Source organism: Ornithorhynchus anatinus, chromosome 4 (genome assembly GCF_004115215.2).
Source record: "Ornithorhynchus anatinus isolate Pmale09 chromosome 4, mOrnAna1.pri.v4, whole genome shotgun sequence".
Taxonomy (NCBI): Eukaryota; Metazoa; Chordata; class Mammalia; order Monotremata; family Ornithorhynchidae; genus Ornithorhynchus; species Ornithorhynchus anatinus.
Window position 1 is genome coordinate 103,887,622 of NC_041731.1, and position 142,833 is coordinate 104,030,454.

At 50.6% G+C, this 142,833-nt stretch overlaps 3 protein-coding genes and 1 long non-coding RNA gene across 4 annotated transcripts in view; 2 read left to right on the top strand and 2 right to left on the bottom strand.

Moving 5' to 3' along the window:
* Positions 1 to 4,977: 4,977 nt before the first annotated feature.
* Positions 4,978 to 23,863, top strand: CTBS (chitobiase). The gene is made up of 7 exons (XM_029063834.2): positions 4,978 to 5,129; positions 9,906 to 10,044; positions 10,503 to 10,711; positions 16,072 to 16,243; positions 18,603 to 18,700; positions 19,885 to 20,046; positions 23,118 to 23,863. Exons 1-7 carry the CDS (start codon positions 5,019 to 5,021, stop codon positions 23,301 to 23,303), a joined length of 1,077 nt encoding a protein of 358 aa, XP_028919667.1. The 5' UTR covers positions 4,978 to 5,018; the 3' UTR covers positions 23,304 to 23,863.
* A 14,822-nt stretch (positions 23,864 to 38,685) lies between these two features.
* On the top strand, positions 38,686 to 57,207 carry GNG5 (G protein subunit gamma 5). Its single transcript, XM_029063100.2, has 3 exons — positions 38,686 to 38,888; positions 51,191 to 51,344; positions 56,976 to 57,207. Exons 1-2 carry the CDS (start codon positions 38,808 to 38,810, stop codon positions 51,314 to 51,316), a joined length of 207 nt encoding a protein of 68 aa, XP_028918933.1. The 5' UTR covers positions 38,686 to 38,807; the 3' UTR covers positions 51,317 to 51,344; positions 56,976 to 57,207.
* Positions 57,208 to 57,494: 287 nt separating this feature from the next.
* Positions 57,495 to 74,238, bottom strand: RPF1 (ribosome production factor 1 homolog). Its single transcript, XM_029063099.2, has 9 exons — positions 73,981 to 74,238; positions 70,222 to 70,278; positions 69,212 to 69,292; positions 64,850 to 64,945; positions 64,149 to 64,302; positions 62,433 to 62,515; positions 61,382 to 61,563; positions 60,197 to 60,323; positions 57,495 to 57,794 (listed from the first exon to the last, which is right to left on the bottom strand). Exons 1-9 carry the CDS (start codon positions 74,197 to 74,199, stop codon positions 57,753 to 57,755), a joined length of 1,041 nt encoding a protein of 346 aa, XP_028918932.1. The 5' UTR covers positions 74,200 to 74,238; the 3' UTR covers positions 57,495 to 57,752.
* Positions 74,239 to 118,126: 43,888 nt separating this feature from the next.
* LOC114811305 overlaps positions 118,127 to 142,833 on the bottom strand; it is a 31,153-nt gene continuing 6,446 nt past the window's right edge. The window contains exons 2-3 of the long non-coding RNA XR_003758982.1: positions 129,423 to 129,497; positions 118,127 to 118,891 (exon numbers count right to left, since the gene is read on the bottom strand). This is a non-coding gene — a long non-coding RNA (uncharacterized LOC114811305). The remainder of the gene's footprint in view (positions 118,892 to 129,422; positions 129,498 to 142,833) is intronic.

A 142,833-nucleotide genomic window follows, 5' to 3' on the forward strand; every position in this document is an offset into this window, starting at 1 on the left:
TTCTAAGCGCTGGGGGAGATACGGGGTAATCAGGTTACGTGAGGCTCACAGTCTTCATCCCCATTTTACAGACGAGGGAACTGAGGCCCAGAGAAGTGAAGTGACTTGCCCACAGTCCCGCAGCTGACAAGTGGCGGAGCTGGGCTTCGAACCCATGACCTCTGACTCCCAAGCCCGGGCTCCTTCCACTGAGCCACGCTAGGATCCAGGTTCTAATCCTAGCTCCGCCACTTGTCTGCTGTGTGATCTTGGGCAAGTCATCTAACTTCTCTGTGCCTAATAATAATAATAATTGTGGCATTTGTCAAGTGCTTACTATGTGCCAGGCGCTGGGGTGGATACAAGCAAATCGGGTCAGACACAGTCCCTGTCCCAGCGGGGCTCGCCGTCTTGATCCACATTTTTAGATGAAGAAACTGAGGCACAGAGAACTCAAGTGACTTGCCTAAGGTCACACAGCAGGCAAGTGGCGGAACCGGGATCAGAACCCAGGTCCTTCTGACTCCCAGGCCCGTGCCTCAGTTACCTCATCTGTAAAATGGGGATTAAGATTGGGAGCCCCATGTGGGACAAGGACTGTGCCCGACCTACTTAACTTGCATCTACCCCAGCGCTTTGAACAGTGCCTGGCATGTAGTAAGCGCTTCACGAATCCCATTTAAAAAAAAAAAAAGTTCATTCTGAGAGCGACTTTGACGAGGGAGAAACTTCCTCTGGCAGGAATGAGAGTCCTCCCACTCCTGATCGTATCAATCCCCGCCACTCTGTCAAATGAGAAGCAGTGACGTCTAGTGGAAAGAGCCCCGGCCCGGGAATGAGAGGATCTGCGTTCTGATCCTGATCCGCCACTTGCTCCTGCTGTGTGATCTCGGGCAAGTCACTTCACTTCTCTGTGCCTCTCGGTTTCCTCACCTTTAAAAGAGGGATTAAATTCTCGTTTTCCCTCTTTCTTGGATCGCGGGGCCTGATCTGGTTATCTCGTATATAGCTCAGAATTTAATAGGGTATTTAGGGCCCAATTATTACTTAACTTCTCTGTGCCTCAGTGACCTCATCTGTAAAATGGGGATGAAGACTGTGAGCCTCACGTGGGACAACCTGATGACCCTGTATCTCCCCCAGCGCTTAGAACAGTGCTCTGCACGTAGTAAGCGCTTGACAACTACCAACATTATTATTATCATTATTATTTTTAGCTCCAGCCATAGTGGAATCAGGCCATACGCATCCTCATCGACTCTCATCGACTCTCGTCGACTCTCTCATCCTTCCCAGCAGCATCTCAAGAGGAGATCGCCTGTCTCCTTTCAAAATCGACTCTCTCCAACTGCGCCTAGACCCCGTTCCTTTTCCCTTAAAATATTTACTCCCTCCCTTCCCGCCATTTTCAACTGCTCACTTTCCAAATACTCTCTGCCCTCTGCTTTCAAACTCACTGGCTCCCCATTCCCTACGTCAATCTTGTATTCCTAACCCACAGCCCTGGATAACCTCCACACTACAATCCCTTCCCTCCTATGCACGAGCTGCACGGGGAAATCTAAATATCAGGATGACTTTGTCCATCCTCTCTTCGTTCATTCAACTGTACTTATTAAGCAACTATTGTGTGCAGAGCCTTGTACTAAGCACTTGGGAAAATACAACGATGAACGGTATCGTTCCCTGCCCACGACACGCTTATAGTCTAGAGGTGGGGAGACAGACGTCAATACAAATAAAACTACAGATACGTACGTAACGCTATGGAGGCGGGAGAGCAAAGGGAACGAGTCGGGGCGATGCGGAAGGGAGTGAGAGATGAGGAAAAGTGGGGTTTAGTCTGGGAAGGCTTCTGGGAGGAGATGCGCTTTCAGTGAGGCTTTGAAGGGGGGAAAGAGTAATTATCTGGCAGATTCCCCACCTGCTTTACCTCTGCGCTCTCCTCCACCTGGCAACTTTGTTTCTTCATAATAATAATAATGTTGGTATTTGTCAAGCGCTTACTATGTGCAGAGCACTGTTCTAAGCGCTGGGGGAGATACAGGGTCATCAGGTTGTCTCACATGAGGCTCACAGTCTTCACCCCCATTTTACAGATGAGGTAACAGAGGCACAGAGGAGTCCACTACACTTCATCAACAGACCATTACCCTCTCCCTGCCTTCAAACTCTTATCTTTTGAAGGCACATCTCCTCTAAGAGGTTTTTCATTCATTCCACAGTATTTATTGAGCGCTTACTATGTGCAGAGCACTGGACTAAGCGCTTGGAATGGACAATTGGCCAACAGAATTCCTGTTTGTTTCCTTATTTCTTTTACTTCCTCTCCTTTCTACCTCACCGCTGCACTTGAATTTATACTCTTTATTCATCCCACCCTCAGCCCCGCTGCACTACGTACTGCTTAATTGCATATTTGTAATTAATTTTATCGTCTGTCTCCCCCTCTAGTCTAAGCTCCTCGTTCACGGGGAACCTGTCTACCAACTCCATAATACAGTCCTCTCCCAAGGGCTTAGTTCATTCAATCGTATTTATTGAGCGCTTACTGTGTGCAGAGCGCTGTACTAAGAGCTTGGAATCTACAACTGGGCAACAGAGAGAGACGATCCCTGCCCAACGACGGGCTCACAGTCTAAAAGCTCAGTGCTGGGCTCATAGTATGTGCCCAGTAAATACTAATGATTGACTGATTTCACACAGACCCAGGTATCCTCCATCCTAAAATATCTCCCTCGGCCCATTAATTCCTCTCTTAAGGGGTGGCTGGGATACTAAGAAGGAGCATGGTGCAGTCGATACAGCACAGGCCTGAGAGGTCATGGGTTCTAATCCCGGCTCCGACACGTGCCCGCTATGCGCCCTTGGGCAAATCACTTCACTTCTCTGGGCCTCGGTTACCTCATCTATAAAATGGGGATTGAGACGGTGAGCCCCATGATTTCAAAGCTGTCCATCCCCTGGCCCCTTCCTACCTCTCCTCCCTTCTCTCTTTCTACGGCCCACCCCGCACGCTCCGCTCCTCCGCCGCCCACCTCCTCACCGTCCCCCGTTTTCGCCCGTCCCGCCGTCGACCCCCGGGCCACGTCCTCCCGCTGTCCTAGAACGCCCTCCCTCCTCACCTCCGCCAAACCCATTCTCTTCCCCTCTTCAAAACCCTACTGAGAGCTCGCCTCCTCCAAGAGGCCTTCCCAGACTGAGTTTCCCCTTTTCCCTCTGCTGCCTCTCTGCCCCCCTTCACTTCCCCTCAGCTAAGCCCCTTTCCCCCCTTTCCCTCTGCTCCTCCTCCTCTCCCTTTCCCTCCCCTCAGCACTGTGCTCATTTGTATATATTATTTATTCCCCTATTAATTTTGTTAACGAGGTGTCCATCCCCTCGATTCTATTTATCGTGATTAGGTTGTCTTGTTTTTGTCCGTCTGTCTCCCCCGCTTAGTCTGTGAGCCTGTCGTTGGGCAGGGATTGTCTCTATCTGTTGCCGAACTGTATATTCCAAGCGCTTAGTACAGTGCTCGGCACATAGTAAGTGCTCAATAAATCCTATTGAATGAATGAATAACGAGGTGTACATCCCCTTGCCTCTCTTTCTCTTGATAATGTTGTCTTGATTTTGTTTTGTTCTGTTTTGCTCTGCTGCCCGTCTTCCCCTTTTAGACAGCGTGGCTCAGTGGGAAGAGCCCGGGCTTGGGAGTCAGAGGTCATGGGTTCGAATGCCAGCTCTGCCACTTGTCAGCTGTGTGACCTTGGGCAAGTCACTTCACTTCTCTGTGCCTCAGTGACCTCATCTGTAAAACGGGGATTAACTGGGAGCCTCACGTGGGACAACCTCATCACCTTGTATCTCCCCCAGCGCTTAGAACAGTGCTCTGCACGTAGTAAGTGCTTAACAAATACCAACATTATTATTATTATTAGACTGTGAGCCCGTCATTAGGCAGGGACCGTCTCCATCTGTTGCCCAATTGTCCATTCCAAGTGCTCAGTCCAGTGCTCTGTACATAGGAGGTTCTCAATCAATCCGATTGAATGAATAAATGTAAAAGGGCGCGGGGGGGGGGCGGGGGGGGATATGAATGAATGAATGAATGAATGAATGAATGAATTCAATAGTATTTATTGAGAGCTTACTATGTGCAGAGCACCGTACTAAGCGCTTGGAATGGACAAATGGGTAGCAGATAGAGACAGTCCCTGCCCTTTGATGGGATTACAGTCTACTCGGGGGAGACGGACAGACAAGAACAATGGCAATAAATAAAATCGAGGGGATGAACATCTCGTTAAAACTATAGCAGATAGATAGAATCAAGGGGATGTACATCTCATTAACAAAATAAATAGGGTAACGAAACTATATACAGTCGAGCGGATGAGCACGGTGCTGAGGGGAAGGGAGAGGGGGAGGAGCAGAGGGAAAGGGGGGAAAAGAGGGCTTAGCTGAGATGAATGAATGCAAAAGGGGGGGGAAGAATGAATGAATGCATGCAAAAGGATGGGGGGGGAATGAATGCATGAATGCATGCAAAAGGGTGGAGGGGGGAGAATGAATGAATGAATGAATGAATGAATGCATGCAAAAGGGTGGGGGGAGAACGAATGAATGAATGCATGCATGAATGCATGCAAAAGGGGGGAGGGGGGAGGGAGAATGAATGAATGAATGAATGAATGAGTGAATGAATGAATGCATGCAAAAAGGTGAAGGGGGAGAATGAATGAATGAGTGAATGAATGAATGCATGCAAAAGGGTGGAGGGGGAGAATGCGTGCATGCATGCACGCATGCAAAAAGGGTGGAGGGGGAGAATGAATGCATGCATGCAAAAGGGTGGAGGGGGAGAATGAATGAATGCATGCAAACGGGTGGAGGGGGAGAATGAATGAATGAATGAAAGGGGCGTGTCCTAGAGGCGCGCGATTGGGCGGGGTGCGGAGAGGGGGCGGGGCCTGGAGGCGCGCGCGGAAGGGGGAGGGGGCGGGGCCTCCCGCAGGCAGGCAGGTCACGCAGGCAGGCGAGCAGGCGAGCAGGCAAGCGGGATGCGGGCAGGCGAGATGCAGGCGGTGCAGCGGCGGCCGCCGGACCTGCAGCAGGAGCCGGAGCTGCAGCAGGAGCCGGAGCTGCAGCAGGAGCCGGAGCTGCAGCAGGAGGTGCAGGAGGAGCCGGGGCTGCAGGAGGTGGCGTCGAGAGGCCCCCCGCCGGTCCCGCCGGTCCTGCCGCCGCCGCCGCTGCTGCTGCTGCTGGGGCTGCTGAGCCTGGCGTCCGGCGGCCGGGCCCCCCGCCCCGAGCCCTGCCCCTGCGCCCGTCCCGACCTGTGCCGCCCCGTCCCGCCGCCCCCACGCCCCGAGGTCCGCTCCTGCCCCTGCCCCTGCCCCTGCCCCTGCCCCTGCCCCTGCCCCTGGCAGACGGGCCGCCCCGGGCTGGGCCGGGGACTGGGCCCGACCCCATCCGCTTGGGTCCACCCCAACGCTTACAACAGTGCTCGGCACGCAGTAAGCGCTGGACAGATACCACGCTTACCATCAGCGCCGGTCTTAACTCGCCCAGACTGTCCTTCGCCCCTCTGGGCCTCAGTGCCCTCCTCGGGAAAATGGCCATTGAGCCTGGGGGGCCCCACCCCCATCCCGGCGCTTAGAACAGTGCTTGCCACTTAGTAAGCGCTTCCCAGATGCCACGGGTAGTATTATCTGCACCGGTCTTACTAGCTAGGGCTCTCCACTTCTCTGGGCCTCAGTGACCTCACCTGTTAAATGGGGATTGAGGCGATTGGGGAGCCCCATGTGGGGTAGGGACTGGGTCCAACCCCATCTGCTTGGGTCCACCCCGGCGCTCGGAACGGTGCCCGCCACACGGCAGGCGCCTCACGGATACCACCGTTATGAATTATCCGCATCAGTCTTCGCTAGCTGAGCCTGCCCTTCGCCTCTCTGGGCCTCAGTGCCCCCATCTGGAAAATGGGGATTGAGCCCGGGAGCCCCACGGGGGACGGGGACCGGTTCCATCCTCCTCCGCTTTGCGTCCACCCCGGCGCTTCGAACAGCACTCGACACGGAGCGCGTAACAGATGCCGTAATTATTATTAGCCGGAGAAAGGGCACTGACCCGAATTCTGCCTTCTTGGCACGACTCTTGACCCTGTGCCCGTTAAGGACGTATTTCCCGTCCCCCTCCCTACTCAGAAAGATGGCTGGGAACGGGAGCTCGTGCAGCTTTTCTCTTCTCTCTACCCCCCTTCCCCCCCATTTAATATTTTTATTAATGACAGTAGGCTGTGGCCTTTGTTAAGCGCGTACAATGTGCCAAGCGGAGTGCCAAGCGTGGGATTCGATCCAAGATCAGGGTTTTCTCCTCGCATACGGGGCCGGTTTCCTCTCGACCTTCCTTTCCCTGAACAAGAAACAGACTGGGTTTATGTCGAGAGGAGATGATGGGATTTGGCCAAACTGGATGGTTTGGGACAGTGAGGTTAAAAGGGGGGGGGTCCAAAGAGCGGCTGCGTCGAGTCACTGATTGGCACTGTGGAGTCCCAGACTTGGTTCAGAGCAAAGATAAGAGTCAGTTAATATTAACTCTTTGGTCGGGAAAGCATTGAAATTCCCAGAATCTTAAATCTGTGCCCCTGACCTTCATAATTATAATGGTGGTATTTGTTCAGCGCTTACTATTTGCCAAGCACCTTTCTAAGCGTCTTCGGGTTGTCCCAGGTAGGGCTCAAAGTCTCAATCCCCGTTATACAGCTGAGGGAACCGAGGCCCAGAGAAGTGAGGTGACTTGCCCGAGGCCCCGCAGCAGACGAGTGGCGGAGTGGGGATTAGAACCCGCGACCTCTGACTCCCAAGCCCGCGCTCTTTCCACCGAGCCACGCTGCTTCTCTTCATGACAACAGGGTAGCAAGGCACCGTTTTCTACTGGAAAGAGCGCAGGCCTTCTCGGCCCCTTGCCTGCCGTGTGACCTTGGGCAAGTCATTTAACTTCCCTGGGCCTCCTTTCACTCATCTGAAGAATGGGGATTCAATACCTGTTCTCCCTCCTGGTGACAGTGTGAACCCCACGTGGGATCTGATGATCTTGTATTTACTACAGTGCTTGGCACACAGTGAGCACCTGACAGTTACAGTTATTATTATTATTATTATTAAGTGCTTACTATGCGTCAAGCACTAGGAGAGGTACAAGTTAATCAGGAGGGTCACGGTCTAAATAGGAGGGAGAACGGGTATCTAATCTCCATTTTAGAGATTAGGGAGGGAAGTGAAGAGACTTATCCAAGGTCACAGTGCAGGCAAGTGGTAGATCTGGGATTAGCCCGTGACTCCCCGATCTGGACTCTTTCCACCAGGCCGGGCCGCTTCTCGCGTTTCCCTCTGCCCTGTGGCAAGATGTGCCGTGTTTCCCCCTGGTGATTTGAAGGTTGAGGACTGGGGTTTGGATCATCTCCCGGCGGGCAGGTTTCCCGGCCCTGGGCTCCTGACTCCCGGCTCCCGCTCGCTCCCACCACCGTAATGTCTTCGTCCCAGCTCGGGGCCGTCAAAGGAGCCAGGAGTGAGGATGGGGTCTAGAGGCCGGGAGCCTGGAAACTTCCAACTCTCTCTGCCCCCTTGATCCCAGAAATCCTGTGTTCCAAACAGTATCGCTAGAGAAGCAACGTGGCTCGGAGGAAAGAGCCCGGGCTTGGGTGTCTAATTCTCTTCCCCTCTTCAAATCCCTACTTAAAGCTCACCTCCTCCAAGAGGCCTTCCCAGACTGAGCTCCCCCCTTTTTCCCTCCTTTCCCTCTACCCCCCCTTCACTTCTCCGCAGCTAAACCCTCTTCTCCCCCTTTTCCCTCTCCCGTCCCACCCCCTCAGCGCCGTACTCGTCCGCTCAACTGTATTTATCTTCATCGCCCTATTTATTTTGTTTAATGAGATGGACATCACCCTGATTCTACTTAGTTGCCATTGTTTTTATGAGATGTTCTTCCCCTTGACCCTGTTTATTGCCATCGTTCTCGTCTGTCCGTCTCCCCCGATCAGACCGTAAGCCCGTCAAAGGGCAGGGACTGTCTCTGTTGCGGATCTGTGCATTCCAAGTGCTTAGTACAGTGCTCTGCATATAGCGCTCAATAAATACTATTGAATGAATGAATGAGTCAGAGGTCCAGGGTTCGAATTCCGGCTCCGCCACGTGTCAGCTGTGTGACTGTGGGCAAGTCACCTCACTAGGCCTCAGTTCCCTCATCTGGAAAATGGGGGTGAAGACTGTGAGCCTCACGTGGGACAACCTGATGACCCCTGTATCTGCCTCAGCGCTCAGAACAGTGCTGTGCACATAGTAAGCGCTTAATAAATGCCAACATCATTATAACCAGTGAACCGCGGCTTTCCTCACAGCCCTTCTGAAATCACATCTCCTCCAAGAGGCCTTCCCGGCTTGATTTCCAGTCTCCCCCACCTTATCTTTCCCAACTGTTCAAGAGCCACCTAATCACCTATTATCCTCTCTTCCTCCTGCTTTCAATGCCTACCTCGTCTCGCTAGATTGTAAGCTCCTCGACCTCGGGCCGGGTCATGTCTTCTTGCTCTGTTCTACTCTGCCAAGGGCTTAGTACTGGGTCCCGCCCGAACCAGAAGGCGGATGATGAACCAAGCCAACAATCAATCAATACTATTGCTTGAGTGAACGAAGAGGCACTTATTCATTCATTCAATAGTATTTATTGAGCGTTCACTATGTGCGGAGCACTGTACCAAGCGCTTGGAATGTACGGATCGGCAACAGATAGAGACAGTCCCTGCCCTTTGACGGGCTGACGGTCTAATCGGGGGCGACAGACAGACAAGAACAGTGGCAATAAATAGAATCGAGGGGATGAACATCGCGTTAAAATAATAGCAAATAAATAGAATCAGGGTGATGTACATCTCATTAACAAAATCTGAAGTAGGCGCTCAATATCATCACTCGTGATATTCCCAGCCGGGAACAATAATTAATAATAATAATAATGTTGGTATCTGTTAAGCACTTTCTATGTGCAACTCAGTGGAAAGAGCCCGGGCTTGAGAGTCAGAGGTCATGGGTTCAAATCCCAGCTCTGCCACTTATCAACTGTGTGACTGTGGGCAAGTCACTTCACTTCTCTGGGCCTCAGTTACCTCATCTGTAAAATGGGAATTAAGACTGAGCCTCACATGGGACAACCTGATTCCCTTGTACCTACCCCAGCCCTTAGAACAGTGCTCTGCACATAGTAAGCACTTAACAAATACCAACATTATTATTAAAGTACTGTTCTAAGCTCTGGGGGGGGATATAAGGTGATGAGTTTGTCCCACGTGGGCTCACAGTCTTCATCCCCATTTTCCAGATGAGAGAACTGAGGCCCAGAGAAGGTAAACGACTTGCCCAAAGTCACACAGCTGACAAGCGGCGGAGCAGGGATTAGAACCCACGACCTCTGACTCCCAAGCCCGGGCTCTTTCCTCCGAGCCACGCTGCTTCTCTTACTTCATATTGTATTCCAAATATTAACAGTTATTCAGTGAAAATTAGGGACAGTCAGCACAGCCCTCTCTATTGTAAGCTCCTCGGGGGCAGGGAAAGTGGCTACCAACTCGGTCCTATGGACTCTCCCAAGCATTTAGTGCAGTGCTCTGCATACAATAAGTGCTCAGTACATACAGCTGATCCATCGATTGATAGCCAAGCCCGCTTTTGGTCTATTGCCCTTCAAAAATCAAGTAGGTTTGATAATATTGAATTTTTTGGAAGAAGTATCCCTAGTTAGAAGGTGTCTGAGTAAAAAATGTTTAAAGAAATAAGGCACCTGAACTGGTTTCATTTAAATTAGGATGAGAAAAAGGGCTTATTTGGGTGTTTTGTTTTTTTCAGTTTAGACGAAGGCCTTTAAATGGAAGTTTTGACTTTCCATTGGATTCCCCACAGGTCTTCGTGTTCGATGTTGGACGGAAAACCTGGAAGTTTTATGACTGGTCTCAAATTACAACCGTGGCAGCATTTGGAAAGTATGATCCGGAACTCATGTGTCACGCTCATTCGCAAGGCTCCAGGATAGTGCTAAAAGGTTAGTTGAAGTCGGAATTGGGCATTAGATTTAGTTGGAAGAATCGCGAGCGCTTTCCAGCTTTCTCAGTTTTTCAGGAGGAAGTGTTTTCAGGACTTTATTCCATTCTTACCTCTCTGTCAGATACCAGAACAGAAATAAAGGACATTTCAGAAATCTCAAAAATCCTTCTGTGAAGGTCTGCTTTCTTTACCTCACGAATCCAAGCCTTTTGAAAAACAGAAGGCCTCAATTGGTTTCTCCAAATTGGAAAAATTGTTTGTCATAATTGCTTAAAGGATGCTCTTGGGAATTAACGAGGGAGTGGCACTTTTGGGTTGACCTGTGGCGTCTTTAAAGAGAAGTGGTTTAAATGGAGGCGAAACAGGCCAGAGCACTGCGGCATGTGATGTTTGCTAGGCATTTCAATAACACTAGATGTTCGTGTTCAGATGAAATCTATGTTTTCTTATCTTCAGGAGATGTCCCCTTAGAAGATATCGTTAATCTGACGTTCAGAGCGTCTTGGATAGCTGAACAACTGGATTTGGCCAAGAAACAGTATATGGATGGAATTAATATAGATATAGAGCAAGAAGTTAATGACTCCTCACCAGAATATGACGCATTAACCGCTTTGGTTAGAGAAACTACGGAAGCATTCCATTCAGAAATTCCAGGATCACAGGTAAAAAGATGAGAGTGGACTCTCACAACTTGAAATACATGCATTTTGTCCTCCCGTTAGGGAGGTTCTCCAATAGAGAAGCTGTGTGGCCTGCCGGAAAGAGCACACGGGCCTGGGTGTAGGAGGACCTGGGTTCTAATCTTGGCTCTGCCACGTACCTGCTGCGACAAGCACTGAACTTCTACATGTCTCAGTTCCCTCATCTGCAAAATGGGGATTTTCCACCCTCAGACGGTGAGTCCCTTGTGAGACCTGATTGTCTTGTCTCTACCCCAGCACTCTGTACAGTGTTTGACATATAGTAGGTAATAATTAATAATTGTGGTATACGGTAAGCACTTATTATATACCAGGCACTGTACTAAACGTTGGGGTGGATCCAAGCAAATCGGGGTGGACACAGTCCCCGTCCCATGTGGGGCTCACAATCTCAACCCCCATTTTACAGATGAAGGAATTGAGGCACAGACAAGTGAAGTGGCTTGCCCAGGGTCACACAGCAGACAAGTGGTGGAGCCGGGATGAGAACCCATGACCTTTTGACTCCCAGGCCCGGGCTCTGTCCACGGCATCATGCTGTGTGAGTGTAGTAACAAATACCACAATTATTATTTTTGCAATGATATAATAATGTTATTTATTATTGATATTAATAATAGATTTTTAAATAAAACCTAGTTGGGATTATTAGGAGAAGCTTTGAAACGTGTTGTGGAAGATACGGTTAGTAACGGAAGTAAAAGAGTTTTACTAAAAAGTAGTTGGTAGTTCAGACTCTACTTTGCTAGCGAAGAAGGAGAGAAGCAGCGTGGCTCAGTGGAAAGAGCCCGGGCTTGGGCGTCAGAGGGCATGAGTTCGAATCCCGGCTCCGCCGCTTGCTAGCTGTGTGATTTTGGGTAAGTCACTTCACTTCTCTGTGCATCAGTTACCTCATCTGTAAATTGGAGAAGCAGCATGGCTCAGTGGAAAGAGCACGGGCTTTGGAGTCAGGGCTCACGAGTTCGAATCCCAGCTCTGCCACTTGTCGGCTGTGTGACTGTGGGCAAGTCACTTAACTTCTCTGTGCCTCAGTTCCCTCATCTGTAAAATGGGGATTAAGACCGTGAGCCCCACGTGGGACAACCTGATTCCCCTGTGTCTACCCCAGCGCTTAGAACAGTGCTCGGCACATAGTAAGCGCTTAACAAATACCAACATTATTATTATTATTATTAAAATGGGGGTGAAAACTGTGAGCCCCACGTGGGACAACCTGATCACCCCAGATCCTAAGCTCCTCCCAGAGCTTAGAACAGTGCTTTGCTCATAGTAAGCGCTTAACAAATAGCACCATTATTATGATTACTAATACACCCTTCTTCATCGCTGACCGAACAGCTTCTCTTTCTTGATCTCTCTTCCCTTCCCGGGCTTCACGCACCGCCGAGCGCTGTTCACCTCTACTTTTGCTGTCTGTGTTCACCTCTGCTGGTCTTTATGTCTGCTCTTCCCTTTTCTGTTTATTTTCTCTGTACTTATTTTGTCCCTTTCGTCATCCCCACACCCCCGTCCTTCTTCCTCTCTTTCCCCCGTCACATTCTCTGCCTTCCGTTTGCTGTCTCATCATCCTCTTTGGCTCAGTGTCCCCCCGGTGCTTGGTTCCTCTGATCTTCTGGACTCCACTGCCTCGAAATCTTGAGAAGTAGTGTGGGCTAGTGGAAGGAGCACGGGCCTGGATGTCGGAGGACCTGGGTTCTAATCCTGCCTCTGCCGCTCGCCTGCGTGGCTCAGGGGAAAGAGCACGGGCTTTGGAGTCAGGGCTCATGAGTTCGAATCCCAGCTCTGCCACTTGTCGGCTGGGTGACTGTGGGCGAGTCACTTAACCTCTCTGTGCCTCGGTTCCCTCATCTGTAAAATGGGGATTAAGACCGGGAGCCCCACGTGGGACAACCTGATTCCCCTATGTCTACCCCAGCGCTTAGAACAGTGCTCGGCACATAGTAAGCGCTTAACAAATACCAACATTATTATTATTCTCCGGGCCTCAGATTCCTCCCCTGTAAAATAGTGATTAAATCCTACTCCCGTCTATTTTTTTAATGGCATTTTTTAAGCCCTTACTTTCTGCCAGCCACTGTACTAAGATACAGACTGATGGAGCGCTTAGAGCAGTGCTTGGCACATAGTAAGCGCTTAACAAATACCAGTATTATCATCATCATCATCAGGTTGGACGCAGTCCATGTCCCACATGGGGTTCACAGTCTTAATCCCCATTTTACAGATGAGGTAACTGAGACCCAGAGAAGTGAAGCCTCTTGCCCGCGCTCACACAGCAAGGCAAATGGCAGAGCCGGGATTAGAACCCAAGTCCCTCCGACTTCCGGGACCGTGCTCTATCCGCTAGACCACGCTGCTTCTCCCCTTCAGAACGTGAACCTCAGGTGGTGCGAAGACGGCGTCTGACCTGATTATCTGCTATCTACAGCGCTTAGTACAATGCTTGGCACGTACTAAGTGCTTAACAAATACCACTTCATTATCATTATGAGTAATCATCATCATAATAAGAGTCTTTCCCTTTTCCTCACCGCTTCCTTCCCCCGCCCGCCTCCCCCTCACCCCCGTTCTCCACCGGACCTCAGGCAGGCACAAGACTGGAATCCAGCCATCCTGGAACCTCGATAGAATTTTATGTCTGTATTAGCCGCCCTGTCGCCAAGGATGATAATCATCATGATGATGGTATTCATTAAGCGCTTACCGATCACGGCTCTAAGCGCTGGGGGAGATGGAAGGTGATCAGGTTGGCCCACGTGGGGCTCCCAGTCTTCATCCCCATTTGACAGATGAGGATCTGTAATCCATGATCACCTAATAACTATATTCCTTAATCTTCTATTGGCATTTATAATAGCCCTAGTTGGAGTTTTTATTTACCGAGAACACTTAATATCAACTCTGTTATGTCTTGAAGGCGTAAGACTCTCCATCTTTATGACAGTAGCCCTCATTCTTCTTCATCACCACCTAAACTCAACTATAATGTTTCCTCTTATTTTACTAGTCACTTCACTTCTCTGTGCCTCAGTTCCCTGATCTGTAAAATGGGGATTGACTGTGAGCCTCATGTGGGACAACCTGATGACCCTATATTCATTCATTCAATAGTATTTATTGAGCGCTTACTATGTGCAGACCACTGCACTAAGCGCTTGGAACGGACAGGTCGGCAACAGATAGAGACGGACCCTACCCTCTGACGGGCTCACGGTCTAATCGGGGGAGACGGGCAGACGAGAACGATGGCGATAGATAGAGTCGAGGGGAAGAACATCTCATAAAAACAATGGCAAATATAGAATCAGGGTGATGGACATCTCCTTAAACAAAATAAACCAAATATCTACCCCAGCGCTTAGAACAGCGCTCTGCACATAGTAAGCGCTTAACAAATACCAACATTATTATCATCATTAGTCTTCTCCGCATGCGAAGCAGGTGTAGGCTTAGCTCTTCTAGTTAAAACCTCCAACTCATACGGAACAGACCACGTTAATAATCTCACAGATTATTTACGAGGGAACTGAGGCCCAGAGAAGTGAAGTAACTTCCCCCAAATCACCCAGCTGACAAGCGGAAGAGCCGGGATTAGAACCCAGGTCCTCTGACTCCCGAGCCCGGGCTCTTTCCACTAAGACAGGCTGCTTCTATCATGATATCCGTTAAGCGTTACTCTGTGCCAAGCACTGTTCTAAGTGCCGAGGCAGATGCGAGGTAATCAGGTTGGACGCAGTCCCCGTCCCCCATGAGGCTCACACTCTTAATCCCCATTTTACAGGCCGGGTAACTGAGGCCCAGAGAAGTGAAGTGACCGGCTCAAGGTCACGGGGCCGACAAGTGGCAGAGCCGGGATTAGAACCCATGACCTCTGACTCCCAAGCCCGGGCTCTTGCCTCTAGGCCACGCTGCTTCCCGTAACAGTGCTCGGCACGTAGTAAATGCTTAACAAACACCGTAATTATCATTTAACACTTAGGGTGTGCAGAACACTGCACTGAACACTTGGGAGAGTAATAATAATAATAATGGTGGTATTTATTAAGCGCTCACTCTGTACAAAGCCCTGTTTTAAGCGCTGAGGGGGATACAAGGTGATCAGGTTGTCCCACGTGGGGCTCTCAGTCTTCATCCCTATTTTACAGATGAGGTCACTGAGGCACAGAGAGGTTTAGTCAAACAGTTGGCAGGCGGTGGAGCCGGGATTCGAACCCCTTGCCTCTGACTCCCACTCAGTGGAAAGAGCGCGGGCTTGGGAGTCAGAGGTCACGGGTTCTAATCCCCGCTCCGCCGCTAGTCAGCTGTGTGACCTTGGGCAAGTCACTTAACCTCTCTGCGCCTCAGTTACTTCATCTGTCAAATGGGGAGTAAAACTGTGAGCCCCACGTGGGACAACCTGATCACCTTGTATCCCCCCCCAGCGCTTAGAACAGTGCTTTGCACGTAGCAAGCGCTTAACAAATACCACAATTTTTCCACTGAGCCACGCTGAATACAATACACCAGAGTTGGTAGGCCCATTCCCTGCCCGCAACAAGCTCACGGTCTAGAGGGCGAGATGGACGTTAATACAGTAACAGTGTTGGTATTTGTTAAGCGCTTACTATGTGCAGAGCACTGTTCTAAGCGCTGGGGCAGGCACAGGGGAATCAGGTTGTCCCACGGGGGGCTCACGGTCTTGATCCCCATTTTACAGATGAGGTCACTGAGGCACGGAGAAGTTAAGTGACTTGCCCACGGTCACACAACTGACAAGTGGCGGAGCCGGGATTCGAACCCACGGCCCGCGACTCCCAAGCCCGGGCTCTTTCCGCTGAGCCACGCTGCTTCTCAAATAAGTGACGGATAGGCACATAAGTGCAGTGGGGCTGAAGGAGGGATGGCAAAGGGGAATAAATCAGGGGGAGAAGCAGAAAGGAAAGCGTAGTCAGAGAAGGCTTTTTGGAGGAGGTGTGAAGGTGGGGAGAGAGTCAATATCTGTCAGATTGGAAGAGGGAGGGCGTTCCGGGCCAGAGTCAGGATGTATTACGATAGACGAGCTAGACGAGACGTAGTCAGCGCTCAAATACCGTAATCGTTATTATCATTATCGTCACGCGATGCTAACGTGCAACGGGTCTCCGTCCTGCCAGCGAGTCCGTTCGTCGCGCCGCCTGACCCTCCGAGGTCGGACAGATGAAAGGGGCCATATTTTCAGGGGGCCGAGCCGCCGCAGGAGCCGTTCTCTGCGTGGCGAGGGATTCCGCGTGGTTTGGCTAACCACGCGGCGAGAGGAAATCCCCCTTCTTCTAAAGATGTCGGGCCGCGCGTTTCTTCCGCAGGTAACCTTTGACGTGGCCTGGTCTCCGAAGTGCGTAGACCGAAGGTGCTACAATTACAGTGGCATTGCAGACGCTTGCGACTTCCTGTTTGTGATGTCTTACGACGAACAGAGTCAGATCTGGACGCAGTGTATCGCGGCCGCCAATGCGCCGTACGACCGGACCCTCCTCGGTGAGACCATCTGGCCACGCTTTCTCAGTCGTTTGAAGTATTTAGGGATCCTTTGAGTTTTCCAATCGCTACGATCCGTATTCCGGGCTTGGGAGTCGGAGGGCGCGGGTTCTAATCCCGGCTTCGCTTCTCTCTGCCTCAGTGACCTCGTCTGTAAAATGAGGCTGAAGACCGTGAGCCCCACATGGGACAATGCGATTGCCTTGTATCTACCCCAGTGCTTAGAACAGTGCTTGGCACGTAGTAAGCGCTTAAAGCGGCATGGCTCAGTGGAGAGAGCCCGGGCTTGGGAGTCAGAGGTCGTGGGTTCGAATGCCGGCTCTGCCCCTTGTCAGCCGGGTGACTGTGGGCGAGTCACTTCGCTTCTCTGGGCCTCAGTGACCTCATCTGTAAAATGGGGATCAACTGTGAGCCTCACGTGGGACAACCCGATGACCCTGGATCTACCCCAGCGCTTAGAGCAGTGCTCTGCACATAGTAAGCGCTTAATAAATACCAACATTATTATTATTATTATCAACAAATACCAACATTATTATTATTATTATTATACATTGATACTTTCTCAGAACAGATAGTCCGACTGCCTTTATAGATCATCTTAAGGTACCGGTGGCCGGCGGGTATCAAAGCTCCCATTCTTGAATGCGTGGAAAGTTTGATGTCGAGTAAATGTTCCGCAGTTTTTGAAGGTAATTCATTGCCCACGTTCCGTGGCCTTGGGGCCGGGTCAAACAAAAGTAAGGCCAGGATGTCCACCCAAGAATTTATCATTTTATACCAGTAGACTGTTAACATCAGCGTGGCTCAGTGGAGCGAGCCCGGGCTTGGGAGTCAGAGGTCATGAGTTGGAATCCCGGCTCTGCCCCTTGTCGGCTGTGTGACTGTGGGCGAGACACTTCACTTCTCTGGGCCTCAGCGACCTCATCTGCAAAATGGGGATCAACCGTGAGCCTCACGCGGGACAACCCGATGACCCTGTATCTACCCCACCGCTTAGAACAGTGTGCTCTGCACATGGTAAGCGCTTAACAAATACCAATATTATTATTATTCATTATTAACATCGACACAGAGCGCTACCAAGTACTTGGGACAGTGCGGCACAAGGACACCGGTAGACGTGTTCCCTGCCCACAGTGAGCTCACACTCTGGAGAAACAGCATGGCCGGGGCACGGGTTGGGACTCCGTCCATCAGCCGGTGATATTTGTTGAGTGTGAGGGACCTGTGTTCTGATTAATCCTGGCTCCGCCACCCGTCTACTACGTGACTTCTCTGTGCCCGCCTTACTTCCTCTGTGAAATGGGGATTAAGACTCTGAGCTCCACGTGGGACACGGACCGTGTCCAACCTGATTAATTTGCACCTCCCCCAGCACTTAGTTCGGAGCCCAGCACGTAATAAGCACTTAATAGATGCCGGTAAAACGAAAATGTCTTTTTTGCGCTTACAGCGGACCAGCGGATAGTTGACCCGGCCTCATTCTAGTTTCAGAACAGCGAAAATCCCTCTTAATAGGAGCGTTTGAAAGATTCGAAAGGCCCAGCTAGGAGCGCGTAGAGAATACCTTGAGAAGAGTCCAGTTTGATTCGTAATTAGACTGTGAGCCCGTCGATGGGCAGGGATCGTCTCTGTTGCCGAATTGTCCGTTCCAAGCGCTTAGTCCGGTGCTCTGCACATAGTAAGCGCTCAATAAATACTATTGAATGAATGAAAGTAATGGTTACAGTGAAAAGTCAAATTTTTTCCCTGCTCTTTTAAGCATAGCTATCACAGACTTCGAGTGAGATTTTTTTTTACCACATAACCTCCGTCTCAATCAGTCGACGGTGTTTATTGAGCACTTACTGTGGGCAGAGCACTGTGCTAAACCCTTGGGAGAGTAAAGTACGACAGAGTTGGTAGGCACCGTCCCTGCCTTCGAGGGAGGTGGCAGTAAGGATCATCATCATGTTGGTATTTGTTAAGCGCTTACTATGTGCCGAGCACTGCTCTAAGCGCTGGGGGAGGCACAAGGGAATCAGGTTGTCCCACGTGGGGCTCACAGGCTTAATCCCCAATTTACAGATGAGGTAACCGAGGCACCGAGAAGTTAAGTGACTTGCCCAGAGTCACACAGCCGACAAATGGCCGAGCCGGGATTTGAACCCATGACCTCTGACTCCAAAGCCCGGGCTCTTTCCACTGAGCCACGCTGCTTCTCTATAAGGAGCTGTGTATTCTCAAAGCACTAATCGACATGACTCCGTTCCTAGTTTGCTAACTTTTACCTCCTTGCCGCTGCAGACCCGAGGTAAGCAAATCAGATAATCAGAGAAGGAAAACATAAATGTAATTTTTTTTTTATTTGAATTAGGTTATGAAGACTATATTCGCATGGGCATCAGCCCAAAGAAACTCGTTATGGGCGTTCCCTGGTATGGTTATGATTACACTTGCATAGATTTATTAGAGGTAATAATTCATTTTAATATGTCTTATTTTTCTTTCTGGTTTAAACACATTTCTTTTACAAATTTGATTTTGTATGAAGGAATGAAGGCATTTAAGGCACGATTGCTCACGGAGGCAGCGTGGCTTAGTGGAAAGAGCCCGGGCTTGGGAGTCAGAGGTCGTGGGTTCTAATCCCGGCTCTGCCCCCTGTCTGCTGTGTGACCCTGGGCAAGTCACTTAATTTCTCTGTGCTTCAGTTATCTGTAAAAATGGAGATTAAAAAATGAGCCCCATGTGGGACAATCTGATTACCCCGTATCTACCCCAGCGCTTAGAACGGTGCTCAGCGCATAGTAAGCGCTTACCAAATGCCGTAATAATTATTAGTCTTTGGGACCGAATACCAAATGATGCCAAAATGATGTTTACAATCATTCCACGCACAAAATGATTTTGAATGCTTTTCTTTTTTTAAATTGCATCTTAACATCTATCTTTCTGCATGAGTATTTATTTGGAAGTTATTGCGCTGCGATCTATTGACCGGTCAATCTCATTCTGGGCAGAGCCCTGTGCCAAATGCTTGACACTGCACTAGGGACTTGAATCCATTGTTGGAGTGGTAGTGTGTATCGAGCCCCCACTTGGTGCGGTGCACTGTGCTAAGCACTTGAGAAGCAGAGAATAACTAAGTGACATGTTCCCTGCCCACAAGCAACGTGCACTCTTGGAGGGGGAGACAAATGCAAGAATATTTACAGCGAAATAAATGAGTACACGTGTAAAATGGGGATTAAAAGGGTGAGCCCCACACGTTGTATCTTCCCCAGCGCTTGGAACAGTGCTTGGCACATAGTAAGCGCTTAACAGATACCAGGATTATTATTATTATTACATCCATGAGTGCCAAGTAGGGTTCTTAAGTGGCTCAATCAGTCGTATTTACTGAGTGCCTACTGTGTGAAGAGCATTGTACCAAGCACTTGGGGCAGTCGGTCATATTTATTGAGCGCTTACTGTGTGCTGAGCACTGTACTGAGCACTTAAAAAGTTCAATAAATGGACACAACGGCAGTGCAGTAAAAGGGAGTCGGTGGACCTGTTTCCCGTCCACGATGAGCGGGTTTGGCTTAGACTGGTTAGGTCACCGTGCCGTGAAACTCTTCTTGATCCGTAGCGAGCGCTCCCCGTTGTCGTCCTCCTAGGATCGCGTGTGTTCCCTTCCCAAAGTCCCTTTCCGAGGAGCTCCGTGCAGCGATGCCGCGGGACGACAGGTTCCCTATGGGATCATAATGAAGCAAGTGAACGGCTCCATTTCCGGAAGGCGGTGGGATGAGGAGCAGCAGGCGCCGTATTACAACTACAGAGTAAGAGGACTGGGATGAATCCACGCGGAAGAAGTGTTTATGAGCATGTTGGAGCACCCGAGGCTAAATGTATATCCACTTAGAGGCACACCAGAGGAGACCCAACCATCCAGGGATCCTGTGGAATCGTAATAATCATAAAAACGGATGGTCTCCGTTAAGCGCTCGCTACGGGTTACGCACCGTTCTAAGCCCTGGGGTAGATACAAGCTAATCAAGGTCGCACAGAAAAATCCCCGTCCCACACGTCTTAATCCCCGTTTTACAGATGGGGGTCACTGAGGCGCAGAGAAATCGAGTGACTCGCCCACGGTCACGCAGCGGACGAGTGGCGGGTCTGGGATTAGAACCCGGGTCCTTCTGACTCCCAAGGCCGCTGATCCACGCTGGTGAACCGCTCCGTCTCTGAAAGCCGGTGGGATGAGGAGTCGCAGGCGCCGTGTTATAACCACAGAGGAGGGGAACTCGGCTGCATCCACACGGAAGAAGTGTTTATAAGCCTGAATTCGCACCCAAGGCTAAATTTTCATCCACTTAGAGTCACACGTAGAGGAGACCCAATCATCCAGGGTACTTGAGGAAACGGATCTCCCATTTCCGGCTGTCCTTCCGTGGTTCGGCCTGGGTCCCGGCCCCCCTCCGTGGCCCGCCCGAACCACGGGTAGTGGGCTCACCATCCGCACTCCGGGCGTGCCCCAGTTGAAGCCGCGTGGCTCAGTGGAAAGAGCGCGGGCTTGGGAGTCGGGGGTCATGGGTTCGAATCCCGGCTCCGCCACTTGTCGGCTGGGTGACTGTGGGCAAGTCACAACTTCTCTGTGCCTCAGTGACCTCATCTGGAAAATGGGGATTAACCGTGAGCCTCACGTGGGACAACCTGGTAACCCTGTATCTACCCCAGCGCTTAGAGCAGTGCTCTGCACGTCGTGAGCGCTTAACAAATACCATCATTATTACGTTGGTTTCCCTGACCAGCAGGCCACAGGCGACGCCATAGACCCTCATGACAAGCTAAGCTTGGACAGCTAGTAAAGCTAAGCACATTTTGGCTGTTTTTATTTTCTTCAGCGAGGGAGAAAACCTCCCATATGTTTTGATTTCCCTTCTTCCCTCTTCGGAGCTTTTCTAGGCTTAGGCAGGCGTGGTCAGGGTGGAGAAAAATCATTCCCTCAGGTGATCTGCGAGCGGCCTGGAGCTCCCCTTCCCTGGCGGTCTCTTGCCCTGGCCTGGAGCCCCGAAAGTGGGCATCGGAGGCTGGGCTGGACCCCCCTCCCGCTCACAGACACGTATGAATTGGGATGGTCTTGCTGAGACACGACAGCTGCCATGGCCACCTTCCTCCCATATTTCAGAGCCAGGAAGCTCCATTATCTGTCGCAACTCATTCCAGATGAGTCACGGAAGGCGCCGAGAGAGAGCGTTTTCTCCACCTCTCCCTAGTGAGAAGAGCACAGGCCTTGGAGTCAAAGGGCCTGGGTTCTAATCTTTCCTGCCGTGTGACTGGGGGCGAGTCATGGATCGGGGCTTCAGTTACCTCATCTTGAAAATGGGGATTCAATTCAGTTTCCTCCTCTCTGGAGCGTGAGCTCCACGTGGGATGGGGGATCGTGTCGACGTGGTTACCTCGTATCTACCTCGACGCTTAATGCGGGGCTGGGCGCAGAGTAAGTGCTTAACTATGATCGTCATCATCGTTGTTATTGTTGCTATCATTATTAACAACGATAATGAGAACTACCGGGCTGCTGAAGGCAAAAAGTGGGTTGTCTTTCAGGAAACCGATATCACTTCCCAAGGTGAGGGGAAAAGCCGTTTAAAATACGGCCTTCTTTCACCCGCCACCTCCTCTGCTCCCCCGGGTAGTGTGACTGGTTCCAGGGAAACACACCGTGAGAGATCGGTCAATCAGTCGTATCTATTGAGCGCTTACTGTGTGCAGAACCCTGTACTGAGTGCTTGGGAGAGTCCAATATAATACAACAGAGTAGAAGCAGCTTGGCTCAGTGGAAAGAGCACGGAGTGGGAGTCAGAGATCTATGACTCTGGGCAAGTCACTTCACCTCTCTGGGCCTCGGTGACCTCATCTGTAAAATGGGGATGAAGACTGGGAGCCCCACGTGGGACAACCTGATCACCCCGTATCTCCCCCAGGGCTTGGCACAGAGTAGACGCTTAACAAAATGCCATCGTTATTAATGGGAGGAAGGAGAAGGGGACAGTTGGAGCAACTTTCTCCCTCTTTCATCCCCTTGTCCTTGGGAACCCAGGGTCCCTTCAGTTCCTTGTTCTTCTTCCTTCCTTCCCCACCCACGCAGGGAATCCCGATCCGCACCTCCGGCCAGGGAGGTGGGAGGAGAGGGAACGTCACATCAGTCCCACCCCCTGGACTCACAAACTCGTGCGCCCAATCGGTCAATCTACGTTCCTCGTGGGCAGGGAACGTGTCTACCAACTCCATTCTACTCTCCCAAGTGCCTAGTACAGTCCTCTGCACACAGGAAGTGCTCAATGAATATAATTGATTGAATCAGTGCTATTGATTGAGCACTTAGAGTGGGGAGAGTACAATATAACAGAGTGGGGAGAGACGCTCCCTGCCCACAGTGAGCTTACAGGCTCTAGGGGGAAGACGGCCGTTAATATAAATTGCGGTTATACTACTAATATTGGTATCTGTTAAGCTTTTACTATGTGCCAGGCACTGCACTAAGCGCTGGGCTGGATCCAAGCAAATCGAGTTGGACACAGTCCCCGTCCCACGTGGGGCTCCCCGTCTCACTCCCCATCTTCCAGATGAGGTCACTGAGGCACGGAGAGAGAGGTAAAGGTGACTCTGAGGGGACGTGGGACAGGGACTGTGTCCCACCCGATTTGCTTGTATCCACCCCAACGCTTAGTAGTGCCCGGCACGCGGCAAGCACTTAACGAATACCAACGTTATCATCACTGTTATTATTGTTTTGGAAAATGCGGGAGATGCCCATTTTACCTCGTGGTTGTGAATCACTGGATTGCTGAAACTACTTCCTCTTCCACTGTGGGCTTCAGTTCTCTTTTCTTCTGAATTTGCCCAGGACCCCGCTGGCCATTTTCACCAAGTTTGGTACGATGACCCACGGAGCATTTCCTCAAAGGCAGCCTATGCGAGGGACCGGGGCTTAAGGGGCATCGGCATGTGGAATGGAAATAGCCTTGACTACTCTGGGGGGTCTGAAGCCCAAAAACAGACGGAGGAAATGTGGCGAGCCTTAAGACCTTAGCTCCGAGACGGCGGGACGCCGGGGCTGGAGCCATCTGCGAGGCCGGAACCGGGGACTTCTTCTCTGAAGACGATTTCTCTATTAAAATATAACCAAGCTTTGATTGTGTTCACTGCCTAGTGTTGCCCGTGATAGCCAACGTTTCTAGAAGGTTGGAAAGAAGGAAACCCTGCCACTATCAGAAACGCACATAATATTTTCAAATGATTAATTTTATTAATTATTTTCAAATAATCCTCATTTATGCATCTAATATCTTGAAAATTTAAAATTGACTATGTAGTGTCTTTTTTTAGGGCCGTGTCGCTGTTGCAGATGGAGGATGAGATCTTGGCTCTTGAGATAGATAATGTCAGGAAGAAATTTTCTATTTGGGATTACAGGTGATTCTCCTGCTGTTCTTGATGATCTTCCAAATCACCCCTCACCTTTTACGGTTACTGAATGTTCTGTTCATTAGCAACTTTTGTGCTTTAACCTTTTTATTTTCTAGTGTTAATTTTTTTTTTTTTAGATTTGCATCACTTCCAGTTTAAAATATCATGACATTGTGTTCTCAACCGATGTTCCTCTTTCTAAAAAAACCTCCATTAGATGATTTTCTGCTTTTTCATATGATTATTACATGATCTTAGTTAAGTGGCTTGGGAGCAGCGTGGCCTAGGAAAGAGTGCACCAATCTGGGAGCCAGAGGACCTGGGTTCTAATCCTGGCTCTCCCGCTTGCCTGCCGTGTAACCTTGGGCAAGTCACTTAACTTCACCGTTCCTGTTTCCTCAACTGCAAAATGGGGATTCAATATCTGTTCTCTCCCCTACGTAGACTGTGAGCCCCATTTAATAATGTTGGTATTTGTTAAGCGCTTACTATGTGCCGAGCACTGTTCTAAGCGCTGGGGAAGATACAGGGTCATCAGGTGGTCCCACGTGAGGCTCCCAGTCTTCATCCCTATTTGACAAATGAGGTAACTGAGGCCCAGAGAAGTGAAGTGACTTGCCCACAGTCACCCAGCTGACAAGGGGCAGAGCCGGGATTCGAACCCATGACCTCTGACTCCCAAGCCCGGGCTCTTTCCACTGATCCACGCCCCATATGAGACCAGGACTATTAACTGATTAACTTGTGTCTGTCCCAGCCCTTAGAGTAGTGCTTGTCACATAGTAAAGCCTTAACAAATATCATAAAAGAGTTTCTAGATGAGGTTGCATTTTCATAAAGTTAGATGACCTCAGCTCCCTAAACAGATTGAGGCAGGACTGTATCCAGGCATCGCGGGCTGGAATAGATTCAGTATTTACCAAACATTCTGTCTAGAAATCCCAGTGAAATGAAACTGGGGGTGACCCTCTGCCATCAGAAAAGATAAAAAGGCGAATAGGCTCCGAGGGCCAATAGCCAATAGAATAAACCATTGTTCTTAAGACCGTGAACCCGTCAATGGGCAGGGATTGTCTCTATCTGTTGTCGAATTGTACATTCCAAGCGCTCAGTACAGTCCTCTGCACATAGTAAGCGCTCAATAAATACTGTTGAATGAATGAATGAATTCTGCAAGTGTTTTTTATTGTCATTTAGTGGAATACGGGGTCTACCCCAGCGCTTAGAACAGTGCTCTGCACATAGTAAGCACTTAACAAATACCAACATTATTATTATCTTATGTAGAAGGGGGATAATAGGAGTTCTAGTAATCTCATCCACCAGAATAGCCCACACCAGAGCGGGGTAAGACTTCCGGGTCAATAGCTTTCTCTGGGAATTCTCTTCCTAAGGAAATGGTTCGCCTTATCCTTCGGCATTTCCTCCTAACCTCTTAGCTGCCTTCAACACTGTGGACCTCATAGAAATATTGTCCAACCTCGGCTTCACTGACACATTCCTCTCGCGGTTCTCTTAGCTCTCCGACCACTCATTCTCATCTCTCTCTTTTTTTTTCCAGCGATATTTGTTAAGCTCTCGCTATGTGCCAGGTGCCGTTCTAAGCACTGGGGACGATGAGGTAACTGAGGCACGCAGAAGTCAAGTGACTTGCCCAAAGTCCACACTGGAGACGTTTGGTGGCGCTGGGATTAGAACCCGGGTCCTCTGGCTCCCAGGCCCGTGATTTGTTTCTACTAGGCCTTGCTGCCTCTCACGTTGACATCACCCAGCAAGTCAGTTGCACAATCTCTTCACTCTGAATCCAGTGTTCTGCTTTCCTGAGTTTTAAATTGTTTTATAATATTTTATATTATTTTATAGTATTTTATGATGGAGCTTAAATCGGATTCCTTGGCAATGTTGGTGCATAATTAGTATTCTACACAACTATAAAGAAAAAGGGGTTGGTATCTGGGTACCGTCCTGTTTCGCTCTTGCCGTCGCTGAAAACTGGCCTTTCGGATTGAATCGAGAGCGTCCGGTTTACTGGGTGGCTGGGGGAATTCAACAGGAGGTTGTAATTTTTGACAATGTGATACCTTGCGGTGTTTTAGGTAAGACCCAGAAGTTAGACACCGGACACCCCTTGTCTGCTGCGTGATTTGGGCAAGTCACTTAACTTCTCTGTACCTCAGTTACCTCATCTGTAAAATGGGGATTGAGGCTGTGAGCCCCTTGTGGGACAGGAACTGCATCCAACCCGATTTGCTTGTATCCACCCTAATGCTTAGTACGGTGCCTGGCACATAGTAAGCCCTTAAATGCCATAATAAGAATAACTTCCTGTCGGGGGGGTGAGGGGGTCACCATTTCAAACCTGAAATGTTTCAACACTTTAAGAACCATTAACTTTCATATTTCAGCAGTCTACTATTTTCTTTGACGTGTTTAAAAATGAGATCGAGCGATGGTATTTATTGAGTACTTACTGTGTGCGGAGCACCATACTAAGAACTTGGGAGAGTACAATACAAGGAGGTGGTATTCATTCATTCAGATTGAGCGCTTACTATGTGCAGAGCACTGTACTAAGCGCTTGGAACGGACAGTTCGGCAACAGAGACCATCCCAGCCCATCGACGGGCTCACAGTCTAATCCGGGGAGACAGATGGACAAAAACAAGATAATTGCGATAATAGAATCAAGGAGATATACACCGCATTAACAAAAATAAATATGGTAATAAAAATCTAGACAAATGAGCAGAGTTCTGAGGGGAGGGGAAGGGAGAGGGGGAGGAGCAGAGGGAAAGGAGGGAAAGGGGGCTTAACTGAGGGGAGCTGAAGAGGGAGCAGAGGGAAAGGGGGAAGCTCAGTCTGGGAAGGCCTCTCGGAGGAGGTGAGCCCTCAGTAGGGCTTTTAATGGACATGAGTCCTGTGGGGTTGAGGGTGGGATGAATAAAGGGTGAGGCAGAAGGAAGAGGGAGTAGGGGAAATGAGGGCTTAGTCGGGGAAGGCCTCTTGGAGGAAATGTGATTTTAATAAGGCTTTGAAGGTGTCAGATAAGAGGGAGGAAGCAGTTCCAGGCCGGAAGGAGGATACGGGCAAGTGAGGAGAGGGTAAGGACTGTGGGAAGAAAAGGAAAGAATAGTAGAAACACCGAAAGAGAAGATCCGAATGAAAACCAGAAGGGAAAGGTGAGTTTAGAACCCCGCCAAGTTGCCGTACTTGATGATATTCCAAATTATGTATCACCTTTTACCGTTACTGAATGTTCTGTTCGTTAGCAACTTTTCTGTTTTAAACTTTTCAAATGTTATATTTTTTTTTTTACATTTTTATCCATCCTGACAATCTGGTGAGCAAATACTATTGATAATAGGTTGGGAATCCTGACCTGGCTTCTTCCTATCTGAAGACCTTGACAAACCAAACTTCCTGGTAAACAGACAGATTCCTAGATAGGACAGAACAAAGGAGAGAGGAAGCTAGTGAGCGCTTAACAATACCATCATTATTATTATTAGGTGATGTGGCCACTTTGAGTAAATGGCAGCTGGACCGGACAAAATGGAGTCCAGGCCAGAGGGCCCGTCACGTTCCATTTTTTGGTATTCTGTGACTCCTAGAGACCCTAGTCACCGGAGTTAGCCTCTTTCATTTAAATAAGGTGGTTAGGAAATAATCCAACAGGCCTAGAAACAAAACAGCTCAGAGGGAACGGTTGGACGAGAAGGTGCTAATGCAAGGCCCAGACCACTGGGCTTCCAGAGCTGCCAAGTCAAACCTTCTCAGTTCTCCCGTGCCAGTGGAGAGAGAGCGAACTAGGAGATCATCGAGGCTTCTGTCAGCTGGCTAGCGAGGCCAATTTTTATTCAGGTTTTTAATCAGAACAGAATCCGAACAACTTTTTCAAAATGAGATTGTTTGCCCCGCCCAGATTCAGCCACTGCAGTTTAACATCGTAATCCATGATAAAAAAAAAAAAAAAAAGCCCTCCCTCAGTGGGCCCTTGCTTATTTCTAGTCAGTTATGCTGTAAATTATTACATTTGGATGTTACAAGGAGGACAAGTATGATGCTAATAGATATTCTGAAGCATATACTCTACTGGTCCTAGAAAAGTTTTTGGTGAAATAGAGGACGATATTCAGGTAGGACCTAATTATAATGCCGTTTTTCAGAAAGATAACCTTGTTATAGTTTCATATGTCACCCGGTTCCATCAAATTACGCATATGAGGTGAGGGGAAACTTTGTTACAGTATCCTCTCCTAATGTGGAATTCCCTTCTTGTTATGGTATTTGTTAGGCGCTTACTATGGGCCAGGCTCTATATTAAGCGCTGGGGTAGATGCAAGCTAATTAGGTCAGACAGAATCCATGCCCACATGTGGCACGCAGTCTTAATCCCCATTTTTCAGGTGAAGGAACGGGGGCACAGAGAAGTAATAATAGTAATAATGGCATTTGTTAAGTGCTTACTATGTGCCAAGCACTGTTCCAAGCCCTGGGGTAGATACAGAGTCATCAGGTTGTCCCTCATGAGGCTCACAGTCTTCATCCCCATTTTACAGATGAGGCCCAGAGAAGTGAAGCGACTTGCCCTAAATCACACAGCTGACAAGTGGCAGAGCTGGGATTAGAACCCATGGCCTCTGACTCCCAAACTCATGCTTCTTCCACTGGGCCACGCTGCTTTGACTTGCCCAAGGTCACACAGCAGACAAGTGGTAGAGCCAGGTTTAGAATCCAGGTCCTTCTGACTTCCACTAATAATAATAATGTTGGTATTTGTTAAGCGCTTACTATGTGCAGAGCACTGCTCTAAGCGCTGGGGGAGATACAGGGTCATCAGGCTGTCCCACGTGAGGTTCCCAGTCTTCATCCCCATTTTCCAGATGAGGTCACTGAGGCCCAGAGAAGTGAAGTGACTTGCCCACAGTCACCCAGCTGACAAGTGGCAGAGCCGGGATTCGAACCCATGACCTCGGACTCCCAAGCCCGGGCTCTTTCCACGGAGCCACGCTGCTTCTCTAACCCAATCCTGTGCTCTCTCCAGTAGACCACGCTCCTTCTCTAACATCATGGAGAATTTCCAGGAACGTTTCAACCGGACCTAAGTGCTCCCATGACGTTTGTCAGATTCCATATAACTAAGTGACATCAATCTGTGTTAAACTGAAATGTCTCCACTGATCAATAATATTTCAGTATTTCCTGGGTGTGGACTACTCTATCAGTGCTTAGGAGAATACAAACTTGTATGTGTGTCCTCCTCAGGAGCGTATATTCCATGTGGGCAGGAAATGTATCACTCCTTTACTCTGAACTTCCCAAATGCCTAGTACATTCAATCGTTTTTATTGAGCGCTTACTGTGTGCAAAGCACTGTACTAAGCGCCTACCATGTCCCGCAACGAGTGGACGCTCACCAGAACCTGCTTCGAAAGAGTTTGACTGTAGTATCCCTTCCCTCAAGGAGCTCACGGTCACAATGTGTCGGGGGAGCGCTCGCGATGCTTTACACGTAGAAGAAGAGAAAGGGACAATGTGTGGCTTAGTGGAAATGATAATAATGTTGGTATCTGTTAAGCGCTTACTATGTGCAGAGCACTGTTGTAAGTGCTGGGGGAGATACAGGTCATCGGGTGGTCCCACGCGAGGCTCGCAGTCTTCATCCCCATTTTCCAGATGAGGGAACTGAGGCCCGGAGAAGTCAAGTGACGTGCCCCCAGTCACCCAGCTGACAGGTGGCAGAGCCGGGATTCGAACCCATGACCTCCGCCTCTCAAGCCCGGGCTCTTTGCACTGAGCCACGCTGCTTCTCAAAGAGCACGGGCTGGGGAGTCGGAGATGGTGGGTTCCAATCCCGGCTCAGCCCTTTGTCAGCTGGTTGACTGTGGGCAAGTCACTTCACTTCTCCGGGCCTCAGTTCCCTCATCTGGAAAATGGGGATGAAGACTGGGAGCCCCACGTGGGACCACCTGATCACTTTGTATCCTCCCCAGTGCTTGGAACAGTGCTTGGAACAGAAATATACATATCATTAAGATTATTATTATTGTTATCGGTGGATGAGTCCTCAACTCCCTTCTGGACCTCCATTTCCTACAGGTAGTTTCAGGGATTGGAGGGAGTCACACGGGTAGCGGGGAGAACAGAGGGATGGAGGCTAGACTGCAGAGGAGAAACTGAGGCGAGAGCCTGAATAATTCCACTGTTGGTATCAGTTCTCCACTCTGCTCTGTCTGGGTCGTCTCAGTTCCTTTCTAACCCGGCATGGAGACGCCTCCCCATTCTTTCCCCTTCCTAATCAGAAAATACCACAAAAATCAACTGAGCCTCTCTTTCTGGGTACCATGTGTTTTTTGCATGCTCTCTTGGGCCTGTCTTCATAATAATAATGTTGGTATTTGTTTAGCGCTTACTATGTGCAGAGCACTGTTCTAAGCGCTGGGGGAGATGCATGTGTTCTTTGCATGCTCTCTTGGGCCTCTCTTAACAATAATAATAATGTGGGTATTTGTTTAGCGCTTACTGTGTGCAGAGCACTGTTGTAAGCGCTGGGGGAGATACATGTGTTTTGGGCCTCTCTTAATAATAATCTTTCTACGGCCCACCCCGCACGCTCCGCTCCTCCGCCGCCCACCTCCTCGCCGTCCCTCGGTCTCGCCTATCCCGCCGTCGACCCCCGGGTCACGTCCTCCCGCGGTCCCGGAAGGCCCTCCCTCCTCACCTCCGCCAAACCCATTCTCTTCCCCTCTTCGAAGCCCTACTGAGAGCTCACCTCCTCCAAGAGGCCTTCCCAGACTGAGCTCCCCCTTTTCCCTCTGCTCCCTCTGCTCCCCCTTCACCTCCCCTCAGCTAAGCCCTCTTTTCCCCCCTTTCCCTCTGCTCCTGCCCCTCTCCCTTCCCCTCTCCTCAGCACCGCGCTCGTCCGCTCAACTGTATATATTTTCATTACTCTATTTATTTTGTTAATGAGATGTATATCACCTCGATTCTATTTATTGCTATTGTTTTGGTCTGTCTGTCTCTCCCCCGATTAGACCGTGAACCCGTCAGTGGGCAGGGATGGTCTCTATCTGTTGCCGATTTGTCCATTCCAAGCGCTTAGTACAGTGCTCTGCGCATAGTGAGCGTTCAATAAATACTATTGAATGAAGAATAATAATAATGTTGGTATTTGTTAAGCGTTTACTATGCGTAGAGCACTGTTCTAAGCGCTGGGGTAGATACGTGTGTGTTTTGCATGCTCTCTTGGGCCTCTCTTAACAATAATAATAATGATGGTATTTGTTAAGCACTTACTATGTGCAGAGCACCGTTCTAAGCGCTCGGGGAGATACAGGCAATCAGGTTGTCCCACGTGAGGCTCCCAGTCTTCATCCCCATTTTCCAGATGAGGTCACTGAGGCCCAGAAAAGTGAAGTGACTTGCCCACAGTCAAACAGCTGACAAGTGGCGGGGCCAGGGATTCGAACCCATGACCTCCGACTCCCCAGCCCGGGCGCTTTCCACTGAGCCAGACTCCTCCTCTTATTCCTTCATTCATTCAATAGTATTTATTAAGCTCTTACTATGTGCAGAGCACTGGACTAAGCGCTTGGAATGGACAAATGGGTAACAGATAGAGACGGTCCCGGCCCTCTGACGGGCTCACGGTCTAATCGGGGGAGACGGACGGACGAGAACGAGGGCGATAAATAGAATCGAGGGGATGAACGTCTCATTAAAACAATAGCAAATAAGTAGAATCAAGGTGATGTGCATCTCATTAACAAAATAAATAGGGGGATGAAGATATACGCGGTCGAGCGGACGGCTGCTCTTACAGGTCTGGCTGCTGGAATGACCATCCATGTGCCCGCCTCGCTTTAGTGAAAATCCTCTTCTTCCCCATCTGTGTTGACAGACTCTCCCAGGGGAATTTCCAAAGAGCTGGATCTTTCCCAGTTTCCTGCTGTGACTTAGAAATCCCCCCCCCCCGGCCTGACTCCACACAGTCGAACGGGCTCTGCTCGTGTGCCTCCTCTCGGGATTACAGCCGGTGATCGTGAGTAAAAATGCCCTAACTGCTTCACTCCGGGAAGCAAGAAGAAATCAGATCGCGTCACCTAAACTAGGACATGGTCCGACGCGGAAGAAAATGTGCTTCTTAATTAAAAAAAAAACCAAAAAACCAGCAATGACTGTAAAATAATAATAATGTTGGTATCTGTTAAGCGCTTACTCTGCGCAGAGCACCGTTCTAAGCGCTGGGGGAGATACGGGGTCATCAGGTGGTCCCACGTGAGGCTCCCAGTCTTCATCCCCATTTAACAGAAGAGGAAACGGAGGCCCAGAGAAGCGAAGCGACTCGCCCGCAGTCGCCCAGCTGACACGTGGCAGAGCCGGGAGTCGAACCCGTGACCCCTGACTCCGAGGCCCGGGCCCTTTCCACTGAGCCGCTAATAACGTGGGTGTTTGTTAAGCGGTTACTCTGCGCAGAGCACCGTTCTAAGCGCCGGGGGAGATACGGGGTAACCAGGTTGTCCCACGTGAGGCTCCCGGTCTTCATCCCCCTTTTCCAGATGCGGTCACTGAGGCCCAGAGAAGGGAAGTGACTTGCCCACGGTCACGCAGCTGACAAGTGGCAGAGCTGGGATGCGTCATTTGTGTAAAAAACCCGAATTACGTATGACAGGGCCAATGATTCAAGTTTCAGTTGTAGTTCTTGCTTTGCTTTCACCCCGGAACGTAAGTGGAGAAGCGTCAGTAGTAAAATAGTAGGATTTATCCAGCACTTACTGGGCGCAGAGCACTGTACTAAGCTCTGGGAGAGCTCATCGTGGGCAGGGAATGTGTCTGTTGTGTGGTTGCGTCGTACTGTCCCGGGCCCTCAGTACGGTGCTCTGCACCCAATAAGCGCTCGATGAGATTAATAGAGAAACTACGCACGTAGAAATGAGACGAGGTCTAATTGGACGGGGCCCCGTCCCTCGAGGGCCTCGCAAAACGATTCCGTTAACTACGGTCACTTGGTATTTTCCTTTTAGAAATCTTTGCCGACGGCACCGGGGAAACCCTTTCGATATAGAAGCTGGTCACCGAAACGGGTCTGGAGGACATTTAGGTTATTTTCTAATCCGTGGATCTGCCTGTATATTCTCCGTGAGTGTCTACCCACTCTTTGGACGGCGATTTTTAGTTCTCGTGTACCCAACGGATAGAGTTCGCGTGTGAGTATATGATTTTAGAGTCGTGAAAGGGATCTATTCCACTTATTTCAATATGGCAATGAGGCAGATACTTCAGAATATCTGGCAAGTGAAGGCACTCTTCCAAAATTCAGTGTATTTTAATCATTCGTTCGTTCATTCAATAGTATTTATTGAGCGCTTCCTATGGGCAGAGCACTGGACTAAGCGCTTGGAACGGACGAATCGGCAACAGAGAGGGACGGTCCCTGCCCACTGATGGGGCTTACAGTCTAATCGGGGGAGACGGGCAGACAAAAACAGTGGCAATAAATAGAATCGAGGGGATGAACATCTCATTAAAACCATAGCGCTATAGAATAATGTTGGTATTTATTAAGCGCTTACGATGTGCAGAGCACCGTTCTCGGCGCTGGGGTAGATCCAGGGGAATCAGGTGGTCCCACGTGGGGCTCCCAGTCTTCATCCCCATTTTCCAGATGAGGGAACTGAGGCCCAGAGGAGCGAAGCGACTGGCCCACAGTCACCCAGCTGACAAGGGGCAGAGCCGGGATTCGAACCCATGACCTCTGACTCCCAAGCCCGGGGCTCTTTCCGCGGAGCCAAGCTGCTTCTGGGGCTTCCCTGCCGAGGGGTAAGGCATTGCGGATAATCCTCCGGCTGGTTTATGTGGATGAAATCAATCCGAACAGATGTTTGTAAAGCGTATCTCCTCTTCAATCGCTTATTAGGGCAATCGTTTTCGTTCCACCACTAGCTCTAATAATCGATTGCATTTCTGGAGTGCTTACTTTGGGCAGAACGCTGTTACCTGGACGGTAACTGGGAAGGTGCACTACAGTAATCATGGTGGTATTGGTTAAGCGCTGACTCTGTGCCGAGCACCGTTCTAAGCGCTGGGGGAGACCCCGGGGGAATGAGGTGGTCCCACGTGGGGCTCCCAGTCTTCATCCCCATTTTCCAGAGGAGGTCACTGAGGCCCAGGGAAGTGACGTGACTTGCCCCCAGTCGCCCGGCTGAAGAGGGGCAGGGGCGGGATTCGAACCCATGACCTCGATGCGGCGAAGCAGCGTGGCTCAGTGGAAAGAGCCCGGGCTTGGGAGTCCCAGAGGTCATGGGTTCGAATCCCGGCTCGGCCCCTCACTTCTCTGGGCCTCAGCTTCCTCCTCTGCAAAATGGGGATGAAGACTGGGAGCCTCACGTGGGACCCCCCCTTCACTCCCCCGTATCTCCCCCGGCGCTTAGAACAGTGCTCGGCACAGAGTGAGCGCTTAACAAATACCAACATTATTGTCATCATTAGCGAGGGGCTGTTCGAGCAGGGGAGTAAGTATCGCTCTCTCTCTCTCTCTCTCTCTCTCTCTCTCTCTCTCTATGTAGATGTACTTACTTCCGTGTATGTATATATATATATATGTATACGGTACTATATACGGTACATTTTTTCGGTATCTGTCTATATACGGTACTTCCAGGCTTGTAAGGGGTGCGGGGCGGGCGGGATGGTCCGCACACAAGCCACCGCTCACCGACTACGACTCATTGACGAGCGAGACGGGCCCCGCCCCTCGGCCCCCCCCCCCCGCCCCCCGCCCCCCCAATCCGCTTCCGCCCCCGGCCCCGCCCCCTTCTCCGGCCCCCGCCCCCGGCCCCGCTCCACCAATCCGCTTCTGCCCCGGGCCCCTCACCCTTATCAGGCCCCGGCCCCGCTCCACCAATCCGCTTCTGCCCCGGGGCCCGCCCCCTTCTCCGGCCCCGCCCCCGACCCCCGCTCCACCAATCCGCTTCTGACCCCCGGCCCCGCCCCCTTATCCGGCCCCGCCCCTCGGCCGCGCTCCCCCAACCCGCTTCTGCTCCGAGTCCAGGCCCCGCCCCCTTCCTCGGCCCCGCTGTCCAATCCGGCCGCGCCCCTCGATCCCGCTCCCCCAATCCGCTTCTGCCCCGGGTCCCGGCCCCGCCCCCTCCCAGGCCCCGCCCCTCGGGGGAGGCGGGTCTGCCCCCGCTCTCTGCCCCCGGCATTCATTCATTCATTCATTCACTCGCTCATTCATTCATTCGTATTGATTTAGCGCTTACTAGGTGCACAGCACTGGACTAAGCGCTGGAAAGGTACAATTGGGCAGCAGAGAGAGACAGTCCCTACAGTCTAATCGGGGGAGAAAGACACAAACCAATAAAAACAATAATAATGTTGGTATTTCATTCCATTCATTCAATAGTATTTATTGAGCGCTTACTTTGTGCAGAGCGCTGGACTAAGCGCTTGGAATGGACAAGTTGGCAACAGGTAGAGACCATCCCTTTCATTCATTCATTCATTCATTCATTCAATAGTATTTATTGAGCGCTTACTATGTGCAGAGCGCTGGACTAAGCGCTTGGAATGTACAATTCGGCAACAGATAGAGACCATCCCTTTCATTCATTCATTCATTCATTCATTCATTCATTCATTCATTCATTCATTCAATAGTATTTATTGAGCGCTTACTATGTGCAGAGCGCTGCTGGGCTAAGTGCTTCGAATGGACAATTCGGCAATAGAGACCATCCCTTTATTAATTAATTAATTAATTCATTCATTCATTCATTCCATAGTATTTATTGAGCGCTTACTATGTGCAGAGCGCTGGGCTAAGCGCTTGGAATGGACAATTCGGCAACAGATAGAGACCATCCCATTCATTCATTCATTCATTCATTCATTCATTCATTCATTCATTCGTATTTATTGAGTGCTTACTATGTGCAGAGCACTGTACTAAGCGCTTGGAATGGACAAATGGGTAACAGAGACAGTCCCTGCCCATTGACGGGCTTACAGTCTAATCGGGGGAGTCGGACGGACAAAAACAATGGCAATAAATAGAATCAAGGGGATGGACATCTCATTAACAAAATAAATAGGGTAATAGAGATATATACAAAGCAGAGCACTGTACTAAGCGCTTGGGCAACTACACTACAACGGAGTTGGTAGCCACGTTCCCTGTGCACAAGTTGGTCTAATGATAATAATGTTGGCATTTGATAAGCACTTACTATGTGCCGAGCACTGTTCTAAGCGCTGGGGGAGACCCAGGGGAATCAGGTCGTCCCCACGTGGGGCTCACAGTCTTCATCCCCATTTGACAGATGAGGGAACTGAGGCCCAGAGAAGTGAAGTGACTTGCCCACAGTCACCCAGCTGACAAGCGGCAGAAGCGGGATTAGAACCCATGACCTCTGACTCCCGAGCCCGGGCTCTTTCCGCTGAGCCACGCTGCTTCTCCTTATGAATAAAAGAGGGGCAAAAAAGGGAAAAAATATGTATTTTTTTAAGAATGCGTCATAACCGGGAGGAAAAAAGGGCGGGTGTGGTGAGATCCACCACACGACGGTCATGCAAATCCCACCCCTGTAGCGGCGCTCGGTATGAAGGCCTTTAAAGCAAGGACCTAAAAGAATTAAAAAGGCCGTGGCGACGTGACGATCAGGGTTGGTATTTCTCACAGATGTGGGTTTTCGATGGTGGGTAACCAACTTCTGTAAGCAGCGTGGCTCAGTGGAAAGAGGCCGGGCTTGGGAGGCAGAGGTCATGGGTTCGAATCCCCACTCGGCCACCTGTCAGCTGGGTGACTGTGGGCAAGTCACTTCTCTGGGCCTCAGTTCCCTCATCTGTCAAATGGGGATGAAGACTGTGAGCCCCACGGGGGGCGACCTGATGACCCTGGATCTCCCCCAGCGCTTAGAACAGTGCTCGGCACCTAGGAAGCGCTTAACAAACACCACCATTATCATTATTATTATTTCTGGATCCGAAACAGAATTCTGGGTCGTTAGAGAATTGCTTCCTAATTGAAACCTTTCTAAATTCCGGCGATAATGACAAAACTAAAAAATCCCCATGCCTACCTTTGTACTTCCCTTTTTTTTCTGCTCATTTCCTAGGGTGTTTTTTACTGGGCCAAAAGTAGCTCTCATTTCAGGATCTTTTTTCTTTCAATATGAATTAGCATTTGAAGAAAATAAAGGCTCCTACAGAAAAGAGGGCCCACGGGATAGATCATTACGTTACTTAAAGAGTTACTTGCCTTAAAAATCCAGAAAAAAAAAAAAATCAGCGTGCGGACAACTGTGGAAACACTATTCAACTTGTAATAATAATAATAATAATAATAATAATAATGTTGGTATTTGGTAAGCGCTTACTATGTGCCGAGCACCGTTCTAAGCGCTGGGGTAGACACACAAGGGAATCAGGTTGGCCCACGTGGGGCTCCCAGTCTTCATCCCCATTTTCCAGATGAGGGAACTGAGGCCCAGAGAAGTGAAGTGACTGGCCCACAGTCACGCAGCCGACAAGTGGCAGAGCTGGGATTCGAACTCATGACCTCTGACTCCAAAGCCCGTGCTCTTTCCACTGAATTGTAGTTTTCACGTCTTTCTGGGACAGAAGAAAATACAGTCTTACCAATGGCACAGAACTGATTTAGCAAGAAAACCCCTGTATTTATTCATTCAATAGTATTTATTGAGCGCTTGCTATGTGCAGAGCAGTGTACTAAGCGCTTGGAATGGACAATTCGGCAACAGAGAGAGACCATCCCTGCCCGGTTGATGGGCTCACAGACTAAACGGGGGAGGGTTGTCCGCAATTAATATTTTAATTGTTGTGCACTGTTGGCTTGTTAATATTGAACACAATTAGGGGACCTAGGGTTGATTTTTTTGACATCAAGTGTGGATTTCGAAGAGGAACTCAGAATAGCGGGTGTTTTAAAACGGCGTGGCTCAGTGGAACTGTCTAGATTTTCGTCACCCTATTTATTTTGTTGATGAATTGTACATCGCCTCGATTCTATTTAGTCGCCATCGGTTTTTACGAGACGTTCTTCCCCTCGACTCTATTTCTCGCCATCGTTCTCGTCCGTCCGTCTCCCCCCGATCGGACCGTGAGCCCGTCAGAGGGCAGGGATCGTCTCCATCTGTTGCCGCCTCGTTCATCGCAAGCGCTTAGTCCAGTGCTCTGCACAGAGTAAGCGCTCAATAAATACTATCGAATGAATGGAAAGAGGCCCGGGCTTGAGAGTCAGAGGTCCTGGGTTCAAATCCCAGCTCTGCCGCCTGTCAGCTGACTGTGGGCAAGTCGCTTCACTTCTCTGGGCCTCAGTCGCCTCATCTGTAAAATGGGGATTAACCGTGAGCCTCAAGTGGGACAACCTGACGACCCCGTATCTTCTCCAGCGCTTAGAACAGTGCTCTGCACAGAGTAAGCGCTTAACAGATACCACCATGATTAGAGAAGCGGGGTGGCTCAGTGGAAAGCGCGTGGGCTTGGAAGTCAGAGGTCATGGGTTCGAATTCCCCCTCCGCTGCTTGTCTGCTGGGTGACTTTGGGCGAGTCGCTTCACTAAGCAGCGTGGCGCAGTGGCAAGAGCCCGGGCTTTGGAGTCAGAGGTCATGGGTTCGAATCCCCGCTCGGCCACTTGTCAGCTGGGTGACTTTGGGCAAGTCGCTTCACTTCTCGGTGCCTCAGTGACCTCATCTGTAAAATGGGGATGAAGACTGGGAGCCCCACGTGGGACAACCTGATTCCCCTATGTCTACCCCAGCGCTTAGAACAGGGCTCGGCACGTAGTAAGCGCTTAACAAATCCCAACATTATCATAGTGAGCGCTGAAGAACTGTGAGGGTTCTGAGGATGAGGCTGCAGAGTTTGATTTTGACAGTTGGCCTGAGGGTGGCCTGCTTCCCGACATCCCTCGCGCCGTCATCTCGCGAGAAGTGGGGAGCGGGCGGGGCCGAGCGAGAGGAGGAGGGAGGGGAAAGGAGGCGCCGCGGCGCATGCGCGCTGGCCGCCCAGTCGGGGAAGAGCCGGAAACTCGGGAGACGAAAGTTCGGATCGGCGCCGCCTGCCTCCCTCCCTCTCCCTCCCGCCCGCCCGCCTCGGCCGTCGCGCCATGTCGGGCTCGTCCAACGTCGCCGCCATGAAGAAGGTGGTGCAGCAGCTGCGGCTGGAGGCCGGTCTCAACCGGGTGAAGGTGAGCGGGGGACGGCGGCGGCGGCGGCGGCGGCGCGGGGGGGGCGGGGCCCGCGCGGAGGCTCCAGGATGGGCGGGGAGGGGGCGGGGCCGAAAGGTGGGCGGGGTCTCGGGGCGGTGACGGGATTGGACGGGACCCCCGAGTGGGCGGGGTCTCGTCTTGGTGTCGGGTATTTGGCCGCGGCTCCGGGGAGGGGTCGGACGCGCGCCGGAGGGGCGGGGCTCTAAGTGGGCGTGGTCGCGAGGCGATGACGGGATTGGCCGAGACCCGGATGGGCGTGGTGTCGGGCGGTGGCAGGGATGGGGCGGGCCCCCCCGTGGGCGTGGCCTCGGCGGTGTCTGGGATTGGATGGAGCCCCCAAGTGGGCGTGGCCTCGGGGCGGTGACGGGGATTGGACGGGACCCAAGTGGGCGTGACTTCAGGGCGGTGACGGGGATTGGGCGGGACCCACGTGGGCGTGGCCTCAGAGCGGTGTCTGGGATTGGACGGGACCCCCAAGTGGGCGTGGCTTCTGGACGGTGTGGGGGGGTTGGGCGGGGCCACGAGTGGGCGGGGCCTCCGGGCGAGGGCGGTCATTGGCCGAGGCTCCAAGGGGCGGGGCCGAGAGTGGGCGGGGCCTAGGGCGGTGTCGGGGATTGGGCGAGACCCCCAAGTGGGCGTGGCCTCGGGGCGCTGTGGTGGATTGGGCGGCCCCCAAGTGGGCGTGGCCTCAGGGCTGTGACGGGGATTGGACGGGACCCAAGTGGGCGTGACTTCGGGGCGGTGTCGGGGGGTTGGGCGGGGCCACGAGTGGGCGGGCCCTCCGGGCGAGGGCGGTCATTGGCCGAGGCTCCAAGGGGCGGGGCCGAGAGTGGGCGGGGCCTAGGGCGGTGTCGGGGATTGGGCGAGACCCCCAAGTGGGCGTGGTCTCATGTGGTGACGGTTGGACTGCGGGGGCGGGGCTCCCAGTGGGCGGGGTCTCACGGCGACGGCGGGCATTGGCTGGGGCTCCAAGGGGGCGGGGCCAAAAGTGGGCGTGGTCTCGAATCGGGGCGGGGCATCAAAGGGGCGTGGCCTCCGAGTGATACAATAATAACAATATTGGTATTTGTTAAGCGTTGACTATGTGCAGAGCACTGTTTTAAGCGCTGGGGGTGATACAGGGTCATCAGGTTGTCCCACGCGAAGCTCACAGTCTTCACCCCCATTTTACAGATGAGGTCCCTGAGGCACAGAGAATACTAGTAACGAGGTTTGTATTTGTTAAGCGCTTACTACGTGCAGAGCACTGGTCTAAGCGCTGGGGGAGACACAGGGTCATCAGGTTGGCCCCCGTGGGGCTCACGGGCTTCATCCCCATTTGACAGATGAGGGAACTGAGGCCCAGAGAAGTGAAGTGACTTGCCCACAGTCACCCAGCTGACAAGTGGCAGGCGGGGCTCCGAGTGGGCGTGGCCCCGGGGCGGGGCTTCAGGGACCGTGGTAATAGTAATAATAATAATATTAGTAATGTTAGCAATAATAATCGTGGTATTTTTTAAGTGCTTACTATGCGCCAAGCGCTGTTCTAAGCGCTGGGGCGGGTACAGGGTAAATAGGATGCCCCAGGTGGGGCTCACTGTCTTCATCCCCATTTGACAGATGAGGTCACCGAGGCCCAGAGAAGTGACCGGCCTAAGGTCACGCAGCTGACAAGTGGCAGAGGGGGGATTAGAACCCACTACCTGTGACGCCTGGGCTCTTTGCACTGAGCCAGGCTGCTTCTCTAAAGAGGGTTGGGGGGAGAGGGGGCGGGGCTTCCAGGGGGCGGGGCCTCCGGGTCGGGGTCGCCCATCGGTCGGGACCACAAGGGGGCGTGGCCTCTGCCTCGGGGTCGCTCATCGGTCGGGGCTCCAAGGGGGCGTGGCCTCCGGGTCGGGGGTCGCTAATCGGTCGGGGCTCCAACGGGGCGTGGCCTCCGGGTCGGGGGCCGTTCATTGGGCGGGGCTCCAAGGGGGCGTGGCCTCGGTGTGACGTCGGGCATTGGGCGGGGCTCCTGGGGGGCGGGTTCGGGCCGGGTGCAAAGGGGCGGAGCTCCAAGGGGGGTCCCGCTGCAGGGGCAATTTTAATTATTATTATTATTATTATTATTATTAATAATAATAATAAGGTTGGTATTTGTTAAGCGCTTACCATGTGTCGAGCACTGTTCTAAGCACTGGAGGGGAGATACAGGGTCATCAGGTTGTCCCACGTGGGGCAACACCGTAGGCTTCATCCCCATTTTCCAGACGAGGGAACTGAGACCCAGAGAAGTGAAGCGACTCGCCCACAGTCACCCAGCTGACAAGGGGCCGAGCCGGGATTCGAACCCATGGCCTCTGACTCCCGAGCCCGGGCTCTTTGCGCTGAGCCGCGCCGCTCCTCGGCAATACTGATCCCTGCGTTCCCGAAGCGCTCACCCTGTGCCGAGCACTGGGGCGACACAGGGCGATCAGGCGGTCTCCCGTGGGGCTCCCGGTCTTCATCCCCATTTTCCAGACGAGGTCACTGAGGCCCAGAGAGGTGAAGTGACTCGCCCCCGGTCGCCCGGCCTGCCGAGGGGCGGAGCCGGGATTCGAACCCGTGACCTCCGCCTCCCAAGCCCGGGCTGTGGCCGCTGAGCCGCGCTGCTTCTCCTCAGTAAATAAGCACTCGGTAGATACGATGGATGGCTCGGCTCTGAAGAACGGTTTCGAGCGCTCTCTTCCAGAACCCGTCTTCTCGCGTCTCAGGAGGGAAACGGCCCGGCGGAACGAGCCGGCCTCGCCTCCGCCGAAGGGGAACCGCTCTTCAGTGTAATCGAAATTAGCTTTCGGGAAAGGGAAGAAAATGCCGTCCAAATTTTCGTTCCCGGCGCTGCCCGAAATTCGTGGTGCGTTCTCTTAGCGTTCGGAGTTGGCCGCGTCAGGGCTGGCGAGGTGAGGTCGTCGAAATGCCTTCCCCTAACAAAACGGGAAATTTGCCCTCAGCTCATCTGAGCTAGTCCGAGGCTAAAAATAAAAACCCCGGCTCTGACGATGGCGGCGGATCCCCGCCCGCCTCCCCGCCTTCTCGTCTCTTCCCGGACCTCGGGCAAGTCACTTCACTTCTCGGCGCCTCAGTTCCCTCGTCTGTCAAATGGGGGTGAAGACCGGGAGCCCCACGTGGGACGACCTTTACGTTGGTATCTGTTAAGCGCTCACTATGTGCCGAGCACTGTTCTAAGCGCTGGGGGGAGATACAGGGGAATCAGGTTGTCCCACGTGGGGCTCCCGGTCTTCATCCCCATTTTCCAGATGAGGGAACTGAGGCCCAGAGAAGTGAAGCGACTGGCCCACGGTCACCCAGCTGCCAAGGGGCGGAGCCGGGATTCGAACCCATGACCTCCGACTCCCAAGCCCGGGCTCTTTCCGCTGAGCCACGCTGCTCCCCGACCTGATGACCCTGCGTCTACCCCGGCGCTTAGAGCGGTGCTCGGCACATAGTAAGCGCTTCACCAACGCCAACATTATCACCCTCGGACTCCACGGTCCGGTTTTTGCCCCCCCTCCCCTCCCCGTCCGTCGAGCCCGCTCCCTCCCAGACCGGGGTTCCGATCCCGGTTCCGCCGGCCGTCGGACGCGTGACCCCGGGCGGGTCCCTCCCGCGCCTCCCGTGGGGGGTGGGTCGTGAGCCCCCGTCCACCCGGGGGCCGTTTCGGCACCGTGAAAAAGACGGTGCGGCGGGAAACGATCTCCGACCCCGGTTTGTCGGCCGCGGTTCGTCCCCGGTTTTACCCTGGCCCCTTGGGCCGAGCCCTTGCCGGCTCTTTCACCCGTTCGATCGGAGAAGCAGCGTGGCCCAGCGGAAAGGGCCCGGGCTTTGGAGTCGGAGGTTCGTGGGTTCGAATCCCGGCTCGGCCGCTTGTCAGCCGGGTGACTCTACACTTCTCGGCGCCTCAGTTCCCTCGTCTGTAAAATGGGGGTGAAGACCGGGAGCCCCCCGTGGGGCCACCTGCTTCCCCCGTGTCTCCCCCAGCGGACACGAGGCCCGCCTCGCCCGTCTCAAATTCAGATTCTCGGCCTCTACCCGCCGTGGCCGCGCGGGAGGAGCCCCGGAGGCCGAGGTGGCGGGTTCTCGTCCGCGTCGCGACCACCTCATCCGGGAAATACCGATGATAATGATGATAATGTTGGTAGTTGTCGAGCGCTTACTCTGTGCAGAGCGCTGTTCTGAGCGCTGGGGGGGGGGGGGGACGGGGACCGTGTCCGACCCGATTGGCCGGCATCCACCCCGCCTCTCAGTCCGGTTCCGGTCGCTGTGACGGTTTCCGTATTCCCCTTATCGATCCCCCCCGCCCCCCGCCGCCCCCCGTCCCCCCCAGCCCTTGCCCCTAGTGACGCGGCCCCGGCCCTTATTGAACTTCAACATCCGTCTCCCCCCGTCTAGACGGGGGGGCTCGTCGTGGGCGGGGCGCGGGGGGCCGTCCACTGTCGTTTTGTAAGCGCTTAGCGCGGCGCTGTGCTCCGTGAGCACGGCGTGGCTCAGTGGAAAGAGCCCGGGCCTGGGAGTCGGAGGGCATGGGTTCGAATGCCGGCTCCGCCGCCTGTCGGCCGGGGGACTGTGGGCGAGTCGCTTCACTCCTCTGGGCCTCAGTCCCCCCGTCTGGAAAACGGCGATGAAGCCCGTGAGCCTCACGTGGGGCCGCCGGATGCCCCTGGATCTCCCCCGGCGCTTAGGACGGCGCTCTGCACGTAGTGAGCGCCTAACAGATGCCAACATTATTATCATCGTTACTGTCCGGTCCCGCCCTCCTCCCGCCCTCTCTTTAACGCTCCCTTCCCCACCTCGGGGGGCTCTCCCGCAAGGCACCCTCTCCCCCGGCATCTCTGCCTGTTTATCGAAACGCCCCCGTCATCCCTCCCCGACTGCGCCACCCCTCGCTTTCCACCTCCTCGCGACCTTCAGACGTACCGTCGACGCTCAGAGAGGGAGCGGCGCGGCCTCGTCGGACGGGCACGGGCCTCGAGTTCCGATCCGACCTCGGGCAAGGCCCCTGACCTCTCTGCGCCTCCGTCCCCTCACCTGTAAAGACGGGGACTCAAAAATGGGAGCCCCGCGTGGGACGATCCGCTCACCCCCGTAGCTCCCCCAGCGCTTGGGACGGTGCTCGGCACGTAGTAAGCGCTTAACGAATGCCGTCGTTACGGTTATCGATTGTCATTATCATTACTAAGCCCAGCTCCGCCGCCCGTCTGCCGCGTGACCTTGGGCGAGGCGCGTCTTCTCGGTGCTTCAGCGACCTCGCCTGTGAAAGTGGGGCCCCGAGCCCCGTGGGGAACGCGGGCTTCGTCCGATGTGACTGCCCCGGCGTTTAGTACAGTGTCCGGCGCCCGGTGAGCGCTTAACGGACGCCCTTAGATACAGAGAAAAGCGGATGGGCCACGGCGGCAAACGTGGCCGAAGAGTTAGGGAGGAATGATGACGATGTTGGTGTCTGTTAAGCGCGCACTATGTGCGGAGCACCGTTCTAAGCGCCGGGGGAGATGCAGGGTAACCGATTGTCCCACGTGAGGCTCACGGTCTTAATCCTCATTTTATAGATGAGGTCACTGAGAATAATAATAATAATAATAATAATAATAACGTTGGTATTTGTTAAGCGCTCACTATGGGCCGGGCGCCGTTCTGAGCGCCGGGGGAGCCGCCGGGGAATCGGGTGGTCCCCCGTGGGGCTCACGGTCTTCATCCCCATTTGACAGATGAGGCACCGAGAAGTGAAGCGACTGGCCCGCGGTCACACGGCCGACGAGTGGCGGAGCCGGGAGTCGAACCCGTGGCCGGGTTCTTTAGGACGGAGCAGGGCCCCGTAGATTTGGCGAAGGGGAAAGAGAGTTCCGAACTCGTTCGTGGAGTTGGGATAGCGAGGGCCGGAGGCAGGCGGGGAGCGGGGGAGGAAACCGAGGTGGCCGGTGGGGTCGGGGGAGGATTTTTAGGGTGGAACTGGTTTACTTTAGTGTGGCTTCACCCTAGGCCGTGGGCTCCTTCCGTGCAGAGATCTGATCTTCTAACACGAGTGTGTTCTACCGCAAGCGGAAGCGCCGTGGGTCGACCGAACCGTTAGGCGCCCCGCCTTCCACGCGGGAGGACCGAGCCGCATCCGGGAAGGCCGCGGAGTCGGGCCGAGGGCCGGAGGAGGGGGTAGAGGTTCCGTCGAAAGAAGCGGGCGGGGATCCCCTCCCCTCTCCCGAGGGAACCCGAGGAGCCGGCGGGGGGGGGGACGACGGTCCACCCCGGTCTCCCTCCACCCCCATCGCTCTCCCCGCCCGTCCTCCGCCCCGAGTCTGGAAGCGAGGAGCGATCGGCCGGCGGGGAGAGAGATGTGGAAAACCTTACCCGGGGGAAGGGGATCCCTCCTTCGACTCCGGCAACGGGATTTTCTTCGCGTGACCCAGCGGGGAGAGGCCCGGCCCGGGAGCCCCGATTCTCCCCCCCGGCCCTGCCGCTCACCTCCTGCCTCTCCTCATCTAATCACGGCGCTCGCTAAGCGCCCACCCTGCGCCGTTCTGAGGGCCGGGGCGGATGTAAGTCACCCGGGGTGGTCCCCGTCCCGCCTGGGGCCCGCGGTCCGAGTAGGAGGGAGGAGGATTTACAGATCGGGTAAGTGAGGCACAGAAAAGCGAAGCGGCCCGCCCCCCCCGGGTCACAGAGCCGGGAACCCCGACTCCCAGGCCCTCGCTCCTTCCGCCAGGCCCCGTTGCCGCTCGGGCCGTCGGGCGGGGGGGGTACGATATCCGTTCTCCCTCCGAGCGGGCGAGCCCCGGGTGGGAACTAACCGAGGTCTTTCAGAATCCATGCCTTGATCGACACTGCGTGAATCTGCGCGACCGTCGCTTCCCAAATCCGACCTAGACGGGGGAACGTTCCCTAATTCCCTGACGATAGCCTTCTTTGCCGTAGGGGCAACGAAGGTTTTGGGAGAGCTGGCTGTTCCTCTTCCCTCCCTCCCTTCCTCCCTCCCTCCCTCCAGGAAAGAGCCCAGGCTTGGGAGTCAGGTCGTGGGTTCTGATCCCGGCTCCGCCGCTTGCCAGCCGTGTGACTGTGGGCAAGTCACTTCACTTCTCTGGGCCTCAGTGTCCTCCTCTGTAAAACGGGGATGAAGACCGCGAGCCCCACGTGGGCCAACCTGATCACCTCGTATCCCCCCAGCGCTTAGAACAGTGCTTTGCACGTAGCGAGCGCTTAACAAATACCACCGTTATTAGCCACTTCCTCCCGGCCCGGCCGGCATCGGACGTCGCCTCCCGCTCCCCGCCCCCGGACGCCAGCGACGACGTTTCCCTTGGTCCTGTTCTGAACGGCGACACAGGGCGGTTATGCGCGGCGTCCGGCCCCTGTCGGTTGTATTTATCGAGCGCTCACTACGTGCAGAGCGCCGGACGAAGCACTCGGGAGGGCACAGCGTAACAGAATCGGGCGGCGACGAGCTCCCGGGCTCCGGTGTCGCAGCGCACCCTGACGTGAAACCGCGTGTTTCGGGAGCAGCGCCGAGGCCTCCTGTGACACGAGAAGCGGCGCGGTCTGACGGGTGGAGCGCGGGCCTGGGAGTCGGGAGGTCGTGGGTTCTGATCCCGGTTCCACCGCTCATCTGCTGCGTGACTTGGGCCGAGTCACTTCTCCGGGCCTCAGTTCCCTCATCCGTGAAACGGGGATTGAGGCCGTGAGCCCCACGTGGGACGGGGACCGCGTCCAACCCGATTCGCTTCCGTCCACCCTGGTGCTTCTGCGGTGCCGGGCACCTGTACCGGAATTATTATTATTATTATTATTATTATTCCATTCGTCCCCCCAGCCCCGAAGAGTTTCGAGGTGGAGCCGCCACCTCCCTTTCCTTTCCCACCCGGCCCTCCCTCCTTTCCCCTCCCGCCAGAACTGGGGCAGATGCAGGGTCGTCGGGTCGTCCCGCGTGAGGCGCGCGGTCGATCCCCATTTTCCAGGTGAGGTAACCGAGGCACCGAGAAGTGAAGCGACTCGCCCACGGTCGCCCAGCTGCCAGGTGGCAGAGCCGGGATCGGAACCCGTGACCTCTGACTCCCCAGCCCGGGCTCCTTCCACTGAGCCACGCTGTTTCTCATAGTGAGCGTTTAACAAAGACCACGATTATTCAGTTCGCCGGGCCTCAGTGACCTCATCCGGAAAATGGGGATGAAGGCCCTGAGCCCCACGAGGGACAACCCGATGACCCCCGCCTCCACCCCCGTGCTTAGTGCAGCGCCTGGCACGTAGTAAGCGCTTAACGGATACCATGGTTATCATTCCCTTCTCTGGGCCGCAGTTCCCTCATCTATAAAATGGGGATTAAGACTGTGAGCCTCATCTGGGGATCTACCCCAGCGCTTAAAACGGTGCCTGGCACGCAGTGAGCGCTTAGCGGATCGTCGTCACCGCCGCCGTCGTCATGATTATTATCGGGTAGACACGGTCCCCGCCCCTCGGTCAGGGGTGGCGAGGAGGCGGCGCTCACGGCGGAGGAGAATGGATTGTAGGCGGTCGTCGTCTTAGTTCCCCTGAGAAAGGCCGTGCTGGTTGAAAGTCGGTGAATGTGGTAAAGCTTTGGGACTTCGGGGAGCTCGGGCAGCCGTGTGCTGTTGGGGGTGAGTTTCCGTCTTCCCGGTGGAGTTTATCTCTCCCCGGTCCTGTTCGGCCTGGAACCTACCCTGACCCGAACTACAAAACGCGGAGACATCTGCCGCCTCTCACGTGACCGAGCGCAACGTTCTCCGCCTACCGAGGAGCAGGAGATTCGCGCGGATATCAGCCCGAGCGAGGGCTTCGGCGATTCAGAATTCGAAGGAGGGCGACCACGTGATTGGTTTAAAAGATCCCTTCCCCTAATTCAGCGTGGCCCCCCACTTTTTCAGTCCGTCAGTCGGAGCGACGACGGGGCCCAGTTCTTTCATTTTCCTCTTGGGCTTTCCTCGACGCGTAGGCCGTTGGGGATGGTCTTCCCCGGGAGGTGATGGGGAACGGTACCAGAGGCGCGGGTCGATGATGGTGTCGGTATCTGTTAAGCGCTTACTAGGTGCCGAGCGCTGTTCTAAGCGCCGGGGCAGAGACAGGGTCATCAGGTGGTCCCAGGTGGGGCTCCCAGTCTTCGTCCCCATTTTACAGACGAGGGAACCGAGGCACACGGAAGTGACTCGCCCGCAGGCGCGCGGCTGCCGGGCGGCAGAGCCGGCATTCGAACCCATGACCTCTGACCCCCCGAGCCCGGGCTCTTTCATATCAGGTCGATATGAAGGCCCGTCGGAAGTGCCAATTTTGTGCTTAGACTCGTTAGAGCCGTTTAAATGTGACCGGAATGTACTGGAGATGGCTTCCTTTCACCAAACGGCGTACGTACGGTTCCCCCGTCACGCCGTCCCCCCCAGGGCCCCGCACACAGCGTGCGCTCCGTAAATGCCGTCGCCGCGACTATTACGGGCGGCTGCCTGTATGTCGCTCACCTCCCAGGGAGGACCATCCCCGACAGCCTACGTGTCGAGGAAAACCGAAGAGGAAGATAAAAGAATCGGGCCCGACGTCATCTTCACTCCGATTCACTTGATGGACTGAAAAAGTGGGAGTGACGCTCAATTCGGAAAAGGGATTTTTTGAAACGGTTACAGGCGGCATTGGGGGAAGCAGCTCGGTGAAGAACCGTGGGATTTGTTCAGCGCTTACTACGTGCAAAGCACTGTCCTAAGCGCCGGGGGATACAAGGCGAACAGGTTGTCCCACGGGGGGCTCACGGTTTTCATCCCCATTTGACAGATGAGGGAACTGAGGCACAGAGAAGTGAAGGGACTTGCCCGAGGTCACACAGCTGACTAGCGGCAGAGCCGGGATTAATAATAATAATAATAATAATAATAATAAACGTTGGTATTTGTTAAGCGCTTACTGTGTGCCGAGCACTGTTCTGAGCGCTGGGGTAGACACAGGGGAATCAGGGGGTCCCACGTGGGGCTCCCGGTCTTCGTCCCCATTTTTACAGACGAGGTCACTGAGGCACCGAGAAGTGAAGCGACTTGCCCGAAGTCCCACAGCTGACAAGTGGCCGAGCCGGGATTCGAACCCGTGCCCTCTGACTCCCGAGCCCGCGCCCTCTCCTCAGCGTGAAGTGGCCCAGCGTCAGTCCGGGATCCGGGTCCGAGGGGCAGCCGGGCCAGTCCCCTGCCGCGCGCCCGCGGGCGAGCCAGTTATCGTCCGTACCTCAGTTTTTCCATCGGCGGAACGGGGATGAGACCCGCCTCTCCTACGTACCTCACGGGGCTGCCGTGAGAGGAGAAGTGGCGTCATGTGACCGTGGTTTAGAAATACAAAAAGAGGCAACGGAAAACCGAGGATTCCCTCTAGACTGTAAACCCCTTGCGGGCGGGGGACCCGTCTCCCTCCTCCGTCAGGCCGCCGTCATCTCCCAAGTGCGCGGCACAGTGAATGCCACCGATCGAAACGTTCCTCCGATAACACGGGCCCGCCGGGATAGACGACGATGCGGTGTGATGATAACGACGACGACAGTGATCGGGGAGCGCTTGCGAGCGATGTGCCGGACACACTCCGCTAAGCCCCGGGGAAGAAACTCTACGTTGATATCGGGCATAGAACTCCTAAAGCAGCATGGCTCGGTGGAAAGAGCACGGGCTCTGGAGTCCGAGGTCACGGGTTCGAATCCCAGCCCGGCCACTCGTCAGCTGTGTGACTGTGGGCAAGTCACTTCACTTCTCTGGGCCTCAGTTCCCCCACCTGTAAAATGGGGATGAAGACTGTGAGCCCCACGTGGGACAATCTGATTCCCCTGTGTCCTACCCCGGCGCTTAGAACGGTGCTCTGCAAATAGTAAGGGCTTAACAAATACCAACATCATCATCATTATTATTATTACGATGATGAAGAGCCCGGGCTCTGCAGTCCGAGGTCACGGGTTCGAATGCCGGCTCGGCCACTTGTCAGCTGTGGGACTTCGGGCAAGTCGCTTCCCTTCTCGGTGCCTCAGTGACCTCATCTGTCAAATGGGGATCAAGACTGGGAGCCCCACGGGGGACGACGCGATTCCCCCCGTGTCTACCCCAGCGCTTAGAACAGTGCTCGGCACAGAGTAAGCGCTTAACGAATAGCAACGTTATCAACGTCGTGAGAGGAAAACGGCGCACGTTTATCTGACTTGGGGCCCGACCCCAGAAGCCTCAGAGTAATTGAAAATGCAAATCCTTGGCCTTTTCATCCCACCGAAGCCAGGTGGGATCCTCCGATCGGTCTCTTACGGGGCCCGGGAAGGTTTGAGAACCGAAGGTCGAAAATGACCCTCCTCGGTTTCTTTCGGCTCCAACGCAGGGGTCGGTCAAAGCTTTACGCTGCACGTCCGCTCACGGGGTCACGCGAGAGCGGCGTTTGCCCGAGGAGCACGCCCGCTTCCGCGTAGAAGCCGCTTTCCATTTGACTTCTGCCGGGCATCTAGAGCGGATCGCCTCTTCCAAACCGATGCGGTCTTCCCGCATGCAGAGTCGGCACCTCGGCTTCCGCGAGAACGACTGAACGCGCCCTGGGATTTACGGCAGCGCCCAATCGCTCTGGCCAAGCCGAAGATGAAAACACACTACGTCCTAGCCCGTTGCGGTCCATATTTAGTGAGCGCTCCCTATGTGCAGAGCGCCGCGCCAGGTATTCCATCGTATTTATTGAGCGCTTCCTAGGCGCAGAGCACCGGACCGAGCGCTCGGAATGAACAAGTGGGCAACAGATGGAGACCGTCCCGGCCCTTCGGCGGGCTTACGGTCTGCCCGGTAACCGGGTAAGCACTTGTCCATTCCAAGCGCTTAGTACAGTGCTCCGCACGTAGTCAGCGCTCAGTAAATACTACCGAATGAACGAAAGCACTCGGGAGGCTTCGACGCGACAGAATCAGCGGACCCGTTCCCCGTCCGTAATGAGTTTGCGGTCTAGCAGATGTGTTTTTGTGTAATATTTACATGTGAGGTTTAGTGGGATGGTCTTGAGTGAGCTGAAGATCTCTCCGAGGTGTAAGAATGTGTTTGTCGAGGGCACTTGTCAGCTGCGTGCCTGTGGGCGAGTCACTTCACTTCTCTGGGCCTCAGTTCCCTCGTCTGTCAAATGGGGATGAAGACCGGGAGCCTCACGTGGGACGACCCGATGACCCCGTACCTCCCCCGGCGCTTAGAACGGTGCTCGGCGCATAGTGAGCGCTTAACAGATACCAACCATATTATTATTATTCTGGACTGTTTGAGAACCTTCATGAAGGGTCTCCCCACCCATTACCTCTCTTTTCTGTTTACAAATAGGTTTCTCAGGCCGCTGCAGATCTGAAGCAGTTCTGTCTGCAGAATGCACCACACGACCCCCTGTTGACCGGTGTGTCTTCGAGTACAAATCCTTTTAGACCCCAGAAAGTCTGTTCGTTTTTGTAATGCGGGGAAATTCGAGTTTCTTTCAACGGTAAGTTGCTGTTTTATTATTTTTTCTTAAAATAGGGACAGGGTTTCGCTTTCCCTCCCCTAGATAGCACATTTGAAAAAATGATTAAAGACAGTAAACCCGGCAGCAGGATATTTCTTATTCTTTTTCCGGTCGAGGGGGGGGAAATGTCTCGGGGGGGGGGGGGCAAAAAGTAGGTGTTGATGAGGCTTCTGTTTCCCCTCACAACGAGTGGAGAGAGCGAAAGCAAGTTTGACCCAAGTAATATCATAAATTTGCAAGTCACTGTTAGGTTAACTCTCATCTTCTCTTCACAATATCCCTGGGAAAGAAAGGAGATTTTTTATCATCCCCATTTTTACAGACCAGGAAACGGGAGCACGCGGTGAACGGAAGCCTTCCCCGGGGTTTCATCAGGCTAGTGAAGCAGCGCGGCTCAGCGGGAAGAGCCCGGGCTTTGGAGTCCGAGGTCATGGGTTCGAATCCCGGCTCGGCCACCTGTCAGCCGGGTGACTTTGGGCAGGTCGCTTCACTTCTCGGTGCCTCAGTTGACCTCGTCTGGAAAATGGGGACGAAGACTGTGAGCCCCACGTGGGACAACCTGATTCCCCCGCGTCCACCCCAGCGCTTAGAGCAGTGCTCGGCACATAGTGAGCGCTTGACAAATACCAACGTTGTTATTACATTATTGTTATTATTGTTGTTATTGTTATTAGAGAAGCAGCGTGGCTCAGTGGAAAGAGCACGGGCTTTGGAGTCAGAGCTCATGAGTTCGAATCCCAGCTCTGCCACTTGTCGGCTGTGTGACTGTGGGCAAGTCACTTAACTTCTCGGTGCCTCAGTTCCCTCATCTGTAAAATGGGGATTAAGACTGTGAGCCCCACGTGGGACAACCTGATTCCCCTATGTCTACCCCAGCGCTTAGAACAGTGCTCGGCACATAGTGAGCGCTTGACAAATACCAACATTATTATTATTATTACATTATTATTAGTGGCAGAGCCTGGATTCCCAGGGGTTCAGACGTTACAGAAAACAGTTATTCTTTGTCTACTTCACAGGGGAAGCCGGGACTAAGCCCCTCGTTCTTCCCACCGGATCTTCCCCCGCGTAAGGCCGGGGGCTCTTGCCATTAGGCCTCGCCGCCTCTCAAGTAGTTCTTGTGGAGATTCTTGGTGCTAAAATGACATTTCTTCCCCCCCCCCCCCCCGACTTCCACATGAAGCACTAATAGACGTAGTTTGGGACATACACCGGCTTCGGCTTTAGCTTTGACCTCGTACTCCGTACCCTGTCCCGTTCACCCCATGCCCTAGCTCTCCCAAGTCCCTTCTCTAGAAGACAGAAAGGATGGGCCCTTCTTAAGCATTTGGTGGGATTCTGGCTCGTTGACTGTAAGCTGGTTGTGGGCAGGGAACGTGTCTGTTGTACTCTCCGAAGCACCATGAGCGCCCAACACACAGTGAAGCGCTCAGTAAGTACGATCGAAGCGAATGAATGGATCGTGCCGTTCTCAGGGCCGTCGTAGGTCACGTCTTTTTTTCCCCCGCTTGTACGGCCACGCCGGCGACCCGTTTGGGGTCCCCGGAAATCCGCTCGACGGAACGAGCGTGTTTTTGTTATTTTTCACAGTTTGCTGATGTAAGGTTAGCAGAACCGGGGTACGACTTGGGTTTTTAGGGATTTGCCTTTTCCCACGGCCTTTTCGGCCTCATCCCGGTAGTTGCCAGCTAGGCCAGGGGAAAATGAGGTGAGGGGCGGCTTAGGGAACGGGAGCGAGAAGAGCGCGCGAGTTGAACTCTTGGCTTCGGCCCCGCCGCACATTACCCAGCTGGCGGGCGTGGAGGCGGAGTTGGTACGGCGTGTCTGCCAACTCACCTTGTGTCCTTCAGCTAAACAGCACCGTGATCGTAAGCGTACGGAAATGAGAGAGACCCGCCGTTACCGGTCTGGCCTGGTTCACGAACCAGTTGAGCGGCAGCAGGTTTCTGTAAACTGGTCAGTGGGAAACATTTATGCAAACGTGTAAACCGCCAGCTCTCTCTGTAGCCTCTTCTGTGAGGTGGTGATCTTCACGGCGCCGGACCTCGGTTCCCTCAGCTGTAAAACGGGGCTAAGATTAAGATAAGATGGGGCTTGCCCCGGGTGGGACGGAAACCCTGTCGGGTTTCGTACCATCACCCCTGTCCCGCCGGCCCTCAGCCCACAGTGCCGTCGTTAGAGCCGCCGACCGACGTGACAAGCGAGGGTCTCGGAAACACGGGGCGGGGGAAGAAAGGGGCGAGAAGATCAGAGGGAAAACTTGCTGCGTTTGTTACTCATCCCGTCCTCGCTGGTCCGTTCTGGCTGCCCTAGCCCAACAGTCCAATTTGTCCAGTCCTCTAAATGGTCAGAGGTGGGCCAGTCTTGGATGGCCACTCTGAACCACCTATTAGCTTTTGCTGAAATTTAAAAAGAAATTTTAAAAAAAGAAAGGTATTGAAGGGCTTACTCTGTGCCCAGCACGGCGCAGAGCACTGCGGTGGATAGAGATAATCTGGTCGGACGTGGTCCCTGTCCCGGTGAGCTTACAGTTTAAATAGGGAGGGAGTGGGATTTAACCCTCACCTTATGGATTTAAGTAACTTGGCCCGGGTTGGCGAGCAGAAAAGTGGCAGAGACGGGATTAGAATAGAACCCGGGTCCTTTCTCGGCCCCTCGGGCCTGTGCTCTTTCAACTTAGGCACCTTAGAAACTACTCGAGTAGCTACGGTGGCCCGACTGGAGGTAGATGAGATAGAATAGGTGGGTTAGCGGACCGGCGGAAAAATTGAAGCAGCCCTCTGTTAAAAATATTTTTAGAAACCAGAGGGGACACAGGTCCCCCGGGGTCAAATTCCATGAAGAGAGCGCCCCACATTCCTTGGCTAATTTAAATCTGGCCTAGGTGCTTTATGGTGGGAGTGCAGCGTGGCCCAGTGGATAGGGTACAGGCCTGGGAGTCAGGAGGAGCTGGGTTTATTCATTCAATCTTATTTACTGAGCGCTTACTGTGTGCAGAGCACTGTACTAAGTGCTTAGGAAAATACAACACACCAATAAACAGTGACATTCCCTGCCCAGTCTAGGGGTGACGTTCCAAGTTCCTTGTCTGCTGTGAGACCTTGGGTCATTTCACTTCTGTGGGCCTCAGTTTACCTCATCTGTAAGATGGGAATTGACTGTGAGCCCCATGTGGGACAGGGAGCAGCGTGGCTCAGTGGAAAGAGCCCGGGCTTCGGAGTCAGAGGTCATGGGTTCGAATGCCGGCTCTGCCACTCATAAGCTGGGTGACCGTGGGCAAGTCCCTTCACTTCTCTGTGCCTCAGTTCCCTCATCTGTAAAATGGGGATTCACTGCGAGCCTCACGTGGGACGACCTGATGACCCTGTATCTACCCCAGCGCTTAAGAACACTGCTCGGCACATAGTAAGTGCTTAACGAATACCAACAGGGACTTGTGTTTGACCCGATTTGCTTGCGTCCCCCCCCCGGGGCCTAGTACAGTGCCTGACACACAGTGGGCGCCGAACGAATACTCTAATCGTCATTTTTCGGTTTTGCCTACATCTCTAGAAAACTACAAGTTTAGGGAAAACCGAAAAATCCTAGAAACTGGTTCACCTTGCATCGAAAAGAACCCAAACCTCAAGAAATCCAAAGCGGATGCTCGGGAAGCAGTTCCCTAAAATATGACACACAGCCGGCGCCCTCCCTCGTTAGGCTTTGTGGAGTCGGGGAGTAGACGGGAAGTCGGCGCGTGGAGAATGGCAGCCGGGCTTTCAGGAAGCAGTGACTCCGGAGGCTAGCGGGATTGCCGAGGCACCGGGAAAAGGCTGATTACGGCATGTTTTCCCATGACCGGCTATTCCCGGTCCCCATGCGGAAGTTGCCCACAATTGGCTTTGGTCAGAATTTACCCTACCAGATTGAGAGATCCGTAAATATACCTTTCAGGTGAGGCTAAGCTTCACGAAGGCAGGAATCACGTTTTCTTCTTCAGGAATGCCCCTCGGGCCTCCAGGCACCTCGCACTCAATGCCCCGTACTCGACGGTGGTGATGAGCGGCTTTTGAGCGGGTGTCTACTAGGGGCTAGGAAACAGCCGGGCGGAATGGACGGGCGGGTGGCCTACGGGGGGCGGGGGGGATCCTAAGCAACGTAAACGCTTGGCGTTCTCATTCCTTCCGTCGTATTTACTGAGCGCTTACTGTGGGCCCAGCCTTTATCCTCAACTAAGCCCCGCTAAACGTCTAGCAAGGGCGCATCCCGAGGGGCCGCGGAGTTCTTTTTTGTCGTCTTCTCGAGAGGGGATCTGGGAGAGCTAGGGCGTGGGGTGAACGGGATAGGGTACAGAGCACGAGGTCAAAGCCGAAGCTTGAAGACAGAGAAAAGTGGCCCGAGGAAGAAAGGTCCTACGCTGCTTCTAGTGGTGCGTGGGTATGTTTGAGGGGAGAAATAATCATCACGGCATCTGTTAATCACTTACTGCGTGCAAAGCGTTGTTCTAAGTGCTGGCGTGGATACAGAGTGATCAGGCTGTCCCACGTGGGGCTCACAGTCTTCCTCCCCATTTTACAGATGAGGGAACTGAGGCACAGAGAAGTGACTCGCCCCAAGTCACACGGATGGAATTTGAACCCATCCCCTCTGACTCCCAAGCCTGTGCTCTTTTCCCCCGAGCCACGCGGCTTCTCTAATAATGGTATTTGTTAAGCGCTCGCTCTGTGCCAAGCAAGCGCTGTTCTAAATCCAAGGTCATCAGCTGGTCCCACATGGGGCTCACCGTCTTAATCCCCATTTTCCAGATGAGGGAACTGAGGCCCAGAGAAGTGACTTGCCCAAGGTCACACGACAGACAGGTGGCGGAGCCGGGATTAGAACCCATGACCTCTGGCCCCCGAGCCACTAAGCCACGCTGCTTCCCTAAACGCCATTTTGGCAGTGAGAACCCTCTCCCTAAAGAAATCGGTCTTGTCTCCGCAAGAACCACTTGAGGGGCAGCGTGGCCTAATGGAAAGAGGACAGGCCCGGGAGGCGGGATCTGGGTTCCGAGCAAAATGGGGGCTCTGCAAAATGGGGTCTCGCTGTCAGTTCCCTCTACTTAGATTGTATCCATCCTGATTATCTACACTTAACACAAAGGCACGTAAGGGCTTAATACAATCCTCATCCACCGAAAAACCGGTCCGTGGAGCCCCGCTCCTTACGTTCCGGGGCTTCCCTCCGCCCCGCGAGGCGGGGAGGATGATGGTATTATTTAAATTCTTGCTGTGGGCCAAGCACCGTATCGGTGCTGGGATACATACAAGACGAGCAGGTGAGAGACAGTTCCCTGTCTAAACTGAAGCGGGGGATATTTAGTCATTTTAGAGATGAAGCAGCTCAGGCACAGAGAAGGTAAGTGATTTGCCCAAGGTCCCGGAACAGACAACTGGCGGAACCGGGATTAGAACCCAGGTCCTCTGGCTCCCAGGCCCGGACTCCTTCCGCTAGGACCCTTCTGGTTCCCACTGCCTTCATTCCTAATCACTCTGTTCAAAAATACCGGTATTGACTTTTGTATTTCAGGAGGGCGGCTTTCGGCCTTCCCTAGCGCCAACGGGTTCGGATCTGTTTTTCCTCTCTTTTCAGATTTTCTGGACTTCTGCGAGGTGACGGATGACGACGAAGACGCCGTTCAGAGGAGAGACGTGATTCTTCTGCCTGTACAAAAGCTTAGCCTTAACATGTGCCAAATTAACTGTACAAATTTCTACTTTTGTCAGACTAACAGCTACCTCTCACTTCAATAATTTCTCTTTTACGAGGGCGGTGTAATCGATTTTATACATTTACGTAACAGCAATAAAATGGTTGGAGGATACGTGGGTTTTTTCCTTTCTTGGAGGGAGAGGAATGCAGGATGCAGTCGGGGTCAGCGGGACGATCCCAAGGCGGCTCTGTCCTCCCCGGGCCCGCTCCGCCCTCCGATGGGGTGCTCACCCACAACCCGTGGAAGCCAAGCCAGATGGGAAAATCCAGAGTTTGGGGTGTGGGGGAAGTCGAACGGAGGGGCTAAACCTACCCCGGGCTTCAGTTTTATTAGTTACCCAACCCCGTACTACTCGACATAAGTGAGAGAGGGCAGAATTAAGACCAGGGCTCAACAGACCTGTTAAAAATATCTTCCCAGACTCCTTTTATTTAGTTCCTCTGGCAGGAAGGATGTGACGTCAAAACCCCCCGCAGCTCGGCCGACTGCCGGCTGTAAAAAGTTCGAAGAATAAACAAGAGTAGCGTCTGTCTGCTGGCGAACACATCTGTGCTCCCAGCTTAGAAGAGGCTGTCAAAAATAACTTAGGTGCAGAAACATTCCACAGCAGCCAGGCCCAGGTGATGCATTCCACAAGGTACCGTTTCCTCTCTGCTTTATAAATGGAATTTCCTTCTACTCGTATCCATTTCACGTGGCTGAAATTTCAAACGGGGAAAAACTCGTCGTCACCGCGGTACTTCACAAACGAAACACGAGCAACTGAAATATTGGTGAGCGGCCTCTAATACTAATATATATCCACCCTTGACCGCATACTTAATAGTAAACCTAACTTCCAAGAGTCGAGGCCCGGTGCGGACACTTCTCTCTGCTTCGATTCCACCAGAGCCTTAAGCGACACGTCCTTACCGGGCCCCAAACGCCAGCTGTTTCCAACTTTGGCTTCCTCTTCAAAGCCCGCCTCTAGCCCCTAACCAACTTGCCACCTATTTCCATCAGTAAAATGGAAGCCATCAGGAGTGATCTCCCTAAAACCTGCATCTCTCCAGCCCCAAACCTGGCCTTTCCGATACTGCGAGGGGTAGAAATCCAGCTGCCTATTAAATCTTCTTCCGCCCCACTGCTCTGCCCCTTATTAAGATTCTTGCCCCCTCCCCTACAACCCTTTCCTATGGCTTTAAAAAAATACGGCAAAACGACCCTCCTTTGACCCCCGCGGCTCTCTCCGGTTACGGTCCCATCTCTCTCCGACCATTTCTTTCCCAAGTCCTCGAATGAGCTCTTTACGCCTGCTGCCTCCGCTTCCTCTCCTCAGCCCTCGGTGATCTCATTCTCGCCACCTTCACGCCTCCGGAAAATCGCCCCCCGACATCCTTCTGGCCTGCTACTCCATCCTAATCGCGCTTGGCCTCTCAGTTGCCTTCTACATTGTTTCTCCCCTCCCCTGGAAAAATCCTGAGCTTGGCTTCGCTGCCCCTGTCCTCTCCTGGTTCTCCTCAATGCCTTTCATCAGCTCCTCCGCCTCCCAGCTCCTAACTGGGGGTGGGGGGATCCCTAGAGGTTCGGTTCTGAGTGCCCGTCTGTTCTCCCACTACATCCACTCCCTTACAGCCGGAGAACAGAAAGGCACCCAGAACTCAGCTTCAACTTGGTTCCCTCGGCTTCAACTGCGATCCCGCGGAGGAAGATTCCCCGATCCCCCTTTTCGGCCCTGACTCTCCTCCTCTCCGGTCTTAGGCGCTTCATCCTGCTGCCGTCTCCAAACATCTAAAAAAACCAGACTCATCTTTTCCACCCTCAACCCTGTCCTCTCCCCGACTTTCCTATTACCGTAAACGCCACCACCCTCCTTGCCGTCTGACGAGCCCGAAGGCTTGGCGTGACCCCTCGACCCGCCTCTCTCGATGCACCCGCATATTCAATCCGTCACCGAACCCTGGAGGGTCTATCTTCACGACGTCGTTACGACCGGCCCGTTCCGCTCTTACGCTGATTCAACCGCTTATTCTAGACCGTGGGCCCGTTGAGGGCAGGGAACGTGTCCGCTATATTGTTGTGTCCTACTCTCCCAAGCGCTTTTAGCACACAGTAAGCGCTCAATAAATACAATCGATTATCCCGTCCCGCCTTGACTGCGCATCGGGCTCCTTGCTGACCTCCCTGCCTCCAGTCTCCTAACTCCAGGCCGTTTTACTAAGAAAAAAAATTCAGCTCGTGTCTCCCCCCCCGCTCGAGGACCTTCGGTGGTTGCCCATCCACTTCGGCGTCCAACAGAAGCTCCTTACCACCGCCTTTAAACCGTTCAGTCCCCTCGCCCCCTCCCATCTTACCTCACCGATTCCCTACTTCATTTACACCAGCCGGCCCAGTCTGCTCCGCCAACGCGAACCTACTCACTGTATCTCCATCTTGTCTATCTCGCTGCCGACCTCTCGCCCACATCCCGTCGCTGGACTGGAACTCCCCCTTGGCGTCGGACACATCCTCCTCCCCGTCGTCGCAACCTTATTAAAATCCTATCGCCTCCAAGGATCCTTCCCCGCCCGAGCCCTCGCTTCCGCTACTCCCTCTCCCTGGCACTTGGATTCGCAGCCTTTAACAACTCGATATTTACCCCACAGCACTCACGTACAATCCATAATTTAACCTCTGTCCCGCCTCGAGACCGTGAGCTCCTCGTGGGCGGGGAACACGTCTACCGAGTCTGTTATATTGTACTCTCCCAAGTGCTTAGTATAGTGTCCCGCGCCCGGTAGATGTGCCTGATTGATATGCACCCCTTCGGCGTTAACCGCTGACAAGCCACAGACGTGGCCAATATTAATCGATGAACAGTTTCTATTACCACGGGCACTGTAGTAAGAGGGTGGGAGAGTACGAGACAAGGCAGACACGATCCCGACCCGTAAGGAGCTTGCGGTCTACAAGGGGAGACGGACGTTAAAATAAATCACCGACAGGGGAAACGAGAGAGTCTGAGGAGAGGTACATAAGTGCCGTGGGGCGGAGTACAAATTCTCCTTCAGAGCTCTGGGTTGAGAAGAATATTGTGCCGCTTGTTCGCGGCAAGCATTTCGACTAGGACAGGCCAACATACCTTATGGACCCATTCGTATTCTCCGTATTTAGAATCAAAGGTTCCTTTCTGAAGAGACCTTAGTTTTAAGGTAAAACGTGGTCCCAGCTCTTGAATTCCTACTTTCTTCTCGCTCTTAAAAATGTACCTTCCGAGACAAAAGCCATGATGCCGCACATTAGTTTAAGAACAGAAAAAGCAACAAACTGCCCCATGAATTAAGGCTCCCGTAGCCCTTATCGGACAGGAGGGAAAAACCCCCTCAAAACTCCATTTTCCCAGGTGTGTAAAATGGGGATAACTGCAGTAACAATACTGCCTTGAAGAAGCACATTTTTTTTCCACGGGACACATGAATTTTTCTCAATAAACCTGAAAATATAACGTGGTATATTGTGGAAGCCTTGATCAGTGCGTATTTGCAGCGTGGCCAAGTAGAAAGAGCCTGGGAGCCACAGGGCCTGGGTTCTAACTCTAGCAACGTCATCTGCCTCCCATGTGATCTTGGGCAAGTTACTTAACTTCTCCGTGCCTTAATTTCCTCATCTGCAAGATGGGAATATAACGCGCTCTCCCTCGGAGACTGTGAGCCCCGTGTGAGACAGGCTGTGCGTCTCACCTGCTTACGTCGTTTCAATCCCAGTGCTCACCATACTGCTCCGCACCGAGTCGGTGCTCAACAAATGCCACATCGATAACGCATCGGTGTTTTTTCCCTCTCCCCCGTGAACTTTCCCGTAAACTTCTTGTGGGCAGGAAATGAGTTTGCCAACTCTGTTGTATTGTGCTCTCCTAAACGTCTAGTACAGTGCTCTGCACACGGTAAGCACTCAATAAATACCACGGGATAGACCGAATGACCGGGTAAGTGGCACCCAGAGTCTATTTCTGTTTCATCAAAGTCTCAATATTCTACTCACTCGCTATAGAATCCTAACTACCAGGTTTGGATATTGTCCCATTTGGGAATCGACGGTGGAGGCCAACAGTTTGAACGGAGCGAAGCTGTTCTGCGGGCCTGCAGGGCCGGGATGCTCGGCCCCGGTTTAGCCGTTGGCAGACCCTGGAGAGGAGGGGGTAGGACCCAAGCAACTGCCTCGCACGCAGGGGCGGGCTGCAGCTGGAAGCAAAACTTGAAATTTTGGAACCGTCAACCCTGATACTGCCCCTTGGAGTTAAACCTCGGCGTTAAAACTTTCATTTCACCTGTGGAATCGGAAAAAGATGTAATCCCGTTGGTTGTGGAACGTGGCGACTTGTCTTCCGATAAACTGAGGATCGTGTGGAAAGAGCGAAGCCAGCATCCGTCCGATGGAATGACCCAGGCGGGTGGTAAAATTATTCAGAATGACTTCAGGTAAATGCTCTGTAGGTGCCTTCCCCTTTCTCTGGAAAAGTTATCACGGGGTGATCACTACACGATAAGGAGGTTAAGGACGCTCCGACGGACGCCAACCCGCCCAGCGGCTATGCCTTTTTATGTTAAAAAAAAAAAAAAAAAAAAATCTTTTTCGGCCCAATTCCAGTTACGGAGTTTCACGCTTCAGATTTGAAAAGGGCAATCCGCTCAAGTGAATCTACGACTTGGATCTGAGAAGTCGATCGCACGATATCGTTTCACAGAGAGCTGGAAAATCAGAGATCGAGATCAACCCACAGAGAGGGAGATGGACCCGGTGACAGGTTTGGAGAAAGAAGGGGGGGAAAAATAGAGACAAGGAGGCAGATGAGAGGGGAAAAGGAGGTTCAGAAATAAGAACGGGAGGAAAAAAAAGTCAGGGCAAGATTGAGTCAGAGAAGCAGGCTGAAGAGTAATTAAATAGGAGAGTGCAGAGTTTGCAGATTAAGTGAGGGGGGGGGGGTAAGGACATGGGAAAGAGTGAGTAGGTCTGTTTTAAATTCACAGGTGGTAGTCACGGCCATTAGCTTCGATGACTCTTTCTAAATAAGACACTTTTATCTGGCGCAATTGCCTCAAAAGAAAAAAATCAGGCTCAGTTCTCTGAACAGAAAGATGGCTCGACTTCTCGTTACACTGGCGATGAATAACGTGGCGGTATAATTTTCTTACAATCACAAAACTGGAGAAGTTGTTGACATTTCTAAGTAACGGCGAAGGTCCTGGGTTTCCCTCGCCGTAAAAATCGCTCTCCGGAGAAACACAAACCACCGAGGACCCGAACCGCTAAGGCCCGACACGCAGGTACGGAGGGAGCTGAGGGGTGTCATTTTAAAAGACGCCTAACAGACGACTCACCTTGATTTCTTTTCGCAGACGAACGCTGCTCATTCTGAAGTGGGCGGTTGGGCCATTAGGCAGGTGGCTTAATACGAGACCGTCTGTTTATTCGGTTAAGAACACACATGCGAATTCAACTTGTAGATGAACGGGTGGGTTCTCGCGTGCTCGGCATAGCTACCAACCGGGTGGGAGAATAGGTCGGGATTAAATTTTAGAATTTCATTTGGGATAGATTTTTAATCGTGTGTCCCTGACAGGACTTAAGCGGCCACCCTTCCCCTCATAAAACCCCCTTCCGGATGAACACCGCCACCGAAGCCTAATCCCGGGCCTGTTGCCCCCGGTAATGAGGCCAGGGTCAAGGGGAGCCCCCAAACCTCCCCGGGAATCCAAGCTCATCGGAGACCGGCTGCTCCCAGATGGACTCTTAAGGAAATCTCAGGTTTCTGTCACACATTTCGGTAATCACAACCCAAAAAATCATTTAAAAAAAACTAGTCTCCCCGCCCGACTCTGAATGTACGGGCTGGCATGAGAAGCAGCGTGGCTTAGTGATGATGATGGTATTTGTTAAGCGCTTACTATGTGCAAAGCACTGTTCTAAGCGCTGGGGGGATACAAGGTGATCAGGTTGTCCCACGTGGGGGTCACGGCGTGGCTCAGTGGAAAGAGTCCGGGCTTTGGAGTCAGAGGTCATGAGTTCGAATCCCAGCTCTGCCACTTGTCAGCTGTGTGACTGTGGGCAAGTCACTTAAGTTCTCTGTGCCTCAGTTACTTCATCTGTAAAATGGGGATTAAGACTGTGAGCCCCACGTGGGACATCCTGATTCCCGTGTCTACCCCAGCGCTTAGAACAGTGCTCGGCACATAGTAAGCACTTAACAAATACCAACATTATTATTATTATTATTGTTCACCCCCATTTTACAGAGGGGGTCACTGAGGCCCAGAGAAGTGAAGTGCCTTGCCCCAAGTCACGCAGCTGACAAGTGGCGGAGTCGGCATTAGAACCCACGACCTCTGACTCCCAAGCCTGGGCTCTTTCCACCGAGCCACGCTGCTACAGAGCACGGGCCTGGGTTCTAATCCCAGCTCTGCCACTTGTCCGCTGTGTGACTTTGGGCGGGTCACTTTAGTGCTCTCTGCCTCAGTTCCCCGACCTGTAAAATGGGGACAGAGACTATGAGCTCTGGGTGGGACAGGGACTGCGTCCAACCCAATTACCTTGTATCTACCCCAGCGCCCAGTACAGTGCCTGGCACATAGTAAGCGCTAAACGAACATCGCCGTTATTATTCTTATTGTCATGACGACATGGATGGAGGGAAGGGAAAAAGACAAGGTGGCTTTTATCCCTCAATTACCCCGGGTAATTGTGGAACTTGTGGTCCGGGTCAAGGTGGGTGATCGGAACAAGCGCAGCACTCACCTTGGGCAGCTACAACGCCCAGGATCACTTTAGAATCTGGCCATTTTTATTTATAGGTTTCTGATTTCAATCAGTCGATTCAGTCCGGCGTTCGGTACAGCGCCTGGCACATAGTAAGCACTTCACAAGTACCATCATTATTATTATGTTCATTAAGTCACTGAATTTGGACCTACCGACTTCAGTCAAGATGCTCAAGGATCGTGATGGGAGAGATTTCAAGATTTTATCTTGGATTTAGCAGTAAGGGCAAGATTACCTCACACAGGACAACCGGAACAAGTTTATTTTTCAAAGGATACTCGGTACTTTGCGATCTTCGTTGATGACCATCAGATCGGTGAAATCTCTTGCGACGCACTGCGGGATGATTTTTTTCAGAGCCAGTCCCCTTCGGTAATAAACGTGTGAGTTTGGGATGACAGTGGACAGCTGCTCACAGAATCTCACGGTTCTCTGGAAAACGGAAATCGCAACTGCTAACTGCCTCAAAATAACGTGGCATCAGGTCGTCCCGCTATATCGCGCACTTCCAACGCGTGATTCGGACCGAGCGCTCCCGAGCTACGGGAGACCGTCCCTCCCGCGGGTAGAATCGAGACCAAACGAGCTGGACCGAAGAGACGCGACGTAGGGAGGGATGTGGTCGCGGGCCTGGGCACCGGTCAGTTTTCTATTCCCCGAGATTTATCAAAAACAGAAGTGGGAAACGCAAAGTGACACGGAAACCAATAGATGGGATGAAAAAGAAAACACGAAAGAGAGGCTGGACAGACCCCAGGCCCCAGGTAAGAATCTGAACCTCATCTCCACCGTATCATTTCAACAGCACCCCAGTCAATTCAAGGACACTGCATTTACGCTACACGAATCTTCGGTGGGGACCACGGGGAGCGTGGCGGGGGGGGGGGGGGGAGGACAGAGGGTCACATCCTTTGCCCTGACTTGACTTAGATTTCTCAACCCCTTCAACACTGAACATGACTTCGGGAAATAGGTTTACCCCACGAGGTCTGTCTGATGTTGTGATGAGGATCTTGGGAGACGTCTGTCTGTTGAAATATGAAGCGAACTCATCTGTCGCCTCGTCGTAGGTCACCTGAGAAGAAAAGGAACCAATTTACTAAAATATATTTACATACCTCCCGTTTGAGACGACTGAGCTTGGGGCAGGGAGAAAGGTGGGTTTCATCTTGATTTAACTCCGATGATGCCCCTTAAAGAGACTTTAACCAGGGACGTTTACGGGCCACAGTCTCTAAGAGACTTTTAGTCCACGGCCCTTAGACGCACGCGGTGAAATGTCTCAGTGAGCTGCTCCTTTAGAGCGTCAGCGCCTTGAGAGAGGAACCGGGTCTCTACCAAGCGGGAGACAGCGCTCAATAAATACTACTAAACAAATCAAATCCAATTTAATGTCCTAATACAAGTAAGGATTTGACCACAGTGGCAAAGTAACCCTTCTAAATGCTGTTAAAAATCTGCTCCCGCTTAATCGTCCCACCCGGATTTTAGCCAACGACTGTAGTCACCATTTGTCAAACGCCAGGGCCGGAAGGGACCTCCTCAAACATAATTTAAGTTTTTGCCCAGGGTGGACTTTCTTAATCTTTCTCCCCCGATTAGGCTGTAAACCCGTCAAAGGGCAGGGACTGTCTCTATCTGCTACCGATTTGTACATTCCGAGCGCTTAGTACAGTGCTCTGCACATAGTAAGCGCTCAATAAATACCATTGAATGATCAGTCAATGGTATTTATTGAGTGCTTACTGTGTTCAGAGCACTGTACTAAGCACCCGGGAGAGGGCATCTTTTAAGAGGTTTTTACACATCCACACTTCACTTCTACCTAAGGGTTCCCAGCCCGGAGAGGCCCCATGAAGCAGGATAGAAAACCGGCCTGGAAGTCGGAAGGACCTGGATTCTAATCCCGGCTCCGCCACTTGTCTGCCGGGCGACCCCGGGCAAGTCACTTAATAACAATAATAATAATAATGTTGGTATTTGTTAGGCGCTTACTATGTGCAGAGCACCGTTCTGAGAGTTGGGGTACACACAGGATAATCAGGTTGTCCCACGTGAGGCTCACAGTTAATCCCCATTTTACAGATGAGGTAACCGAGGCACCGAGAAGTGACGTGCCCACAGTCACACAGCTGCCAAGTGGCAGAGCTCCTCTGTGCCTCAGTTACCTCATCCGTCATTCGGGGATTAGAACGGTCAGCCCATGGGGGACACGGACCGTGTCCAACCTGAGTAGCTTGGATCTACCCCGGTGCTTAGTACAGTGCGTGGCACGGAGTAAGCACTTCAATACCATTAAAAGGAACAATCGAAACACCCAACAGGGACAGGGCCGGCCATGGGATGACGGCTCCTCCTCCTCCGTCCGAACAGCGACCACTCTGACCCTGGCTTTTACCAACTCAAAGATGTTCCTGAATCGGCCTTCTCTCCCACTCCACCTGTGTAGCAGGCTCCCTTTGAAACCTTGCTAGGCCAGTATTTCTCCAAATTTCACCGAGTACCCGTCTCCCACTGCATCAAAGAAAACTTACAGTTCTACCACCTCTCGCCCATCTTACATATTACCTTTATAATATCGCCAAGATCCGCCCTTTCCTCTCCACCCAAACGGCTACCTTACTGCTACGGGCTCTCGTAATATCCCGGCTGGATTATCGTGTCAGCCTCCTCTCTGATCGCCCTTCCTCCTCTCTCACCCCACTCCGGTCTATTCTTCACTCCGCTGCCCACCTCATCTTCCCGCAGAAACGATCTGGGCCTGTCACTCCCCTTCTTAAACACCTCCAGTGGTTGCCTATCGACCTCCGCTCCAAACGAAAACTCCTCACTCTAGGCTTCGAGGGTCTCCGTCACCTCGCCCCTTCCTACCTCTCCTCCCTTCTCTCTTTCTACCGCCCACCGCGCACGCTCCGCTCCTCCGCCGCCCACCTCCTCGCCGTCCCCCATTCTCGCCCGTCCCGCCGTCGACCCCCGGGCCACGTTCTCCCGCGGTCCCGGAACGCCCTCCCTCCTCACCTCTGCCAAACTCATTCTCTTCCCTTCTTCAAAACCCTACTTAAAGCTCACCTCCTCCAAGAGGCCTTCCCAGACTGAGCTCCCCCTTTTCCCTCTGCTCCCTCTACCCCCCCCTTCACCTCTCCGCAGCTAAACCCTCTTCTCCCCCATTTCCCTCTGCTCCCCCCAGCCCCCTTCCCCTCCCCTCAGGACTGTGCTCGTCCGATCGACTGTATATATCTTCGTCACCCTATTTATTTTGTTTAATGAGATGTACATCACCCTGATTCTATTTATCTGCTATTGCTTTAATGAGACGTTCTTCCCCTCGACTCTATTTATCGCCATCGTTCTCGTCCGTCCGTCTCCCCCGATTAGACCGTGAGCCCGTCAGAGGGCAGGGACTGTCTATCTGTTACCGACTTGTCCATTCCAAGCGCTTAGTACAGTGCTCTGCACATAGTAAGCGCTCAATAAATACTACTGAACGAATATCACCTTTGTTCCCGGGCCCCTCCGAAATTCACCTTCTAACTGTGCGCCAGAAGCCGCGGGGCTCAGTGGAAGGAGCCCGGGCTTGGAAGTCAGAGGCTGTGGGTTCTAATCCCGGTTCCGCCACTTATCAGCTGCGTGACTGTGGGCAAGTCACTTCACTTCTCTGGGCCTCACTTACCTCACCTGGTAAATGGGGAGGAAGACTGTGAGACCCCCATGGGACAACCTGATAACTTTGTATCTCTCCCAGTGCTTGGCGCATAGGAAGCACTTAACAAATGCCATCATTATTAGATCATTACCTCCCTCCTGACTCTCCTGCCTGATCCTTAGCTCATGCCGTTGCCCCGGGGCTAGATTATAAACACCCCGAGAGAATGGAGCGTGTGTGCCTGCTTCTATTTCACTCTCTGAAGCGCTTAGTACAGTGCTCTGCACATAGTAAGCACTCAATAAATACTACTGAACTCAGTATAATGTTTTATCCTCGGGAAATCAATCCATCGACGGTACCTGTCGAGTGCTTACTATGTGCAGAGCACCGTTCTAAGCCCTCGGGAGAGCGCAGTACGACAGGATTAGCAGACACTGCAGCAAGCTAGAGAGGGAGACAGACACAAATATGAATTCAAAACATCATATAATTTATAGATACGTAATAATGTTGGTTTTTGTTAGGCGCTATGTGCAGAGCACCATTCTAAGCGCCGGGGTAGATACAGGGAAATCAGGTGTGAGGCTGACGGTTAATCCCCATTTTACCGATGAGGGAACTGAGGCCCAGAGAAGTGAAGTGACTTGCCCACAGTCACGCAGCTGCCGAGTGGCAGAGCCGGGATGCGAACGTGGTGGGGTAGGGGGTGGCGTGAAAATCCAGTGCCCGAGGGTCAGAGATCCAAAGGAGGGAGAGGAGAAGAGGGAGAAGCGGCTTAAGGGGGGGAAGGCCTCTTGGATGCGGCCTTAATAAACCTTTGAAGGTGACGAGAGTGGTCGTCCGGCGTATATGGAGGGGGAGGGAGTTCCAGGCAAGAGGGAGGACGTGGGGAAGGGGTCGGCGGACAGACGAGACTGGGGCTAGAGGAGCGGAGTGTGTGGGCTGGGCTGTAGCAGATCAGCGAGGTGAGGTAGGAGGGGGAGAGCTGAGTGACTCAGGGCCGACGAAAACGAGTTCCTGTTTGATGCGGGGGTAGATGGGCAATCCCTGGAGGTTCTGGAGCAGTGGGGAGATGCGGACCGAATGTTTCTGTTGAAAAATGATCCACGCAGCAGAGCGAAGTACGGACTGGAGTGGGGAGAGGCAGGAGGCTGGGAGGTCGGTGAGAAGGCGGATGAATTACTCCCAGTGGGACAGGATCAGTGCTAAATACCACCGATTAATCGACCTATCTTGAAACCAGGTATAAGACACTTAAAATATACACGCACACACCTCTACTCACCAGAAGAGTAATGAAGTCTCACAGAGCAAAAGAGTCGAGGTCAAATTCTAACCATCTGGCTAAAACAACACTGAATAATTTAACTTGCTCGGAGGGGAAAAATGGGCAGTATCAATAAATAACGGCAAACGGGACAGAAGGTCAGGAGACTTTTCAGCGATCCGAGAATTCAGAAGCCTGAAACTCGTCCAAAAATTAGAGCACCTAATTAGGAACAGGACTGTCAAATTTCCCGCAGATATCAGATTTTGGAACTCCAAACCCTGATTACCCCCAACGGCGATTTACGAGACTACAGAACACTTTACGGCTGAATCGCTGTCATTCCGTCAACAATTCGGTGCAAAAACTCGAGCTTAGAAGCGATACAGACGAGTCGGATATTCCTCCAGGAAAAAAGAGAGAATTACCTCTTCGTCGTCAGGGTCCACGATCGTTTCATCGTAGACTCGCTGGTTGTCGATGGTCTTGGGCACCGGTTTGGGTGGCGCCTGGAGAAGAGCGCGGGAAAGAACGGAGTCATCTACCTTCTCTGGTTTTGCTCACGGCGGTTCTTTACGTAAAATTGAAACCGGCTCAAGACAACGCCGGACGGCGTGGACTTCTCCGAATCTCAGGGAGAGAGGAATGGCAGGTGGGGGAGGACAGAGGGGGCAGAAGCTGTTGCTGCAGGGGAATGGTAACCGTAGCGGGCAGTTGCAATCTCCTGCAGCAGTTGAACGCAGTGCAGAGCGGGGTCCTTGGCCCGCGGCACCGCCGACTAAATCCGCTCCACGCTTGGAGCCGAGGCGGGACGGCGGTCGGCTGGCATCCCGAACGGGCTCCATTTGCCCCACCCTGCCCTAAGATGGCTCGCAAAAGCCACTGAAACCGTCAGACGATCAGCAGGGCACGTTCTTTACTCGTTAGGGAATACGGGAGCAGGCGATTGCAACTGCCAAATCACTGGACTGTAAGCCCGTCACTGTTTCTATCTGTTGCCGAACTGGACAATCCAAGCGCTTAGTCCAGGGCTCTGCGCATAGTCAGCGCTCAATAAATACTATTGAATGAATCAGCAGACTAAGTTATTTATGCATGAGGGCCTACGGGAGGCCACACGGAACCGGAGAACGACGATTTTGCCCACCGTTCCCTTCCTCCTGCTCCAAACCATTTAAGCGGAGCTTCCGGTACCGTCGATGTCTCCTCTTTACTCTGGTAAAGCCGCTAACAAGTCATGAAACGGCCAAGCAGTCGGCTGGAGGGAAGAGAGGCCCAGAGCACCTCCACACTAGATCATCACCCTTGCACAATAAAATGCTAGCGTTAGATCTAGATCTACTGCCCGGGAAGCCACCCCAATCCACTGAAATAAGCCAACGGGCTAAAATGAAAAAAGATTTCAGGGTGTGAGAGAGAAAAGAGGGATCTCATTTACCTTATCTCCGAGTGCCTCTCTCTCCTTCTTTAGCTTTTTCTTGGCAGCCAGCTTCTCCTAGTGCACAGAGTTAAGAAACGATTCATTAGTAAGAGACTGCACGTCATCCATCCGTTCAGTCGTATTTTTTGAGCGCTTACTGTGTGCAGAGCACCGTACTGAGCGCTTGGAAAATACAATACAGAACTCCAGAGAGACTCTCACAGGTCAGAGCAGGGCATATTTAAAAGTATCAAACAGAAACTCAAAAACGATCTTCAACCGTGACGGTGCGACGTATCTTTACGTGACTTCTTAAATACAGGTGAAGGGGCAGCGATGCCCGCTAACGCCGCCGCTGCAAGAAATCCACGGATCACGCTATTTACGACAGCTGCTTCCTTTGATTGTCTTTGAGTCGGAAGGCCACGGGTTCTAATCCCGACCGCTCCACTCGTCTGCTGAGGCAAGTCGCTTCGCTCCCGCGTGCCTCGGTCACCTCGTCTGTAAAACGGGGACCGCGACCGTGAGCCCCCCGTGGGGCGGGGACTGCGCCCAACCCCATTTGCTTGTCTCCACCCAAGCGCCCAGCGAAGCGCCTGGTACATAGTGAGTGCTTAATACCATGATAATTACGATCATTAACGTATTACGTTATAAGTGAGGCCGACATACGAGGAGCCGATCAGACGCGGGAACCAGCGTGGCACACCCCATGTATTTTAAGGACAGAGTAAAATAAATCCCCCATCAGTGCCGCATCTCAGCGAAAACCTGGACGTCAAACGCCAAGCGCAGCGCGCCGCTATCAAGGAGAGCCACGGTCTTCGAGCGAAAGCTTCCCAGGGAAAGGAAGACACGGAGGAAAAGGCGGAAATAAAGCCAGGAGCTGCAAACATTAAGCACGCCGACGCGGGGGCCGGCCTTTCCGTGGACCCACTGCGGCTCCTCCACTTTTTCGGCCACACACGCCCTCGGCGGCCAACGTCGACCGTCTGCGCGGTCCTCTCTGAACACGAAAGGTGACTCCGTTTCCGCCGGTCCTTTAAAACCCTGTGCACCCCCTCGCCGTGATCCAGACGTGCTAATTTATTTGCCATTGTTTTTATGAGCTGTTCTTCCCCTTGGCTCTATTTATTGCCGTCGTTCTCGTCTGTCAACAGGGACCGTCTCTATCTGTTGCCCATTTGTCCGTTCCAAGCACTTAGTCCAGTGCTCTGCACATAGTAAGCGCTCAATAAATACTATTGAATGAATGATCGCGACGATCGGCCAGCACAGCCGACCCCAGTGCGGATGCTGGGGCGGATTCCGGACGATCGGATCGCACGCAGCGCCCGCCCCACACGGGGCTCGCAATCTGGAGGAGATTTCATATTTATTCCTCAATTCGCAACTGAGGAATCTGTGGCCAGAGCAGTCGGGTGTTTCGAGCGAGGCGTGGGAGTCGGCATTCGAACCCAGGTCTCCTACCGACCAAGCGATGGCATGGAGCTCTTTCCGTGTGCTCGGCACCGTACTAAGCACTTGGGAGAGTGCACTACAACACAGACGTGTGCCCGGCCCACGAGATTACAGTCGAGAGGGGGAGACGGACGTTTCCCCGTTTATTCGTATTAACGTCTGTCTCCTCCTCTAGACTGTGAGCTCGTAATGGACAGGGAACGCGTCTCCCGATTCGGTTGCACCGCCCTCTCCCGAATGCGTAGTACAGTGTTCTGCACAAAGTCAGTGCTCAATAAAGATGACTGATCGATATTAATCGGCAGGTGAAAGTTACGGGCCGAGGGTGTGGGGCAGGAGGTTCTTGAGTGGGGAAACCCCGACTGCAGGGTTTTTCGGAAAATGACCCGGGCAGCAGAGTGAAGTACGGGATGGACGAGGGAGGGCGGGAGCCGGGGAGGTCAAGCGAGGGGGTAGATGATAATAATAATGTTGGTATTTGTTAAGCGCTTACTATGTGCCGAGCACCGTTCTAAGCGCTGGGGTAGACCCAGGGGAATCAGGTTGGCCCACGTGGGGCTCACAGTCTTCATCCCCATTTTACAGATGAGGTAACTGAGGCACTGAGAAGTGAAGTGACTTGCCCAAAGTCACCCAGCTGACAGGTGGCTGAGCCGGGATTCAAACCCATGACCTCTGACTCCAAAGCCCGGGCTCCTTCCACTGAGCCACGCTGCTTCTCATAATAATAATAATAATTTTGGTATCTGTTAAGCGCTTACTATGTGCTGAGCACTGTTCTAAGCGCTGGGGTAGACACAGGGTCAGCAGGTTGTCCCAAGTGAGGCTCACAGTCTTCTTCCCCATTTGAGCAACGAGGGAACTTTGAGCTGAGCGGTTAGCAGAGTACCCAGCCGGGCTTGGGAGTCAGAGGTCATGGGTTCTAATCCCGCCTCTGCCACTTGTCAGTTGTGTGACCTTGGGCAAGTCACTTCATTTCTCTGGGCCTCAGTTCCCTCATCTGTAAAATGGAGATTAAGCCTGTGAGCCCCCCGGGGGACAACCTGATTACCTGGTATTTACCCCAGCGCTTAGAACAGTGCTTGGCACACAGCAAGCGCTAAACAAATACCATCATTATTACTGTTACTATGTGGGCCAACCTGATACCTTGTAATAATAGTAATGTTGGTATTTGCTAAGCGCTTACTATGTGCAGAGCACTGTTCTAAGCGCTGGGGGTGATGCATGTGTTTTTTGCATGCTCTCTTGGGCCTCTCTCAATAATAATGTGGGAATTTGCTAAGTGCTTACTATGTGCAGCGCACTGTTCTAAGTGCGGGGAGAGATACATGTTTTTTGCATGCTCTCTTGATAATAATAATAATAATGTGGGTATTTGCTAAGTGCTTACTATGTGCAGAGCACTGTTCTAAGCGCCGGGGGAGATGCATGTGATTTTTGCATGCTCTCTTGGGCCTCTCTTAATAATGCGGGTATTTGCTAAGCGTTTACTATGTGCAGAGCACTGTTCTAAGCGCTGGGGGTGACGCATCTATTTTTTGCATGCTCTCTTGGGCCTCTCTCAATAATAATGTGGGAATTTGCTAAGCGTTTACTATGTGCAGAGCACTGTTCTAAGCGCTGGGAGAGATACATGTGTTTTTTGCACGCTCTCTTGATAATAATGTGGGTATTTGCTAAGCGTTTGCTATGTGCAGAGCACTGTTCCAAGCGCTGGGGGTGATGCATGTGTTTTTTTGCATGCTCTCTTGGGCCTCTCTTGATACTAATGCGGGTATTTGCTAAGCGCTTACTATGTGCAGAGCACTGTTCTAAGCGCTGGGGGAGATACATGTGTTTTTTGCACGCTCTCTTGGGCCTCTCTTAATAATAATAATAATGTTGGTATTCGTTAAGCGCTTACTAGTAATAATAATCATGTTGGTATTTAAGCGCTTACTATGTGCCGAGCACTGTTCTAAGCGCTGGGGGAGACACGGGGGAATGAGGTGGTCCCACGTGAGGCTCCCAGTCTTCATCCCCATTTTACAGATGAGGTCACTGAGGCCCCGAGAATAATAATGTTGGTATTTGTTAAGCGCTGACTCTGTGCCGAGCACCGTTCTAAGCGCTGGGGGAGACCCGGGGGAATGAGGTGGTCCCACGTGGGGCTCCCAGTCTTCACCCCCATTTTACAGAGGAGGTGACTGAGGCCCAGACAAGTCCAGTGCTCAAGCGCTCGGTCCAGTGCTCCGCACATAGTAAGCGCTCAGTAAACAGTACTGAATGAAAGAGCATTGAATTGTGAGCGGGAGGGGGGGAGGGGCGCGGCACCTTGCGCTGCTGCTGCTTCCAGCGCAGGAACATGAAGTGGCGCCGCTGCTTGTTCTTGATTTCGGAGATGCTGAAAGTCGGCGGGAAGAGGGCCGGGCCCGCGCCGCCCGAGCCGGAGGACGACGACGACGACGACGACGACGAGGACGAGGAGGTAGAGGCGGCCCCCTGCGGGCCCCCCGCTCCCTCCCCGCCGGCGTCCTCCCGCCCGTCCGCCATGTTGCCGCCTGGGCCTCCTCGGCCTCCTCCTCCTCCTCCTCCTCCTCCGCCGCCGCCCCTCACGCCGTCAACCGGAAGTGACGCCCGCCCCCCCTCGCCTTTACTTCCGGGGCACGGGCCGGGCGCCGGAAGTGACCCCCCGCGCGCGCCGCCCGCCCCCCCGCCTTCACTTCCGGGTCACCGGCCGGGCGCCGGAAGCGCCGCCCCCTCTTTTTTTTTTTTTAAAAAAAAAATAATAATGATGACGAGGGTGCTATTGGTTAAAGCGCTCAATAATAATAATGATGATGATATTTGTTACAGCGCTCACTCAATAATAATAATAATAATGATATTTATCACAGCACTCAATAATAATAGTAATGATGATTTTTGTTACAGCACTCACTCAATAATAATGATGATATTTGTTACAGCACTCACTCAATAATGATGATAGTTGTTACAGCACTCAATAATAATAATAAGAATGATATTTATCACAGCACTCAATAATAATAGTAATGATGATTTTTGTTACTGCACTCACTGACTAATGATAATAATGATGATATCTGTTAAAGCACTCACTCAATAATAATAATGATAATGATGATATTTGTTACAGCACGCTCAATAATAATAATAGTGATATTTGTTACAGCACTCACTCAATAATAAAAGTAATGATGATTTTTGTTACAGCACTCACTAAATAATAATAATTATGACGATGGTATTTGTTAAAGCACTCACTAAACAATAATAACAATGATAATAATGGCACAATAATATAATAATAATGACATTTGTTAAAGCACTCACTAAATAATATAATAATGATGACGGCGTTTGTTAAAGCACTAAATAACGATAATTATGATATTTGTTAGAGCACTTACCAAATAATAATAATAATGATGGCATTTGTTAAAGCACTCATAAATAATAATAATAATGATATTTGTTAAAACACTCACTAAATAATAATAATAATAATAATGAAGGTATTTCTTAAAAACTTACTAAATAATGATAATAATGATAGTATTTGTTAAAGCACCCACTAAATTATAATAATAAAGATATTTGTTAAGAACTCACTAAATAAATGATAAGAATAATGACGGTATTTGTTAATAATAATAATAATAATAATGTTGGTATTTGTTAAGCGCTTACTATGTGCCGAGCACTGTTCTAAGCGCTGGGGTAGACATAGGGGAATCAGGTTGTCCCACATGGGGCTCACAGTCTTAATCCCCATTTTACAGATGAGGGAACTGAGGCCCAGAGAAGTGAAGTGACTTGCCCACAGTCACACAGCCGACAAGTGGCAGAGCTGGGATTCGAACTCATGAGCCCTGACTCCAAAGCCCGTGCTCTTTCCACTGAGCCACGCTGCTTCTCAATCACTTGTTCAATCACTCACTACATAATAATACTGAAGGTATTTGTTAAGAACTCACGAAATAATAATAATAGTAATGGTGATGGTATTTACTAAACACTTACATAATAATAATAATAATAAGAATAATGGTTTTTGTTAAGAACTTACTAAATAATAATAATAATCACGATAATGACGGTATTGTTAAATGCTTTCCAAACAACAATAACAGCATTGTTAAGCACTTACTAAATAATAATAATAATAATAATAATAATGATGACAATGACATTTGTTAAGCACTTACTATGTGCCAAACACTGTTCTAAGTGCTGGGGGAGATCCAAGGTCATAAGGTGGTCCCATGTGGGGCTCACAGTCTTCATCCCTTAGGAGGCAACTGAGGCCCAGAGAAGTGAAGTGACTTGGCCGAGGACACCCAGCAGACAAGTGGCGGAGGCGGGATTAGAACCCACGACCTTCTCCGACTCCCACTTCAAGCGCAGGGGATAGTCCCGAGCTGATCGCGTTGGACACGGTCCCTGTCCCACGTGGGGCTCACGGAAAGAGCACGCGCTTCGGGGTCAGAAGGTCGTGGGTTCTAATCCCGCCTCCGCCACTGGTCTGCCCGGTGACCTTGGGCAAGTCACTTCACTTCTCTGGGCCTCAGTTCCCTCATCTGTAAGATTGAGACCGCGAGCCCCACGTGGGACAACCTCATCACCTTGCACTTAACGAACGCCATCATCATTATCCTCATTTTACAGAGAAACAGTGTGGCCTAGTGGATGGAGCACGGGCCTGGGAGGCAGCGGGACCTGGATTCTAATCCCGGCCCCGCCTCGTGTCTCCTGCGTGGCTTTGGGCAAGTCACTTCACTTCCCTGGGCCTCGGTTGCCTCATCTGTAAAATGGGGATTGACACCGTGAGCCCCACGTGGGACAGGGACCGGATCCAACTCGATTTGCCTGTATCCACCCCAGCGCTTAGCACATAGTGGACGCTTAACAAACACCATTATTATTATTACAAGCGAGGGAACTGAGGCCCAGAGAAGTGAAGTGACTTGCCCAAGGTCACCCAGCAGGCAAGTGGCGGGGGGGCCGCACCCGGACGGCCCGAGGCTCAGGTGCTCTCTGTCATCTATTCATTCATTCAGTGGTATTCATTCATTCATTCAATAGTATTGCTCGAGCGCTTACTGTGTGCAGAGCACTGTACTAAGCGCTTGGAATGGACAATTCGGCCACAGACAGAGACAATCCCTGCCCATGGACGGGCTCACAGTCTAATCGGGGGAGACGGACAAAGTCTTTTTGAGCGCTTACTGTGTGCAGAGCACTGCAGCAAGTGTGGGGGAGAGTACAGTATAATCATTCATTCATTCATTCATTCATTCAATCATATTCCTTGAGCGCTAACCTTGTGCAGAGCACTGTACGAAGCGCTCGGGAGAGCACAGCCTAACCACAAACAAACGCTCTCCGGCCCACTTAACGAGCTCACAGTCTAGAGGGGGAGGCAGGCGTTCATATAAATAGACATAGATAATAAAATAAATGACAGCTGTATGCAGATATGGAGAAGCAGCGTGGCTCAGTGGAAGGAGCCCGGGCTGGGGAGTCAGAGGTCACGGGTTCGAATCCCGGCTCCGCCGCTTGTCAGCTGTGTGACTTTGGGCAGGTCACTTCTCGGGGCCTCGGTTACCTCGGTGAGCCCCACAGGGGACGATCTGATCGCCTTGTATCCTCCCCGGCGCTTAGAACGGTGCTTTGCGCATGGTAAGCGCTTAACGAATGTCATCGTTATTATTATTATTATATGCAGACACATATACAGACAAAGTGGGCCCCGACAGAGGGTGGATTGGCCCCAGGGCCGGCCTGTCCGACCAGGCCGCCCTGAGGGATACGCAGGGTGGGCTCAGGGCCTCCATTCCCTGCCCGCATTCCCTGCCCGCATTCCCTGCCCGCATTCCCCGCCCGCAAGCAGCTTCCAGTCTCATCTACCTTTCCCTTGTCCCGTCCCCGTCCTTCCGGCCGGGCCCGGCTCGGTCCTCGCGACCCCGCCGGCTCGGTGTCGTTCGGCGCGGCACAGCCACAGAGGAGCAGCGTGGCTCAGTGGAAAGACCCCGGGGCTGGGAGTCAGAGGATGCGAGTTCTAATTCCGCCTCCTCCGCTTGTCTGCTGTGCGACCTCGGGCGAGCCGCTTCGCTCCTCTGGGCCTCGGTTACCTCATCTGTCGAATGGGGATGAAGACTGTGAGCCCCACGTGGGACGACCTAATGACCTTCTATCTACCCCCGCGCTTAGAACAGTGCTTGGCACATAGTAAGCGCTTAACAAATATCATCATCGTTATTTTTATTATTATTCCCTCTGCTCCAGTGCCTCTGCGGGCTCGAGGTGCACACTAAAAATCATCGATTGATCACAGCTCCGTCGAGGAGCACCGCAAACAGCCTGGCCTAATGGATAGAGCACGGACCTGGGAGTCAGAAGGACCCGAGTTCTAATCCCCACTCCACCTCGTGTCGGCTGTGTGACCTCGGGCAAGTCACTTCTCGGCGCCTCCGTTACCTCATCCGCAAAACGGGGCTGACGACTGGAGCCCTACGTGGGACAGGGAATGTGTCCAGCCTGATTATCTTGTGTCTACCTCCAGCGCTTAGCACAATGTAGATGACTGTAGAATGATGTCCAGTACAGAATGATATTACCCTGTGGATTGTAGATGGATGGGCCCAAGCCGCAAGTATTAAAATAAAAATTACTGGGGGAAACGTCAAACCAACATCACAGACTCCTTCCTTTTACACAGGAACAGCCCAGAACTGACAAGGCTTAAAAAACAAATAAGAAAAACATGGAAGTAGTGTGTGGCAAATAGTAAGCACTTGGACAAGTCACCACCTCGGAGAAGGAACGCGGCTCAGAGGAGAGCGCCTGGGCTTCGGAGTCAGAGGTCATGAGTTCGACTCCCGGCTCTGCCACTTGTCAGCTGGGTGACTGTGGGCGAGTCACTTCACTTCTCTGGCCCTCAGTTCCCTCATCTGGAAAATGGGGATTAGAAGTGCGTGAGCCTCACGTGGGACGACCTGATTCCCCTGTATCTCCCCCAGCGCTTAGAACAGTGCTCGGCACCTACTAAGCGCTTAACAAATACCGGCATTATTATTATTATTATTACCTCACTTTTCTGGACTTCAGTGATTTCATCTGTAAAATGGGGATTAAGACGGGGAGCCCTTGGAGGGACAGGGATTGGGTTCAACCCACTTACCTTGCATCTACCCCGGTTCTTAGGACAGTGTCTGGCACAAAGTAAGAGGCCTTCCCAGACTGAGCTTCCCCTTTTCCCTCTGCTCCCTCTGCTCCGTCTCTGCTCCCCCTCTGCCCTCTAAGCCCCTTTCCCTCTGCTCCTCCCCCTCTCCCTTCCCCTCCTCTCCCCACTGTGATCACTTGTATAAATTATTTATTACCCTATTTATTTTGTTAATGAGGTGCGCCTCCCCTCGACTCTCTTTATCGTGATTAAGTTGTCTTGTTTTTGTCCGTCTGTCTCCCCCGGTGAGACTGTGACCCTGTCACTGGGCAGGGATTGTCTCTATCTGTTGCCGAATTGGCCATTCCAAGCGCTTAGTACGGTGCTCTGCACATAGTAAGCACTCAATAGATTCTATTGAATGAATGAATGAATGAAAGTAAGCGCTTAACAAATGCCCTTTTTTTAAAAAAAAAAAAGGGAGAATCCTGCCCAGAGGGGAGAAGGGGATCTACTGCTCCTTGGGCCTTCCTTCCTGTGGAAATCCCTTTTCTTTGCCCAGATGAGTTGGAGGCAATACTTGACCCAAATGCTTGTTCCAGCCAGTTTTCCCTTTCCTTGCTCCCTATCTACGGCTTGTTACTCTCCTCTCCCGCTCTGACATTTGACTTTCTTGGTGGTTATTCGGCTATGGTTTTTTCCCATTTACTTGTCCATTTGTCAGATTTTCTGCCCTTATCGTTCCCCCTTCGGGCACCCGAAGTTATCTAAACCCATCATCTGTAGCACTTGAAGTCATCATTTATCCCCATCCTTAGCGCTGAAGCACGAATGTTTATCCAGTCATGCGTTCACTTGTTTTTATCACTCTCTTCGCAAATATATTTATATGAGTCTTCTCCATTAAAGTGTAAGGTCCTTGTGCTTAAGGAATGCAGCGTATCTCTGTTTAATACTTCCCAAGCACTTCGTATTGTGCATAATATATATGAGAAGCAGCGTGGCTCAGTGGAAAGAGCCCGGGCTTGGGAGTCAGAAGTCGTGGGTTCTAATCCCGACTCTGCCACTCGTCAGCTGGGTGACCTTGGACAAGTCACTTCTCTTCCCTGGGCCTCAGTGACCTCATCCGCAAAATGGGGATGAAGACTGTGAGTCCCACGTGGGACAACCTGATGACCTTGGATCTATTCCAGTGCTTAGAACAGTGCTCGGCACATAGTAAGTGCTTAACATATACCAACGTTGTCGTTATTATTAATATGTAGCGGATGCTTATTGAATACTATTACTGCTGCTTTTTCTCCACATTTTTTCGGCTTCCTATATGTCACATTCTGTGCCCTGTCTATCTTTCCCTGTTCCATTTATCTCTTAAGAGAAGCAGCGTGGCTCAGTGGAAAGAGCCCGGGCTTGGGAGTCAGAGGTCATGGGTTCTAATCCCGGCTCTACCACTGATCGACTGCGTGACTTTGGGCAAGTCACTTCACTTCCCTGGGCCTCAGTGACCTCATCTGTAAAATGGGGATGAGGACTGTGAGCCTCACGTGGGACAACCTTAAGCGCTAAGGATGGGTATAAATGATGACTTAAAAAAAAGAATAAAAAAGAGAAGCAGCGTGGCTCAGTGGAAAGAGCCCGGGCTTTGGAGTCAGAGGTCATGAGTTCGAATCCCACCCTGCCACTTGTCAGCTGTGTGACTGTGGGCAAGTCACTTCACTTCCCTGGGCCTCAGTTACCCCATCTGTAAAATGGGGATGAAGACTGTGAGCCCCACGAGGGACAGCCTGATCACCTTGTATACCCCCAGCGCTTAGAACAGTGCTCTGCACATAGTAAGCGCTTAACAAATACCAACATTGTTATTATTATTCTTACGACTTTAAGTGCTACAGATGATGGGTTTATATAACGTCGGGTGCCTGACGGGAACGATAAGGGCAAAAAATATGACAAATGGACAAGTAAATGGGAAACCTCAACCTCAGCGCTTAGAACAGTGCTTGGCACATAGGAAGCGCTTAACAAATACCATAATTATTATGATTATTTATCCCATTTGGACACCTCTCCTCATTTCCCCTTGCCAACCTCCTTTTGCTGCTCTGGCGCTCCATCTGACTACCCGGCTTCTCCTTTTCTTGAAATACTTTCTGTCACTCTGACTTCTTTCTTTAAAAAAAAAAAATTACCTGGCAGTCTCCTTTCCCTCCCTGGCCTTTGGCAGGGTCTAGGGAATCATAAAGCCCGGAGCTGCCCTTTGTTTGAGACGTTCTTTCCCCACCCTTCTCTCTGAAGGAAGCAACGTGGCCTGGTGGATCGATAGGGGCCCGGGAGCCAGAAGGACCTGGGTTCTAATCCCGGCTCCGTCACTTGTCTGCCGTGTGACCTGGGCAAGCCGATTCACTTCTCCGGGCCTCAGTGACCTCATCTGGAAAATTCATTCATTCAGTCGTATTCAGTGAGCGCTTACCGTGCGCAGAGCACTGTACTGAGCGCTCGGAAGGCACAATTCGGCAACAGATAGAGACAATCCCTGCCCAACGACCTCGTGTGGGATAGGGACCGTGTCCAACCTAATTGGCTCGTATCCGTCCCAGCTCTTAGTACAGTGCCTGACACATAGTAAACGCTTCACAAATACCACAATTATTATTGATGGACTTGCTTCCTTAATAATGTTAGTATTTGTTAAGCGCTTACTATGTGCAGAGCACTGTTCTAAGCGCTGGGGTAGATACAAGGGAATCAGGTTGTCCCACGTGAGGCTCGCAGTTAATCCTCATTTTCCAGTTGAGGTAACTGAGGCACAGAGAAGTTAAGTGACTTGCCCACAGTCACACAGCTGACAAGTGGCGGAGCTGGGATTCTTTCCAACTATTTGCCTCAGTTGAGAGATGGACACGGAAACCTTTTCAATTTTGTTAGACAGTTTTCTTTATCCTGAGCTAGGGGAGATGCTGGATTACGGCTCCACGGTGCCTCAGATACGTCTTCTCTCCACACTGATAATAATAGATAATAATTGGTATTTGTTAAGCACTCACTACGTGCTAGGCACTGTACTTGTCTGCTGCGTGACCTGGGGCAAGCCACTTCACTTCTCTGGGCCTCAGTGACCTCATCTGTAAAATGGGGATTATGTCCGTGAGCCCCACGTGGGACAATCTGATTACCTGGTATTTACCCCAGAGCTTAGAACAGTGCTTGGCACATAGTAAGCGCTTAACAAATACCAACATGATTATTATTATGGTATTTACTCCAGCATTCAGAACAGCGCTTGACACATAGTAAGTGCTTAACAAATACCAACATTATTATTGTATTCACCCCAGCGCTCAGAACAGCGCTTGGCACATAGTAAGCGCTTAACAAATACCATTATTATTATTATTATTGTAAAGAGCGGGGGTGGATACAACAAATTGGGTTGGATACAGGAAGTACAGTCAGTTCTCCCATAACTGATGTTTTCACTATGTATTTTGGTTAAAATGCTGTTGAGGAATTAGGGAATGTTCCTCCGAGAGTGTACACCTGCCTGGACATTCCATTTTGTGGTCAAGATTATAATAATAATTATTATGGTATTTGTTAAGTGCTTACTATGTGCAGAGCACTGTTCTAAACGCTGGGGTAGATACAGGGTCATCAGATTGTCCCATATGGGACACTTTTTAATCCCCATTTTTACAGATGAGGTAAGTGAGGCCCAGAGAAGTTAAGTGACCGGCCCAAGGGCACAGAGCAGACACGTGGCGGAGCCGGGATTAGAACCCACGACCTCTGACTCCCAAGCCCGGGCTCTCTCCACTAAGCCACGCTGCGTCTCTTCAAAAGCCATTGTCAGTACGCGGCATGCAAGTTAGCAGTGTTGTGAAATTTGAACTGACAGGATTTGGTGACGGATTGAATATGTGGGTGGAATGAGAGAGATGAGTCAAAGAGAACGTCAGGCTTCCGGGTTGGCGAGATAGGGAGGAGAGTAGTATTGTCTACAGTGACGGGAAAGATAGGGGAGGACGGAGTTTCGGTGGAAAGTTAAGGAGTTCAGTTTTGGACATGTTTAGTTTGAGGTGTCGGAGGGAAATCCAGGTAGAGATGTCCCGAAAGCAGGAGAAAATGTGAGATTGCAGGGAAGGAGAGAGGTCAGAGCTGGAGACGTAGGTTTGGGAATCGCCTGCACAGAGATGGTAGCTGAAGTTACGTCATTTAACATATTCAACATGTTTGAACATCTGACATTTGAACGTTTAAAATCTAGTATATTTTCTCTCTCTCTCGTTGTTTCTGTCCGCCTCACTACCTGTGGCTACATTGTCTGGGCCAGAAGAGGGAAGAGTAGGGGGAAGAGGAAAGCGAGCAAGCTGTCGAGCAGGACGGTTGAGGTCCGAGTCTGGAGCCGGGAGGACCGATAGGCCTTTCTGGAATGATTAGGGGCTTCCTACTGAGCCCTGAGCTAGCTATAGAACGGCTGGCGAGGGAAATACACCTTTTAATTTACTCTTTGTTAGAAATCGAGACCATTAAATGGTGAAGCAACGGAGAGTGGAAAGAGCCCGGGCCTGGGAGTGAGAGGACCCGGGTTCCGGTGCCCGCTCCGCCATTGGTCTGCCGTAATGCCCTCCCTCCTCATAATGCCCTCCCTCCTCATATCCGCCAAACTAACTCTCTTCCCCTCTTCAAAGCTCACCTCCTCCTTGAGGCCTTCCCAGACCGAGCCCTCCCTTTCCCTCTGCCCCTCCTCCCCTCGCCATTCCCCCTTCTCCCTCCCTCTGCTCTTCCCCCTTCCCCTCCCCTCAGCACTTGTGTATATTCGTGTATATTATTTCTCTATTTTATTAATGATGCAGCACGGCTCGGTGGAAAGAGCCAGGGCTTGGGAGTCAGGGGTTATGGGTTCGAATCCCGACTCTGCCACTTGTCAGCTGTGTGACTGTGAGCAAGTCACTTCACTTCTCCGTGCCTCAGTTACCGCATCTGTAAAATGGGGATTAACTGTGAGCCTCACGCGGGACAATCTGATTCCCCTGTATCTACCCCAGCGCTTAGAACAGTGCTCTGCACATAGTAAGCGCTTAACAAATACCAAAATTATTATATATCTATGATTCTATTTATCTATTTTAATGGTACTGATGCCAGTCTACTTGTTTTGCAGCCTGTCTCTCCCTTTTAGACTGTGAGCCCCTTGTTGGGCAGGGATTGTCTCTCTCTGTCGCCGAATTGTACATTCCCAGCGCGGGCACACAGTGAGCGCTCAGTACATGCGATTGAATGGACGAATGAATGAATATAACCTTCGGCGGATCAATTCACTTCTCTGGGCCTCAGTTGCCTCGCCTGCAAAAGGGGGGGTTAAGATCGTGAGCCCACGTGGGATCCGTTGGACAGTGTCCGACCTGATTAGTTTGTATTTGCCCCAGCATTTAGTAACGTGTATTTACTATCACACAGTAAAGTGCTTAACAGATACCGTAAAAAAAGTCGTGTTCCTTGCTCCTCCACTCCTCGCCCCACAGCGCTTATGTATAGATCTATAATTTCAATTTATTCATATGCCAGGTTACTCGTTTTTATGTCCGCCTTCCCCCCTCTAGACTGTAAACCCATTGTAGGCAGGGATTGTCTCTTTTTATTGCTGTATTGTACTCTCCAAGCGCTCAGTACAGTGCTCCGCACACAGTAAGCTCTCGATAAATACGACTGAGTGAATGAATGAATCATGTTCCTTAGACTCACCTAATCACATTCCTAATACGTATTCCTAATACTTTCCTAATTAGCCTTGTTTTGAAAAGCACAAGAAGGGAAGCAGGATGGCCTAGTGGGAAAAGCACAAGCCTGGAAGTCAGAGGACCTGGATTCTAATTCCAGCTCTGCCATCTGTCTGCTTTATGAGCTCGAGCAAGTCACTTAACTTCTCTGTGCCTCAATCTCCTCCTGAGGATTGAATTCTTTTCCCTCTAAGCCTGTGAGCTCCACGCGGGATGGGGTGAATTTTAGTAAAATCTACAAGTTTAGTAAAGTACTCATGGGAAGCAGCATGGCCCAGTGGGTAGAGCACAGGCCTGGGAGTCAGAAGAACCCGGATTCGAACCCCAGCTCCGTCACTTGCCAGCTGTGTGACCGTAGGCCAGTCACTTCACTTCTCTGTGCCTCAGTTACCCCATCTGTAAAATGGGGATTGAGACTGCGAGTCCCATGAGGGACAGGGACTGTGTCCCATCTGATGCGAGCCCGAGGTTGGGTAGGGATTGTCTCTATCTGTTGCCGAATCGTACCTTCCAAGCATTTAGCACAGTGCTCTGCACACAGTCAGCGCTCGATTAATGCGAATGAATGAACGAATGAGCTCGCACAGTAAACGCTCAATAAATACGATTGATTGAATGAATGAATGATCTTGTACTTACCACAGTCCTCAGAACAGTATTGGATCAATCACTTAACAAATATTATCATTAATATTATTATTACAGCGCTCGGCGGATGGTAAGTGCTTCATAAGCACTATTATTATTATTATCACTACCATCATTATTAAATTCTGTCCTGCCTGCAAGCCCCATTTCATCTCCCCGTCTGGACTCTAAGCTCTTACAGGCGGGGGAATGCGTGTGCTGATCTGATCCTGACCCGGAGGCTGAATCAAAACTCTTGGAAGGAAACAGGGATCGGCTAAAATCGCGTTTCCCAAGAGGAGACGTGACATCGTGGATTAATTGGACTAACTGGATCCCGCCAGTTCTTAAACCAGATGAGACATTTCAGTTTTGCACATTAGAGCCTAAATGCTAATGACTCCAGGGCTTCCCCCCATCACAGTCTTACTGGGCCGAGCTTGTGAGGAATCAAGGTGATCAGAGGGTTTGCAAGTAGCTGTCAGACAGCGGGATCGATCGACCAATCAACGGAATTTATTGAGCGCTTACTATGTGCGGAGTAATGTACCGTTTGGGAGGCTACAGTAGAACGGCGTAACAGACACATTACAGTCTAGAGAGGCAGACGGACATTAATATAAATGAATACATTATAGTATATAATATACGACTAATAATATATTAATTGTATCAGTATATATTAATTCATATAGTATATTATTTAAACCGCATCGGCTAGGCAGAAGGGAAAGCGCGTCAGGGAAAAGAGGCCTTAATCTGGGGAGGCCTTCTGACGCTTCTATAATTATATCCATTTTCAGTATTTAAGTATACGTCAGTATGTACAGATAGGAGGCAGAAAATCTACTTCTCCTACTTGTTTATTCACCTACGTACCTAATAATAATAATAATAATAATAGTAGCACTTGTTGATTCGTTCATTCGATCATATTTAATAATAATAACGATGGTATTTGTTAAGCGTTTACTATGCGCCAAGCACTCTTCTAAGCGCTGAGTTCTGTTCTAAGCCCTGGTGCTTACTCGTTAAGGGCTTAGTGTACGCCAAGCACTGTTCTAAGCACTGGGGTAGATGCAAGGTAATATCTACAGACAAGTAATAATAATAACAGTGATGGTATGTGTTAAGCAGCCTGGCTCAGTGGAAAGAGCCCGGGCTTGGGAGTCAGAGGTCGTGGGTTCTAATCCCAGCTCTGCTACTTGTCAGCTGTGGGACTGTGGGCAAGTCACTTCACTTCTCTGTGCCTCGGTTGCTTATCTGTAAAATGGGGATTAACAGTGAACCTCATGTGGGACAACCTGATTACCCTGTATCTACCCCAGCGCTTAGAACAGTGCTCGGCACATAGTAAGCGCTTAACAAATACCAACACTATTATTATTATTATTATTAAGCGAATGCTATCTGCCAAGCACTGTTCTGTATCATCTTTCCATATTCTTGCTTCTACTAGTGATAACGATGGTATTTGTTAAGTGCTTACTATGTACCAGGCACTGTACTAAGCTCTGGGGTGCACACAAGCAATTTGAGTTGGACACAGTCTCTGTCCCACTTATTTATTGAACGCTTACTATGTGCCGAGCACTGTACCAAGTGCTTGGGAGGGTACAATAAAGCAATATAACAGACACATTACAGTCTAGAGAGGGAGATGGCCATTAATATGAGTAAATCATTTATACTATAAATTGAAAGTGCGTAGGTGAGGCAGAAGGGAAAACTGTTGCTCACAGTCTCAATCCCAATTTTTTAATAATAATAATGTCGGTATTTGTTAAGCGCTTACTATGTGCCGACGCTGTTCTAAGCGCTGAGGGAGATACAGGGTCATCAGGTTGTCCCATGTAGGGCTCACAGTCTTAATCCCATTTTACAGATGAGGGAACTGAGGGCCAGGGAAGTTAAGTTCATTCATTCATTCATTCAATCGTATTTATTGAACACTTACTGTATGCAGAGCACTGTACTAAGCTCTTGGAGAGTACAACTCAGCAACAAAGAGAGACAATCCCTGCCCACAATGGGCTCACGGTCTAGAAGGGGGAGCAGACATCGAAACAAGTAAACAGGCATCAATAGCATCAGTGTAAATGAATAGAATTATAGATATATACACGTCATTAATATAAATGAATACAATTATAAATATGCACAAATATACACAAACACTGGGGGTGGGGAGGGGGGTAGAGCAAAAGGAGCGAATCGGGGTGACGCGGAGGGGAGGAGGAGCTGAGGAAAAAGGAGGCTTAGTCTGGGAAGGCCTCCTGGAGGAGGTGAGCTTTCAGTCAGGCTTTGAAGGGGGAAAGTGTGATTATTTGGCAGATTTGAGGAGGGAGGGCGTATCAGGCCAGAGGTAGGACGTGGGCCAGGGGACAACGTCGGGACAGGAGAGACGGAGGCCCAGTGAGGAGGTGAGCGACGGCAGAGGAACGGAGCTTGCAGGCTGGGCTGTAGAAGGAGAGAAGGGAGGTGAGGTAAGAGGGGGCAAGGGGATGGACAGCTTTGGAGCCAAGAGTGAGGAGTTTTTGCTTGATACGGAAGTTGAGAGGTAACCACTGGAGGTTTTTGAGAAGAAGGGTGACATGCTCAGAGCGTTTCTATAGAAAGATAACCCGGGCAGCGGAGTGAAGTCTAGACTGAAGTGGGGAGAGGCAGGAGATCGGGAGATCAGAAAGGAGGCTGACGCAGTAATCCAGTAGGGATATGATGAGTGATCATACTAACAAGGTGGCGGTTTGGATGGAGAGGAAAGGGCGGATCCTGGCCACGTTGTGAAGGTGAGACCGGCAGGTTTTGGTGACGGATTGGATGTGTGGGGTGAATGAGAGAGCCGAGTCAAGGGTTGACACGAAAGCTGCGGGCCCGTGAGACGGGAAGGATGGTCGTGCCGTCCACAGGGACGGGAAAGTCAGGGAGAGGACGGGGTTTGGGAGGGAAGATGAGGAGCCCGGTTTTCGACATGTTGAGTTTTAGGTGACGGGCGGTCATCCAGGTAGAGACGTCCTGCAGGCGGAAGGAGACACGAGCCTGAAGGGAGGGGGAGAGAACGGGGAGGGGATGGAGATTCGGGTGTCATCCCCGTAGAGATGACAGTTGAAGCCGTGGGAGCGAATGAGTTCACCAAGGGAGTGAGTGTAGATGGAGAACAGAAGAGGGCCGAGAACTGACCCTTGACCCTACGGTTAGGGGTTGGGACTTGCCCAAGTTCACACGGCAGAAAAGTGGTGGAGCTGGGATTAGAACCCAGGCCCTTCTGACTCCCAGGCCAGCGTTCTAGGTCTTGTTCCTGTTGAAGGGCTCCGCTTAATACTGTAGAATGATCGAAATACCGTGAGCCCGTCGGTCGGCAGGGATTGTCTCTATCTGTAGCCCAATTGTTCGTTCCAAGCGCTTAGTACAGTGCTCTGCGCATAGCAAGTGCTCAATAAATACGAATGAATGAATGAAACCCCTGCAAAATCTGTGGCGCTTCAAATTTTTCCTTGCTGTCTCTGCTTTTCTCAGTCCATGTCTCCACGTGTATCTGCGGGCCTGAATGTCTCTGAGGTTATTCAGAAATCCTTTGGTAGCCCTTTATGAATAATACTACTCGAGTAGCTTTCTATCTACGGGGCTAAAGTATCCAGTGGAGCAAGCTTAGGTGCTCGGTTTTTCCATCAGGATTCATCTCCAGGATCGGTTGGAACGTGCCGAGTCTTTTCGGATGTGTTACTTTAGTTTCTTTTACTCTCCTCTAGTGCTCCCTGGGCATTTAGGGAGCAGAAAGGTGGACCTGGTTGCCAAAAAGTGACAAATATCTTGTTTTTTGTCATGAGCAAACCTGAGTGACCTGATACTATTCACAGACTTAAAGATAAGAACACGACCTTAACGCGATATTCATTTCCAGATCAGATCTCGCTGGTTCCTCTGATGCCCTTAAACAACACCCTTAACCCTGTCAGGTAATAGACTGACCATGTAATGACAGGTCAGTGCTTAGAACAGTGTCTGGCACATAGCGCTTAAAAAAAATACCATAATAATAATAATTATTATTATCTGAACTTGCTTTGGCTCTCAGCTAGTTATGCCAACCTGTGGGTAGGGAGAATAAGCTTGTTGCACATCGGCACATAAACACAACAAGGACATAAGCTTATTGTGTTATATTGTACTCTCCTAAGCATAGTGCTCTGCACACAGTAAGCACTCAGTAAATACCACTTATTGCTTGATTGTAGTGACCTGAAAGCAGCGTGGCTTAGCGGCAAGAGCCCGGGCTTGGGAGTCAGAGATCGTGGGTTCTAATCCCACCTTTCAGCTGTGTGGCTTTGGGTAAGTCACTTCACTCCTCCGGGCCTCAGTTACCTCATCTGTAAAATGGGGATGAAGACTGGGAGCCCCAAGTGGGACAACCTGATTGCCTTGTATCTACCCCAGCGCTTAGAACGGTGCTTGGCACATAATAAGCGCTTAACAAATACCGTCATTATTATCTGAGGTTACCTTTGGTGAACTGCTCTTATTAGGGACGATTTAGACCTTGTCTCGTCGGATGATAATAACAATAAACGAGGTATTTGTTAAGCACTTACTGTGTGCCAAGCACTGTACTAGGTGCCGGGGTAGTTACCGGATAATCAGGTCGGACACAGTCCCTGTCCCACCTGGGGCTCCCAGTCTAAGTAGGAAGGAGCACAGGAACTGAATCCCCATCGACGCTTACTACAGTGCTCTGCACAGAGTAAGTGCTCAATAAATACGATTGAATGAATGAATTTTATTATTATTATTATTATTATTATCAAGTGCCGTTGAGTCGTTTTTATGACCCGTAACCACCCTATGGATATATTCTCTCCAGAACGTCCCGTCTTCTACCATAACCCGTAACCTGGCTATCCCCATTTTATAGTTAGTGAAACTAAAACTCAGAGAAGTGACTTGCCCAAGATCAGCCAACAGGCAAGTGGCAGAGTTGGAACCCAACCCCGATCCTCTGATTTCCAGGTCGTGCTCTCCCCGCTAGGCCCAAATGATTAGTTAATCTGCGAATTTAGCAATAATGAAACTAACGATACCTTGGTTTTTATGTCGTGGTGAAGCGCTTAGACGTCACTTCTCTCATTCTTGCTTTCGCAACACTCCTATGAGGTAGGTAGAAAGGCAGGTATTGTTATCCTCATTTTGCATATGAGGAAACTGAGGTAGTGAGAGGTTCAGCAAGTTGCCCAAGGTCCCGCAGCAGCTTCGTGGTAGAGCTCAGACTCACACCTGGTTTCTCCGGCTTCTAGACCGGCATTCTTCCACATCGCCATGCTACCGCCCTTGGCCCTTGGTTACTCTTCTGAGGTTCCGGAAAATTAGCTCCACAGCAACTGGCCCGGGAAAACACACAAACCGGAGCAGGTTTCCGCTGATCCATCAATCGATCAATCATATTTATCGAGCGCTTAAACCCTTAGGAGAGTACGATATCGCAACAGAACTGAGTCGTAGACACATTCCCCGCCCGCGATGAGCTTCGTGATTCCTAGTTATAATAATCAGATAATTATGGTTTTTGTTAAGCGCTTACTATGTGCCAGGCACTGTTCAAAGTGCTGGGCTTGAGACAAGATAATCGGGTTGGACACCGGCCCTGGCCCTCATAGGGTTCAAAGTCTTCATCCCCATTTTACAGATGAAGTAACTGAGGCCCAGAGAAGTGGAGTGACTTGCCCAGGATAATAATAATAATATTTGCTCAGTGCTTACTATTTGCAAGGCACTGTTCTAAGAACTGGGGTAGATACAAGGTAATCAGATTGTCCCACGTGGGGCTCACGGTCTTCATCCCCATTTTACAGATGAGGGATCTGAGGCGCAGAGAAGTGAAATGACTTGCCCAAAGTCACACAGCTGAGCGGCAGAAGCGGGATTGGAACCCACGACCTCTGACTCCCAAGCCCGGGCTCTTTCCACTGAGCCACGCTGCTTCCCGGGATCGTCCTGCCCCTGTGCTATTGCTTTGCCCTCAGTGACGGAGAACTAGATGGATGTCCACAAGGTCATTTGGTCGTGACCAGATATCCTGCTTTGGACAGGGTAGCCCCATAATCCTCAAATAGGAGGACACGTTCAGTAATGAATCAATCAATCACTGGCATTTATTGAGTCTTGCTGTGTGCAAACTACTATACACTAATCATTTACGACAGTCCAGTAGAGTAGGTAGACAGTATTCCTTCCCTCAAGGAGAAAAACCTACTTTTTACTGGGATAGTTATAATAATAATGCTTGTATTTGTGGAGCTCTTACTATGTGCCAAGCACTGTTCTGAGAGCTGGTATAGATACGAGGGTAATCAGGTTGTCCCACGTGGGGCTCACGGTCTTCATCCCCATTTTACAGATGAGGGAACTGGGGCCCAGAGAAGTGAAGGGACTTGCCCGAAGTCATACAGCTGCCTAGTGGCGGAGCAGGGATTCGAACCCACGACCTGTGACTCCCGAGCCCAGGTTCCGTCCGCTAGACCACGCTACCCCTTCAGTCAAGGTGATGGTACGGGTAGCCCCACACCTGGCCAAGGCCAGTAGGCCATTACCCTATTTATTTTGGTCATTACCCTATTCATTTTGTTCATTACCCTATTTATTTTGTTAATGAAATGTACATCGCCTCGATTCTATTTATTTGCTATTGTTTTAATGAGATGTTCATCCCTTTGATTCTATTTATTACCATCGTTCTTGTCTGTCCGTCTCCCCCGATTAGACCGTGAGCCCGTCGGAGGGCAGGGACCGTCTCTATCTGTTACCGATTTGTCCATTCCAAGCGCTTAGTCCAGTGCTCTGCACATAGTAAGCGCTCAATAAATACTATTGAATGAATGAATGAAGTAGCAACCTGGCCTAGTGGATAGAGCAGGGGCCTGGGACGACTTGGTTCTCCTCCCAGCTCCGCCATTTCTCTGCTGGGTGTCCCTGGGCGACTCACTTCACTCTTCCGGGCCTCATCCGTAAAATGGGGATGGAGAACGTGAGCCCTGTGTGTCCGACCTGCTTAGCTCGAACCTACCTGGGTGCCCGGGACATAGTGAGCGCTTAATAAATACCATAAAAAAAGAAAAGGAAGCCTTGAGAGTAGAAGCTGTGGTACTCCATCGCCTTGACCCCCTCCTACCTCACCTCCCTGATAATCCTACCACAACCCAGCCCTCACGCTTGGCTCCTCTAATGCCAACCTACTTATTACCTTTCTCTTGTCTACGTCGCCACTGACGTCTCGCCCGCAACTTGCCCGGAAAACCCTCCCCCTTCAGATCCGACAGAGGATCACTCTCCGCCCTCCGACGTCTCACCGAGGGCACGTCTCCTCCGTGAGACCTTCCCCGACTAAGCCCTCATCTCCTCTTCCCCCGCTCCCTTCCGCGACAGCCTCGCACTTAAATTTGCACCCCTTGTCGCTCCTCCCCTCAGCCCCACACCACTTATGTACGCAGCCTTAATTTATCTATTTATAGTGATGTCTGCCTCCCCCTCGAGACTGTAAATTCGTCGCGGACAGGGGACGTGTCTACCAGTGAGGCAGCGTGGCGCAGCGATTAGATTGGGAGCCCGTCAGCGGGCAGGGATCGTCTCTCGCCGTTACCGAATTGTCCGTTCCAAGCGCTTAGTCCAGTGCTCTGCACAGAGTAAGCGCTCAGTAAATACGATTGAATGAATGAATAGAGCCCGGGCCTGGAAGTCAGAAGGTCATGGCTTCTAATCCCAGCTCTGCCACTTGTCGGCTGTGTGACCTTGGGCAAGTCGTTTCACTTCCTCTGCGCTTCAGTTACCTCATCTGGAAAATGGGGATTGAGACTGTGAGTCCCACGTGAGACAAGAACCGTGTCCAACCCAATCTGCTTGACTCTCCCCCCGGGGCTTGGAACAGGGCCTGGCTCAGAGTAAGTGCTTAATAAACACCATTATGGTTATTGTTATTATGATTATTATATTGTAATGGTGCAAGTGCTTAGTACAGCCCTCCGCACAGACTAAGCACTCAATAAATGCGATTCACTGATTAATAGTGAGATCTTTATGGGAATGTGTTCATCTTTGAATGGGTCTGCCTCCTTCTCTCCCTTCCGAGCCTTCCGTGGCTCAGTGGAAAGAGCCCGGGCTTGGGAGTTAGAGATCATGGGTTCGAATCCCGGCTCTGCCACTTGTCAGCTGTGGGACTGTGGGCAAGTCACTCAACTTCTCTGTGCCTCAGTTACCTCAACTGTAAAATGGGGATTGAGACTGTGAGCCTCACGTGGGACAGCCGGATGACCAGGTTGTCCCACACGAGGCTCACAGTCTTAATTCCCATTTTACAGATGAGGTAAGTGAGGCCCAGAGAAGTGAAGTGACTTGCCCACAGTCACCCAGCTGCCAAGTGGCAGAGCCGGGATTCGAACCCATGCCCTCTGACTCCCAAGCCCTGGCTCTTTCCACTGAGCCACGCTGCTTCCCTAATGTAGTATGACAGCTTAGTGTAAACTCTGCTTTTTTCCTGGGTGCGATGCCCGATAACTGTTTGCCACCAAATCATGCGTAGCATTAAAACAATTCTTCCTGGGCTAAGCAGTGGAGTGGGGCTATTGACTGAACAAAATTCATAGTAATAATATTAGTTATCATAGTATTTGTTAAGCACTTACTATGTGCCCGGCACCGTACTAAGTGCCGGGGTAGATACAAGGTAATCGGACACAGTTCCTGTCCCATGTGGGGCTCACAGTTTTAATCCCCGTTTTACAGATGAGATACAGAGAAGTGACTTGCCCAAGGTCTCACAGAGCAGGCAAAGAGCGGAGCTAGAGTTAGAACCCAGGTCCTTCTGACTCCCGGGCCCATGCTGGATCCACGGGCTTATAATGCTAACGGTGATGGTGATATTTGTTAAGCGCTTATTATGTGCCAAGCACCGCTCTAAGCGCTGGGGGAGACAAAAGGTCGGCCCTCGTGGGGCTCACGGTCTTCATCCCCGTTTGACTGACGGGGTCACCGAGGCCCAGAGGAGTGAAGCGGCTTGCTCAGAGTCACACAGCTGATAAGCGGCGGAGCCGGGATTTGAACCCAGGTCCTTCTGACCCCACACACTAGGCCATGCCGCTTCTCAAGGATCGTCTTTCTAGCAGTGGAGGCAGGCGATAAAATAAAGATAGAGGAAATGGCAGCGTAAAAGGAAACGTACATAAGCACTGAAGGTGGGCTGAATATCGCCTGGCTTCATCGGGTTCAGACCCAAGTCACGTGGGTAATAATAATAATAATAATGATGATGAAAAAGGTATTTGTTAAGTGCTTACTCTGTGCCAGGCACTCTGCTAAGTGCTGGGCACTGTACTGAGCGCTGGGTGACTCAGAAGGGAGAGCAAATAGGGGGAATGAAAGTTTAGTCCGGGGAGGCCTCTTGGAAGAGATGTGATTTTAGGAGGATTTTGAAGACGGGGAGACTTAAGGGGGAAGGAGTTCTGGTCCAGAGGAAGTGGGCAAGGGGTCATCAGTGAGCTAGACGAAGAATAATAACGAAACTCTAATAATATTTTGAATTCATAATGTCCTTGAGCAAAGTGCTCTAAGGAGAAGCAGCGGAAAGAGCCCGGGCTGGGGAGGCGGGGGTCAGGGGTTCGAATCCCGGCTCCGCCGCTTGGCAGCTGTGTGACTGTGGGCAAGTCACTTCATTTCTCTGGGCCTCAGTGACCTCATCTGGAAAACGGGGATGAAGACTGCGAGCCTCACGTGGGACAACCTGATCCCCCTGTGTCTACCCCAGCGCTTAGAACGGTGCTCTGCGCATAGTAAACGCTTAAATAAATACCAACATTATGAGAAGCAGCGTGGCTCAGTGGAAAGAGCCCGGGCATGGGAGTCGCATCCCGGCTCTGCCACTTGGCAGCTGTGTGACGGTGGGCAAGTCACTTCACTTCTCTGGGCCTCAGTGAACTCACCTGTAAAATGGGGATGAAGACTGTGAGCCTCACGGGGGACAACCTGATGACCCGTTATCTCCCCCAGCGCTTAGAACAGTGCTCTGCACGTAGTAAGCGCTTAACAAATACCAACATTATTATCTCTGGAAGTTCAGAGCCAAGTACGGCCCCCGCTTTTCAGAAGGGAAATGAGAACCAGAGAAGCTAGAAAGCTTTCTTAGGGTTGCACGGACAATTGAAGGCACAGCCGGGACCAAGACCCAAGACCACATTCTCTCCGGTTTAGATGACGTCTAATAAGCGTCGTTCAAATCCAATTATCAGAGAGATCCCAGGTTCTCCGTAGGTAATTCAGAATGGAATTTTCCCCTTTGGATTGTGCTGTTGAAATTCCTGAATCGAAGAATCTCAGGTGATACTAAGCTCTAACTGCAGCTGGGAGTAGTGGAAAGAGCCCGGGCTTGGGAGTCAGAGGTGGTGGGTTCGAATCCCGGCTCCGCCACTAGTCAGCTGTGTGACTCTGGGCCAGTCGCTTTACTTCTCTGTTACCGATTTGTCCATTCCAAGCGCTTAGTACGGTGCTGTGCACATAATAAGCGCTCAATAAACACTATTGAAATACTTTTCTCTGGGCCTCGGTTCCCTCATCTGTAAAATGGGGATGAAGACCGTGAGCCCCACCTGGGACAGCCTGATTGGCTTGTATCTACCCCAGCGCTTAGAACAGTGCGTGGCACATAGTAGGCGCTTAACAAATACCACAAAACCAAACAATATGAAGGCAAGAAGCTGTTGAACTTTAGCTTTCTTGAAGCTGTCTCAGCCACCCGATCAAATAGCTGGTAGAGTTAGGCGGAATATCAAAGACAGGCAGAGGGCTGGAACAAAGCAGCAGCAGAAGCAGCGTGGCCCAGTGGAAAGAGCACGGGCTTTGGAGTCAGAGGTCATGGGTTCGAATCCCGGCTCGGCCACTCGTCAGCCGTGTGACTTTGGGCAAGTCACTTAACTTCTCGGTGCCTCAGTGACCTCATCTGTAAAATGGGGACTAAGACTGTGAGCCCCACGTGGGACGACCTGATCCCCCCGTGTCTACCCCAGCGCTTAGAACAGCGCTCGGCACATAGTAAGCGCTTAACAAATACCAACATTATTATTAACAAACGATAAAGCAGCTTTGGCAAACTAAAAATGATCCTGGATTCTTTTCTACGGAACAATCGCTTTCTGGGGCACAACCATCGATATACAATCGGGGAAAGACGAATTACGGTAGGGGAAAAGGATGGACGGAAAGTCTCACACACACCAACTTTTGAAGATCCAGATTTGCGAAGACATCGTTGACGTACTTAGGGTTCCCAGGAGACACGGGTGTATGCTCATCCGTCGGTACATCGACCAATTACTGATATTTATCGAGTGCTCACCGTGTGCAGAGCACTGCATTAAACACTTGGGAGAGTACAATACAGTTGGTAGAAATGATCCCTGTTCGCTAGTTTAAAACCTAGCGGGGAAGACCGACAATAAAATGAAATACAGACATGGAAAGCAGCAGAGCATAAGGAAATGTACAGATGTGCTGAAGGGGTCCGGTGAATGTACGGCTTTCTTCTGCCTTCTCCACTCCATGGAAGTCGCCCTCTCACCAGTGACCTTCGACTTACCTCATCTAATGGCTCCTACTCTGCCCTAATCCTTCTCGACCTCTTAGCTTCGTGGTTCAGTGGAAAGAGCCCGGGCTTGGGAGGCGGAGGTCATGGGTTCGAATCCCGGCTCCGCCACTTGGCAGCTGGGGGATCCTTCTGATTCCCAGGCCCGTGCCCTCTAAACCACACCGTTTCTCAAAATGATGCATATATTGGTCTCTTCCCTAGGGCGATAAGAAACAACCAACGTGGCCAGAGGCTCCCAAGCAAGACTCTACGTTCCCTGTGGGCAGCAATTGTTTCTGTCTGTCTGTCAGTATTGCACTACCTCCATCGTGAGGTAGGTGATTACGATGATGATGATGATAATAATATTATTTTGTTAAGGGCTTACTCTGTGTACAGTACTAGGGTAGATTCAAGGTATTTAGATAAGACACAGGCCCTGTCCCAAACCCCATTTTTCAGAAGAAGAAACTGAGGCTTAGAGGAATTAAATGGCTGGCCTAAGGATCACACACACTGCATGCAAGTGGAGGTGCTGGGGCGAGGACGTAGGCCTCGCGACTACCAGTTCTGCTGCTTCTGGAAGTCAAGTTAGGGTGCCTGACTTTTACTTTCTTTCACTCATTCATTCAATCGTAGTTATTGAGCGCTCACTGTGTGCAGAGCACTGGACTAAGCGCTTGGAATGTACAGTTCGGCAACAGAGAGAGACCATCCCTGCCCAACAATGGGCTCACAGTCTAAACGGGAGAGACAGACAACAAAACAAAACAAGTAGTCTGGCATCACTATCATCAAGACAAATAGAATCATAGATCAATACACATCATTGACAAAATAGAGTAATAAATAATATATACAAATACGCACAAGTGCTGTGGGGAGGGGAAGGAGGAAGAGCAGACGGCGGGAGAAGGGGGAATGGGAAGGGGAGGAGGAGCAGAGGGAAAGGGAGGGCTCAGTCTGGGAAGGCCTCTCGGAGGAGGTGAGCTCTCAGTAGGGCTTTGAAGAGGGGAAGAGAGTTAGTTTGGCGGAAGTGAGGAGGGAGGGCGTTCCGGGACAGCGGGAGGACGTGGGCCGGGGGTCGACGGTGGGATAGGCGAGAACGGGGGACGGCGAGGAGGTGGGCGGCGGAGGAGCGGAGCGTGCGGGGTGGGCGGTGGAAAGAGAGAAGGGAGGAGAGGTAGGAGGGGGCAAGGGGATGGACAGCCTCGAATCCCAGAGTGAGAAGTTTTTGTTTCGTGCGGAGGTCGATAGGCAACCACTGGAGGTTTTTGAGGAGGGGAGTGACATGCCCAGAACGTTCCTGTAAGAAGATGATGCGGGCAGCGGAGTGAAGTATAGACTGGAGCGGGGAGAGACAGGAGGATGGGAGATCAGAGAGGAGGCTGCCACAGTAATCCAGCCGGGATATTGTGAGGGATTGTACCAGCAAGGTAGAAGTGTGGATGGAAAAGAAAGGGTGGATCTTGGCGATGTTGTGAAGGGGAGACCCGAAGGTTTTGGTGACAGATTGGATGGACTTCATCACCAGTACAACCAAAATCTTGACCCTCCCTGATGACCCCATTTGGGAATCAGATAACCCTCTCTCCTCCCTGCCCTCTGGCTTTTCCCACTCGTCACCCGACCATGGGACCTCTTAACACCATCTATCACGTCCCCTCACTAGAACCTTTCTAGTTATCTAGAGCCTTTGGAATTGTTTTCCCGTTTTCTCTCAACTCCAAACCACCTCCCCAACTCCACCCCACCTTATACACACATACCTCCCCCAGGGCTGGTGCCAGAAAGGAGGCTATTGGAAAGATGAAACCGATATTTTCTAAAGCTGAAACAGGGTATAAATTTAGAAACGTTGGACGTGCCATTTGTCTTGACTCTAAGTATCTTAAATCAAGGACTTCTTTGTACATCCTCTAATCTCGTGTTGTGTAGATCCAGCGAGGCATCTGACACTATTTTGTTTTCTTGGGATTTAGAAAAACAGCTCAAAGGGATGGTGTGTTAAAATAGCTTAGTATGTGTGTAGAACATTACTTGTCTCCTATCTTCAGCAGCCTGGGCAGGAAGAGAGATTTCATTCATTCACTCATTCATTCAATAGTATTTATTGAGCATTCACTATGTGCAGAGCACTGTACTAAGTGCTTGGGATATACAATTCGGCAACAGATAGAGACAATCCCGGCCCATTGACGGGCTCACAGTCTAATCGGGAGAGACAGACGGACTAAAACAAGAGAACATAATCACAATAAATAGAATCGAGGGGATGGACACCTTATTAACAAAATAAATAGGGCAATAAAAATACATACAAATGAACACTGTGCTGAAAGGAGGGGAAGGGAGTGGGGGAGGAGCAGAGGGAAAGGGGGCTTAGCTGAGGAGAGATTGAAGGGAGAGCAGATAGGGAGCAGAGGGAAAAGGGGAAGCTCAGTCTGGGAAGGCCTCTCGGAGGAGGTGAGCTCTCAGTAGGGCTTTGAAGAGGGGAAGAGAGTTAGTTTGGCGGAGGTGAGGAGGGAGGGCATCCAGGGACCGTGGGAGGACGTAGGCCAGAGGTCGACGGCGAGATAGGCGAGAAGGGGGGACGGTGAGGAGGTGGGCGGGAGAGGAGCGGAGCGTGCGGGATGGGCAGTGGAAAGAGAGAAGGGAGGAGAGGTAAGAGGGGGCGAGGTGATGGAGAGCTTTGAAGCCCAGAGTGAGAAGTTTTTGTTTCTTGTGGTGGTTGATAGGCAACCACTGGAGGTTTTTAAGGAGGTGAGTGACAGGCCCAGAGCATTTCTGCAGGTCCGGGCAGCGGAGTGAAGAATAGATTGGAGCGGGGAGAGACAGGAGGAAGGGAGATCAGAGGGAAGGCTGACACGATAATCCAGCCGGGATATTATGAGAGCCTGTACCAGCCCGATAGCCGTTTGGGTGGAGAGGAAAAGGCGGATCTCGGCGATATTGTGAAGGTGAGACCGGCAGGCCTCGGTGACGGATCGGATGCGTGGGGTGAACGAGAGAGCCGAGTCAAAGATGACACCGAGGTCGCGGGCCCGAGAGACGGGAAGGATGGTCGTACCATCCACGGTGATAGGGAAGTCAGGGAGAGGACAGGGCTTGGGAGGGAAGATGAGGAGCTCAGTTTTGGACACGTTGAGTTTTAGGTGGCGGGCAGACATCCAGGTGGAGACGTCCCGGAGGCGGGAGGAGATACGAGCCTGAAGGGAGGGGGAGGGAACAGGGGAGGAGATGTAGATTTTTGTGTCATCTGCGTAGAGATGATAGTTGAAGCCGTGGGAGCGAATGAGTTCACCAAGGGAGTGAGTGTAGATGGAGAACAGAAGAGGGCAGAGAACTGACCCTTGAGGAACCCCTACAGTTAGAGGATGGGAGGGGGAGGAGGAGTCCGTGAAAGAGATCGAGAATGAAAGGCGATCATTACGGTCTCCCTCTAAACTGTAAGCTTGTCGTAGGCAGGGAATGTGTCTGTTTATTGTTGTCTCGTACTCTCCCAAGTGCTTAGTACAGTGTTGAGTTCTGGCTGAGGCTTCTGTTACAATGTTCTTTCTGCATCATTTATTTAAGGTGCAGTCTTGGGGAGACCCATAGAAAAGAGATCTGGAAATTGCTGAGAACCATAAATTAACTTTTTAAAAAAAGGTTAATGGACATGCTCCTGAGAGTTCCTTCAGTTTGCCTAGTTTCCTCAAACCATTCATTTTGGCTATAGAGAAAGTTGCCCCATCACAGAGAAGAATTGCTCCACAGGAAGGTTCTTGGTTTTTTTTTAAATGGTATTTGTTGAAGCATTGACTTTGTGCCAGGCTCTGTACTAAGTGCTGGGGTAAAATACAACATAATCAGATTGGACACAGACCACGTGGGGCTCAGAGTCTTAATCCCCATTTTACAGATGAGGTAACTGAGGCACTGAGCCCCATGTGGGAGAGGGACAATCCCCAACCCTATCAGTGCCCAACCCTATTTGCTTGTTTCCCCCCGTGCTTAGTACAGTGCCTGACACAAATTAAGTGTTTAACAAATACTATTATTATTATTATTAATAATAACAGTAAGGGGAGGAAGAGGGAAGGATCAAGTAAAATGTCAAAATTGTGGGCTTTGAAAATAATAATAGTAATTATGGTACTTGTTAAGTGTTTACTATGCACCAAACGATGTTCTAAGAGCTGGAGCAGATAAAGGGAATCAGGTTGGACACAGTCCCTGTCCCACATGGGGCTCACCCTCTTCATCCCCATTTTACAGATGAGGTAACTGAGGTCCGGAGAAGTGAAGTGAATTGCCGAAGGTCATACAGCACACACGTGGCAGAGTCGGAATTAGAACCCAGGTCATTGGCGTTATCAACTACAGTGTGAGAGTTTGGTAGAGAAGAAGATTTAGAAGGGAAAAAGAGCAGCCCAGTTTTCAATACACCGAGTTTGAGCTGGTGGCAGGACAACGAGATGGAGGGGTCTTGCAGGCTAGAGAAGCCTAGAGAAGCAGCGTGGCTCAGTGGAAAGAGCCCGGGCTTGGGAGTCAGAGGTCATGGGTTCGAATCCCGGCTCTGCCACTTAGCTGTGTGACTGTGGGCAAGTCACTTCACTTCTCTGGGCCTCAGTGACCTCATCTGTAAAATGGGGATGAAGACTGTGAGCCTCACGTGGGACAACCTGATGACCCTGTATCTACCCCAGCGCTTAGAACAGTGCTCCGCACATAGTAAGCTCTTAACAAATACCAACATTATTACTATTATTAGAGGAAATGAGAGACTGCAGCTGGGGGAGAGGCCAGGGCTCGGGAGATAAATTGGAGAGTCATCGGCAAAGAGGTCGTAGCTGAAGCCGGGAGAGCAGATGAGCTCTCGGAGAGAGATAATATAAAGTGAGAAGAATAAGGGGCCCGGAAAAGAACCTCGAGGGACACCCATTGTTAGGAGGAGGACAAGAAGGCAGTCAAAGAGACAGAGAAAGAGTGGCAAGAAAGGTAGGATAAAAACCAGGAGAGAATTATTTCATTCATTCGATTTTCTTTAATGAGCGCTTACTGTGTGCACAGCACTCTTACTAAGCGCTTGGGAGAGTACGATACAACAATAAACAGACACACTCCCCGCCCACACCGAGCTTACGGTCAAAAGGAGGGGAGACAGATATCAATACAAATAAATAAATCGTAGATATGTACGTATGCTGTGGAGCTGAGGCGAGGAGAGCAAAGGGAATGAGTCGGGGCAATGCAGAAGGGAGTGGGAAAAGAGGAAAAGGGGGCTCTTAGTCTGGGAAGGCCTCTTGGAGGAGATGGGCCTTCAATAAGGCTTCAAAGAGGGGAAGAGTAATTGTCTGGCAGATTTGAGGAGGGAGGGCATTGTAGGCTAAAGCCAGGATGTGGGCTAGGGGTCGGCGGCCAGACAGGTGAGATGGAGGCACAGTGAGAAGGTTAGCGTTAGAGGAGCGAAGTTTAGGGGCTGGGTTGGAGAAGGAACGTAGCAAGGTGAAGAGGAGGGGGCAAGGTAATAATAATAGTAATAATGTTGGTATTTGTTAAGCGCTTACTATGTGCAGAGCACTGTTCTAAGCGCTGGGGGAGAGACGGGGTCATCAGATTGTCCCATGTGAGGCTCACAGTCTTCATCCTCATTTTACAGATGCGGTCACTGAGGCACCAAGAAGTGAAGTGACTTGCCCACAGTCCCACAGCTGACAAGTGGCGATCTGGGATTCGAACCCATCACCTCTGGCTCCCCAGCCCGGGCTCTTTCCACTGAGCCACGCTGTGGTGGACTGCTATAAGTGAAGAGCTTTTGTTTGATGCGGAGGTGGATGGGCAACCAGTGGAGTTTTTTGAGGAGCAGAGTGATATGCCCTGAACGTTTTTCTGTAGAAAAATGATCCGGGCAGCAGGGTGAAGTATGGACTGGAGTGGGGAGAGGCAGGAGGCTGGGAGGTCAGCGAGGAGGCTGATGCAGTCATCCAGGCGGGATAGGGTGAGTGACTATATGAACGCGGTATCGTGTTGGATGGGGAGGAAAGGGCAGATTTTAGCGATGTTGTGAAGGTGGGACTGACAGGATTTAGTGACGGATTGAATACCTGGGTTGAATGACAGGGAGGAGTCAAGGATAACGCCAAGGTTAAAGGCTCGTGAGACCGGATGGATTGGTGGTGCCGTCTACAGTGCCGGGAAGGTCACGGGGAGGGCAGGGTTTGTGCAGCCAAAATTCATTAGCAGTGGGCAGGGGAAGGAATGGTCCAACAGTGGTATTTATTGAGCGCTTACCGTGTGCAGAGTACGGTATTAAACGCTCGGGAGAGTATTAAGCGCTTGACAGAGTTGGTAGACACATTCCCTGCCCACGGTGTCAAAGATGACTGAGCGCAGGGGGTGGAAACGGGATTGGAGTGTGTCAAGAAGGGCGATGGGAGAGAGGAAGCGGAGGCAGAGGGTAATACGACCGCTTCCGGAAACTCGTTCGGGAACGAGAGCGGGGAAAGAGAGCGATTGTTCCAGGGGCCTCGTGGTAGCGAGTGGAGGCTTTTTCAACCCCGGGGGAGACTGGAACGTGTCTGAAGGCGGTGGGAAAGGAGCCCTCGGAGAGTGACTCACTGAAGAAGGCTGCTAGGGAGGGAAGGATGGGAAGAAGTAGGGTTAGAGGCGCAGGAAGAGGGGGTGGGTGAGAAAAAAAAATGTTGGCATTTATTAAGCGCTTACTATGTGCACAAAACTGTTCTAAGCGCTGGGGTAGATACAGGGTCATCAGGTCGTCCCACGGGAGGCTCCCAGTCAATCCCCATTTTACAGATGAGGTCGCTGAGGCCCAGAGAAGTGAAGTGACTTGCCCACAGTCACACAGCTGACAAGTGGCAGAGCCGGGATTCGAACCCACGACCTCTGACTCCCGAGCCCGGGCTCTTTCCACTGAGCCACGCTGCATTTGGCCTAGTGGAAAGACACAGGATTCTGAGCCAGGAGACGTAATTTCTAATCCCAGCTCCACCACTTGCCCGCCGGGTGACCTCGGGGAAGTCATTTACCTTCTTGTCGGCCTCAGTTCCTTCAGCTTTATTCAGTCAGTCATATCTTTTGAACGCTTACTGTGTGCGGAGCACTGTACTGAGCACTTGGGAGAGCACAATAGGACAATTTCACAGACACATTCCCTGCCCACAACAAGTTTACGGTTCAGAAGGGAATTAAATAAATACCTGTTCTCCCTTCCCTTAAGACTTCGAGGTCCGTAAGGGACGGAGACCGTATCCCATCTGATTATCCTTTATGTCTCCCAGAGCGAAGGACAGGGCTTGGCAAATAATAATTAAGCACTTAACAAGTGTTATTATTATTATTAGATTTTGAAAGCAGGTAGGTGGCTCTCCTCTTGAGACTGGGGAGAATTCATCCGTTCATTCAGTTGTATTTATTGAGTGCTTACGGTGTGCAGAGCACTGTACTAAGTGTTTGGATGGTACAATTCGGCAACAGAGACAATCCCAGCCCAACAGCGGGCTCACAGTCTGGAAGGGGGGGGCAGAAGTGGCTCAGTGGCAAGAGCCTGGGCTTGGGAGTCAGAGGTCATGGGTTCGAATCCCGGCTCTGCCACCTGGCAGCTGTGTGACTATGGGCAAGTCACTTCACTTCTCTGTACCTCAGTGACCTCATCTGTAAAATGGGGATGAAGACTGGGAGCCTCCCGTGGGACAACCTGATGACCCTGTATCTACCCCGGCGCTTAGAACAGTGCTCTGCACATAGTAAGCGCTTAACAAATACCAACATCATTATTATTATCATTATTATTAGCAAAACAAGTAGACAGGCATCTCTACCATCAAAACAGATAAATAGAACCCTAGATAAATGCACATCATTAATACAATAAAAAAGCAATAGATATGTGCAAATATGTACAAGTGCTGTGGGGAGGGGAAGGGGGAAGAGGAGAGGGAGGGAGTGGGGACGATGGAGAAGGGAGGAGGAACAGAGGAGAAGGGAGGAGGAGCAGAGGGAAAGGGAGGGCTCAGTCTGGGAAGGCTTCCTGGAGGAGGTGACCATACCATTGATTGATTGAGAATTTAGGACTGAGACCCCGCACAAAGGAATTGATATACGGGCAGTAGTGGCTTGCCCTAGACGACTCATATTCTTGTCTCCGACAGTCACGTTTCCACTGGCGTATGGAGGCAAAAATACAGCCCCTTTAAAAAGGAAGGACTTTTATGAGACCCATTTATCTCCTCAGTAAACAATACTAATGATAATAATTATGGTATTTGTTAAACGCTTACTATGTGCCGAACACTGTTCTAAGCTCTGGGGTAGAGGCAAGACAATGAGGTTGGTCACAGTCCCTACCTCACGTGGATCACACAGTCTTAATCAGTTGTGTGACTTTGGGCAAGTCACTTAACTTCTCTGTGCCTCGGTTCCCTCATCTGTCAAATGGGGATTAAGACCGTGAGCCCCACGTGGGACAACCTGATCACCTTGTATCTGCCCCAACTTAAGCTGTAAGCGCTTAACAAACGCTATTATTTTTATTATTATTAATCTTATTTTACAGATGAGGTAAATGAGGCCCAGAGAAGTGAAGTGACTTGTCCGAGGTCACGCAGCAGACAAGCGGTGGAACCAGGATTCATTCAATCACTCATTCAGTCGTATCTGTTGAGCACTTACCGAGTGCAGAGCACTGGACTAAGCGCTTGGAAAGTACAACTGGGCAACAGACAGAGACCGACCCTGCCCAACAAGGGGCTCACGGTCTAGAAGGGGGAGACAGACAACGAAACAAAACAAGTAGAACCTAAATCCTTCTGGCTCCCAGGCCCGTACTCTACCCGCTAGGCCACGCTGCTTCTCAAGGTGACTGCAGCTGAGTGCCCACGCTGTTCCACGGGGTCAGAGTCCGGAAGGCCATTGCCTTGGTAGCCGCTGCCATCTTGGCCGCCCACAACGGCCAGCTGTTTTTCAGGATTCCTGTTGGTGCCTCCCTCCTTGTTCAAAGCCTTAGGTGGTGCTTTGGCCAGAAACCTTCCTCCATGAGGATAATAATGTTGGTATTTGTTAAGCGCTATCTACGTGCAGAGCACTGTTCTAAGCGCTGGGGTAGATACAGGGTCATCAGGTTGTCCCACGTGAGGCTCACGGTCTTCATCCCCATTTTCCAGATGAGGGAACCGAGGCCCAGAGAAGTGAAGTGACTTGCCCACAGTCACACAGCTGGCAAGTGGCCGAGCCGGGATTCGAACCCATGACCTCTGACTCCCAAGCCCGTGTTCTTTCCACCGAGCCACGCTGCTTCTCTATCTCGTCCCAGCAGATAGAACCAGTCTAGATTCCAGATTTCCTGATTTCTCCACTCGCTCCACAGCTGGGGTAGATGCCTATCGATCAGCCAGATGTATTAATGAACTGGATGAGGGCAGGAGTTGCATCTAATAAGAATAATATTAATGATAATACTGTTAATTGCAGCGTTTGTTAAGCGCTTACTGTGTGCCAAGCACTGTATTAAGCGCCGAGGTAGATACAAGGTAAATCGGGTCCCACACGGGACTCAGAGTCTAATAGTAATAATGTTGGCGTTTGCTGAGCGCTTACTATGTGCCGAGCACTGTTCTAAGCGCTGGGGAGATATAGGGTAATCAGGTTGCCCCACGTGGGGCTCACAGTTTTAATCCCCATTTTCCAGATGAGGGAACTGAGGCCCAGAGGAGTGAAGTGACTTGCCCACAGTCACTCAGCTGCCAAGTGGCGGAGCCGGGATTCGAACCCACGACCTCTGACTCCCAAGGCCGGGCCCTGTCCACTGAGTCACGCCGCTTCTCTAAGTAGCAGGGAGGACGGATTTGGAATCCGCATTTTACCGACGAGAAAACTGAAGCCCAGAGAAGTGAAGCGACTTGCCGAAGGCCACCCGGCAGGCAGGTGGCGGAGCCGGGATTAGAAACCTAGGTCCTCTGGCTTCCAGGCCCGGGCTTTTTCACTAGGCTACACCGCTTTCCCATCTGGAAAGGATTAAGTGCCATGTTCTTGGAAGAAGCGGAAAAAAACCAGGCTCCCCCACCGCATCAGCTCACCCAGGAAGGGTTTTCCCAAGACTCTCCAAAAATGGGCAAGTTCCCCATTAAAGAGCTTCAGAAAATTGGTTGGTTCAGAAAGTTGGTTGAGAAGCAGCGCGGCTCAGTGGGAAGATCACGGCCTTGGGAATCAGAGGTCATGGGTTCTTAAGCCGGCTCCGCCACAGCGTGGCTCAGTGGAAAGAGCCCAGGCTTGGGAGGCAGAGGTCATGGGTTCGAATCCCGGCTCGGCCACTTGCCAGCTGTGTGACTTCTCTGGGCCTCAGTGACCTCATCTGGAAAATGGGGATGAAGACTGTGAGCCTCACGGGGGACAACCCGATGACCCTGCATCTACCCCAGCGCTTAGAACAGTGCTCTGCACGTAGATAGCGCTTAACAAATACCAACACTTTTATAGAGAAGCAGCGTGGTACAGTGGAAAGAGCCCGGGCTTGGGAGTCAGAGGTCATGGGTTCGGATGCCGGATCTGCCACTTGGCAGCTGTGTGACTGTGGGCAAGTCACTTCACTTCTCTGGGCCTCAGTCACCTCATCTGGAAAATGGGGATTAACCGTGAGCCTCACGAGGGACAACCCGATTACCCTGTATCTACCCCGGCGCTTAGAACAGTGTTCTGCACATAGTAAGCGCTTAACAAATACCAACATTATTATTTAACTTCTCTGTGCCTCAGTTCCCTCATCTGTCAAATGGGGATTAAGACTGTGAGCCCCACGTGGGACAACCTGCTTACCTTGTGTCTACCCCAGTGCTTAGAACAGTGCTTGGCACATAGTACATGCTTAACAAATACCATTATTATTATTATTATTATGATTAAAGTGGTTCCTCTGCTGGAGATAAGGGGAATTGTTGAATAACAAATTCATTCCTTCAATAGAATTTATTGAGCGCTTACTATGTGCAGAGCACTGTACTAAGCGCTTGGAATGGACAAATGGGTAACAGAGACAGTCCCTGCCCTCTGACGGGCTCACGGTCTAATCGGGGGAGACGGACAGACAAGAACAATAGCAACTTGGGCTAGTCCAGGGAGTCTAGTCCCAGTCAATCTCTTATTCATCCATTCATTCGATCGTATTTATTGAGTGCTTACTATGTGCTAAGTACTCTTCTAAGCATTTGAGAGAGTACAATACAAGAGAAATTACCAGACACGTTCCCTGCCCATAACACGCTTACAGTCCGGCGGGGGAGACAGACGTTAATATAAATACGTCATTTATAATAAATAATTTCAAGATATGTACAAAAGGGAGTGGGGCGAGTATCAGATTAATTTCCGCGGCGCACTGAGTCATGCACTGTTTGACTAATCTATGAGCGCTGATTCCCCAAGCCAGGCGGGGCAGTTCCGCTCCACGCAGATTTCTGGCAGCTTCCTTCCCCGCAAACTGCTCAAGAATGATTTCCTCTAGGAAACTTCTCCTCAGGCTCGGGGCGTCCCCTTCACTCGGGGAAATCCTCACTCATCCTTCATTCTTCCTCTTTCCCTAAATATCCAGTATTCTTAGAGGTCGGGAGAGCACTGGAGAGATCCAGAGGCTTGGAGCTAGAGTATCTCTGTTGCTCCTTGTCCGTGAATACCACCCATTACCAATAAGTGCCACCATGCTCGCCCCCTCCTAATCTTACCTCACTGATTTCCTACAACCACCCAACCCACTTTGCTCCTCCTACCTACTCACCGTACCTCCGTCTCTTCCGTCCCATCTCCGACCCGCCGGCTCACACCCTTCGTCTGGCCTGGAACTCCCTCCCTTGTTCGTATTCAAAGCCTCATTCGAATCGTATCTCCTCCGAGAAGCCTTCCCTGACTTAATCCTCATGCCCCCTTTCCCCCCTTTCCCTCTGCTCCTCCCCCTCTCCCTTCCCCACCCCTCAGCACCGTGCTCATTTGTCTAGATTTTTATCGTCGTATTTATTTTGTTAATGAGGTGTCCCTCCCCTCGATTCTATCTGTCGTGATTAAGTCGTCTTGTTTTTGGCCGTCTGTCTCCCCCGATTAGACTGTGACCCGTCAATGGGCAGGGATGGTCTCTATCTGTTGCCGAACTGTCCATTCCAAGCGCTTAGTTCGGTGCTCTGCACGTAGTAAGCGCTCAATAAATACTACTGAATGTTCTCTCTGTCACCTTTCCACTACCCCTTCTCTCTTCTGTGTCACCTCTGCGGTTCGATTCCGACCTCTGTTCACCCCAACGTCAGCCCCACAGCACTTCTGTCCGTCTCTGTAATTATTTCCACTCACGTCTGCTTCCCCTCCCTGTTTACGGGTACCGTCTGCCCACCTCTGTTGTATATTGTACTCTCCCAAAGCGGTTCGATTAATGTTTCCGCGCTCAGTATGCACTCCGTAGACCCGATGGATCGATGCTGGATTGAAAATTAGGAGGAGCAGTTTGTGAGATCCCCGGGTCAGGTGAGAATGAGTACGGTGAGTGGGTTGGCATTAGAGGGACCAAGTGATCGGGCCGGGGTTGTAGTAGGAAATCAGGGAGGTGAGGAAGGAGGAGGGCAAGGTGATGCCGATGGTACGGAGTTTCTGTTTGCAGCGGGAGGCGGATGGGAAAGCCACGGGAGATCTTGAGGAGTGGGGAAACATGGACTGCATTTTTTCTGTATAGAAATAATTCTGGGCAGCAGAGTGAAGTATGGCCTAGAGTGGGGAGAGACAGGAGGCAGGGAGGTCCACCAAGGAGGCTGCTACGGCAATCAAGGTGGATAGGTTACAGTGCCCGGATCACCACGTTAGCAGTTTGGGCGGAGAGGAAAGGGCGGATTTTTAGCAATGTTAAGAAGGTAGAAACTGACAGGATTTCAGGTTTTTGCGACAGGTTGAATGTGCCGGCTTGAATGAGAGACATGAGTCAAGGCTAATGCCCCGGTCACGAGCCTGTGAGACAGGGAGGAAGAGGATGGTGCCCGTCTACCGGGGTTGGAACGTCAGTGGAGAGGACGGACTCTAGGGTGGCAATGGGAGGCGTTCCGTTCTGGACACGTTAAGTTTGAGGTGGTGGCGGGCCATCCAGGTAGAGATGTCCTAAAGGCAGGAGGAAGTACGAAACTGCAGAGGAGGAGAGCGATCGGGTCTGCAGAGGTAGATGCGTGTGTCCCCCTTACATAGGTTTCGGCCAAAATGACCGTCCTCTTCCCCTCCGGTATCACGCCGCCCTGGGCCGACCTGACTCACGTTCCCGGAGCCACCATTCTTAAGCCTGCCCGAAAGGCCGCCTCCACCGGAGTAGCGGAGAACTTCTGGATGTTTTCCGCCTCCGACGTAGGGCCCGATCCTCCCAACGGAATCAAAACCGCCCTTCTGATGGGCTTTGTTGTCTCCGCCACTTCCCAATCTACAACCACGTGACTGAAGCTCCAGAGAGGTGGTAACCAAGAGGAAAGAACGTGGGCCTGGGAGGCAGAGGAGCTGAGTTCTAATCCCTCCTCCGCCACTTGCCTGCCGCGTGATCTCGGGGCAGGTCCCACGACTGTTCTGTGCCTCGGTTTCCTCACCCGTAAAAGGGAGATTACGGGTTGTTCTCCCTCCTTCTTAGACCGTGAACCCCAAGTGGGACAGGGGCTGTGTCTCACCTGATTATCTTGTTTCTACCCAAGCGGGTGGCACATAGTAAGCAAAATGCTTAGTACAGTGCTTTGCACACAATAAGTGCTCAATAAATACAAGTGATTGAATGAATTGAACAAATCCCATGATTATCATTATTATCAATGTCTGCCTCCCTCTCTGGACTGTAAGCTCGTTGTGGGCAGGGAATGTCACTGTTTATTTTTGTAGTGTACTTTCCCAAGCGCTTAGTACAGTGCTTTGCCCAGACTGGGCACTCAACAAATGTGATTGAATGAACGGTTGAATAAATACAATTTTTAACTGACTGACCCTCTATGATTAGGTGCCCCAGGTTGCCACCGAGATGGGGGAAGGCAGAAGAGAACGGTGACCGTCCAAGCTCGCAGGGCAGCATTCTGGAGCAGCCCGCTCCAAACTAGGGGAGACCTCTCCCAATTCCAGAGGTGAGGTGGTTAACCCGGAAATTATTCTCAGTATTGCACTTGTTAAGCACCTACTATGTACCAAACACTGTTCTAAGCAGTGGGGTAGATACAAATTAATCAGATTGGACACAGTCCCTGTCCCCCACTTCGAATCCCCATTTTACCGATGAGTTAAACTGAGGTCCAGAAAAGTAAAGAGACTTGCCCAAGATCACGCAGCAGACATGTGGCGGAGCCGGAATTAGAACCCGTGACCTTCTGACTTCCAGGCCCGGGTTTCTAGAGGAAGCAGCGTGGCTCAGTGGAAAGAGCCCGGGCTTGGGAGTCAGAGGTCGTGGGTTCTAATCCCGGATCCGCCGCTTGTCAGCTGTGTGACTTTGGGCAAGTCACTTCACTTCTCTGGGCCTCAGTTACCTCATCTGGAAAATGGGGATTAAAACTGTGAGCCCCACGTGGGACAACCTGATCACCTTGTATCCCCAGCACTTAGAACAGTGCTTTGCACATAGTAAGTGCTTAACAAATACCACCATTTATTTTTTTTTTTTTTATTTTTATCTATCCACTGCGTTGTGTCCCTGCACCTTCACCTTCTATTAGTCTGTAAGCCCGTCAGTGGGCAGGGATCGTCTCTATCTGTTGCCGAACTGTCCATTCCAAGTGCTTAGTACAGTGCTCTGCACATAGTAAGCGCTCAGTAAGTACTATTGAAAGGACAGAGGGGACGGCAGACTTCCTCCCACGATGGCTTGGCTTGCCGCTCTTCTGAAGCCTGCTGTGGCCACTGTTCCTCTACTTTCCCATCCTAAATTGCCGCAGAGACTAAGTCACCGCGTCGTGAGCCGGTCCACAGAACAGAAGCGGAAGCTTCGAGAGCCTTCTAATCTTTCAAATTGACCGTGTTCCCTCCTCCGGGCAAAACCAGAAGAGAGAAGCCAACAGCCAATACCAGGAGAGCAAAGCAATAAACGAGGACAAATACCTCAGCTAGAAGAGAAGGCGGCAAGTGGAGAGCAGAGTGTCTTAGGCTCACCATTTTGCTTCTGCCACAGCTAAACGGCTCCCGCCCCTCCGCCTCACTCTAATCTCTAGGATTAATATTAAGAATCCAGTTTTTCTCCCCTCCCTCCCACCTAGAAGCCAACAACTCTGGTTCCCCTCCCTCCTCGGGAAGTCATCTGGACCATTTTGGCTTCAGCCAACGTTTAGTACGGTGCCCGGCACACGGCGAGCGGCTTAACAAATATCACTATTTCGTTGACAATTTTATATTAGCCTTGGATGCGTAATCATGGGAGCCAGGGGAGTGGGCAAGAAGTATATGAGCACCTTTTTCTCTTTAGCTCTGTCACAGGGGAAGAATACAAGGATGAGAATTCGACAAGATCCCTTCCCCTCGAGGAGTTCACAACCCATGAATAGGTCACGGAGGGTGGATGGTGACAGATTGTACAAGGAAAGATGGAAACCATGAACACCCAAAAAGGTAAAACAGTAAAACAATAAGAGCACTCCAGCTAAAGGAGCAGTTTCGGACTCCTTGTGGCTCAGTGAGTCGCTTTCCGAGTTCGGGATTCACATCAGCCACAGCCTCCCAAACGTACTTGAGAGTTGAGAAGGGCCTCCACGGTGCCACTGTCGGGAGACAGGCGAAGCGTGGGAAAACTCGGGGAACGTGCTCGCAACATTCCAGCCCTCAGCCCCACTGATATTCCGGAAAAATCCTCCTCTCCTCCGGATCCCCTTCGATGGGTTAAATAGAACTAAATTCCTCGGTGGAGATTTTTTTTTTTTAGTAATTGTGCAGGACTTTGATGTGTCCATATTTGCTGTCATTTTCTTTGATGTCACAGATAATTTTCCCTCATAAACATTTCTTCCCCGGGGCAAAAAGAGCTTGCTGTGCTCCTGACGACATTACGAAAACACTTGGGCACCGGTCGGACCCACCTCCGATGTTGCCACCTCCCAGGACGAGAAAAATAAAGTCGCCACTTCCTTGGGACCAACAGTCCGGAGTTGGGGCGACTGACCCGTCACATGGAATCCCAGAGGCCAGTCCACAGAGGCTCCCCGGGGAGTCTCCCGCAAGTAAGTCCTAAACGACTTCCACCTAGGGGTGCGGATAATGAAATACTTCAGGGCAGGATTTTGTTTTTTGTTTTTAATCACTTTAATTTTTGTAGTTTTGAAACCTGGCGTGAGGAGCGGGGCTCCCTAAAGCATAAGACTGAACCGAACAGGGGAAACGAGGTTTACACTGCTCGCTCTTTTCTCGGGTGGGATGCGCTTTCTCCTTCAATGAGGTGCCTTAACAAGCTCATCTCACTGGGCCAAAAGGAACGAGAAACTTGAGGAGGGTCACTTGTCACCTTTGGTTCTACAGCGCACGGATTCCTCCGAAAAGCTCTTGGGAATGCTAAAGGACAAGTTTTAGCAGCGCTTTATTGGCAGAATAATTAGGACAGATTATTTTAGGCGGTTTGTTTGTGTCTTCTTTTGCATTTATTTAGCGACTCCAACTGTAAATTTCCTCTGACACTTTTAACGAGGGAGAGTGTGAATGGGAGCGCTACCTTCTCTTTTCCTAGAAAAACACACACTAGAGGCAAGGTGCATATTAGCTGCATTACATCAAGAATTAAGTTTGCTATAAAAGGTTTTTATAGGAAAGCACATTATTTTGAAGGTGTCCATGAGGAAGTACTGGAACAGCAAGGTATTGCTTTTCTTTCTGGTACATAGCTCTTCTCTGCAGGGGATCATGCCTACCGACTCTGTTGTAATAATGTGTGGTATTTGTTAAGCGCTTACTATGTGCAGAGCACTGTTCTAAGCGCTGGGATAATGCAAGGTAATCTCAGGTGTCCCACGTGAGGCTCACAGTCTTAATCCCCATTTTACAGCATTGAGGTAACTGAGGCACCAGAGAAGTAAAGTGACTTGCCCACAGTCACACACCTGCCAAAATGGCAGAGCCGGGTTCGAACCCATGACCTCTGACTCCCAAGCCCGGGCTCTTTCCGCTGAGCCACGTTGCTTCTCTGTGTTCTTCTTATATCCCCCGAGTGCTCAGTACGGTGCTCTGCACACAGTAAAGTGCTCAGTAAAGACCATCGGATTGATTGATCGGGATCCAACTGTTGTCTCCAAGAGCGGGACTGGGGTTAATTTTCTCCATTCTACTTGGATCTAATTCTTGGAAAACCAGAAAAAGAAATGAAATAAGAATCAGTCAAATAGAAGACCGGTAAACAGTGCCTTGTTTTTTCTCTTATGCCTTGCTCTAAGGATCTCAAAAAGGACTTTAAAATGGTTTCATTAAGCCTTGACAGTTTCCCTTTGAGGCACGAATACAGTAGGATCCCAATTGCACAGATGGAGAAACTGAGGCTTTACATTAGTGAACTGATTTAGTTCAAGTTACACAGTGTAAAGGACAGATGTTGGAATAGATGGAGATGTCTTGACTTTCAATTTAGTCTTTACCCTCCCTTCTAGTAAAAAACAAGTAACGCTATCCCCTTCTTTCATGTCAAGTTCCCGAAGTGTCACAGGTTTTTATTTTAAAACAGCAAACATCTTACGTGTATCATCTCTGTCACATCAATTAAAGCCTTTCCGTGCGAAGTCTTCGGTTGTAATCTGTAAATTCATCTAGATGCTCAAAAATAAGTTCATTTGGAGACAAAGTGACTCTACCTTTTAAGAAATGACCCGCCAGATTTACAAGAAGCTTCTTGGACTCTCTTTCTTGGTTTTTTTCTCCACATATTTTGTTAGGATCAAGAAAACTGGGGGGTAGCGAGAAAATTCACCGCCTTCACTTGTCCTATTTCATTCTGAAGTCGGAATGAAGGCCCAGGTAGGTCCGAGTAAGACCGCCACTTTGAAATGCAAGGAAGTATGAGAGATGTTCTTCCTCCTACATAGACTGTGAAGCCCCAAGTGGAACCTGATTATCTTGTATCGACCCCAGCGCTTAGAACAGTGCTTGGCATATAGTATGAGCTTAACAAGCACCACAAATATTATTATTATGGGAACTTCACATGTAAGATTAGCCACTCCAATGGCGGGATCAGTCGATCAATCATATTTACTGAGCGCTTATCAGGGGTGTACTGAACACTTGGGAGAGTACAGTGTAAACAGAATCGGAGGACATATTCCTTGCCGATAATGAGCTTTCAGTTCCAGAGGGGAGGACAGGCATTAGTATAGATAGAAGAATTACAGATATGTACATAAGTGCCGTGAGACTGAAGAAAGCGTGAATAAAGGGAGGCAAATCCAGGTGCTCAGGCGGGAGCAGAAGGGATGGAACGAGTGAAGAGGAAACGAGGGCTTAGTCAGGAAAGACCGCTGGAGGAAGATGTGCCTTCAATAAGTCTTTGAAGGTTAGGAGAATAATTGTCGTGTCGGATATGGAGAGGGAGGGCGTGGGCGAGAGTCGGCAGCGAGATAGACGAGATCAAGTACAGTGAGTAGGTTGGTATTAGAGGAGCAGAAATGGTGGACTGGGTTGTAGTAGGAGAGCAGCGAGGTGAGAGTAAGAGAACGATGGGCCAAGGTGACTGACTGCTTTCAAAGCCGATGGTGAGAAGTTTCTGTTGACGTGGAGATGGATGCGGCACCACTGGAGGTTCTTAAGGAGCGGAGAAACGTGGCCTGAACATTTTTGTAGGGAAATGATCCCGAGCAGCTGAGCCAAGTGTGGACTGCACTGGGGAGAGATAAGAGGCAGGGAGGCCAGCCAGGAGGCCGATACAGGAATCAAGGCAGGGTAGGGTAAGTGCTCCGATTAACATGGGAGCAGTTTTGAATGGAGAGGAAATGGTGGGTTTTTGCGACGTTGTGAAGGTTTGAACCGACAGGATTCAGTGACGTTGAATACGTGGGTTGAATGAGAGAGATGAGTCGAAGGATAACGCCAAGGTTAGGGGTCTGTGAGACTGAGAAGAATGGTTGGTGCCGTCTACAGTGATGGGAAATCAAGGGGAGGACAGGGTTGGTGAGACGATGGGCGTTCTTTGTTTGAACATGTTACGTTTGAGATGTAGGCGGGACACCCAAGTAGAGCTGTCTTGAAGGCAGGAGGAAAAGCAGGACTGCAGCGAGGGAGAGAGATCAGGGCTGGAGATATAGATTTGGGAATCATCTGAATAGAGGTGGTAGTTGAAAGCATGGGAGTGAATGAGTTCTCCGAAGGAGGGGGTGTAGATGGGGAATAGAAAGGGACCCAGAACTGGACTTTAAGGGACTCTCCCAGTTAGGGAGTGGGAGGCAGAGGAGAAGACTGGGAAAGAGACCGAGAAGCAGCAGCCAGAGAGATAGGAGGAGAACCGGGAGAGGACAGTGTCAGTGAAGCCAGTGTTGAATAACGGCGCGTATGTCCCCTGAAGTAGCATCGCCAGATAGAAAATAATGATGATATTTCTATAATAATTTTGAACTCGTTTCAGTTTTGGTCAAAATTGAGTAGACTGGACCCTTGGATTTCCATTGTCAGCATCAGTGGTAAGAAAAGTAGTCTTTGGTTAACCTAAAATCGGTCAATCAATGGTATTTACTGCGTACTTACTCTGTGCAGTGCACTGTGTTAAGTGCTTGGGAGAGTACAGCAACAGAATTAGCAGACACGGTCGCTGCCCATAATGAGCTTACAGTCTAGAGGGAGACAGACATTAATATGAATAAATAATTTATAATGTACAAATTAAGATATGTACAGAAGTGCTGTGAATTTGGGGTGGAGCGAATATCAAATATGCAAATTCTAGCCTCCAGATGGGCAGGCATCGGTTATTTTTCTTTAACCGTGGATTACTAGGGAGCAATTCTTTGGCATCTCTTGCTCCAAAAAAACTTCAACAGACCAGTGCTAGAGAGGCCTTTGTTGCATAATGTCCTTAAGATCACATATAGGGTTATTCACGATTTAGATGAATGTCTCATTGCGTGAAATGTCCTCCGGGCTTCGGGAATAGATAGCTAGAAATAAGTGGCTTTTATTGCAAGGGTTGGAATTAAAGGGGTTATAATACTTTGATGCTGTTTGAATATCACGACCACAATCTTCCAAAACCCCATTTGGTGGTAAAGTATTATTTCCACTGAAGCACAGAGAGGTTTAATGACTTGTAATAATAATAATGATAATGGTATTTGTTAAGCCCTTACGATGCGACAAGCACTGTACTAAGCAACGGGGCGGATATGAAATGATCAGGTTGGACCAAGTGCCTGTCCCATTCAGGACTCAGAATCTAAGAAGGAGGGAGATCTGGTATTGAATCCTCATTTCAGAGAGGAGGAAACTGAGGCACAAAAAGTTAAGTGACCTGCCTAAGTCACGCAGAACGGCAAGCGGCAGAGCCGGGATTTCAAATCCAGGTCCTCCAGCTCACAGAACCGTGCTCTTTCTGCTAGGCCCATGCTGCTTCTTGGCCAAGGTCACCCGGATAAATCAACTGTTGGACCAGAACAGAAAACCCTCAAAATCCAGATTCTAGGCTGCCTTGTGTTACGGTGGTCTCTCCAAGCGGTTTTAGTACAGTGCTCTGCGCACAATAAGCCCTCAACAAGTACAACCGAAGATGAATGTTCTGCACTTTCCGACTCACAGAAGTAGCTAAGATTTTAGTGTGAAAAACAGGGGTCTTCTGTCTTGCTCTGCTAGTATCCTCACCACAGCCCATTAGCCCCAGAAGGGACATGTCTACTTAGAATCCTTCTTCTCCTTATTCACAAACCCTGATTATTCCGGGGTTTAGTGGTTGCTTCACAGTTCCCGGTGTGTGTCCCCTCTATTTGATAGAGAAGGGCAGAATATACGGGGAGGGATGAGGACGGAAGGCACCTTCTCAATCCTTCACACCTTTCTAGTGATCCAGGGCCGCAGTAACGGAACTGATTAACCCGTTTACATTCAAACCTCCCAATCAGTGGTATTTATTGAGCACTTACTATGTGCAGAGCACCGTACTAGGCGCTTGGGAGAGTGCATTACAAGCAGAGCTGGTAGACACATTCTCTGCCCACGATAAACTTCCGGTCTAGAGGACGGGGTTCTCTCGTGAGGGGGAGAGTGGGAAATCTGGCTTCCTGCCCCCAATCCAGAGGCCGGATGGGAGCAAGAGAGAAAGCAGAGAGGAGCTGGCCTCCTGTGTCATAACATAATTCAATCTTATTCCATCATTATTTATTTCCTTGTGCAGAGCACTGTACGATAAGATACATTCCCTGCCCACACGAGCTTAGTGTAGAGGATCAGGTCTCCGAGCTTGAGGAAGGTTTTGGAGCCTACCACAGCCAGGGTAGACGTAACCCCTCATCCCCTGATTTTGGGGTCCCCCAGGAGCAGTGAGAAGAGCAGGCTACTAGCAGGAAATTTCCTCTTTGTGTTGGCAGTCCTGGTCTTCACACCCTCACCTGGCTTCCAGGTGACAGAGGAGTGAGGGTGAGCTGACAGGTGAGCCAACCTTCCCCAAAGGGAACCTGACGTTTGATCATTTCCCGGTGTAATTTGGCAAGCCGCCTTTTTGTCGAGCCCCTGAGGGAGAGGCCGTGGTTGGGGATGAGAGGGAAAGCCTGAAGTGCAGTCTGTTCATCAGGCAGACATGTTGACGTCCAGGTTTTTGGGCCTTCTGTGCCGGGCTCCAAACACATCCGTCCGCTTTGCCCCAGATGATCTCTGCTGAGGTTTGGCTGTGGGCGCTTATCAGGGTTGTCCGGTGGACATGCCAGATAGAAATGAATCTTTCATTCCCAGATTATCATAAAACAATCTTATCTGTGAAAGCTCTTCGGGCTCTACATCATGCCGTTTCAATCCAAGTTCCAGTTGTAATGATAATAATAACAGTGGTATTTGTTAAGCAGATCCGTGCTAAGCACCGGGGTAAATTCAATATACAATCAAATTGGGCACAGTCTCTATTTCCACACGGGGGTTCGTAACCTAAAAGGGAGGGAAAACAGATATTTACTCCTCATTTTATATTTGCAAATACTTGAAGTAAAGAGGCTAAGTGACTCGCCCCAAGGTCACACAGCAGGGTTATGGCAGAGCTGGGGATTAGAACTCAGATCCCTTGACTCCCCAGTCCTGCACTCTCTCCCCTAGGCTGTGTTGCTGTTCAGGCTATGTTTGATGTCCTTATATCATATCCCTCCCAGTGCTTAGCTCAGTGCTTCAGTCAATCAATCAATTGTATTTATGGAGCGCTCAGTGTTTGCAGAGAACCTGTTAGCTAAGTGCTTGGGGGAGTACAATATAACAATAGAAAAGACACATACCCTGCCACAGTGAGCATACCAGTCTAAGGAAGCAGCTTGGCCCAGTGGATAGAGCATGGACCAGTGAGTTAGAAGGAGCTGAGTTCTAATTCTAGCTGCACGACTTATCTGCTGTGAGACCTTATAATAATGTTTGGTATTTGTTAACGCTTACTATGTGCAGAGCACTGTTCTAAGGCGCTGGGGTAAACAGGGGGAATCAGGTTGTCCCACGTGGGGCTCACAATCTTAATCCCCATTTTAGCAGATGAGGTAACTGAGGCACAGAGAGGTTAAGTGACTTGCCCACAGTCACACAGCCGACAGGTGGCAGAGCTGGGATTCGAACTCATCGAGCGGGCTTGACTCCAAGCCCGTGCTGCTTTCCACTGCGCCACGCTGCTTCTCTGGGTAGGCACTTTAACTTCTCGGTGCCTCAATTATCGCATCTGTCCAGTGCTTGGCAAACAGAAAGATTTAAATGTCATTATTATTATTATTTTGTTGGCCTGAAGAATATTCCCTTATTTTGCTATTGTGTTTTAGTAAAAACATGTTCAAGCTACACATTCAATTCTGTCCTCTCTTTATTCATCAGAGGCTTATTTATAAGGTCTATAGACTGGCTTTTCCTTCCCCTCTTTTTTATTGCCTGCTTTTGAGAAATTCATCCAAAATTGCATTTAGGGAGCATCTACTGTGCGCAGAACACTATTCTAGGGGTTCAGGAAACTGATAAGTAGCACCTCCTCTAGAGACTGTGAGGACCGGAGAAGGGAAATGAAACTCTATAGATAAATTTCATTTACAGTTCTTGTAAAGAGTTTAGAGAGAGAGAGACGGTTCATTCAAAGGAAGATCTGAGGATTTAATTTATTCATTTGTAATTCCTGCTGCTCATTACCATGAATAGGCCAAGAGTCAACCATTCATATTTTATCAGTGAATATACAAATGATATTTGTTGAGTGCTTACTATATGCCAGTCACTGTACTACGCGTTGGGGTAGATCGTCAGGTTGAACACAGTTCATGTCCAACACGGGGCTCACGGTTTTAATCTCCATTTTACAGATGAGATAACTGAGGCACAGAGAAGTGATGTGATTTGCCCAAGGTCACACAGCAGACGAGTGGTAGAACTGGGATTATAACTAAGATCCTTCTGATTCTCAGGCCTGTGCTCTCTCCACTAGGCCATGTTGTACAGTGCTCTGCACATAGTAAGCGCTCAGTAAATACTATTGAATGAATGTTGCTTATCTGATTGAACTACAACATTTTCTTTGTATCTCTCAAGCTCCACTTGCTTCAGAAGATTTTTACTGTGTATCCTAGGGTCCCCATCTAGAAAATGGTTCAAATAATAGCTTTCCACTGGAGGGTGTTAGGAGGATTCGTTAATGCTGCTTAGAGATCTTCAGATGACAGGTAAAACCAGAGTGCCAAGTTTTCCTACGAGCGCATCATCGTAGTCTTAAAATATTGATCAGAAAGGGATCGGTGCAAAAATCTCTCCATCCTTGTGACAGTGGTGAGAAATCACCTTCCTGAAGTTTTGCAAAGACGCAAAGCGATTTTCATTCTCTCCTGAGCTTTTCCTGGAAGAAGGTTGTTTCCCGTTCCGATAGAGCCCATGAATCTACCTTGTATCCCCCCAGCGCTTAGAACAGTGCTTTGCACATAGCAAGCGCTTAACAAATACCATTATTATTATTATGAATCTCTGGCCTCCAACCGTGCTGAAATCTCAGCACCATTTATTTATTTTTAGAGGAAAGATGTGGCCAGGGTGTTATGTGACATTTAAAATGATTCTAGGTTGCTGAAGGGCTCTTGGTCCCAGTGGTGAAGAACACCTTCAAGCAACTTGAGGATTAAAGCAGATATGGGAGTTGTGAAAGAGGAAATCAAATTTAGCTTAGCGTCACCAGTTTTTACCTCGGCCATGTTTACTTGTAATACTAAGATGTTCCACTGATTTTGTTTACCTTAATAACTAAAATTGCAATAGGAGGCTTCTTTGAGCCCAAATGCTCAGTGCAGTTTGCAAATCATTTCATTCAATAGCATTTATTGAGCGCTTACTATGTGCAGAGCACTGTACTAAGCGCTTGGAATGTACAGGTCGGCAACAGAGGCGATCAATAATCACAACCATCCTGGCCTTGCAGATGGAGAAACTGAGGCCCAGAGAAACAAGTCCTAAGGCTGCACTTGGAACAGCAGTAGATAAAAGACGACGATACAAGCTTCCTTGCGCCAGCTCTGAGTTGCATTCTCTCTCACATATTTAATCCGTTACCAAATCCTGTCGGTCCCACCTTCACAACATTGCTAAAATCCTCCCTTCTCCATCCGAACTACCGCGCTAATACAATCACTCATCCTATCCTGTCTAGATGACTGCATCAAGCCTCCTTGCTGATCTCCCAACCTCCTGTCTCGCCCCACTCCAGTCCATACTTGGCTCCACTGCCCAGATCATCTTTCTACAAAAATGTTCAGGACATCTCACACCCGCTCCTCCAAAATCTCCAGTGGTTGCCCATCCACCTCCATATGAAACCAGAACTCCTCACCATTGGCTTTAAAGCAGTCCATCACCTTGCCCATATAACTTAGCCCACATACTTCGCTTCTTTAGTGCTAATCTTCTCACTTGGCCTCCATCTGGCCTGGAGTGCCCTCCCTCCTCAATTCCACCAGAAATCCACCAGAAAATTACTCTCCCCGCTTCAAAGCCTTATTGAAGGCCCATCTCCTCCAAGAGGCCTTCCCAGATTAAGCCCCACTTTTCCTCATTTCCCACTCCCTTCTGCGTCATCATGACTTGCTTCCTTTGTTCTTCTCTCCCCACCCCCCAGCCTCACAACACTAATGTGTATATCTGCACATCAGAGAAGCAGCGTGGCTCAGTGGAAAGAGCACGGGCTTGGAAGTCAGAGGTCATGGGTTCGAAATCCTGCTCTAGCACTTGTCAGCTGTGTGACTGTGGGCAAGTCACTAAACCTCTCTGGGCCTCAGTTACCTCATCTGTAAAATGGGGATTAAGACTGTGAGCCTCACGTAGGACAACTTGATGACCCTCTATCTCCCCCAGCGCTTAGAACAGTGCTCTGCACAGAGTAAGCGCTTAACAAATGCCAACATAAAAACATAATCTGCAATTTTATTTATTTGTATTGCTGTCTGTCCCCCTCCCTTTAGACTGTAAACTCGCTGTGGGCAGGGAATATCACTGTTTATCGTTGTACTGTACTTTCCCAAGCACTTTGTACAGTGCTCTCCACATAGTAAGTGCTTAGTAAATACAATTGAATGAGTGAATGAATTTTCTGCCGCTTGCCTGCTCTGCAACCTCAGGCAAGTCACATGACTTCTCAGTTTCCTTATCTGTAAAATGGGGATTAAATATCTGCTGGCCCGCCCCCTTAGTCTGTGAGCCCTATTTGGCAAGAGGATTGTGTCAGATCCGATTGCCTTGTACCTACTCAAGTGATTAATACATAGTAAACACTTAAATAGCACTACTGTTGTTGACAGGAAGGTCATAGGTTCCAGAATAGTGCTACATTTTCTCTGTTAACCCAGAAGACGGTGCCTTCTCAAAGTCAGTCACTCGTATTTATTGAGCGTTTACTAGAACCACAGTCTCCCTTTTTGGCTTGAGCAAGTTATCTACACCGCTGCCTTCACTTCTCCTCCAGTTCTCTGCTTGAATCCCTCCAATCTGGATTCCACCCCCTTCACTCCATGAAAACTGCCTTTCTAAGATTACCAGTGACCTTCTTCTTGCCAAATCCAATGGCTTCTATTCCATCCTCTTTGACCTCTCAGCTGCCTTCTACAAGGTGAACCACCCCCTTCTCCTTGAAACATTATCCATTCTTAGCTTTGCTGACACTGTCCTCTCCTGGTTCTCTACATATCTCTCTGGCCACTCATTCTCAATCTCTTTCCCAGCCTCCTCCCTTGCCCTCTCACCCCTAAATGGTGAAGTCCCTCAAGATTCAGTTTTGGATCCCCTTCTAGTCTTCATCTACACCCACTCCCTTGGAGAAATCATTTGCTCCCATGGCTTCAACTATCACCTCTATTCATTCCATCGCATTTATTGAGCGCTTACTCTATGTGGATGATCTTTAAGTCTACATCTCTAGCTCTGACCTCACTCCTTCTCTGCCGTCTAGCATTTCCTCCTGCCTTTGGGATGTCTCGATTTGGATGTCCCGCTGACACCTCCGACTTAACATGTCCCAGACAGAACACCTCATATTTCCACCCAAATCTTATCCTTCCTCTGATTTTCCCATCACCGTTGACAACGCCACCACTTTTTCTGTCACAAGACTGTAATCTTGGCATTACCCTTGACTCAGCTCTCTCAATCAGCCCACATATTCAATCCATCACCACATCCCGTTGGTTCAAACTTCACAACATCACTAAAATCAATTTTTCCTTTCCATCCAAGTTGCTAGTACGCTGATCCCAACACTTATTATAGCCTGCCGTGACTATGCCGTCAGCCTCTTCCCTGTCTCCTGTCTCTCTCCACTCCAATTCATACTTCACCCTGCAGCCCAGATCGTTTTTCTAAAAAAAAGTTTAGTCCATGATTCCCACTCCACAGGAACCTCCACGGATGCCCATCCACCACTGCATCAAACAGAAACTCCTCACCATCGGCTTTACAGCACTCAATCAGATCTCCCCGTCCTATCTTATCTTATATCCGCTCTCTCCAGTTCCTCTCCTCCAATTCTCTCTTTGGTCCCCTCCAATTTGGTTTCCGTCCCCTTCGCTCCACAGAAACCACCCTCTCAAAGGCTACAGATGATCTCTTTCTTGCTAAATCCAGCAGCCTCTACTCCTTCCTAACCTCCTTGACCTCTCATTGCTTTGCACAGTGTGGCCCACCCCCTTCTCCTGGAAACATTATCCAACCTTGGCTTCACTGACAATGTCCTCCTCTCCCGGTTCTCCTCCTGCCTCTCTGGCTGTTTGTTCTCAATCTCTTTCATGGGCTCCTCTGCCTCCCATCCCCTAACTGTGGGATCCTCTGAAGGTTCAGTTCTGGGGCCACTCTAGTCTCCACTTACACCCACCCCCTTGGAGAACTCATTCGCTCCCATGGCTTCAATTATCACCTCTATGCGGATGCTTCTCAAATCCACATCTCCGGCCTTGATCTCTCTCCTTCTCTGCAGCCTCACATTTCCTTCTGCCTTCAAGACACCTCTATGTGGATGTCCTGGTGTCACCTCAAACTTAACAAGTCCAAAACAGAACTCCTCATCTTCTCACGCAAACCCCTTGTCGAAGAAAACTTCACGGATTCTGTGTTGTGCTTAAATGGGTATGTCAGAGGCAAGTTTATTTTAACGAGCTCTAGTAGGGAGCAGTGGTTGACAAGGCAGTTTCCTTTGCCAGACAAATCCAGCTCAACCTCAAGCAGTACAGTATACACAGCATTCTAATATCTTTGCACATATTAGAAGAGCACGATACATACCTTAAGACAAACGGCAGTAAATTTCTACCTGGGTAAATTGCTAGACCCTGCCTGGTTCTCTCCATTATATAGATCAGATGGGTAAATACCACTGATAAACAACTGAGGGGTCGTGATTTTGCTGAGGGAAGACAGCTCCATCCCATCTCAAGACCCTGACATACCAAGTTTCCTCGATATGGCAGACATCTGGACAAGAGGAAACAAAGGAGGAGAGGATTTATGTTGTTCCTGTTTTGAGTAAATGGCAACTTGGCCAGGCAAAATAGAGTCCAGGCCTAAAGGCCCATCACGTCCCACCCTTCGGTAGTCTACCATTTCCAGGGACGTTAGTCACTGGAGTTACTCTTGTTCATTTAAACGAGATGATTAGGAGACAATCAAGCAGGCCTAGAGACAAAACGGCTCAGTGGCTATGGTTGGATGAGAAGGGGCTAATGCAAGTCCTAGACCACTGTGCTTCTACACCTGTCCTCCCCTTGACTTCTAGACTGTGAGCCCGTGGTGGGCAGGGGTTGCCTCTATCTGTACTTTCCCAAGCGCTTAGTACAGTGCTCTGCACACAGTAAACGCTCAATAAATTCATTTGAATGAATGACTTTCCCCTCTACAGTGAGGGGAAAGTCATTCAATAAATTCGTTTGAATGGATGACTTTCCCCTCACTGCAGACAGCACCACCATCCTTTATGTCTCACAAGCCCATAACCCTGGCATTTTTCTCGGTTCATCTCTCGCGTTCAGTCCACATATTCAGCGTGGCGCAGTGGAAAGAGCGCGGGCTTTGGAGTCAGGGTTCATGAGTTCGAATCCCAGCTCTGCCACTTGTCAGCTGTGTGACTGTGGGCAAGTCACTTCACTTCTCTGTGCCTCAGTTCCCTCATCTGTAAAATGGGGATTAAGACTGTGAGCCCCACGTGGGACAACCTGATTCCCCTATGTCTACCCCAGCGCTTGGAACAGTGCTCGGCACATAGTAAGCGCTTAACAAATACCAACATTATTATTATTATTATTATATTCAATCCGTCACTAAATCCTGTCGATTCAGCCTTCACAACAGTGCTAAAATCTCCTCTCCATCCAAACTGCTAACCCACTGATCCCAAAACTTAACCTATCCTGCCTTTTATTACTACCAGCTGACCTCCCTGCCTTCTGTCTCCCCACTCCAGTCCAGGATAAGGTTGGTATTTGTTAAGCGCTTACTATGTGCCGAGCACTGTTCTAAGCGCTGGGGGAGATACAGGGGGTTGTCCCACGTGAGGCTCGCAGTTAATCCCCATTTTACAGATGAGGTAACTGAGGCACAGAGAAGTTAAGTGACTTGCCCACAGTCACACAGCTGACAGGTGGCAGAGCCGGGAGTCGAACCCATGACCTCTGACTCCGAAGCCCAGGCTCTTTCCACTGAGCCACGCTGCTTCCCCAGTCCATACTTCACTCTGCTGCCTGGATCGTTTTTCTACAAAAATGTTTGGCTATCGTTTCTCCACTCCTCAAAAGCCTCCAGCGGTTGCCCATCTACCTCTACATCAAACAAGAAACTCCTTACCACTGGCTTTAAAGGATTCAAACACTTTGCCCCCTCCTACTTCACCTCACTATTCTGTCCCTACAACCCAGCCCGTACACTTTCTTCCCCTAATGCCAACCTACTCACTGTACCTTGATCTCGTCGATCTCCCTGTCAACCTCTTGCCCACATCCTGCCTCTGGCCTGGAACACCCTCCCTCTTTATATCTGATAGAAAATTACTCTATCCACCCCGAAAGCCTTATTGAAGGCGCATCTCCTCCAAGGGGCCTTCCCTGACTAATCCCTTATTTTCTTCTTTTTTAAAATCGTATTTGTTAAGCATTTACTATGTGCCAAGCACTGTACTAAATGCTGGGGTAGATACCTGCTAATCACATCCAACGTGACGCTCACAGTCTTAATCTCCATTTTACAGACGAGGTAACCGAGGTAGAGAGAAGCGAAGTGATTTGCCCAAGGTCCCATAGCAGACAAATGGCAGAGTTGGGATTAGAATAATAATAATAATGTTAGTATTGGTTAAGCGCTTACTATGTGCAGAGCACTGTTCTAAGCACTAGGGGAGATACAGCATAATCAGGTTGTCCCACGTGAGGCTCACAGTCTTCATCCCCATTTTACAGAGGAGGTAACTGAGGCCCAGAGAAGTGAAGGGTCTTGCCCACGGTCAACTGACAAGTGGCAGAGCTGGGATTCGAACCCATGACCTCTGACTCCCAGGCCCGGGCTCTTTTCCCCGAGCCACGCTGAATCCAAGTCCTTCTGACCCCCAGGTCTGTGCTTTATCCATTAGGCCAAGCTACTTCTCCCGCTCCCTTCTGCTTCACGCTCACAGTTGGATGTGCTCTCTTTATTCCTCCCTTCTTCAGCCCGGTATTTCCACAGACGGCTCTTATGATTGACTGATTGGACTGTAAGCCCGTCACTGGGCAGGGATTGCCTCTATCTGTTGCCGAATTGTCCATTCCAAGCGCTTAGGACAGTGCTCTGCACATCGTAAGCGCTCAATAAATGCTATTGAATGAATGAATGTTATGTAAGCTGTCTTCCCCTCCAGATAATAATAATAATAATAATAATGTTGGTATTTGTTAAGCGCTTACTATGTGCAGAGCACTGTTCTAAGCGCTGGGGTAAACACAGGGGAATCAGGTTGTCCCACGTGGGGTTCACAGTCTTAATCCCCATTTTACAGATGAGGGAACTGAGGCACAGAGAAGTGAAGTGACTCGCCCACAGTCACACAGCTGACAAGGGGCAGAGCTGGGATTCGAACTCATGAGCCCTGACTCCAAAGCCCATGCTCTTCCCACTGTGCCACGCTGCTTCTCGATTGTAAACTGCTTTTGAACCGGGAACACGTCTACCAGCTCTGTTATTCTGCACTCTCCCAAGTGTTCTGCGTACAGTAAGCAGCTCAATAAATATGATTTATTGTTGCTTTTCTACTACAACTTAGCTTGTGCACTTTGCTCCTCTGATTTCAACGTAGTCACCGTACCTCAATCTCATCTATCTCACCACTGACCCCTCACCCACGTCTTGCCGTATATCTTTACCACCCCATTCATTTTGTTTATTTTGTTTAATGAGATGTACATCACCCTGATTCTATTTAGTTGCCATTGTTTTTACGAGACGTTCTTCCCCTCCACTCTATTTATCGCCATCGTTCTCGTCTGCCCGTCTCCCCCGATTAGACCGTGAGCCCGTCAAACGGCAGGGACCGTCTCTATCTGTTGCCGACTTGTTCATTCCAAGCGCTTAGTACAGTGCTCTGCACATAGTAAGCGCTCAGTGAATACTATTGAATGAATGAGTGGCCTGGAACTCCCTCCCGCTTCAGTCCCCTCTAGATTGTGAGCTCGTTGTGGGCAGGGGTCGTCACTGTTTACTGTTGTACTTTCCAAAGCGCTTAGTACAGTGATCTACACCCAGTAGGCACTTAATAAATACGACTGGATGAATGCCGACAGACCCTCACTCTTCCCACCTTTAAAAGTCTTATAAAAATACACCTACTCCAGAGGCCTTCTCCAACTAAGCCCTCATTTTTCCAACTCCATTTTCCTTCTGCTTTACTTAAGCACTTAGTTCTTCACCTTTAAACACTCGATATTCACTCCACCCTCAGCCCCGCGGCACTTGTGAACATAGTTGTAATTTTCTTTTAATGTTTATCTCCCCCTCCAGACTGTAAGCGCCTTGTGGGCAGGGAATTCAACAACCAACTCTGTTGAACTGTGCTTTTCCAAGTGCCCAGCACAGTTCCGTACAGCCAGTAAACACCTTCCGAACACAATTGACTGGTGAACAGAAATGTATTAACTAATCCAATGAAATGCTTTAGGTCATCAATCCGGTTTCATTCATTCAATAGTATTTATTGCGCGCTTACTATGTGCAGAGCACTGGATTCAGCGCTTGGAATGGACAATTCGGCAACAGATAGAGACAATCCCTGCCCAGTGACGGGCTTACAGTCTAAGCAACCGGTGGCCATTAAAAGGACTCAATCTTCCTCCTCAAAGAAGATCTCAGGTACCATAGCCCGAGGGCGGGGATGAGGGTCCAGAAGTGATGAAGGAATGTTGCCAAAGATGACAGATTGTGGCTTTCTGGACACTTATTTTCCTTCCTGCATTCCACGTGATCGGTGTTTGGTCCAGACTCTGTATCAGCTGGGATTCCCAACGTGACTAGCAAGTAAACCTGGTCTTCGAGGGAATAAAACGTTCCAGCCTCACTGAAATAAGCACAGGTTTTTGGCAAGGAAATCTAAAACCTCGGTTAAAGAAAACAACAAAAAACTCACTTTCCATCAGCGTTGCCCACTGGGTCACTAGGGGGAAGCACTGAACTCGGCATTTTGCTAAATTCATCGGCACAGTCCATTTAAAGATCATTTCCTGGCCCTGGAGAAATGAAGATTATTTTGTAGGTATTTAACCCCAGCGAAACTGACTGCCTGATCTGAAATAACTCCAGAGAGCCTTGAGGATGTTCCCCGGAGCCGGAGGTTCGTTTTTCGTCTCCGTCCTTTCGACTTTGTCCTTTTTGGTCTTCTTTGGGATGATGCATTCGAGACACATCTGAATCTTGCCCAGCTAGGTTTTGAAGTTATTGACAACCATGTTCTGATCCATCATTAACTCACCTTGACAGCGTGTTTTCTTTGCTAGACTTCCTAATGACAACCGACTTTAGCCTGGAGAATTTCTCTTCCCTGGGCCTGGAAATAATAATAATAATAATATTGCTATTTGTTAAGCCCTTAGTATGTGCCAAACAAAGGTGAAGGGTTCTAATCCCAGCTCCACCACTTCTCTGCTGTGGGAGCTTGGGCAAGTCACTTCTCTGGGCCTCAGTTACCTCATCTGTAACGGGAGGATCGAGACTGTGAGCCCCACATGGGACAGGGCTGTGTCCAACCCGACACGTAATAATATATTACGGTACTTGTCAGGCGCTTACACACGAAGGTTTTCTGAGGCGGCGTGGCCTAGTAGAAAGAGGATGGGCCTGGGGGTCAGGGTGCTAATCCTGGATCTGCCTTCTGTCTTTGCTCTGCCGTCCGTCTTTCCCGATGAGACTGTGAGCCCGTCTCTGGGCAGGAATTGTCTCTATCTGTTGCCGAATTGTACATTCCAAGCGCTTAGTCCAGTGCTCTGCACCTAGTAAGCGCTCAATAAATACTATTGAATGAATGAATGGATCTGCCACTTACTTGCTGCGTGACCTTAGGCAAGTCACTTCTCTTCTCTGTGCCTCAGTTCCCTCATCTACAGAATAGTTCCCTCCTTCTTGGACTTTTAGCCCCACATGGGACCCGATTATCTCGCATCTACCCCGGTGCTTAGTGCAGTGCTTGGCACAAAGAGTTTAACAAGAGAAGCTGCTTGGCTTAGTGGAAAGAGCCCGGGCTTGGGAGGCAGAGGTCATGGGTTCTAACACCGGCTCTGCCGCTTGTCTGTTGTGTGATCTTGGGCAAGTCACTTAACTTCTCTGTGCCTCAGTTACCTCATCTGTAAAATGGGGATGAAGACTGTGAGCCCTACATGGGACAACCTGATTACCTTCTATCTACAACAGTGCTTGGCACATAGTAAGCACTTAACAAATATCAACATTATTATTTAACAGATGCCCCAATTATTATTATCATCTTGCTTATGTAGGAAAAGAGGGAAAACATTTGACTAAAGCTAAAGATAGTTCAATTATGGGGCAAAACCATCAACTCGCAATCAGATCGAGCATGCAGTAGATAAAGTTACACCTAGATTCAGTCAGAAGGGCATAAAAACAAATCCTTTAGACACACACCCATCTCTTTCAGGCTCCTCACCTACCGCTGAGCTAGTACCTAGGTTCATAAAATATTTACAGTCGCGTATCCTCATCTGGGGGTCTTAGCTGGGTCTCTTCAACTTTCCGCTGCTCTCTCCACGTGGCTTCCCCTCAGCTACTTTAAATGGATGTCCTTGGCATTCTGCCTTCATGATAAAAGCCCTACATTCCTAGGTCTTTTCCATCCTCTGCTTCGCTTAATAATGATATCTGTTAAGCGCTTACTATTGGTTCATTCATTCAATAGTATTTATTGAGCGCTTACTACGTGTAGAGCACCGTACTAAGTGCTTGGAATGTACAATCCGGCCTCTTTCGTGCCAAGCACCGGGGTAGATACGAGGCGATGAGGTTGTCCCACGTGGGACCCACAGTCTTACTCCCCATTTTACAGAGGAGGTAACTGAGGCACAGAGAAGTGAAGTGATTTGCCCAAAGTCACACAGCTGATAAGTGGTGGAGCCGGGATCAGAACCCACAACCTCTGACTCCCGAGCCCATGTTCTTGCCGCTAAGCCGTGCTGCTTCACCCTGTGACCCAATTCTTGAGCTAGTAGTTCGTAAGCCTCCAGTGATGTCGCTTCATTTTAAATGCCGACATGTGGATGGGCAGGGATCCTGTCTGGTGGTAGTAATAGAATTTATTTAGCACTTAAGTACCACGTACTGTCCCAAGAGCTGGGAGAGAATACACAGGTAGGAATTAGACATGGTCTCTATCCCTCAGGGGTTCACTCTATTGGGATTTTTCCTTCCCAAGTGCTTAGTACAGTGTTCCGCACTCTGTAAGCACTCGGCAAATATCACCGATTGATTGAGAGAGATGAGTCAGGGATAGAGCTAAAGTTACGGGCTTGTGAGACGGGGAGGATGGGTCGTGTCATCCGTAGTGACGGGAAAATCGGGCGGAGGATGGAGTTCGGGTGGGAAGATGAAGAGTTCGGTTTCGGACGTGTTCAGTTTGAGGTGTCGGCGGGACATCCGAATAGAGAGGTCCCGAAGGAGAAAGGAGAAAGATCGAGGCTGGAGAGGTAGTCACTTCACTTCTCCGGGCCTCAGTTACCTCATCTGTAAAATGGCGATTACGACTGTGAGCCTCACGTGGGACAACCTGCTTACCTTGTATCTCCCCCAGCGCTTAGAACAGTGCTCTGCATATAGTAAGCGCTTAACAAATACCAACATTATTATTATTATTAGATACGGGAATCGTCCGTGTAGAGATGGTAGTTGAAGCCGCGGAGCAAGTGAGTTTTCTCCAAGGGCCTTAGTGGAGACGGAGAATATAAGTGGACCCAGACCGAGCCTCGAAGGACTCCCACAGTTGGGGAGTGGGAGGTAGAAGAGGAGCCGGGCGAAAGAGACTGAGGTGGAGTAGTCAGAGAAAAGTCCTTCAATAGTAGGGCGTGTGAATGCAGAATACATATCGAGCCTTATGCTACATATAAACTAATTATGCCAGCTGCTAAACTTCCATTAATTTCTCATTTCCCCGCAGGGAATGTGTCTGTCATATTGTTGTATCGTACTCTCCCAAGAGCTTATTACGGTGTTCTGCGTACGGTAAGCGCTCAGTAAATGCGACTGGTTGATTCTATGTGGTCTCATTAACATTTCCACACCCCCTAAGCATTTAAATATTCCCAACCTCCAGAAATGCTTGCGTACGTGACTTAAGCACTGATTCACATTTTCCTTCTTCCTCCTATCTGTATCTTAGTGACTTCCTCTCCCACTAGATTGTAAATCCCTTGAGGGCGGGGATCATGTTTTGTAATTCTATAATAATAATTATAGCACTTCCTCCATGCCAGACAGTGGGGTAGATATAAGATTAACAGAGTGGACCCATTCCCTATCCAAAATGAGGCTCACAGGCTATTTTAGTCCCATTTTACAGATGAGGAAATTGAGACCCGCGGAACACTGCACTGAGTCCTTGGGAGAGTACGATATAACAGAGTTGGTCGACACATTCCCTGCCCACAGGGAGCTTACAGTCTAGAGAGGAAGACAGACATCAAAATAAATTACGGATATATGCGTCAGTGCTGTAGAGCTGACGAAGGGATGGCAGCGTGGCCTAATGGAAAGAGCACGGGCCTGGGAGCCAGAAGGTCACGGGTTCCAATCCCGGCTCCGTCACGCGTCTGCTGAGTGACCTTGGGTAAGTCGCTTGACTTCTCCGGGCCTCAGTTTCAGTAAAATGGGGATTGAGACTGTGAGCCCCACATGGGACAGGACTGTGTCCAACTAGATTTGCTTCTATCCACTCAGAGCTTAGTACAGTGCCTGGCACATAGTAAGCACTTAAAAATACCATTATAATATTATTATATTATAGTATCAAGTCCTTAAAGGGTACAGATCCAAGCGCAAGGGTGACACAGTAGGGGAGACGAGGGCTGAGTTGGGGAAGACTTCTTGGAGGAGATGGGAGTTTAATAAGACTTTAAGAGTGGGAAGAGCGACGGTCGGTCAGATAGGGACGGAGTTCCGGGACAGAGGCAGGATGTGGGAGGGTGGTCGGCGGTGAGATCTAGTAAGTGGGTTGGCATTAGAGGAGCCAAGGGAGCAGGCTGAGTTGGAGTAGGAAATCAACGACCTAAGATAAGAGGAGACTAGACGACCGAGTGCTTTAAAACCAATGATAAGGACTTTCTGTTTGATTCAGCCTTGACTGGGTAACCACTGGAAGTCCTTGAGAAGTGGGGAACTATGGACTGGATTTTTTTTTTTTTTAGAAAAATGATCCAGGCAGCCCAGTGGAATATGAAGTTTAACACCGTCTACATTTTATTCAGAAGTATTAGAAGCAGCGTGGCTCGGTGGAAAGAGCCCGGGCTCGGGAGTCAGAGGGCGTGGGTTCTAATCCCGGCTCCGCCGCGTGTCGGCTGTGTGACTTTGGGCAAGTCACTTCACTCCTCTGGGCCTCAGTTACCTCACCTGTCAAATGGGGATTAAAACTGTGAGCCCCGCGTGGGACAACCTGATCACCTGGTATCCCCCCCCAGCGCTTAGAACAGAGCTTTGCACAGAGTAAGCACTTATCAAATACCATCATTATTATTTACTGCGTGCTTACTCTGTGCAGAGCACTATACTAAGTGCTCGGGAGAGTAATAATAATAATATTGTTTGGTATTTGTTAAGCGCTTACTATGCGCAGAGCACTGTTCTAAGCGCTGGAGTAGATACAGGGTAATCAGGTTGTCCCACGTGAGGCTCACAGTTAATCCCCATTTTACAGATGAGGGAACTGAGGCACTTGCCCACAGTCACCCAGCTGACAAGTGGCAGAGCCGGGATTCAAACCCATGACCCATGATTCCCAAGCCCGGGCTCTTTCCACTGAGCCACGCTGCTTCTCTACAGAAAGACAGTTTACTGGACTAACAAACTAAGCCCCCCTTTTCCTCTGCTCCCCCTCCCCATCGCCCTAACACGCTCCCTTTGTTCTACTCCCCCTTCCCGCCCCACAGCACTCGTGTCTATATGTACATATTTATAATTCTATTTACTTATATCCATGATGTCTTTATATCTATAATTCTATTTCTTGATATTGATGCTATTGTCGCCTGTCTACTTGTTTTGTTGTCTGTCTCTGCCCTCCTAGACCGTGAGCCCATTGTGGGCAGGGATTGCCTCTATCTGTTGCTGAACTGTACTTTCCGAACGCTTAGTACAGTGCTCTGCACACAGTAAGCGCTCAATAAATACAATTAAATGAATGAAAGAGCAGGGACTGGGAGTCAGAGGACCTGGGTTCCATCCCAGCTCCACCACTTACGAGCCCTGTGACCTTGGGCAAGTTACTTCACTTCTCCGTAAGTCAGCTTCTTCGTCTGTAAAATGGGATAAAATGTCCGTTCAATCCGTCGTACGTATTGCGATTTCCTGCGTGCTTACTGTCTGCTCGTCCTTCCTCTTAGACTCCGAGCTGCACGTCAGACAAGGCCCACGTCTAATCTGCTTGTATTGTATCAACCCCGACGCTTAGTGCAGTATTCATTCATTCAGTCGTATTTATTGAGCACTTACTGCGTGCAGAGCACCGTACTAAGCGTTTGGAAAGTAAATTCGGCAACAGATAGAGATTATCCCTACCCAACAACGGGCTCACAGTGTAGAAGGGGGGAGACGGACAACAAAACAAGTAGGCAGGCATCAATGACATCAATATAAATAGAATTACAAATGTACACACATCATTAATAAAATAAATAGAAAAATATGTACATATATACAGAAGTGCTGTGGGGCGTGGAGTGGGGTAGAGCAGAGGGAGGGAGGCGGGGCGATGGGCTGGGGAGGAGGAGGAGAGGAATGGGGGGCTCGGTCTGGGAAGGCCTCCTGGAGGAGGTGAACTTTCAGTAGGGCTTTGAAGCGGGAAGGTGTGATTGTTTGGCAGATGTGAGGAGGCAGGGCGTTCCAGGCCAGTGGTTGGACGTGGGCCAGGGGTCAACGGCGGGACAGGCGAGAACGAGGCACAGTGAGGAGCTTAGCCACAGGGGAGCGGTACTTGGTCCGTAGCATAGTAAGCAGTGTGGCTTAGTGAAAAGAGCCCGGGCCTGGGAGTCAGAGGACCTGGATTCTAATCCTGGTTCTGTCACTTGGCAGCTGTTCATTCATTCAGTAGTATTTATGGAGCGCTTACTATGTGCAGAGCACTGTACTAAGCGCTTGGAATGACCAAGTCCGCAACAGATAAGATACAGTCCCTGCCGTTTGATGGGCTTACGGTCTAATTGGGGGGGGGGGGAAGGACAGACGAGAACAATGGCAATAGAGTCGAGGGGAAGAACATCTCATAAAAACAATGGCAACTAAATGGAATCGAAGCGATGTACATTTCATTAACAAAATAAATGGGGTAATAAATATATACAGTCGAGCGGACGAGTACGGTGCCGCGGGGATGGGAAGGGAGAGGGGGAGGAGCAGAGGGAGATGGGGAGAAAGAGGGTTAAGCTGCGGAGAGGTGAAGGGGGGGCGGTGGAGGGAGTAGAGGGAGAAGGAGAGCTCAGTCTGGGAAGGCCTCTCGGAGGAGGTGAGTTTTAAGTAGGGTTTTGAAGAGGGGAAGAGAATCAGTTTGGCGGAGGTGAGGAGGGAGGGCGTTCCGGGACCGCGGGAGGGTGACTGTGGGCAAGCCACTTAACTTCTCTGAGCCTCAGTTCCCTCATCTGTCAAATGGGGATGAAGACCGTGAGCCCCACGTGGGACGACCTGATTCCCCTGTGTCTACCGCAGCGCTTAGAACCGTGCTCGGCACATAGTAAGCGCTTAACAAATACCAACATTATTATTATTATTAAAGTCTTCAGCTCTCCCTACGTGCAAAGCAATACTGCAGCAGGGTTTTAAAGAATAGAGACCGAGTCACTGCTTGAGCAGCGTGGCTTAGTGGATAGAGCCCAGGCCTGGGAGTCAAAGGACCTGGGTTCTAATCCCGGCTCCGCCTCATGTCTGCTGTGAGGGCTTGGGCAAGTCGCTTCACTTCTGTGTGCCTCAGTTACCTTATCTGTCAAATGGAGATAAGGGTGGGAGCCCCATGTGGGATAAGGGACTGTGTCTAACCTGATTAACTTATGTTCACTCCAGAACAGTGCTTGCCATATAATAACTGCCTAACAGGAACCATAATAAGAATAGCTGCAACGTTGCTCTCCAGCCTGCTAAACCAAGAGCCCCTTGAATGCCTCCCCCTCATCCCAAGTGTTCAGCGTATTGTTCTGCAAAGAGTAGGCACATAGTAAACACTTGTGAATGATTGGAAAACAGCTGCCCTGGTGGAAAAATAGCAGGGCCAGATGGGAGCCTCAGGAGGGGCAGTGATTGAGTCCCATCTGATTGCATTGTATTTTCCCCAGTGCTTGGTACATAGTGAGGACTTAACAAATGCTGCAATTATTATTGTTAGTCTAGCTCTACAAAGCTTAAACCAAGTTTAAGTTGGGGAAGCAGCGTGGCTCAGTGGAAGGCGACTGGGCTTGGGAGTCAGAGGTCATGGGTTCGACTCCCGGCTCTGCCACTTGTCAGCTGGGTGACGGTGGGCAAGTCACTTCACTTCTCTCTGCCTCAGTTACCTCATCTGTAAAACGGGGATTAACTGAGAGCCTCACGTGGGACAACCTGATGACCCTGTATCTACCCCAGCGCTTAGAACAGTGCTGTGCACATAGTAAGCGCTTAACAGACACCAACATTATTATTATCATCAAGTACTTTCCAAATAAAAACAGTTGGAAAGACCTCTTAATAAATAATGTTAGAAGCCATCAGGTAAAGCCTTTAGCATCCTTACTGAAATATGTTTCCTCCTTCGCCATTCTTCAGATTTTTTTTAAAAAAAGGTAGTTAGGCACTTACTATGTGCCAGGCACTATACTAAATGCTGTTGTAGAAACAAGCAAATCAGGTTGGACACAGTCCACGTCCCACGTGGGGCTCACAATCTTAATCCCCATTGTGCAGATGAGGGAACTGAAGCACAGAGCAGTTAAGGGACTTGCCCAAGGGCACACAGCAGACCAACAGGGAACTCGGATTCCAGTGAATTATATCTTGCTCCAATATGTCACCCCTCCTCATTTTTACCCCACTTCAGTTTCTCTCTCAGACTTCAAATTTCCCACTTTCTTGGATCCCGGGGAAATCATCATCTGTGGACAGAATCCCGGTGCTTGAGGGGATGGAGGTTTCCTATCATTTCTTTCAGCTTAAATTGACTCTTGTGGCTTCTCTTCAAGGAATCACCACCTTATGGGGTAAACCCCTGAGGTGAAAGTGGGCCGACTGGCATGGGGACTGTGTCTGATAAATCAATCACATTTATTGAGCTCTTGCTCAATAAGGCACTGTACTAACCTCTCGGGAAAGTCCAGTAAAACAGAAATGGTAGACACGCTCCATATCCACAACGAACTTAGAGTCTAGTGTCCAATCTGATTGTATCAATGCGGCTTTTTCGCACCTGCCTTCAAACACGCCCATATCGCCCCATCCTAAAAAAAACCCTCCCTCCACCCCACGGGTCCCTCCAGTTATCACCCCATCTCCCTCCTACCATTCCTCTCCAATCTCTTTGAGCGAGTTGTCTACCCCCGCTGTCTCAAATTCCTCTCCTTGACCCCCTCCGATCTGGCTTCCATCCCCTTCACTCCACAGAAAGCGCCCTCTCAAAGATCACCAATGATCTCCTTCTTGCCAAATCCAACGGTCTCCACTCCACCCTAATCCTCCTCGGCCTCTCAGCCGCCTTCGACGCCGTGGACCACCCCCTTCTCCTGGAAACATTATCCAACCTTGGCTTCACCGACACTGTCCTCTTCCTCTGGTTCTCCTCCTGTCTCTCTGGCCGCTCCACTTAAGTCTCTTTCACGGACTCCTCCTCTGCCTCCCACCCCTTAACCGTGGGAGTCCCTCAAGGTGGAGAACTCGATCAGTCGATGGCATTTTTTGAGCGCTTGCTGTCTGCGGAACACTGTGGTGAGTGCTTGGGAGAATATAAGTCAATGGAGTTGGTAGGCACGACCCCTGCCCTCGAGTCAGGGCACTAGACCGTAAGCTCGCTGAGGTCAAGGAACGTGTCTGTTACACTGTACTCTCTCAAGCTCTTAGTACAGTGCTCTGCACATAGTAAGCACTCAATAAATACGATCAACTGTTTGAGTCAAGTAAATCTATCCTGGTGTTTGACATAATAATAACGGTGGTATTTGTTAAACACTTACTCTGTGCCAGGGACCGTACTGAGCACTGGGATAAATACAAGCTAATCAAGTTGGACGCAGTCTCTGTCCCATGTGGGGCTCACGGTCTCAATCCCCATTTGACGGAGGAGCTAACTGAGGCACAGAGAGGCGAAGTGACTTGCCCAAGGTCCCTCAGCAGACGTGTGGCGGAGCGGGGATTAGAACGCATGCCCAATAAGTGCTTAACAAATACCGTAGTTATTATTCTAAAAGTCTGAGAATTAACCTTAAATTTAGGAAGAGTGTCACAGGAAGTCACAGCGTCTTCTGACCCCGGGGGGTCGGCCGCCCTTTCATCCTCTGACTTCTAGTTCATTCATTCAATAGTATTTATTGAGCGCTTACTACGTGCAGAGCACTGTACTGAGCACTTGGAGCACTTTTAGTTGGCTGGGGAGCCTTGTGGATTGAAAGCTACTTCTGCCAGGAGCCCGGCTCTCCTCCTACCTCTGCCAGACTGCCTACCGGCCCAAGATGGCCCTCACAGTCCCCCCGGAGGGTCAGGAGAGGAAGGGGAAGGGGTGGAAAGGTCTCCTTCTCTACACCGGCAGCTCGTTGCAGGCTGGGAAGGCGCCCAACAACTCGATTATATCGTATTCTCTCCGGGCGCTCAGTCCGGTTCTCTGAACACCGTAAGCGCTCATTACGAACAAAGGGTTGTACGAAAATGATGCTCTCGTTTCAGAGGGCAATGGTGCGATTGCTGCTGATATTCATTTTGACCTGGTTCCATGATTATTTGGGGAAAAGTTCAATGCTTAGAGAAAAGAAGGATCTTCAAAAACACGGTGCCAGTAAAGGCGGAGTCAATGCACGGATGATGGTCCTTCATCGGGTATTAGAAGGGGAGGAAAATGGCCTCATTTGGCCACTGGGATTACCTGGCAAGTGTCTCCAGTGACTGCTGCATTTGGGGGACCGAGATGCGTCCCAAGAAGAGGGAGAATCGGGGGGACCTGGAGCGGACGTTGGGATCTCACAAGCCCCTGACCATGGTGTTGTCCTCGACTCATCTCTCTCATTCAACCCACATAATCAACCTGTCATCAAATCCTGTCGGTGCTTCCTTCGTAACCGTGCTGACATCCGCCCTTTCCTGTCCATCCGAACTGTTACCGTGCTAAATCCAAGTATTTATTCTGTCCCACCTTGATTACTGATTCAGCCTCCTCGTTGACTCCCCTGACTCCCGTCTCTCCCCACGCCAGCTCATACTTCACTCTGCTGCTTGGATCATTTTTCTACAAAGCCACTCGGTCCGTATTTCCTCACTCCTCAAAAATGTCTAGGGGTTGGCCATCCACCTCCACATCAAACTGAAACTCCATACCAAAGGCTTTAAAACCCTCAATCACTTTGCCCCCCCACCTATCTTTTCTCCTTGATTTCCTACTCTCTGCACGCTTTGTTCCTCTAATACTAACTTACTCATTGTACCACAGTCTCATCCATCTCATCACCAACCTTTTGCCGACATCCTGCCTCAAGCCCAGAATGCCCTCCCTCTTCATAACTGCAGACGATCACTCTCTCCATTTTCAAAGCCTTATTGAAGACACGTCTCCTCCAAGAGGCCTTCCCTGACTAAGCCCTCTTTTCCTCTTCTCCCACTCCCTTCTGTGTCACCTTGGCACTCGGATTAGCACCTTTTATTCACCGCTCCCTTAGCCCCACAGCACTTTATGTACATATCTGTAATTTATTTATATTAATGTCTATATCCCTCCGCATCACCCCCGACTGTAAGATCACTGTGGGCAGGGAAGGCGCCTACCAACTCTGTTATACTGTACTCCCAAGAACGATGCCCCGAACACAGTCATCAGCACTCAATCAATCAGTGGTATTTATTGAGTACTTACCATATCCAGATCACTGTAATAATAATAATATTGGTATTTGTTAAGCGCTTACTATGTGCGGAGCACTGTTCTAAGCGCTGGGGTAGATACGGGGTCATCAGGTTGTCCCACGTGAGGCTCACGGTCTTCACCCCCATTTTACAGATGAGGTCACTGAGGCCCAGAGAAATGAAGTGACTTGCCCACAGTCACCCAGCTGACAAGTGGCAGAGCCGGGAGTCGAACCCATGACCTCTGACTCCGAACACCAGGCTCTTTCCCCTGAGCCACACTGAGAGAGTACAACAGAACTAGGAGACACGCTCTCTGCCCCTAACAAGAATAAATATGATCGATCGATTGATTTGAGGACTGTCCCGCCAACGGCCAGTTTACCTGAACCCTTCTTCTCCTAGATGGGATTAGGGTTCTCTGATCTGAAGCATCCCACGAAGCGTCAGATTCCCTGGCTTCAGAACTAGTGCAGGGAGAGTAGGAGGAGGTGGGAAGAGAAATAGAAAACACACTACTTGTTTCTAAAATCTCCTTTATAGAGCCTTCATTTCCAACTCGTTCCAGCTTTTCACTTTCGCCACCAAATTAACTCTAGGACCAACAGAAACAGACGGGCCTCTTTTCAATATCCACTATCATGAGCTGAAGTAAAGGCCCGCACATCCAAAATGAAAGTAGTTTCCACCTTTCTGCTATTTATGTTCCTCCATTTCCCTCTACTATCTCAACCACGTTGAAGCTGATCAGTCTTCCCTACTTTCAGTTTCCTCGTTTGTCAAGTTTATTTGTGATTATTATTTTTGTTTGGGTAACTCCCTTTTCTCCCCGCATAAGCTCAGCTCCGTTTGTCCCCTGTCTTGGCTATTCCGGTGAACAGTTTGTTGTAGGAGCAATCAGTCAATCAAGCAATCGTATTTACTGTGTGCAGAGCGCTGCAGCGAGGCTTAGTGGAAAGAGCACGGGCTGGGGAGTCAGAGGATGTGGGTTCTAATCCCGGCTCCGCCACCTGACTCCGCGCGTCCTCGGGCAAGCTGCTTAACTTCTCTGTGCCTTGGTTACCTCATCCGTAAAACGGGGATTAAGACTGTGAGTCTCAAGTGAGACAACCTGATTGTATCTACCCAGCACTCAGAACAGTGTTTGGAACATAATAAGCGTTGAACAGATACTATGATTATGATTATTATTATTAGCTAAGCACGAGGGAGAGGAAAATAGCAACAGAGTTGGTAGACACATTCCCAGCCCCGAAGAAGCTTACTGTCTAGCAGCCACATGAGGTTATATCACTGGGTCATGAATTTATATTGCATGAGGATTAGAACCCAGGTCCTCTTACGCTCAGACCTGTGTTCTTTCCACTAGGTCACGCTGCTTGTAAAGCGCTCTGTACTGCAAGCCCATCGCTGGCAGCGATCACGTCTATCAATCCTATTGTACTGTACTCTGTCAAGTGCTTAGTAAAGTGCTCTGGAAACGGCAAGCGCTCAGTAATTACTGTTGACTCTTCCTTTTCTCCCTTCTTTTTGGTTTTCTTCTGCTGCTTACTAGGTACAAGGCACTGTACTAAGTGCTGGGGTAGATACGACCTAGTCAGGTTGGACACAGTCCGGGTCCCATGTGGGGCTCTGTCTTAATCTCCATTTTACAGATGAGGGAACTGAGGCACAGAGAAGTTAAGTGACTGGTCCAAGGTCAAATAGCCAATAAGTGGAAGAGCAAGGATTAGAATTCAGGTCCTCTGAATCCCAGGCCCATGCTTTCCCCACTAGGCCACGCTGCTTCGCAGAGTCAACGTGTATTTAGTATCTGTAGACGGCCACTCCCCTCTCAGGGTCGCACCCGGAGAGTTTCCAGTCCTCTACCAGTCTCGACTCCGGGAGGAAGAGTCAAGCAGAGGCCTGTCCATTCCATTCCACGCTGCGCATAGAAGGCAACGTGCTCCAAGTCAAAACTCACCCGTGCTGGGCGGCAGCGGCGCGGGAGAGAGTCGAGGGCGGCGACTCGAGTTTCCCGGGTGGAAGGAGGCGATGGTAAACCATTTCCACATTTTCACCAGGGAAACCCTACGGACACACCGCCGGAACGATGGCAGATGGAGGTGGGGCGTTCCGGGACGGATGCGTCCACGGTGTCGCTACGGGTCGGTGCCGACTCGACAGCAGGACGAGACAGCCGCGGCTAGAATTGCTCCATGGACAGAGACCCGGGAGTGGGGGTGGGATCTCCAGACCCCGGTGCTGCCGGAAAGGGGCTTAGAACAGTGCTCCGCATACAGTAAGCGCTCAATAAATACCTCTCTCCCCGCATTCGAAACCCGATTGAAGGCCCAGCTCCTTCGAGAGACTTTCTCTGACTAAGCCCTCTTTTCCTCCTCTCCCAATCCCTTCTGCATCACCCTGACTTGCTCCCTTTATTCATCCCGGCTTTCAACCCCATGGCACTTATGTACGTATCTGAAGAGAAGCGGCGTGGCTCGGTGGAAAGAGCCCAGGCTTGGGAGTCGGAGGTTATGGGTTCGAATCCCCGCTCTGCCGCTTGTCAGCTGGGTGACTGTGGGCAAGTCACTTCACTTCTCTGGGCCTCAGTTATCTCATCTATAAAA

Excerpts from the sequence above, each read along its gene's own strand:
- CTBS (XM_029063834.2), top strand. The coding sequence starts at position 5,019 with ATGCGGGCAGGCGAGATGCAGGCGGTGCAGCGGCGGCCGCCGGACCTG. Across the intron at positions 10,712-16,071 it reads CAGAAATTCCAGGATCACAG|GTAACCTTTGACGTGGCCTG; the intron begins GTAAAAAGATGA and ends TTTCTTCCGCAG. Across the intron at positions 18,701-19,884 it reads CTTGCATAGATTTATTAGAG|GATCGCGTGTGTTCCCTTCC; the intron begins GTAATAATTCAT and ends TCGTCCTCCTAG.
- GNG5 (XM_029063100.2), top strand. The coding sequence starts at position 38,808 with ATGTCGGGCTCGTCCAACGTCGCCGCCATGAAGAAGGTGGTGCAGCAG. Across the intron at positions 38,889-51,190 it reads CCGGTCTCAACCGGGTGAAG|GTTTCTCAGGCCGCTGCAGA; the intron begins GTGAGCGGGGGA and ends GTTTACAAATAG.
- RPF1 (XM_029063099.2), bottom strand. The coding sequence starts at position 74,199 with ATGGCGGACGGGCGGGAGGACGCCGGCGGGGAGGGAGCGGGGGGCCCG. Across the intron at positions 64,946-69,211 it reads TGGACCCTGACGACGAAGAG|GTGACCTACGACGAGGCGAC; the intron begins GTAATTCTCTCT and ends TTTTCTTCTCAG. Across the intron at positions 62,516-64,148 it reads CGAAGATCGCAAAGTACCGA|ACGGTCTCGTATTAAGCCAC; the intron begins GTATCCTTTGAA and ends CCGAATAAACAG.